Source organism: Ahaetulla prasina, chromosome 14, assembly GCF_028640845.1.
Source record: "Ahaetulla prasina isolate Xishuangbanna chromosome 14, ASM2864084v1, whole genome shotgun sequence".
In the NCBI taxonomy this organism is placed as follows: Eukaryota; Metazoa; Chordata; class Lepidosauria; order Squamata; family Colubridae; genus Ahaetulla; species Ahaetulla prasina.
In genome coordinates this window covers 11,619,702-11,762,763 of record NC_080552.1, presented here as the reverse complement: position 1 = coordinate 11,762,763, position 143,062 = coordinate 11,619,702, and the positions used below count along the sequence as shown (strand labels likewise).

The following is a 143,062-nucleotide window of genomic DNA, read 5'->3' as shown; positions in this document are numbered from 1 at the left end:
TTAGGAAATATTTTGTATTAGATATATTTTTGAAGGAGAGGGAATTGAGAGTGTGACTAAGTGTGGTGTGACTAAAGATTATAATTTAGGAATTATTTTGGATTATGATTGTTAGTTTTGATACCCTGCATTTTGTTCTGGGAAGTCGGGGTGGGGTGGGGGTAAGGGGAGGGAATTGGGGGTTTGGTAGAGATGGAGTGATGGTTAATGTACAGGGATTATTGAAGAAATATAATTAATGTAGGGTCGGGTCTGCATAGTTACCATTTTAGAACGGTGGGGAGGAGAAAAGAGAGTAGGAGGTAGGAAAGAGGAGAAGAGGAAGGAAGAGGGATAGTAGAGGGAGAAGGAAGGTGTAGGGTGGAGGGAGGAGTGGATGTAGATAAGAGAAGGAGAGGAAGGTTTGGAAAGTAAAAGAAGGTAGAAGAGGGAAGAGTGTTAAAAAGGGTGGTGGTGACTGGGCAAGCCCGACTAATTGTATATAACTGTACATTGGATGAATTATTTGATATGATTGTAAAAATAAAACTTTTTATAAAAAAAAAAAAAAAATTTGAAACCCACCACTGATCATAATCCATATATTTGTTTTAGTATTCATCACCATAATATTAATAATATAATATAATAACAATAATGCTTAACACCATCTTCCTTATCAACTCTCCACATTAATGTTTCCTCCGCCTTTCTGTTTCCATTATCTAGCCTCTGATAGAACATGTCCCCGATCAAAATATATTCAGTTTCTTCTTTATCCTTAATAGTGAGCGTCAATCTATCCATTTCTGCACATTTCTAATATTTTCCAAGCGTCCAAATTCTGATCACACAACCTTGGGGATGCTGCAACGGTCGTAGGTGTGAAAAACGGTCATGAGTCACTTTTTTTCAGGACCACTGTAACATCAAAGAGTCACTAAACAAACAGTTGAAGGTCTAGGACCTGTAATTTTGGTTTGGATTCTCCAGCAAGAAACAATGTCCTTGGACCAGTTTGGCTGAATTCATTGGAATGGATTGCAAAAGGATGGATGGAAAACGATGGGCTCGCATCAAGCCAAGTATAATGTTTGAAATCACCATTCTCTCAAGCTGAAATTGACCTGTGGCTTATTGTCCATCTCCAGTTCCCCTGACGTTCTTCTGCAGGATGCGGTTGGGTACCTCACCTGAAGGGATATACTTTGTGTTACTTGCTATTTGAAAGGGGTTTTCAAAGAGAAGAGGGGGGTGTCAACCTATTCTCCAAAGCACCAAAGGGCAGGACATGAAATAACGGATGAAAACTTATCAAGGAGAGGTCGTCAAACCTAGAACTAAGGAGAAATTTCCTGACAGTGAGAACCCTTAAGAAAACACTCAACAGCCATTTGCCTGGAATGCTCTAGGGTCTCCTGCTTGAGCAGGGGGTTGGACTAGAAGACCTCTGAGGTCCCTTCCAATTCTGTATTATGTATTCTGACTTAGAAGAGAATCCTTTGAAATCGTGGAGAATCTCCATGCTAAATAAATACATTGCTGTTGTGGTCCGCCAGCAGCCTGAGGACCTGGCAGCGGAGTTGGACCGTGGGGAGAACAATGGGCCATCCCTGGAGCTCTTCTCTGAACTTTTGCCAAGGTCTCAACATCCGTTTTGTAGCACGGTGACCAAAATTGGGTGCAGTTATTCCGGGTGTGGTGTGGTCTGACTAGGGCTTTATAAAGTGGTACTAGTACTTCACGTGATCTTGATTCTATGCCTCTGTTTATACAACGCAGGATTGCATTAGTTTTTTTGGCCTTTAGTTGGAAGATAAGGGATGGGGAAAGGTCCTCTTCTCTTGGCTTAGCTTTGTCCAATTAGGACCATGTTCAGCGATGCAGACTGGACACAATCTGAGTTGGTGTCCCCTTCCGTTGATTGTTCTGACCTAGGCTCCCTTAACAACCAGGAGGCAGGAATTGATCCCTGCAAAACCTCCTTTATTTACACGACTGTGAATTACTTCCATTCACAGTCAGCAAAGGCCTGTCCAAACAGTTTTTCAAAGGAATATTTCTCAACACAGACCTTATCTTGCTTGGCAATCTGCCATGTAACTTGTTTCCAACCATAGTACGAGGCAAAAGTTAGCACAGAGTCTCTCAGAGTCACGGAATGAAGGAATTGTTTCCTGCAAAAGCCCACTCCCTGTTCGCTCCCCTTTTATTTCCTATGGGAGGGGCCAATCACCTCCCAGGTGTGGCTTTGCTCCCGAGTCGACCCTGCTTTCTGAGTGGTTCTTGTCTTCTGGCAGCTCTGTGCATCTGCACACTGGGAACGGGCTCCAGTTGTTCCTCTGCCTCACTGCTGTCTAGCTCCCTCTCTTCAGATGCAGAGTCCTCGTCTGAGCTTTCCCCAGCCCCCAGGACCGGCCCAAGTTCCTCCCCAATCTCCTCACCCTCCAACTCTGCTGCCAAGCTCTGCTGGCCACCAGCAGGCCACAACACTGATAACCCACGGATCTGTCATCTGCTGCTCTACGTAGCAAGACATTTGAGGCCAGCTTAAGGTATCCTGAGAATGTATCCGAAGTGAGATGAGCTACAATGCCCCAAACGGGTACCATTTTTCCTCCTCACGATGCGTTTATCAGCTAAAAAGGAACATCATCATGAAATAATGTGCAATCCTTCCGCTGATCATCTCGGGAGTCCCTCGATGTGCTTCCCGCTTCTGCAGTCAGTGATGCCCAAGCCAGCCAAATGCAGGGGTTCTACACAAAGCTATTATTATACAATCAACCAGCCTTGTTTACAGTGGGTTTCCCCCACCTCCCACCCCTCCTGATTCCACCTCTTTGCTTTCAACCAGCAGCCGCAGCAACCAGATCTTATTAGCCGGCGAAAGGCTGGAATACTGGCACAAGGCTTTCTATGACGGGTGGAGATGAGGCAGCTGCCTCTGGAAGTCCCGCAAAGTCTTTGAAGTCGGCTAGCCCAATGCTGGGCCTTGAAGAGAAGCCAGAGGAATGATCAAGACATTCTCTGAGGCTCCATCCATGTCCTCAGGAAAGAAGATCCCACCAAGGCCTTTGACCAGTCTTCTCTGGTGTAGAATGCAATGCTAGACAACTGGGGCTAATTCTCGTTTGCTTGCAGGAAGGCAAACATATTTGTTTCCCCCCCACCCTAATATCTGTGTATTAGAGACTGAGGGTGAGAATAGAAAAGAGTATCCAAATAACATGTATTTTGATAACCCTTCCTTCCTTCGCCACCTCTCTTCTCTCCCTCCTTCCTCCCTCCCTCCCCTCCCTTGCTTCCTTTTCTTCCTTCCTTCGCCACCTCCCTCCCTCCTCTCTCCCTCCCTTGCTCCCTCTTTCCCCTTCCTTGCTTCCTTTTCTTTCTTCCTTCCTTCCTTCCCTCCTTCCCTCCCTCCCTTTTCTTTCTCTTTCTTTCTTCCTTCCTTCTTCCCTCCCTCCCCTTCCTTGCTTCCTTTTCTTCCTTGCCTCCTTCTCCTTCCTTTGCTACCTCGCTCTCTCCTCTCTCCCTCCCTTCCTTGCTCCCTCCCTTCCCCTTCCTTGCTTCCTTTTCTTCCTTCCCTTCTTCTCCTTTCTTCACCATCTCCCTCGCTCCTTTTCCCCCCCTCCTTCCTTCCTTGCTCCATTCCTCCCCTTCCTTGCTTCCTTTTCTTCCTAATTCCCTCCCTCCCTCTCCCTCCTTCACCACTCTCCCTCCCTCCCTCCCCCCCCCCTCCCTTTCCTTCCTTCCCTCCTTCTCCTTTCTTCACCACCTCCCTCGCTCTTCTCTCCCTCCCTCCTTCCTTCCTTGCTCCATCCCTCCCCTTCCTTGCTTCCTATCTTCCTAATTCCCTCCCTCCCTCTCCTTCCTTGCTTCCTTCACCACCTCCCTCCCTCTCTACCTTCCTTCCTTCCTTCCTCCCACCCTCCCCTTCCTTGCTTCCTTTTCTTCCTTCCTTCCTCCCTCCCTCTCCTAGGGGAGTTAGGAAAGCGAAGAAATCCACATAATAGGAGTATTTAAAACCGCAGCGATCATTCCCTCCTAAACTAGAACGGCGTCCTTTCTTTATATCTGCTCTCTTGTCTTTCTGTTCACATCTTCCCATTCTAAAAAAGCAACATAACGAAGATGGAACCTGTTTATTACTAGGGGTGGGTGCTGCTGCTTCTGCCAGAAATAGCTTTCGTGTTGGCAATTCAAAGATTAACTCTTGATGAGCATTGCAAAGGGTGCCTAAACCAAGCATGCTGTTGGACAGCCGCCTCTCTTGATAATAGTGTATTTTGCAGAGGTATACAGACCTGACACCATTTCCCTCTCCCCAACAGACCCCTTTCCATCACACCGAATTAACATCATCTCAGTTCTTCCCTTTGGTTCTTCTTTCCCTAATAGGATTTGAAAATCAGGAACCCAGTTTATTCCAGCATGACTTTAAAAGCAGCCACAGAAGAGGGAAATATTTTCTTTAAATAAGCATCCATGGCTTGCAAAGGGAAGGGAAGGGAGAGGGGGAGGGAAAAAGGGGAAGGGAAAGAAAAGGGGAGGGAAGACGAAGACGGAGAGAGGGAGGAAGGAAAGGAAGGAAAAGGAGGAAAAGGGGAGAGAATGAGTGAGGAAAGGAAAGAAGGAAGGAAGAAAGGAAGGAAGGAGAGGAGGAGGAGGAGAAAGGAAGGAAGGAAGAGAAGGAAAGGAGAGAAGGAGGAAGAAGGATGGAAGGAAGGAGAGAAGGAGGAAGGAGGAAAGGAAGGAAGGAAGGAAGGAAGAAGGAAGGAAGGAAGGAAGGAAGGAAGGAAGGAAGGAAGGAGAGAGGAGGAGGAGGAGAAAGGAAGGAAGAGAAGGAAAAGGAGAGAAGGAGGAAGAAGGATGGAAGGAGGGAGGGAAGGAAAAGGAGAGAAGTGAGCAAGTGAGTAAGGGAAGGAAGGAAGGAAAAAAGAAAGGAAGAAAGGAAGGAAGGAAGGAAGGAAGGAAGGAAGGAAGGAAGGAAGGAAGGAAGGAAGGAGGGAGAAAAGGAAAAGCAATAGTGCTTAGACATATACCGCATCACTTTTGAGGCTGAAAAAAGCTCAAAAACTGCCCAAAAAAGCCTTGAAAATCGGCAAAAAAGCCTCAAAAATTGCTCTAAAAAGCCTCAAAAATTGGCCAAAAAAGCCCCGGAAACAGGCAAAAAAAAAAAGACTGGAAAAGGGCCAAAAAATGGCCTGAAAAAAGAGAGGCAAAAAACTTTTTGTTGTTGTTTTCCCCTTCTAAATTTAGGTGCATTTTATAATCTGAAAAATACAGTATATTTTTAGAGTCTTCATGCTTAAAGAACACTGTAGGATGGAACAATTCGTTTATCAGGGTCTGGATTAGTCAGTGTGGTTACCCTACTGACAGCCTGTGTAATGGTAGATTGTTGGGTAAATATATTATTCCAAATCTGAGCATTTGGTGGAGCCAAATTAAATAGAGGCTTTGCCGTAGAGCAGGGGTCAGCAACCTGTGGCTCTGGAGCCGCATGTGGCTCATTCATCCCTCTGCTGCGGCTTCCTGTCACCAGTCAGCTCCACAATTGATAGGGCTTTCAGTTAGGATAGGTAGAGGAAAAAGGACGCCATGCTAGGAGGAGACATGGTGGGGGGAACCAGACTTCTGGTTGGCTCCAGAATTGAACAGGGGGCTTCTGGTTAGGGCAGGGGTCAGCAACCTGCAGCTCTGGAGTGTGGCTCTTTCACCCCTCTGCTGCAGCTCCCTGTCACTCAAAATATGTGTCACAACCGCCAATGTGTGACACCCACCGGCACATAATTTATGTGCTCAGCAGACTAAGTCTGTCTGTTATTAACACAGCTGCTTGCAATTACTGCAGGTTCAAGTCCCACCAGGCCCAAGGTTGACTCAGCCTTCCAACCTTTATAAGGTAGGTAAAATGAGGACCCAGATTGCTGGGGGCAATAAAAGTTGACTTTGTATATAATATACAAATGGATGAAGACTATTGCTTGACACAGTGCAAGCCGCCCTGAGTCTTCCGTGAAGGGCGGGATATAAATTCAAATAAAAAAAATTAAGCTTTTCAACCCCCGGTAGGCCAACCATGGATAAATCCAAAAAAAGAAAAGTTTCAGAAGAAAACAGAACATTTAATTCAACAACATATGCTAGTTTGTGGCTGCTCAAGAAATAGTCAGGCACGGGAAAGGTTTTGTGGCTCCTAGTGTTTTCTTTTCTGTGGGAAACAGGTCCAAATGGCTCTTTGAGTGTTCAAGGCTGCTGTTCTGTCCCCCCTACCTCAGTGCAGGAGGCACGAGAAATGACTCAATTAGCTGGCAATTGAGTCTACGGCAGCTATCAGCTCTGGCAGCAACCCAGCGAGCATCTGCCAAGGTTTTTCTGTTATCTTTCTTGATGCCGGCGTGTCAACCAGGAAGTCAGCCAGGTGCTGGAATTACTCGGCCCTACTCCCTCTGACCCCTCCCTTTCCCAGAAGCTGACAGCAGATCCAGCTAAACACAATTCAAAGTGGGTGGACCCTCGCTTCCAGAGATCTGAGGGGCGACGCCAGCAGAAGGAGGGGTGGGGCAGGCCTGGATAAATGCTGAGTCATGGAGCCACACCCCACAGCCTATATAAAGGACCTGCTTTTGGCATTCCAACCTTGAATCAAGCAGTCTCATCTGGTTTGCTGATATCGGACTCTATCGCTGAAGTCACAACTTGGACTCCTGGCTGGCCTGATAAACCTCGAAGGAACCTGGGATCTAACCAGGACTGATTGTCCTCAGCTGGGTCTGGGCGTTTCCTGGGCGGGGGAGATACAGGAGACAGAGCCTCGTCATCTTACCTGGCCTGCCTCTGGCTCTCTGTTGCCAGTCAGCTCCACAATTGATAGAGCTTTCAATTAGGATAGGTAAAGGGAAAAATATGCCGCTCTAGGAGGAGACACTATGGTGGGGGGAACCAGACTTCCGGTTGGCTCCAGAATTGAACAGGGGGCTTCTGGTTAGGGCAGGGTCAGCAACCTGTGGCTCTGGAGCCGCATGTGGCTCATTCATCCCTCTGCTGCGGCTCCCTGTCACCAGGCAGCTCCACAATTGATAGGGCTTTTAGTTAGGACAAGTAGAGGAAAAAGGATGCCGTGCTAGGAGGAGACACTATGGTGGGGGGAACCAGACTTCCAGTTGGCTCAAGAATTGAACGGGAGGCTTCCGGTTAGGGCAGGGGTCAGCAACCTGCAGCTCTGGAGCCGCATGTGGCTCTTTCACACTCTGCTGCGGCTCCCTGTCACTCAAAATATGTGTCACAACCGCCAATGTGACACCCACTGGCACGTGATTTATTGAGCTTTTCAACCCCCGGTAGGCCAACCATGGATAAATCCAAGAAAAGAAAATTTTCAGAAGGAAACAGAACATTTAATTCAACAACATATGCTAGTTTTGTGGCCACTCAAGAAATAGTCAGGCATGAGAAGGATTTTGTGGCTCCCGGTGTTTTCTTTTCTGTGGAAAACGGGTCCAAATGGCTCTTTTGAGTGTTCAAGGTTGCAGAGCCCTGGGTTAGGGCCTTTGTAGCTCTTTGAGTGTTTAAGGTTGCCGACTCCTGCCGTAGAATGACTTGTTGTCAGTGCCTTTTTTAGATCATCCAGTCTCTGAAGAATGTTAGCTTGCTCAGGTTCCGGCAAGAAAGATATTCTCATCTGTTGGATTTAAGTTTGCTTCCTCAAAACAACCCCAGGCACACTTGTCTGCATACAACTCCCAGTGACTTCGTTGTGATTTCTCCCAAAGATACTCAGAGCTGTGCAAAGACTTCGCTTCTGAACTTCAGAGAGCAACTGCAAGTACTTGACTTTGGTCTGACCGTGCCGTTTTTAAATGCTTAGATCTTCTAATGGCTTAATTGATTTTTTTTTTAAAAAAAAAACCCATCATCTAAAAAAGAACGCCAGACTCTTGCCCAATTGTTCCGAGGGCTTTGCACCCGAGGCATAGAATTTTAAAAGGCAGGAATAAGAAGCTTATTTTGTTTTAAGAAATTGGATAGAATGCTGGCGGCAGGTTATCTTACAGGAAGTGATAAGACTTTCCTTTGAAGTCCCCCCCCCCTTGTGAGATCAGAAGTTAGGAAAGAGTTAAATGAAATACATTTAATTGACACATTTAATAATACATTTAACTAATCCTAATCCTAACCATAACCCTCACTAGGTGGTTCAGTGACTAAGACACTGAGCTTGTTGATCAGAAAGGTTGGCAGTTCAGCAGTTCGAATCCCTAGTACAGGTCTCCTGCATGAGGAGGGGGTTGGACTAGATGACCTCCAAGATCCCTTCCAACTCTGTTACTGTTACATCCGAGAAGCTGGATTTCCTTATCCTAAACCGGCAATAAATACCACTGAGAGCATATGCGCCAAGGCAAATTCCTTGTGTGTCCAATCTCACTTGGCCAATAAAAAATTCTATTCTATTCCATTCCATTCTCCTTGGATTTAAGTTTGCTTCCTCAAAACAACCCCAGGCACACTTGTCTGCATACAACTCCCAGTGACTTCATTGTGATTTCTCCCAAAGATACTCAAAGCTGTGCAGTGATTTCGCTTCTGAACTTCAGAGAGCAACTGCAAGTACTTGACTTTGGTCTGACCGTGCCATTTTTAAATGCTTAGATCTTCTAATGGCTTAATTGATTTTTTTTTTAAAAAAAAACCCCATCATCTAAAAAAGAACACCAGGCTCTTGCCCAATTGTTCCGAGGGCTTTGCACCCGAGGCTTAGAATTTAAAAAGGCAGGAATAAGAAGCTTATTTTGTTTTAAGAAATTGGATAGAATACTGGCGGCAGATTATCTTACAGGAATAGATAAGACTCTCCTTTGAAGTCCCCCCCCCTTGTGAGATCAGAAGTTAGGAAAGAGTTAAATGGAATACATTTAATTAACACATTTAATAATACATTTAACTAACCCTAACCCTCACTAGGTGGCTCAGTGACTAAGACACTGAGCTTGTTGATCAGAAAGGTTGGCAGTTCAGCAGTTCGAATGCCTAGTATAGGTCTCCTGCATGAGGAGGGGGTTGGACTAGATGACCTCCAAGATCCCTTCCAACTCAATTACTGTTACATCCGAGAAGCTGGATTTCCTTATCCTAAACCGACAATAAATACCACTGAGAGCATATGCACCAAGGCAAATTCCTTGTGTGTCCAATCTCACTTCTATTCTGTTCTGTTCTGTCCTGTTCCATTCTCCTTAGATTCCAAAGCTTACTACTGAGCTAGTCCATCTATGCCCACTTGAGGAAATACATACATACACACACACACACACATAAAATCTGCTGCACTCACCAGAGAGAGAAGCCATAGGTAGAAGCCACAGTAGATGCTGGCCGCCGCTGCCAAAGAGAGTCCAGGAAAGACGGGGCTCTGTTGGCTGCAAGGCCTGACTTGACACAGCTGGAGAGACCAATGGTCAGAAGCAGCATTTTGCTCTCGGTACTTTGGGAGTCTGGTAACGTATTGATGGGTGCAAGATACGAGGCCTCCTATGGACACAGAAGGAGGAGCGCCTTGTGAACGTTGAACTGCATTGTTCCTACTCGTGGGTTAGAGTTTGCCAACGAGTAAAATCAAATCAAAACAATGCACAAAAACAGAAGTATTTAGACCAGCATTTTGTCACCCTGACGATGTGTGGGCTTTACCCTTTCTGAATTCTGGGAGTTGAAGTCCAAACATCTACAGGTTGTCAAGATAGAGAAACAGCACTATAGATAGGGATGAGGACCATTTGAGTTCAGGACTATGGACAGCAACCTCACCACCGGATCTCAAGACAAGTTTCTCCAAATAGGAATAGGAATAAGAATGGACTGGACTATAGAAATAACAGAAATAGCATAGGAATAGAATAAAAATAGGAATAGGAATAGGAACAGAAACAGGAATAAGAATTTTTTTTTTCTTTAGTAAGCAAAAATTGATTTTCCAATTCTTTAATCTGATTTTTATCTCTTTCCATTTTAATTTTATAATTTTTATATTTCCTACTTGATAATTTGATACTCTCCCCTCTAAAATTCTTCAGGAGCTTAATATGTTAAGAAATAAAATGATAGAAGAAGATACAGAGTTAGTAAAAAGAAATTTGAGATTTTTAAATAGGAATTTTTTTGAATTTAGTAATAGAAATTCTAAATTATTGGCAAAGATGGCGAAAGATAAAAGAGAGAAGAGAGAAATTGGAGTTTTGATAGATGATAGAGGTATAAGATGTTATAAAAAATTAGAGAAATGTGAAGTGGTTAGAAATTTTTTTCAGAATCTATATTCAAAGAAACCAATTAATCGGGGAAAATTGCAAAGCTATTTAGAAAAGTATGTGGTGAAAATTGATCAAACATATAAGGAATTGATGGAAGAAGATATAACACAAGATGAGATTAATGGAATAATACAAAAATTAAAATTAGGGAAAGCTCCAGGTGAGGATGGATTACCTGTTGAGTTTTATAAAGAATTTAAAGAATTAATAATACCAAGATTGCAAAAATTATTCAATGGAATATTACATGGTGGGGAAGTACCTTCGTCATGGAATAGAACGGTGATATCCTAATTCCTAAACCAGATAAAGATTTAGAAAGGATTGAGTCCTATCGGCCCATTTCTTTAATTAATCAGGATGCAAAGATATTTACTGCTATTATAAGTAATAGATTAAATAGATTTATAGATAGATATATAAGTTATAATCAAGTAGGTTTTGTGAAGGGTAGATACATGAGTGATATTGTTAGAAGAGTATTAAATATTATAGATGTAGCTGAATATAATGGTGATAAAATTGGTATAGTATCATTGGATATTTTAAAGCTTGTGATTCTGTACAATGGGAAACGATTAAAGTAATTGTGGAGGCTTTAGGCTTTGGTAATAAGTTTTTACTTGTTATTTCAAAATTGTACCAAAAGATCAGTGCAAGAGTGAAGGTGAATGGAATATTAACTGAAGAGATAAAATTAGAAGCTGGTACGAGACAAGGATGTCCCTGTCCCCAACATTATTTTTATTGGCTATGGAAATATTGACAAAATGATAGAAAAGATGAAGAATTAGAAGGATATAAGGGTATAAGATAAATTTGTATGGATGATACTTTAATTATTTTGAAAATGTAGAAAGATCTGAAAAGATATATAAGCATTTGATAGAATTTGAGAAATGACAGGATTGAAAGTAAATTGGTCAAAGTCAGAATTATTGATGGATAGTAATGGTAATGAGTCTGAGAATATGCAAGAGCAATTTGGGATAAGGATTAAAACACATTGAAATATTTGGGTATAGTGCTTTCACTTAAGGTTAAAGAATTGAAAAACTTAATTATGATGTGGTGATTAACGAAATTGAGAAGAAGATAGATAAATATAAAATTTTAAAGTTGTCTTGGTTTGGTAGAATTGCAATGTGTAAGATGATGTTGCTGCCCAAGTTCAACTTTTATTCGAGATGCTACCACTAAATTTGACAGAGAAAGATATTGAAGGATATCAGAAAAACTGGATAAATTTTGTAATGGTGGCAAAAGACCTAGATTAGTGAAGAAAATGTGGTATCAAAATCAAAAGGAAGGTGGATTAGGAATCCCCAAATTATTTAATTATTACTGTGCGTATGGTATCCGGATAGTGGTAAAAATACTTAAAGGTGAAGATAATTATTGGAGACTTAGAGTTAAGGGATATAGAAATTTGGATCAAGGTGGTTTTAGATAAAGCAAATTTAAAATGTGTAAGTAGAAGTTATTGGTTAAAGGATTAAGTAAAATGTGGAATAAATTTGTTAAAATTTTAATTCGGATATAATCTTTTGGGGAGACAATTGGAATTTGGCCGATTAAAATAATATAAAACGTAATGAAGTGATTAAAGAGGAAAATATAGAAATTATTAGAGATTGGATAAAAGTTATGGAAATGAAAGGAGGAATAAAGAAATTATTGAAAAATTAGGGTTAAGTTGGTTTGAAAAATACAGATAGAAAAATGGACAAAAAAACTAAGGGAAAATTATTCGATAAATAGATGTGAAACTGAATTTGAATATTTAGTATCTCGGATTATGAAAGATGAAATTGGGCTAAAGGGACTCGTTAGTAGGGTTTATAAGATTATAAATTCTGATGAAAAATTACAAAGAGTGATGAGGACAAATTGGGAAAAAGATCTTAATATTGAAATACCAGAGTCAGATTGGAATGTGAATTGGAAGAGTAGAATTATGAGAACTTTATCTATAAGGATTAAAGAGCACAATTATAAAGTTGTTTGGAAATGGTATTTGACTCCAGTAAGATTGTCACAAATGGATAAAAAATTAGTAAAAATGTTGGAGATGTGAGATGGAATTGGGGACTTATGAACATATGTGGTATAATTGTGATAAGGTTAAAAGTTTTGGCAACAATTGGAGAAAATGATATTTGAAATGATGGGGAAAGTAATAACATTGAGAGTGGAAACTATATTATTGTTGGTAATTAAGGAAATAGAATTAACAAAATATGAAAAGAATTGATTAGAATTATGATTATAATAGGTAGAATTATAATAGCTAGATATTGGAAACTAGATGTGATTTTTAGAATAGAAGAGTGGAATTCTGAAATGTGGAAATTAGCTTTAAATGATAAAATGACATGTGATATTAAAATTAGAAGTGGTGTGTATAAAGAAGATATTTTCTGGAAGACTTGGAAACCATTTGTGGACTTTGCGCTTGGAACATTGGACGCTTCGGTACCTGTACCTCGAGAACGTGGATTTTGGCAATCATGAGGATATATCCGAAGACCCAAATCTTCCTTTTATGTATAGCACAAGGGTGTAATAATGTATTTTCTTTTTGTTTGTTTGTTGCAAAAAAAGTAATAAAAAAAAAAAAGAAAGAAAATTAGAAACAGGAATAAGAATGGGCTGGACTAGACTATAGAAATAATAGAAATAGCATTGTTGTTGTTAGTTGCAAAGTCGTGTCTGACCCATCGTGACCCCATGGACAACGTTCCTCCAGGCCTTCCTGCCCTCCATCGTTCCCAGCATTAGGCTCTTCTCCAGGGAGTCCTTCCTTCCTTCTCATTAGGTGGCCAAAGTATTTGAGTTCCATCTTTAGGATCTGGCCTTCTAAAGAGCATTCAGTGTTGACCTCCTCTAGGACTGACCGGTTGGATCGCCTTGCAGTCCAAGGGACTCACAGGAAGTCTTCTCCAGCACCAGAGTTCAAAGGCCTCAATTCTTTGGCACTCAGCCTTTCTTATGATCCAACTTTCACAGCCATCCATTGCAACTGGGAAAACCATAGACTTGACTATACGCACTTTTGTTGGCAGGGTGATGTCTCTGCTTTTTAGTATGCTAAGAAATAGCATAGGAATAGAATAAAAATAGGAATAGGAATAGGAATAGGAATAGAATAGAATAGAATAGAATAGAATAGAATAGAATAGAATAGAATAGAATAGAACAGAATAGCTTTATTTGGCCAAGTGTGTTGTGTTTCGTCTGATCTCACCACAGCCGGGGCCTTCTTATCTGCTTCCGAACACAGAGGAATGTCCTAGTATGCCTCCCGGCCCCAGCCCTGGCTCCATGCCCAGACAGGCTGAAGAGGAGCAAGTATCTCCAGCCCCCAACTCTGGCTCCATGCCCAGGCAAACGGAGCAACTAGACCCCTCCCCCTCCTCCACAGCATGTGAGCCTGAGGGAGGTCAATTGCCAACAGCTGCAGACTGGAGTGACCCTCGCGTCAGAAGACTTGATAGACGGAGGCAACAGAAGGAAGGGAGGGGCAGGCCTGGATAAGTGCTGAGTCATGGAGCCACACCCCATGGCCTATATAAAGGACCTGCTTTCTGGCATTCTCTGAGTCAGGCAAAGTCTAAACATATCTTGCTGTAGTCACTTTCTGGTCTCCTGCCTGCCCTGAGGACTTTGCTAGGACTTTGGCAGAGCTGCAGCGGCACACCTGATTTGGATTTCCCTGACTCGGCCGTGAGCGGAGGAGTGGGACATGACAAAGTGGGATTAGACAACAAGGAATTTGTCTCCGGTGTAAAAGGTCTCAGTGTACATACAAAAACAACAAAGTAATAATAATCATAATGACGATACCAGTAAGAGAAGGTAATAGAAACGTTCTGAAGGATGATAGCAATACAGCCATCCTTCATGAATAAATATACTTAGACATGACATGATGGATTGGGTTTGTCAGCGAAGCCAGGGTGGTACTGATGTGCAGTTTGTTACAACTTGGATTGTCACTTTGGTGGTGTTGCTTTTTAAATGAACATGTCCAACCAGCTGTATCCATTTGGACTAGAACCATCGAGAGCCAAATTCTGGTCCTACATTTCTCAGCCTTGAAGATGTGTGGACTTCAGCTTCTAGAATCCCCCTAGGCCAGGGGTCTGCAAACTTGGCTCTTTTAAGACTTGTGGACTTCAACTCCCAGAGTTCCACAGCCAGCTTTGAAGTCCACAAGTCTTAAAAGAGCCAAGTTTGTAGACCCCTGCCCTAGGCAGCACGTAAAAAAGATGAGAGTACGATAATCAGGCCTTCCAGTTGAGAGGCCAAAAAGCACCAGGGATGAAAAGTTATTGGGAGACAATCTGGAACAAAAACTACACATTAACAAAACTGGTTGCCTATAAGGAAAACCAGCATAAAATGCTCTATCGTTGGCACTTAGCCCCAGCAAGGCTGGCTAAAATGTACCCAAATCTAAGCCCCAAGTGCTGGAAATGCAACCAGCAACAAGGTACCTTCTTTCATGCCTGGTGGTTATGCCCCGAAGCGAAAAAGTATTGGACCAAAATACGAGGTTGGCTACAAGATTTAATAAATTGCCAAATTGAGTTAAATCCGGAAACATTTCTCCTGGGAATATTAAAAACTAAATTTGATTTTTTTTAAAAAATAAGATATGTGATCCTACATATACTAACGGCAGCAAGAATTGTGTTCGCGCAATATTGGAAGGAACATAATTTACCACCAGAGGGATTGATTAGCCAGAAAATATTTGAATGTGCCGAAATGAATAAACTAACCTTAGAATTAAAAGAAAAAGATGATTTGGAATATTATGCAGTTTAGGAAAAATGGTATAGGTGGATAGACAACAGAAACAAAAACAGGTAATTTTCATAAGGAAGTTGAGGATGTAAAAAGGTAAAGGTTCCCCTCGCACATACGTGCTAGTTGTTGCCGACTCTAGGGGGCGGTGCTCATCTCCGTTTCAAAGCTGAAGAGCCGGCGCTGTCCAAAGACGTCTCCGTGGTCATGTGGCTGGCATGTGGCCGGCATGATTCATCAAAACCAAAGGCGCACGAAACGTTGTTATCTTCCCACCAAAGGTGGTCCCTATTTTTTCTACTTGCATTTTTATGTGCTTTCGAAACTGATAGGTTAGCAGAAGCTGGGACAAGTAACGGGAGCTCACCCCGTTACACGGCACTAGGGATTCGAACCGCTGAGCTGCCGACCTTTCGATTAACAAGCTCAACGTCCTAGCCCCTGAGCCACCGCGAGGATGTATATCTATATCTATATCTATATCTATATAGATATAGATATATGTATATAATGTAGATTTTACTTGAACTGTTGATCCAAAGTATATAAAAATGACACTGTCTGTTTGACTATGTATTAGAGTTATGGAAAAGAAAAACTACAATAAAAATTACTTACTAAAAAAAAAGGAAAGAAAGATTATTGGGAAAAACCACCTAGTGAGATTGGCCAGTTTCTAGAAAACGGCTTAGAAGTGAAGCTGTGAGCATCCCTGCTGATGATTTCCACGGCTGCCTTAGCCAAGGCAACCACGCATCGTCGCCGCTGAGGGGTAAATCGCTTAGTGCGGGTGCCTGCCAAATGTTTCACTGCCCTGTTGCAATGCAAGCTGACTTTTCTGGATCCTTCAGCCACCTCGGATAAATGATCTGGCAGGCGCTCTGCTTTGCTTTGCATCAAATGGGGCCCAACCCCCACCCCCCCTGCAGACTTCGTGCTGCAGGCCCACAAGGACACAAACTGGGAGAAATGGGGAGTACCGTAGAAGATAATGCCAAGTAACCCGAGCATTTAACAGAGGGAGCTGTGGAATTTTCGTCTCAGGCTGAAGATGTCAATTTAGTACATCTGCGCTTCCCTTCCCCCCCCTCCACCCCCGCCCTACCAAAAGCATCCAGAGTAATTCATAGGAAGTGTTCCCCATTTTACCTTGTTAATAATCCTGTGACATGCATAAGGTGGAGAAGTAGATAACTTGTCCAACTAACTTCTGGCTAAGCGAGAGTAGAGTGCTAAAGATCTGAAAAATCCTTGTACCGCCAGGGACGGCTTAGATCAAAAGAACTCTTTATTTGATCACCACTGCACCTTAGAGCCACACAAATAATGGCTGGAGGTGGCATTGGAGGCCCTTGGTGTTCTCCGGGTTTCTTTGTTTTCTTCCAGATGTTTCATTACCCAACTAGGTAACGGCATCAATGCTAGAAGAGAGTGAGGTTTGCAGGGGGGGGGAGGAGGAGGAGGAAGAAGAGGAGGAGGAGGAAGAAGAAGGAGGAGGAGGAGGAGGAGAAGGAGAAGAAGAAGAAGAAGAAGAAGAAGAAGAAGAAGAAGAAGAAGAAGAAGAAGAAGAAGAAGAAGAAGAAGAAGAAGAAGAAGAAGAAGAAGAAGAAGAAGAAGAAGAAGAAGAAGAGGATTGTGAGGTCTTTGGTGTTCTCTGAGCTTGGTGGTTTTCCTACATATGTTTTATTACCCAACTAGGGGACATCATCAGTGCTAGAAGGGAATTGGGTTTGCTCTCTGTTTACAAACTAGTGGCTTATCCTGTCAGTATTGGTGTGAGTGTTCTTGGTATTACTTGATTAAGCTGTTGTTTATGGTTTGTTTGTCTGAGTTGGTAGTTCCATGACTGGAGTATTGTTTACTGCTTGAGTAGTTCAAACCTGAGTTAGAAATAGTCTCTTCTATTGGAAATGGCATCGATGCCCTTCAGTCTCGATAGGCTAGATCACGGGTCCCCAATCCTTGGTCCGTGGAACAGATCCGGGCCGTGGCATGCCAGAAACCGGGCTGCTCAAACAAGTGAAGCCCCATCCACGGCATGCAGGCAGCATCTGAAACCATGCCCCCTCTGGTCTGCGGGAAAACCTCTCTCCATGTGTGATGACCCAGGGCATGGTACAAAGATCACACTAACAGCTGGCAGTTCAAACCGCTCCTTTATTGCTCCAAAGTTTCCCAAACCCTCCCACGTTTCTGGCAAGTCCCAGAGCAAAATGATGACAAACCCCCACACAAACCTCAAGCAGCTTCTGGCTGCAATTAGTCCCGCCCAAGGCTGCACCAAGGCTGCTCAGCAATAAATCCAAAGGTATTTGGCAAATCAAGGGAGTTCAAGGAACAAAAGATCCAGGTAATTAGTCTAGAATACCCACAGGAATGCAAGGACTCTTGGCCAGTTCCTCTTCCTGGGATATCAAGCAGATACCCAGGATTAAGGCAGAAGGCCCGGGTCCTTCTAATATCCCATATAATCTGAGCAGGGTTTTCAGCCACACTTTTGCCTTTTGAGCCAATAACCCACATTTTTTTTTTAATCTTATGCATTTAAACGGGGCGGAGATGCATCTCCACCTTCTGATATGTGCCATTTGCCCATCAATTTGGCCCAATTGCATCGTTCGCTCCAAAGAGGCAGGATTACATTTTACTACCGAAGAAAGGCATTTTAGAAATGTCAACTATTTCTTTGTTTCCATTCTTCAGGAAAGGCTAAAATCATGACAATACCATCTGTTAGCGGATCTTGAGCTCCCCAATAGGTTGTAAAACAAATCCCATTGTGACGGGGGGACAAAAAGAAGAGGGGAGGAGAAGGAGGGAGAATTGGAGGTAGAGGAGGAAGAAGAAGAAGAAGAAGAAGAAGAAGAAGAAGAAGAAGAAGAAGAAGAAGAAGAAGAAGAAGAAGAAGAAGAAGAAGAAGAAGAAGAAGAAGAAGAAGAAGAAGAGGATTGTGAGGTCTTTGGTGTTCTCTGAGCTTGGTGGTTTTCCTACATATGTTTTATTACCCAACTAGGGGACATCATCAGTGCTAGAAGGGAATTGGGTTTGCTCTCTGTTTACAAACTAGTGGCTTATCCTGTCAGTATTGGTGTGAGTGTTCTTGGTATTACTTGATTAAGCTGTTGTTTATGGTTTGTTTGTCTGAGTTGGTAGTTCCATGACTGGAGTATTGTTTACTGCTTGAGTAGTTCAAACCTGAGTTAGAAATAGTCTCTTCTATTGGAAATGGCATCGATGCCCTTCAGTCTCGATAGGCTAGATCACGGGTCCCCAATCCTTGGTCCGTGGAACAGATCCGGGCCGTGGCATGCCAGAAACCGGGCTGCTCAAACAAGTGAAGCCCCATCCACGGCATGCAGGCAGCATCTGAAACCATGCCCCCTCTGGTCTGCGGAAAACCTCTCCATGTGTGATGACCCAGGGCATGGTACAAAGATCACACTAACAGCTGGCAGTTCAAACTGCTCCTTTATTGCTCCAAAGTTTCCCAAACCCTCCCACGTTTCTGGCAAGTCCCAGAGCAAAATGATGACAAACCCCCACACAAACCTCAAGCAGCTTCTGGCTGCAATTAGTCCCGCCCAAGGCTGCACCAAGGCTGCTCAGCAATAAATCCAAAGGTATTTGGCAAATCAAGGGAGTTCAAGGAACAAAAGATCCAGGTAATTAGTCTAGAATACCCACAGGAATGCAAGGACTCTTGGCCAGTTCCTCTTCCTGGGATATCAAGCAGATACCCAGGATTAAGGCAGAAGGCCCGGGTCCTTCTAATATCCCATATAATCTGAGCAGGGTTTTCAGCCACACTTTTGCCTTTTGAGCCAATAACCCACATTTTTTTTTTAATCTTATGCATTCAAACGGGGCGGAGATGCATCTCCACCTTCTGATATGTGCCATTTGCCCATCAATTTGGCCCAATTGCATCGTTCGCTCCAAAGAGGCAGGATTACATTTTACTACCGAAGAAAGGCATTTTAGAAATGTCAACTATTTCTTTGTTTCCATTCTTCAGGAAAGGCTAAAATCATGACAATACCATCTGTTAGCGGATCTTGAGCTCCCCAATAGGTTGTAAAACAAATCCCATTGTGTCGGGGGGGGGGACAAAAAAGAAGGGGGGGAGGAGAAGGAGGGAGAATTGGAGGTAGAGGAGTAAAGAAGAAGAAGAAGAGGAGGTGGGCAGAGGAGGAGGAGGACAGGAGGAGGAAGAGGACAGGAGGAGGGGAGGGAGGATTTGGAGGTAGAGGAGGAAGAGGAAGTGGGAGGAGGAAGAGGACGGGGGAGAGGGAGGGGAGGGAGAGGAAGAGGAGGAGGACAGGAGGTGGGGAGAAGGAGTTGGAGGTAGAGGAGGAGGAAGTCACAGGAGGAAGAGGATGGGGGAGGACAAGGACAGGAGGAGGGGATGCGAGGAGGAGTTGGAGGAGGAAAAGGAAGAAGAAGAGGAGGGAGGAGGAGGACAGGGGGAGAGGGAGGACAGGAGAAGGGGTAGGGATAGAGGGAGGAGGAGGAGGAGGAAGGCTCCTCGTAAATCTGCTTTCAATGGCCTGGGCTCACATTATTAGAGAAAAGATCTGACTGTAGAAGCATGAGTAATACTAACATCAATGGACTTTTAATACTTTCAGTTAGCGCATTTTAAGTACTAAATTTGTATTTCATAAAATTAGCCGTTTCCTGTGTATTAAGCATCCCGAAGTCTCCTGTCTGGAAAATATGAATCTCTTAGGATGGCACCAGCATTTCTAGCCTTTGGCTGGCCACTTCTGCAATATTTTTGAAGGGCGCAACACTCGCCACACCACAAGTGACTGAAATATCTTGACAAAGCCAGGGCACAAATATGCGCCAGTTCAATAAGCCCCATGGGTGGTGGTGGTTGTTGTTGTTGTTGTTGTTTTTGGCTGCCTTTTTTTTTTTGGCTTCTGGTTTTTGTTTTTTTTTACATTTCAGCAGTTGTGTGTGTGGTAGGAGGCCAGGGAATTTCTGGATCAATGTGGATTTAGCTTCCTAGCGATACTTGTTTCTAAAGCTTCTAGTCCCTTGTCATTATAATGCTACAGTTGAAAAATGGCTGAATGGCAAGAGTCAGAGGGTTAGTAAACATCAAATAACCCTTCCCTTGAGTCAAGTTCAACTCCAGGTGACCTCCTCCATACAGATCCATTTAATTTTCTTAACAGCAATAGGGAAATTTCTTCCCAGCCCAAGTTTACAGCCTGGGTCTCTCCTGGTGGTCTCCCATAAATATTAAATCCTGTCTAATCCTTAGCTCCTTTCCGTATCAGCTAAGGTCAGCTAAGCACTGCTGCCTGCTGGGAGAAAGTAAGAAAAGCAGAATAAATTATGCTAAAGAAAGAAGATTGCAGAACAAACGATGGGGAAGTGGGTGAACCAGCTGGACTGTGCTGGATGGGCATAATGGTACCGAGAGTGGGGAAAAAATGCCACTCTGGGCTCAGAATTTGTCTCCTAGGTCTCCTCGCGCGGTCAGAGAAACCTCGTCTCTGCTTCCTTCAGCTTCTTACGAATATATGAACAGCCCTACAGAATATTATTATTATTTATTATATTTGTATACCGCCCATCTCCCGAAGGACTCAGGGCGGTTTACAGCCAATAAAACAACAGAAAACATATAATACATATAAAACAGCAAAAAAGAATAGAAAATTAAATTCAATTGATGCCCTAAAACTTTTAAATACAAATTTAAAACCCCATTTAAAACCCCTGATTTAAAAACCCCAGTTTAAAACTACGTTCAAGCTAGTCCTGCTCTTCGAAACAGCAACGTCTTCAGCTCGCGGCGGAAGGACCTGAGATCGGGGAGTTGACGAAGCCCCAGAGGAAGCTCGTTCCAGAGGGTAGGGGCCCCCACAGAGAAGGCCCTCCCCCTGGAGGTCGCTAGCTGACATTGTTTAGCTGAATATGCCTGGAAATAATCATAACCCCTAAATTTGGAGGAATGGATCCTTTTAGCTCTGTGAATCGACTCTGTTGTTGTTGTTTGTTGTTGTTGTTTTATTTTGTCAAACACGTAAGATAACAGATATAAGTATAAACACGATTATGAACACAGGAAATGGATACGAATAAATGGAGACATTAGGACAGGGTGGAAGGCACATTGGGGCTCTTATACACGCCCCCTTACAGACCTCTTAGGAATGGGGTGAGGTCCACAGTAGAGAGTTTAAGGTTAAAGTTTTGGGGGTTTGAGGATGAAACCACAGAGCCAGGTAGTGCATTCCAGGCATTGACCACTCTGTTGCTGAAGTCGTATTTTCTGCAATCGAGTTTGGAGCGGTTTACCTTGAGTTTGTATCTACTGTATGCTCCTCTCCTTCCTTGGTGGCATTAGAGAATTGTTTAAGTCCCTTAGATTGCTGCTGCTTCTTCTTCTTCTTCTTCTTCTTCTTCTTCTTCTTCTTCTTCTTCTTCTTCTTCTTCTTCTTCTTCTTCTTCTTCTTCTTCTTCTTCTTCTTCTCCTCCTCCTCCTCCTCCTCCTCCTCCTCCTCCTCCTCCTCCTCCTCCTCCTCCTCCTCCTCCTCCTCCTTTTCTTCTCCTCCTCCTCCTCACCCTTTTCTTTCTTTTGTCTTCATCTTCTGCTTCTTCTGCTTGCTTCTTCTTTTCTCCTTCTCCTTCTCCTCCTCTTCTTCTTCTTTTCTTCTTCTTCTTTTCCTCTTCCTCTTCTTCTTCTTGTCCTCCTCCTCTTCTAAATGACTATATTAGAGTCGAACAGATATATCTCAAGGCTTTTCAAGGAGGACAAGAGAACCCCTGAATTAAAATCCCAAGCATTAGTTCGGTATTTTTGACTTTCCCTATTTAGTTAGGCCACTGACCTCAATGGCTCATTAAACAAACAAGCAAAGCACATAAAATATGCAGTGACTTGGTACCGAATTAACCTCTGTTCAGGATTTGCAGAGCCCACCAAACTAACCTGAAGAGTTCCTTTCACCACAAAAACTCAGCCAAGTTAAAACCAATCAAGGTTGGTTTGATGTGGAAATGCAAGCATCAAGTTTTGAACTGACCCTGGGGAAAGCTCGCTGTATGAATGCAGCTGGGAGTTTTTAAGGGGGTTGAGCCAAGGCAGGATTTTTCAACCTCGGCAACTTGAAGATGTGTCAACTTCCAGAATTTCCCAGCCAGCATGCTGGGAAAGCATACTCATCATCACACTCGTTGTATTTTAGCAGATTAACAGGATTGGAAGAGACCTTGTAGGTCATCTAGTCCAAGCCCCCCACCCCACCCAAGCAGGAGACCCTACACCATTTCTGACAAATGGCAGTCCAGTCTCTTCTTCAAAGCCTCCAGGGATGAAGCTCCCACAACTTCTGAAGACAACTTCTATTCCATGGGTTGATTGCTCTCACTGTCAGGAATTCTTTCCTTATTTCCAGGTTGAATCTCTCCTTGTTTATTTCCATCCATTATTCCTTGTCCGGCCTTCAGATGCTTTCGAGAATAGCTTGACCTCCTCTTCTCTGTGGCAGCCCCTCAAACATTGGAAGACTGCTATCCTGTCTCCCCTGGTCCTTCTCTTCACTAGACTAGCCAGGCCCAGTTCCTGCAACCGTTCATTGTATGTTTTAGCCTCCAGTCCCCTCATCATCTTGGTTGCTCTTCTTTGCACTTTTTCTAGAGTCTCCACATCTTTTTTATAGTGGTGATCAAAACTAGATGCAGTATTCTAGGTGTGGTCTTACTAAGGCTTTATAGAGTGGTGTTAATACCTCACTTGATCTTGATTGTATCCCTTGTTAATGCAACTTAGGATACATCCAATGATGAAGCTCCCACAACTTCTGTGGGAAAACTATTCCACTGGTTGATAGTTCTCACTGTCAGAAAACTTCTCCTTATTTCTAGGTTGAATCTCTCCTTGTTCAGTTTCCATCCATTATTCCTTGTCTGGCTTTCGGGTGCCTTGGAAAATAGCTTGACCTCCTCCTCTCTGTGGCAGCCCTCAAATATTGGAAGACTCTATCATGTCTCCCCTGGTCCTTCTCTACACTAAACTAGCCATGCCCAGTTCCTGCAACCGTTCATCGTATATTTTAGCCTCCAGTCCCCTCATCATCCTGGTTGCTCTTCTCTGAACTTTTTCTAGAGTCTCAACATCTTTTTTATAGTGTGGCGACCAAAATGGATGCAGTATTCTTAGGTGTGGTCTTACTAAGGCTTTATGGAGTGGTATTAGTACCTCCCTTGATCTTGATTGTATCCCTCTGTTAATGGAATTTAGGATTGCATTGGCTTTTTTGGCTGCCGCCGCACACTTTTGGCTCATATTTAACTGGTTGTCCACTAAGACTCCAAGATCCCTCACACAGTTACTGCTATTAAGCCTGGTTTCACTCAGCCTATATTCTGATTGATGAAGTAACTTGGATGAGTAATGAAATGTCTCAGATTCACAAACTTTGCCATGATTTTACTTTTTTAAGATACTTTTGGCCCCAAGGGAATTGAGTCTTCATTTACACACTGATCTAGGCCATTTCAAATGACGGTCTGGTCTGCTGTGCCATAAATCTAAATGGAGAAACTGACTAGTCCAGGGGTCTGCAAACTTGGCTCTTTTAAGACTAGTGGACTTAAAGCTGGCTGAGGAACTCTGGGAGTTGAAGTCCACAAGTCTTAAAAGAGCCAAGTTTGCAGACCCCTGGACTAGCCCATCCTGCAAGTTGGACAAGAAGGAGAGCTGTACAGGGAAGGTTGGTATAACCACGCTATGTTTCATTCCCACCAAAACCGGCTTTCAAAGGCTAATATTTAATAAGCGTAGTCGAGCATTTCGCCCAAACCCTCAAAGGAACCTGAGGTTTACAGGAGACTAATTTATTTCATATTTCTGCAAGACCATTAACATCTTTATAATTAGAGAAAAAGGAATGGAAGACACTCATGCTGGGCCCAGCTGCATGGGCTCCCTTCCCTGTTATAAGTGGGATCTCGTCACAGCTCATCAGCCACTAAAGGCTTCTGTTCCTCTCCTGCTACACTCACTGTGCCTGACCTCCTGCTCTGTGATCTCGCTCCCTCCTAACATCCTGATGAAGCAAAAGACATGTAATTATATATTTTTTTCCCTCTTGGCCAGGATTAATTTAATGCTGGGAGAGGAGAAATGAAGGGAGCTGTTATCTTTGCTAGCATGTGCTGTGGAGAAATATTGGAGGGATCCTTCGTGCTCTCTTGCAGACGGTTTCATTACCCCAAACTAGGTAATCAAATGATGAGCACTGATGATGATCTTCTTTTAATGACACCCCCCCACCCCAATAATCCTTCTGGGCAACTGAATGGAGCCGAGTATTTACCGGCCGGATGCCCTTCCTGTCACCAATGCGGAGTTAGCAATTCAGCAGAATATATTCTCATCGTACCCAGAGGGAAAAATATCTGCCTCTATCGAGGATCGAACTCACAGCCTCCAGATTGTGAGGCGAGAGCTCCGCCTCTAGGCCACCGTACCACTCAAATAATGAACACTGATGATTTTACCTACTTGGGTAATTAGGTAACCAAGGAACCCACAGCTTTGTTCTTCTTCTCTTCCTCCTTTCTCTTCCACTCCACAAACCCACTGCCTTCTAGCACTGACGATGTTACCTAGTTGGGTAATGAAACATCTGCAAGAAAGCAACCAAGCTCAGAGAGCACCACGGACCCCTCATTTCAATCCTGAGCTACAGATATTTTCCTCTAGAGAGATATTTGCATTGTGGGCTATCACTGGGCATCTAGTCCAAGTCACAAGATTTGTTGTGTCTTGTCCAGTCTCACCTCAGCCGGGGTCTTCTTATCTGCTTCCGAACACGGAGGAATGTTCTAGTATGCCTCCCGGCCCCAACCCTGGCTCCATGCCCAGACAGGCTGAAGAGGAAGAAATACCTCCAGCCCCCAGCTCTGGCTCCATGCCCAGGCAAATGGAGCAACTAGACCCCTCCCCCTCCTCCACAGCATGTGAGCCTGAGAGAGGTCTATTACCAACAGCTGCCGACTGGAGTGACCCTCGCGTCAGAAGACTTGATAGGCGGAGGCAACAGAAGGAAGGGAGGGGCAGGCCTTAATGAGTGCTGAGTCATGGAGCCACACCCCATGGCCTATATAAAGGATCTGCTTTCTGGCAGTCTCTGAATCAGGCAAAGTCTAAACATATCTTGCTGAAGTCACTTTCTGGTCTCCTGCCTGCCCTGAGGACTTTGCTAGGACTTTGGCAGAGCTGCAGAGGCAAGCCTGATTCGGATTTCCCTGACCCGGCCGTCAGCGGAGGAGTGGGACACGACAAGATTGCAGATGGTGTGTTCTCATGCAAATGACAGCATTTGCATCTTTGAGCAATGACATCATGCTAGGCTTGATGTCAGTCACACACCTCTTCTTTTCCCGCTCCTCCCTGACATCTATGGTGGTTTCTGACTATCCTTGTATTATTTAGTCTTTTTAAGAAGGCTCCAACTCTCCATCTCCCATCTCTACTGGCAGTCCAAGTTTGATACCCGTGCGCCACGTGACAGGGTGAGCTCCCATCCTTCCTTCAGCTCCTGCCAACCTAGCAGCTTGAAAGCATGTAAATGTGGGTGGATAAATAGCTACCGCTTTGGTGGGAGGGTAACAGCACCCTGCGACATCATGCTGGTCACATGACCACGGTGACTCAATGGCCTTGAAACGGAAATAAGTACCACTCCTTATAGTCGGCAACAACTACCAGAGCAAAATCTCCAGTGACTCCTTTACTTTACTTTTTTTCTACTAATCCAAGAATAGACCTCTAGTGGGCCTCTGGTGGTTCAACGGACTAAGTCTGTCTGTTATTAACACAGCTGCTTGCAATTACTGCAAGTTCAAGTCCCACCAGGCCCAAGGTTGACTCAGCCTTCCATCCTTTATAAGGTAGGTAAAATGAGGACCCAGATTGTTGGGGGCAATTAAGTTGACTTTGTATATAATATACAAATGGATGAAGACTATTGCTTGACATAGTGTAAGCCGCCCTGAGTCTTCGGAGAAGGGCGGGATATAAATTCAAATTAAAAAAAAACAAAAGACCTCTTTAAAGAGCCGCGGAAGTACAGTGGTTAGAATGTAGTACTGCAGGCTGGTACTATTGACTGCCGGCTGCCTGCAATTTGGCAGTTCGAATCTCACCAAGCTCAAGGTTGACTCAGCCTTCCACCCTTCCGAGATGGGTAAAATGAGGGCCCAGATTGTTGGGGGCAAGAGGCTGACTCTGTAAACCGTTTAGAGAGGGCTGTAAAAGCACTGTGAAGCAGTATATAAGTCTAAATGCTAGTATGGCTCTTACTTCTAAGAACAATGGGTTCACTAGGATGGGAACTCCACCACAGAATCTTCATCTCTGAATCCTGCTGGACATTATGAAGCTGGGGAGAATAAGTGCTCCCTGCTAGCACACTGAATTCTGGGATTCACTGGAGATCTTCCAAAAAAAAAAGAGAGTGGACAGCCATTGGTCCAGGATGGAATAAGGTCTCCTGCCTTGACGGGGTGGGGTGGGGATGGAGGTGTTGGACTATAAGACCTCTGAGGTCCCTTGCAGCTCAAAGGAGTCTCTTCATAAGATCTGCAATATCCCCTTTCTTAATAGGATTCTGGAGCCATCTGCTGGCTGTTTGAGGAACTGCTGGCCAGCAAATTGCTACAAGACCCTTCCCTTGCAGGGGAAAAAAAATGACTTTCCAATAGGAAATCAGAAACACCCAAACTTTTTGAAGTTCAAGGTAGTCCTTGACTTACAACGGTTCACTTAGTGACCGATCAAAGTTACGACGACACCGGAAAAAAGTGACTTATAACCATCACTGGGATCAGAATTCACGTTGCTAAGCAAGTTAAGTTAGTCAGGCCCAATGTTACGACTTTTCTTGCCATGGTTGTTGAGTGAATCACTGCAGTTGCAAAGTGACTCGTGTGATTGTGAAGCGAGTTGAAGTCTACGCATCTTAAAATGGCTAACGTTGAAAAATACTGGGATAAACTAAGGAGAGGAAGTTATTTTGAGGTTACCCTTTTAACTTTTGTTGTTGTTAGTTCTGAAGTCGTGTCCGACCCATTGCGAACCCATGGACAACGTTCCTCCAGGCCTTCCTGTCCTCTACCATCCTCTGGAGTCCATTTAAACTCATGCCGACTGCTTCAGTGACTCCATCCAGCCACCTCGTTCTCTGCCATCCCCTTCTTCTTTTGCCCTCCATCGTTCCCGGCATTAGGCTCTTCTTCAGAGAGTCCTTTCTTCTCATTAGGTGACCAAAGTATTTTGAGTTTCCTCTTCAGGATCTGGCCTTCTAAAGAACAATCAGGGTTGATCTCCTCTAGGACTGACCGGTTGGATCGCCTTGCAGTCCAAGGCACTTTTAACTTTAGATAAGGTAAAAACTATTAATTACAGTTAGAGTTCAGGTAATCCTCCACTAACGGCCACAATGGAGCCCAAAATTTATATGGGCCGCGGTGTGGCTCAGGCTGTAAGAAGCCTGTTATTAAAACACAGCTGCCTATATTTCTGAAGGAGATTGAGAGTGTGATTATGTGTGGAGTGACTAGAGATAATAATTTAGGAATTATTTTGGATTATGATTGTTAGTTTTGATACCCTGCATTTTGTTCTGGGAAGTCGGGGTGGGGGTAAGGGGGAGGGGAATTGGGGGGGTTGAGGGTAGAGGATGGAGTGATGGTTAATGTACAGGGATTATTGAAGATGTATAAATATAATTAATGTAGGGTCGGGTCTGCCCAGTTACCATTTTAGAACGGTGGGGAGGGAGAAAAGAGGAGAGAGTAGGAGGTAGGAAAGAGGAGAAGAGGAAGGAAGAGGGGTAGAAGAGGGAGAAGGAAGGTGTAGGGTGGAGGGAGGAGAGGATGTAGATAAGAGAAGGAGAGGAAGGTCTGGAAAGTAAAAGAAGGTAGAAGAGTGTTAAAAAGGGGGGTGGTGATTGGGCAAGCCCGACTAATTGTATATAACTGTACATTGGATGAGCTGTTTGATATGATTGTAAAAATAAAACTTTTTTATGAAAAAATAAAAAATAAAACACAGCTGCCTGCAATTACTGCAGGTTCTAGTCCCACCAGGCCCAAGGTTGACTCAGCCTTCCATCCTTTATAAGGTAGGTAAAATGAGGACCCAGATTGTTGGGGGGGCAATAAGTTGACTTTGTAAATATACAAATAGAATGAGACTATTGCCTTACACACTGTAAGCCGCCCTGAGTCTTCGGAGAAGGGCGGGATATAAATGTAAATTAAATATATATATATATATATATATGGCTAAGTGAGACATTCGTTCAGTGAGTTTTGTCCCATCTTATGACTTTTCTCGCCATGTTTGTTAAGCCAATCGCCACAGTTCTTAAATTCGTAACTACAAGTTGTTAAGTGAATTTGGTTTCCCCGTTGACTCGGCTTGTCAGAAGGTCGCAAAAGGGGAATCACGTGAGCCCCCGGGACATTGCAACCAACAGGAATCAGAGGTCAAGCATCCAAATGTAAATCATGTGACCATGGGGATGCTACCATGGTCGTAAGTGTGAAAAACGGTCATAAGTCCACTTTTTTCAGTGCCATTGTAACTTTGAATGGTCACTAAATGAACCGCTGCAAATCAAGGACTACCTGTTTTGCACAAGATGGATGGATGGATGGATGGATGGAAGGAAGGAAGGAAGGAAGGAAGGAGGTGGGAATAAGAGAAGGAAGGAGGGAGGGAGGAGGATGGAGGGAGGAAAGAAGGAAGGAAGGAAGGAAGGAAGGAAGGAAGAGGGAAGGAAGGAGGGAGGGAGGGAGGGAGGAAGGAAGGAGATGGGAATGAGACAGAAGGAAGGAAAGAAGGAAGGAGATGGAATGAGACAAAGAAGGAAGGAAGGAAGAGGGAAGGAGGGAGGGAGGGAAGGAGATGGGAATGAGACAGAAGGAAGGAAAGAAGGAAGAAAGGAGGGAGGGAGAAAGGAAGGAGATGGGAATGAGAGAAAGAAGGAAGGAAAGAAGGAAGAAACGAGGGAGGAAGGAGGAAGAGGGAAGGAAGGGAAGGAAGGAAAGAATTCTAGTAATTTAGCACACTAACAAGGGGGCAAGGCATGTCTATTAAAGCATAACATTTATGAAATCCAAATGGGGTTTTACAGATATATTTCAGGTATTTCAGGTATTCTGTGCATTTTATATGAGCACAGAATGGAATGACAACTCACACGCAAGGATTTTAGGCGTCTTCTGCAGGTGCAAAACGGCAGGTGCGGATTCGCACACGCACAGACGCATAAAGCATTCAGATTGCGTCCATGCATCTGTAATCTGCTAAACCAAGGTCCATTAAACCGACAATTTATTGCGCATTCTAAGCCTCGGGGTAATTACTGTTCAACTCAGTTACTGAGATCCATTGTGAGTGGCCTGAAACACCGTTGTGTTTCAAGTGGAGAACACACTAGTGCAGTGATGGCGACCCTTTTCGGCACCAAGTGCCCAAACTGGAACACGCATGCATGTGTGTGCATGTGCGTGCGCCGAAGAGCCAGAAACCCAAAGACCAATTGGCCAGTACATATGTGCACGCCAACCAGCTGGTCTTCTGGTTTCTGCCTCTCCGGCGCCCCAGTGCTGGTCTTCGTGCGGGCTGAAGTACCGGAAACCCGAAGACCAGCTAGCCAGCGCGCGCATGCCTGTTTTTAGCCGTTTTTCAGGCTGTTTTCAGGACCATTTTCTGGGCAATTTTCAAGCCATGTTCGGGCTGTTTTCAGGCCATTTTCCAGCACTCCAGCACCCACAAAGATCAGTTGAAAACCAGAAGAGGAGCAGGCAACGGCGCATGTGCCCAGAGAGAGGGCTCTGCGTGCCACCTCTGGCACACCTGCCATAGGTTCACCATAACGGCCCTATACCATCTCAGACAAGTGACTGTCCAGTCTCTTCTTTAAAACCTCCAGTGTTGAAGCATCCACAACGTCTGAAGGCAAAGCTGTTGCACTGGTTAATTGTCCTCACCGTTAGGAAGTTTCTCCTTAATTCCAGGTTGCTTCCTTCCATGGTGCGCAGTGGTTAGACTGCAGTATTTGCAGGCTAATTCTGCCGACCGCCAGGAGTTCGATCCTGACCGGCTCAAGGTTGACTCAGCCTTCCATCCTTCCGAGGTGGGTAAAATGAGGAACCAGATTGTTGGGGGGCAAGAGGCTGACTCTGTAAACCGCTTAGAGAGGGCTGGAAAACATTGTGAAGCGGCATATAAGTCTTAAATGCTATTGCTTATTGCTATTACTAACTTACTGACTGCACTGATTGGCTGTGGCAAGAAAGATCGTACGATGGGCCAAAACTCACTTAACAAAGGGCTCACTTAGTAACAGAAACTTTTGGGCTCAACTGCGGTCATAAATCAAGGACTACCGCCATATTAATCTAAGTGCTATTGCTACACTCACGGTCCTGCCTTTGGATTTGGCTTATTCCACCCCCCCGCCCTTGATCTCCTTTGGTGTTTTCCCGCAGCTTTCAGCTCAGTTTAAATTTTCCACTGGTGGCTGAGTCGGTGACTTTAAAGATGTAGCCAGAGGCAGCCTAACGCTCAGCGAACAGATCAAGCAGGCAAAAGTTGGAAGGCGCCAAAGAGGAGACTTGGTGAAAGTTGACCTGATGGTTGGAGGCGAAGTCAACCCTGGATTAGAAGTGATCAAAAGGACCCGATTGAAAATTAACTGTGCACACACACACACATTTATCCTCTCGCTCATTTCATTTCCAAATATCAAAGGGACAACGGCAGCCAAATTGCCGCCGCTTTGGTTTCAGATGTCAAAACGACTTAAATTTCTTCAGTCGGAGTAGGAATCCACAAAGAGGGAGAACGTTCTAATCCACGACGCGGAAAGCATCGCTGTCAGACCGGTTATTTTCAGGCCCGTTTTGAAAAAAAACAATGGCCGTATACATGGAGACAGCTTGAAGCCTCCCCATCCTTTCTCTTTGAAAAGACATCTACACCACTACTACGCAGTCTGCACTGGCTTCCTGTGGTCTTTTGGGTGCGCTTCAAGATTCTGGTTACCATCTTTAAAGCACTCCATGGCTTAGGACCCGGGTACTTACGGGACCGCCTGCTGTTACCTCATGCCTCCCACCGACCCGTACGCTCTCACAGAGAGGGTCTTCTCAGGGTGCCGTCCGCCAAACAATGTCAGCTGGCGGCCCCCAGGGGCAGGGCCTTCTCTGTTGGAGCTCCCACGCTTTGGAACGAACTTCCCCCTGGTTTACATCAAGTGCCTGATCTTCGGACTTTTCGCCGTGAGCTGAAAACGCATTTATTTATTCAAGCGGGACTGGATTAAAAGTTTTATTAAATTTTAACCGGGGTTATTTATTAATTTTTAGGGTTTTAAACTTTTTAAAGTCGGCCATTCTTGTAATATGCTTCGTTTTAAATTCTGTTTTGATTGTGTATATTGTGGGTTTTAATTTTGGCTGTACACCGCCCTGAGTCCTTCGGGAGAAGGGCGGTATAAAAATCTAATAAAATAAATAAATAAATAAATAAATCTATTCATAGATGTTTATGAAGAATGAAGATCCATCCAAAGGAAAGGGATGTGCGTGGATTGCAAACCAGGTAAAATTCGTTAATGGAATTGTAACTACAATGAAAAGAAGGCCGGGCGAGAAGCAACGGATGGAAACTAATCAAGGAGAGAGACAACCTAGAACTAAGGAGGCACTTCCTAAGAGGGAGGACAGTTAACTGGTGGAAGGGCTTTTCCTCCAGAAGTTGTGGGTGCTCCATCACTGAAGGCTTTTAAGAAGAGACTGGGCAACCACTTGTCTGAGATGGTATAGGGCCGTGATAGCGAACCTATGGCACACATGCCCGAAGTGGCCCGTGGAACCATGTCGCCTGGTACGTGAGGCGTCGCCTGTTCCCCTTCCGGGTTTCTGGCGCACACGCGCGTGCGACGAGCAACTGATCTTTTTGCATGCATCAGTGCCGGAAACTAGAAGAGCTGGTCTTCCGTTTTCCTCGCCGAGATGTGCACCAATCAGCACCACCAGTCGCATGCGCATGCAGGCCAGAAACCCCGGAAGAGTAGCTGGCTGAAACCGGAAGTTCAGTAGCTGAAACCGGAAGTTCATTTTCGGGTGCGCGCATGCGCCCTGGGCAGCTCGTCTTCCGGGTTGTGGCCCAGACGCATGCATGCGCGCTCCCTTTTTGGCTTCCTGCTCGAGCTGGGAGCTGGACTAGAAGATCTCCAAGATCCCTTCCAACTCTGTTATTCCATGACCCAAAGGTGCTTTTTTCAAGAGGCAACTGGACTTTCTGGTTTTTCTTGGAAGACGTTTCGCTTCTCATCCAAGAAGCTTCTTCAGCTCTGACTGGATGATGGTGGGGAATGGAAGGACATCCAGTCAGAGCTGAAGAAGCTCCTTGGATGAGAAGCGAAACGTCTTCAAAGAAAAACCAGAAAGTCCAGTCGCCTCTTGGAAAAAAAAGCTCCTTTGGGACAACCATGGTCTGGATGACTGAGAATTCTCCATAGAGACTTGCGATTCCGTGTTATTCCAGAATAAACATCCGCATGAAAGATCCAGAATTCCGCTACTTTGCTTGCTAATTTCAACTTCTGCTCGTGTGTATTTAAGCCGCGTGCCGCCCAGGCAGACGGTTTGGCTTGAAATAAATGCAATGCAGAAGAAATTGGAAGCTGAAGATTCCTGGAGCCCAAGATTCCTGGAGAAAAACAGCCACCCCTCTTCGGACGTAACTTCCTTATGTACTGACCGTATGGAACAAGCTGGGGGTTTGTTCAGCCATGGGTTGCTTCCCATTAGCGGACTGCCGCGGCTTTGATTTCTCCAGCTGTCCCCGGAACCACCGTTTCGTGGTTTCCTCCTTCACTTGCTCTTCCTGCTGGTTTTCCACAATCCTGCAGAATACAGGAGTGAGCTTACATCTTTTAGAAACAAACCACTTTATGCGCGAAGAGGCAATGTGTAAAACTTAACCTTAAAACGTACAGGACCTTTTCATTATTTATTTATCCACTCATTCTTTTATTCAAATTTAATAGCCACCCAGGTTCAAAGGACTTTTATTATAAATTGCAATAGCTGCATTATTTAGGATTGCCAATAGGCAGTACCACGTAATTACGGGAGCCTTGGGTTCAAACTGATGAAAAGGCCCAGATTCAAATTCCGCTGGGCAGCTTTCCAGACTATTGATGGGGTCAGGAAAACATGCTAAAACCATGATTTGTGTAACAAAGATTTAACGATTAAGGATTAAACCATTAGTGGCTATTTCACGCCAAGAGGCTCAAATGACTGTCAGCTTGTGGTGAGTTGGGTGGCAGATAAAAGTAATATGTCTCTATATATATTTACCCATGTAATAGGGCTGTAGTATTATCATTTATCCTTCTTCTTTTTTTTTTAAATTTGCATTTATATCCCGCCCTTCTCCGAAGACTCAGGGAGGCTTACACTATGTCAAGCAATAGTCTTCATCCATTTGTATATTATATACAAAGTCAACTTTTATTGCCCCCAACAATCTGGGTCCTCATTTTACCTACCTTATAAAGGATGGAAGGCTGAGTCAACCTTGGGCCTGGTGGGGCTTGAACCTGCAGTAATTGCAAGCAGCTGCTGTTAATAACAGACTGCATTAGCCTGTTGAGCCACCAGAGGCCCCTTCTTATCTTCTTTACTCCTCCTTTTATTGCTATTATGATGATGGCGATGATTATTCTGTTGCTTGGCATGTACCCTGACAGCTTCTGCACCGGGGACAAATTCCTTGTGTGTCTCATCATATGTGGCCAATTTTATGATCCGGTAATCCCTTTTTATCATGGTGGAATCAGGGCGACTGAATGGAGCAGTGTTTACTGGCTGGATGCCCTTCCTGATGCCTATGTGGAGTTCACAGCAGATATTTCTCTCTGTGCCCTGATAGAGAAATATCTGCTGCTGCCTAGGATTGAACTCATATTTATGACAGTTTCAGTGTCCCAGAATCACGTGATCTCCTTTTGTGACCTTCCGACAAGCAAAGTCAATGAGGAAGCCCGATTCACTCAACAACCGTGTTACTAATTTAAGAACTGCAGTAACAAATGCGACGAGAAACGTCGTAAAATGGAGCAAAACTCACTTCTCGCTTAGCAGCATAAATTTTGTGTTCAGTTGTGGTCGTAGGTTGAGGACTGCCTGTATTCGAGTCAATCAATCAATAAAAAAAACTAAATAAAATGATGACTGGATTTGTGTTATATGCAGAGGACAATCAAATCTCAGCATAATTCTGTGTGATGAGTGACCCCAATCAGCAACAGAACTGAAAAGGGGGCGGGGGTGTTCGACTCTCTTGAATTTTTGGAGGAAAAGAAATATATGGCAAATCAATTAAAAAGGAAGAAACAGCTGCAATCACACATTGCTCCCAGAAGCACAAAGCTGAAGCCTGAAGATGACGAATGAGACTTCGTCGAAACGTCGCCAAGACACTTCCAATTTTACGCGGGAGAAAACCCGAATAACCAAAGACCTACAAATCAATTGTATTTCAAGCTTTTTTATTTTATTTATATTTCATGTTCCTAGATCGCCGCTCTCCCCCGAGGAATTTTTCATGCAATACCTTGAGTCTTTGGCATCTTTTTTGGGGGAAGCATCCAGAGGCAGTTCTGAACCTGTCTCCTTCTTGGTTTCTTTCTGGAATTATCCGGAAGGCTTAGCTGCTCCCTTAGCGCAGTCATTGAGGGGATTCCTTCCATCAGACTCCATTTCTTCTGTCATTGTGGAAGACTGCCCTCCGTGTTTCAAACTCTGCTTTGTTATTTGGACATTCAGCTGGTTGGTTCGGTCAGGTTGCTGGGGATTTTGGCTTCCTTGGTTTGGTTCAGGAACCGGAGACTGAGACATCGGTTTTCGAAAGTTTCGGAGCTGTTGCAGGAGAGAACATTTTCCAGTGCAATTTTTGCTAGAAGAGAGAGAAAGAATGCTTTGGTTTATGTAGCCCAGGGGTGTCAAACTCAAGACCCGGGGCCTGGATTCGGACCGCAGTGTACTTAGATCTGGGCCACAGGGCTGCCCTGGAAACAGCAAAGGAAGAGCCTGCGGTGCTTGTGCCAGCAAAAACGGAGGTTGGGAGGGCCACGTGTGGCTGGCAGAGGGCTGCAGGAGGCCGTGGCAGCCGAAAACGGAGCTCGGGAGCTCATTTTCGCTGGCAGAGCACACAGGCCATCACAGGTGCCCCCAACATGAGTGATGACGAATGATGAGCGAAGCTCTAGTCCGCAAGTTAGGGCAACTCTTTAAAGGGGCGAGTAAAAGATTTGATTAAGCCAACTGAAAATGTTTTGGCTGGGCTCACAAACTGTACTTAGCTTGTAAACCTCATCGCAGTTTGTTAAAATAAGCCTTTTTGGCTTAACTCACAAAACATACGAAGCCTTCAGTCAAGGCTACATTTAATAGCAAATGGGCAACCAGGAAAAATGTAGCAACAGCTACAGTGTGTGTGTGTATGTGTGTGTAAAGTCAAAGGACAGGTAGTCCTCGATTTATAACCACAGTTGAGCCAAAGTTTCTGTTGCTTAGCAAGGCAGTTTTGTTAAGTGAGTTGTGCCCCATTTAACAAGTTTTTTTTTTGTCCTGGTCATTAAACGAATCACTGCAGTTATTAAGTGCATAATGTGGTCATTTAGCAAATCCGGTTTCCCCCATTGACTTTCCTTGTCACAAGCCAACTGGGAAGGTTACGGAGCCGTGGTCGTGCGGTGGTTAGAATGCAATATTGCAGGCTGATTCTGTCCACTGCCAGCAGTTGGATCCTGACCGGCTCAAGATTGACTCAATCTTCCATCCTTTTGAGGTGAGTAAAATGAGGACCCAGATTGTTGGGGGCAAAAGGCTGACTCTGTAAACCGCTTAGAGAGGGCTGCGAAGCACTGTAAAGCGATATACAAGTCTTCAAATGGCGATCACATGACCCCAAGTTAGTACAACTATCATAAATACAGGTTGGTTGCCGATCATGCGAATTTTGTTCATGTGACTATGGGGATGCTGCAAAGGGTTGTAAGTATGAAAACCAGACATAGGTAACTTTCTAGTGCTATTGTAACTTTGAACAGTCACTAAACAAATGTCTGTAAGTCGGGGACTCTCTGTTTTCGCTGGGTACCGAATCGACTAGTTTCCGTATGATTGCAGAACAGGATTTGTCGCTGTGATGATAGCCTCGTTTATGTCACGAACACAATGACCATCGCTCACCTGTACCGTGATGCCGAAGACAACTCATCCATCCTCCCTTCTTCTTCATTTTGGCTTGTCCCTTTTCTATCTTCCTCGTCGTCAGAGGAGCTGTCACTCAAGCTGAAAAAAAACCACGAAAGGGAAATCTCACCATTCTGTACCACTACCGATGGCCGCCCAGTAGAACAATAGCTACAGACCTGGTAGGAGGAAGCCCTGAGAAAGCTATATTTGGCATCGGAGGGAGCGTCCGCTCTCAAGTACAAAGTAAATAATCCATTTCTCAAGAGCTTTCATCAGAACGGAGCTCGGCAAAAAGCAGCTATTTTCAGAATTCAAAGGAGCTGCTTTTTGTGTCTTAGCTCAAAGAATCTACCCTATAGTTTGGATTTTTTTTAAAAAAAACCTGTTTTATATTATCTGACAAGGAGCCTCTGGGAGATGGGTGTAGTAGGCATACCTGCTTTTGCATTGCGCTTTTAAGTTCCCCGAAAAGAAAAGAGAAAATTGCACCCATATTGATCCATTAAAAAAAAACCAACACCCAACGTTCACAGTTGGGACAGCATCTTTGTATTAGATCAGATATTACAAAAAGCAGAAGCTGGGAAGAAGGAAAATAATCCTCAAATTAGACCAGAGTCTGTGCTGCTCAGACTTGTGTCTGAATACATGTTAAAAGGAAAGTTGGATTTGATATCCCATTCCTTTCAATCACTAGGTGGTATTATATAGTTTGGTCTCATTTTCTCCACTTGTGCCCTTGATCCTGGGGGATTACGCAACCTAGGATGGATGTATCTTTGGAATATGAGACAATGTGGTCTGCTGGTGAAGGCGCCAGACTAGAAACCAGGAGACTAGGAGTTCTAGTCCTGCCTTAGGCATGAAAGCCAGTCAAGTGGGCCAATCACCAGGAGACTGGGAGTTGTAGTCCTGCCTTAGGCATGCAAGCCAGCTGAGTGACTTTGGGCCAATCACCAAGAGACTGGGAGTTCTAGTCCCGCCTTATGCATGCAGGCCAGCTGAGTGACTTTGGGCCATTCCCCAGGAAACTGGGAATTCTAGTCCCACCTTAGGCACGAAAACCAGTCAAGTGGGCCAATCACTCCCAGGAGACTGGGAGTTGTAGTCCTGCCTTAGGCATGAAAGCCAGCTGAGTGACTTTGGGCCAATCACTCTCTGCCCAACCTGTCTCACAGGGTGGTTGTTGTGGGCAAAATCACTGCTACCAACCTGCCTTCCACTGAGGACCTGTATATTGCACGAATCAAGAAGAGGGCCGTGAAAATATTTACAGACCCCTCGCATCCTGGACATAAACTGTTTCAACTCCTACCCTCAAAACGACGCTATAGAGCACTGCACAGCAGAACAACTAGACACAAGAACAGTTTTTTCCCGAAGGCCATCACTCTGCTAAACAAATAATTCCCTCAACACTGTCAAACTATTTACTGAATCTGCACTACTATTAATCTTCTCATAGTTCCCATCACCAATCTCTTTCCACTTATGACTGTATGACTGTAACTTTGTTGCTGGCAATCCTTATGATTTATATTGATATATTGACCATCATTTGTGTTGTAAATGTTGTACCTTGATGAACATATCTTTTCTTTTATGTACACTGAGAGCATATGCACCAAGACAAATTCCTTGTGTGTCCAATCACACTTGGCCAATAAAAAAAAATTCTATTCTATTCTAATAGGAGGAGGATGCAGTGTTGGATATTTTTGCTGCCTTATTTGTGAAAAATATAAAGGTGGATACAAAAAACAAAGAAAAGATGCACCTCATACTTTTAAATAATAAGTAATTGTGGTCTCTATAGTCTATAAATCTTCTGTCTTCTAATTTCAGGCTATTATTGTTTAGCCCTAGGATTAATGAAAACCACCCAACAGACACCTGGCAGGAGTTTAAACTAGATCGTTTCAGAGATTCCTGCCAACTCTTTGAATCAATTATTTAACGCTATGAACACAGCAGTGGCATTCACACTTTTTAATGTTTAATTTTCATATCTTCGATACGGGTTCGTTCCCTATGGCCCTCTGCTGCATCTATTCTCCTTTCTAAATCTTAGCGGTATCTGCTATATCAAAACATAACCTCCTATGCTTTTCTTTTTAATCGAGTCTCAACTTAAAAGCAAAGGGATCTAATTTAGGGTCTTGCCCTGACCAGCGTCATTTTGAGGCAGAGGTCGTCCCCCCCTGCTGCCCTATTTCACTCGTGGCCAAATGCATCTCCTGCAACTCTGATCTTAGATGAAACAAAAACATCTTCGGGTCCCACAATTACAGCAAAAGAACACACTGCTAATTACCTTTGAGTTTCATCAGCCGAAGATTCAGACTTTTGAGATATGGTGTCCCTTAAATCAATATATACCGTTGGGGGCTCTGGAATGCATAAAGCTGCTGGAATCCAACTCAGATCTTTTTTTATTGGCGCTGGAACAGAAATGTCTCTGAAAGCAGAAATAATATTCACTTTCGGAATATCTGTATGTTTTTTTTCAGGCTCTGTTGTGGTCCGTCAGCAGCCTACGGAGCTGGCAACCGAGTCAGACAGCGATGAGGCTGAGGTGAGGCCAGGGCCATCGGGGAGTGAAGTGTGGACTCCAGAGCCTCCAGAGACTGATAGTAGTGAGGCAAAAGAACAGGAGGAGCCTGTTCCTAATGCATGCATGAGAAGAGCTGCCAGAAGGCAAGAGCAGCTCAAGCAGAGAAGACAACTTGGGAGTAGGGCCAAGAGATGATTGGCCCCTCCCATAAGGCTTAAAACAGACCAGCAACGGCATTTGGGCTTTACCAGAAAACAATGTTGATAGCTTCGTCTACGTCTTGCATTTTTTTTGGTGACTTCTGAACATTTGCCAAGAAATGCCTTTGGCAGTTTGCCTAATTGGACCAAGGTTGATGATAGGACTGAGGAATTTGTGTTGGGAGGAATTTGATTTAATTTAGTTGAACTACGCTGGGAATGAAGTAATTCTCAGCTATTCGAATACAGTTTGTTTGTTTTTTCACGGACTGAGTTTCCTACTACCTACTTGGGCCTGGGTCACAACATTTCTAAAGTTCAAAACTAGGTACAGTCCTTGTCTTTGGCAGATTTGAACCAGTTCTTATCAGACTCGGTGTCAGCCCTGATCCGCCGGGCTGCCATTCCGGAGGGGGAGACCGCCAGCCCTTAAACCTAGCCACCCAGAACCCACCGTTGATATGGGCCGGTGCAGTGGGACTGGTGTGATATCCCAGAGCCTGATACTTTCTCTCTGCCTGCTGATGACGCTGCACTAAGCCCCAAGGATTGACGCTGAGGCCGCTGCTGCGTTTCGCTGCTGCCTCATAGCTGAGAAAAGACAGTGGATATTCGGGGCCGGGCAGCCATTGAGAGTAAAGCCGCTGCTGTTTCAGGATGCCGGGGTTGACAAACCACGACTGACTGCCGATTTAAATTTAAATAATTTAAATAATAAATAATAAGATTGAGGGGGGAATTTCCATAGGCGGATGCTGGACTAAGGGCAGAGCAATGGGGTGGAGCCGGAACGGGAAACGGGAAACTTCCAAAGGTGGTGGGGAGCAAAGAACGAATAGCACTGACAATGGTTCACTTTCACGGGTGAACATTCCTCACAGAGACCTTGCTTTGTTCCTTCAAAGAAGTAGAACCCTTAGACCAGGGGTGTCAAACTCAATTTCATTGAGGACCGCATCACGGTTGTGTTTGACCTCGGGGGGGGGCGTGGCCAACTCGACATCACTCGTGTTGGGGGCACCTGTGGTGGCTCAAGCCCTCTGCCAGCAAAAACGGGCTCCTGAGCTCCGTTTTTGGCTGCGACATCCTCCTGCAACCCTCTGCCGCGGCCCTCCCGACTTCTGGTGGGATTCAATTTTTTTTTACTACCGGTTCTGTGGGCGTGGCTTGGCTTGGTGGGCGTGGTTTGGTGGGCGTGGCCGGGGAAGGATACTGTAAAATCTCCATTCCCTCCCCACCTGTTGTGACTCGTCCTCCCTCCTCTCCTCAGCCGGGCCCCTCCCGTCTCCAACCGGGTCTTTTATCAGACTCCGAGTCTGATAATGAAGATGAACGGCCTGTCATGCCTCCAGCCCCTGGCCCTGGCCCCATGCCCGGAGAGGATTCCAGGAGTGGAAGGACAAGCCCGGTAAATCTCACTCATAGGGAGTGTGTTCCTTTGGCTCAGCCGTCAGAGGAAGCCAGCCAGGTGCTGGAATTAGTGACAGCAGATCCAGCTGAAGACGATTCATAGTTGGAGGACCCTCGCTTCCGGAGATCTGAGAGACGACGCCAGCAGAAGGAGGGGTGGGGCAGGCCTGGATAAATGCTGAGTCATAGAGCCACACCCCACAGCCTATATAAAGGAGCTGCTTTTGGCATTCCAACCTTGAGTCAAGCAAAGTCTTATCGAGTTTGCTGATACCAGACCCTATCGCTGAAGTCACAACTTAGACTCCTGCCTGCCCTGATAAACCTCAAAGGGATTTGGCAAGCTGCACAGACTTCGTTGCCAAGTTTGCCACAGACTTCCTTGACTCGTTCGTCGGAGTGGGGGGTGGGACACGACACCACCCCACTAACCTGCTTTCCAGCTCCGTGTGCAGGGCAACAAAAGAAGACTCAGCCGATGCTGGGACTTGATCAGCTGGGACTCGGGAAGCAGAGAATAGGTGGGGGCAGGGCCAGTCAGAGTTGGTATTTACCGGTTCTCCGAACTACTCAAAATTTCCACTACCGGTTCTCCAGAACCGGCTGAATACTACGTCTGCTGTTTTTGCTGATAAAGGCCACCGTGGGGCAGTCCTTTGCTGTTTCCAGGGAGGCCCCAGGGGCCAGATCTAAGCACCCCACAGGCCAGATGCGGCCACAGGCCTTGAGTTTGACACCCCTGCATTAGACATTGAAAGTCCTAATTACTGAAAACATTCCTCAGAGAGGCTCCCCTCTCCTGCTCCATCAAGGTAACGTAAGTGACCTACCTCGCATCTCCCTGGCATTTGTCAAGGGAGGGAGATTTGGGAGGGCGTGTCCGCTGGGGGGCGAAAAATGCCTTCGACTGCTTACGAGACAATTCTTCCAGTTTTGCCATCAGCTTCGATTGGGTCACAGCCCTGAAATGTTCTGGAGGCGGGAAAGAAGAACTACTTAATCTTGCTGGGAAAAGAAATGCCAATATCTTTAGTCTAGCCCATCTGGAAAGCAGTATGGATTATTCACTCATTTACAGAGCATTTTTATATCCTTAGTTACAGGAAGGTATTATGACAATCCTATCTCATTCAAATGGGGTGGGGGGGAATGCTATTTTGGAAGAGTGTCATACTTCCTCTAAGAGTTGGGAACTGGGGAGAAAAAATATGCAAGTGTTAATAGCTTTCAGCCAACTATCGTTTTGCTGTAGTGTCATAGGTAAAATAATCTTGCAGAAGTCAGCTTTCTAAGATCTTTATACATTTGCAAAATACATAATGCCGGGAATTGCCTCCGCTAAACTGTTGTATTAACAACGGCTTCAGTTCCCATAATCCCAGTAAAGTCAGGTTAGCTAAGCTTATGGGATCTGAAGTTGAATTTCATCTTCAGGGCATCAGATTGGGGAAGATCAAATAATCAAGAAGAATCGAGATACATTACGGTAGGGAGAATTATTCAAGCATTACCGGAACATCTGAACCAGGGGTGAAATGTACTTACCTTCCTTACCGGCTCAGAAGTGCATGCGCTGTGTGCGCGTCACATGCGCATGCAGACATTCTGTGCATGTACAAAACCTCAAAAAGCCACAATTGCTACCGGATCGCGCGATCCGGTCCAATCCTGGAGCATTTCACCCCTGATCTGAACATTGTGGCCCTATGGAGGATATTCAGCTGCATTTCTACCACCTGTTGCAGATTGAGTTGAATTCTAATGTTTTGTGAACTCACCATGGTGCAAAGAAGGAGATTCAGCTTCCCCTGGCCAGCTTGTAGCCTTGCTTTGCTTCTCTAGCTTCTGGAGAATTTTGTCCAGATCCCATTTCTCAATATCCTGGAAGAAGAATCGTTTGTGAATGAATAAAAACTATGGTTGTCAGCGCAGGTGGTATTCAGCCGGTTCAGGCCGGTTCGGGCAAACTAGTAGTGAAAATCACAGCTTGGCTCTATGCTGTCCTATTTAAGCATGTTTTTGAGGCCTGGCGCATGCGCGGAAGGCACGTGTGTAAGCAAAGCATGCGTGCTCACGTTTGTGAACCGGTAGAGACAGTCAGTGCCCTGGTTGCCAGCACCTTGGATTCAATCACCAAAAAGTTTCTTTGGAGTACAAATTTGCAATGTTTTGTGACTTTAAATCAAATTTTCCCAGGAAAATGCCCCTAGGTTTTCCAAGCTACCTTTTGGAAGTCAAATGCAAAGCACTGCAGAGCCATGATCAGGATCACTTAAAACTTAACTTTACAAAATTGTACTATACACTTGTGGCAAAGAGCTTCTGCGATGCAAGGACGTATACTGTTTCAACACGAGACATACAATCAATGATAAAAAAAGATTTAACTGCGCGATCGTTAAGTCATGTCTATCTGTAAACCATTATAACTCTTTTTCGTTTTTATTAAGCTTTATAACAGCTTCCCTTTGGGCCTTTGCAAGTTGTCCTATCTTAATCCATCCCATTTTATTTTTAGTAAGGGCGACATTAAATATTTAGCTGTTTTTGCCATCTATATGACACTTTTTATATCAGGAACATGTTCAAAAATCGCCCACTTTGATTGCAGTATAAAATGCGTATGGATCCATCCAAGCTATCAGGCTATTCAACAAGGCTCCGTCTGTATTTCCAAACATTTGCTCCCAAACCATATATTGAAAAAGACAATATAAAGTGCCAAGTTTCAAAACACGAAGTTAGAACTGTGTGTTGCTGTTTCTTTCCTATCAGAGCTTTGTATTATAAACTGACAGCTTCAAAACCACAATAGCAATTGTGCATCATTCTGAAGACATAAACTGCCAATTACCGCTGAATAGCATCACAGTTGCAACAAATATGTAAATTTAAGCCTTTCATTGTGATTCAGACACTGTTGGTGATCAAAGCTAATGTTGTTTCCACTGTAAACTCCCATCTATTTGTTGCCTCTTAAAAGCAGAAACAAAAAAAAGGCTATTACATGGTTCTTGGCTGCTGAACCACCAAGAAATGGGAGACCCCCCCACACTCCCACCCCAAATGAGCTCTGTTCTAAAATAGCAAAAATTTGCTTTGGCTCTTAATCAGATGCTACAGCTTAATTTGTCACATCAGGCTGGAGCTAACGGTGACTTGGCAAGGGCCCCAGAGATTCACTGACTGCGGAATGGGGAAGAGGTGAAGATGGCAAATCCATAGAAATGACATTGAAAGCATTTTTCGAAAGAAGCACGACAAATTTCCTGACAGTTAGAACAATTAATAAGTGGAACGACTTGCCTGGAGAAGTTGTGAATGCTCCAACACTGGAAATTTTTAAGAAAATGTTGGATAACCATCTGACTGAGATGGTGTAGAGTTTCCTGCCTGGGCAGGGGGTTGGACTAGAAGGCCTCCAAGGTCCCTTCCAACTCTGTTGTTATATTATATTATTAAATTATGCTTAAATCCACTTGGGTTACAGGGTGATGTGCACTGCAACTCTTCAATAAATTTATTACGTCCAAGAAATGTTCAGGAAACAGGTTAAGTTCATGAGCTCTGAAGCAGGACTGTTTACAGTTCAAAAATAGAACGTAGCTCTGCTAGAGTTAGGTCAAAGGAAAGTTCCAGCTTTGGGGCATGTTTGGAGCTTTTGAGATTCTGGCTTGGTCACTCACATTTCTCCTCATGCATAAAGAAATATATTACATTGCTCTGCTAGTACATACCGTATTTTTCGGAGTATAAGACGCTCCGGACTATAAAACACACCTACCTTTTTTGGGGAGGAAAACAAGAAAAAAAAAATCTGCCTCTGCCTCCCAGCAGTTTGCCTCCTTGCAGCAAACAGCCCGTTTCAGCTTCAGCTTCAGCACAGCCTGATTAGCACAAGCAGCTGATTGTCGGTTGGATCGGCCTCCCGAAGATCAGCTGTTTCAGGCTGCAGGGATTGCCATAGCCTATTGCCGCCTCCGCGTGCCCCATTTTCTGGGTGGGCGGGGCTACATTCGGTGTATAAGACACATCCAAATTTTCACCGTCTTTTAGGGAGGAAAAAAGTGCGTCTTATACTCTGAAAAATACAGTAGGTAGATTCATGCCTTGTCATCTCGGCCATTGTGCCATTACCGTCTCAACTTCAACTGCCAAAGACTTATAAAACTAAACCAGGGATGAACAACTGTGGCCCCTTTATGACTTATGGACTTCAACTCTGAGCATGGCCGGTTCTGGTTTCTCTTCAGATCGTATAAATCTTTCACAAAGAACTTTTATAGTCCTCCGAAGAGATGCTGAGAACCTAACTAATATGTTAGCACATAAACGCAGAAGTAGTGCGACAATAATAACTTTGAGGGCGAGTAGTAAGTCACTTTTTTCAGCACCACAATACCAAACAGTTATTAAAAGAATGGTCATAAGTCAAGGACCACCTGTACAGAGGCAGAAAAGATCCTATTCCGATCCCTACCTTGAAGCGAAATAGTGTCAGTTCCTGGGGATGTTCAGCTGAGACAACTGCCTCCTCTTTTTTGACCTCTGCCGCTCTTCCTTCGTTGTATTTATTTTGGGGTTCTGGATGGCCTGAGTCAGAAAGAGGTTTCAGTGGTGCTTTAGAAAGGATCTTGGTTTCGATGAGCTGCCTCCGCTCTTCCTCACTACCATCCCACACTTTTCTGGTGATGACTCTTGAAATACCCTCAGCCAATTGTTGCTCGTTGATAGACAATCTCAAAGAACTAATGGCATCTTGCCTTGGCTCTTCTTCATTTTGAGATCGAAGATCAAGCAAGAGGCCCCCCCTAGATTCGGCCGGACGGACCCCCTCATTCTGAAAAGCTGAACTTCTCAGATCTTCGTTCCAGATCTCCTGGGGATGTCTCATGAAGGAAAAGCTTTCCTGAAAATTCAGAGGAAACACCAGTTACCTTTGCCATAAACAGCACAGCTACTCCTTGACTTATGAGATTAAGCAGGAGCAGAATCTCCTCTGCTACAGAAAGGCGATTAAGTGAATCACATCCGATTGGTTGTTAAGTGAATCACTGAAGTGTTAAAGTGAATTGTGCAGTTGTTAAACCAATCTGGCTTCCCCCATTGACTTTGCTTGTCTGAAAGCCAGGTGGGAAGGTCACCCAATGGAATGTGTCGACCTGCAAAACGACTTCAGCTGAAGCCGTGCTTACTTCTGCTTCATTTTTTGATTGCCATTCAAGAGTGGGAGGGAGGAACTTAGGAATGTGGTGCCTCAGTTGGATAGTCGGAACATGGATAGTCGTAACATCTACCAGCCGTGTGTGAACCAAGGTCATGTGAACAGTGTGAACAGACACCTGTCAAAGTGGGAGGGGAGCCTACAGCTGGGCTGATTGGCCAATGTGACCCGAGACACCTGGGGTGGGATGCAGGGGTGAAATGCTCCCGGTTTGGACCGATTCAGCTGAACTGGTAGCTATGGCGGCCAGTGGTTCGGAGAACCGGTAGTGATGGTGGTGCAAGGCTCCGCCCACCTGGTCGTCATTACTTCCTGGTTTTAAATAGGAGGTAACCTGTTTTTTACCCTCTGCGCATGCGCAGAAGGATTTGCACATGTGCAGAGGGTCCGCTCACATGCATTTCCCAACCGGTTGGGAAGGTCAGTAGATTTCACCCCTGGTGGAATGGAGAAATCCGATTCTTTCAACTATCCCTATGCGCGGGAATAATTTAGAGCTAGCTTCACCGTTCTAAGTGTCGATATGATGTATTCAATAAAGGGTTTCTTGAACCTGAACGGTCAGAGTCCTGATTTCCCAGAGTTCATTACTTGGAACGATGACATGGCGATCATGTGACCTTGTGAGGCTACAACCGTCATACCTACATGCCAGTTTTCAAGTGCCTGAATTTTGATCCTGTGTCCGTGGCAATGTTGCAATAGTCATACATGTGAGAGCTGGTGGTAAATCGCTTTTTTTCAATACTGTTTAACTTCAAATGGTTGTAAATTGAGGACTACCTGTAACATGCCTTTGAGAAACGTAACAGGTTGAGGCAAAAACTTTGTGCCCAATTGTTGTGTGTGTGTGTGTGTGTGTGTGTCTATCTGTGTGTGTGTGTGTGTGTGTGTGTGTGTGTGTGTGTGTATACCAGTTGCAATGTATGGCTGTGCAAGTTGGACCATAAGGAAGGCTGAGCAGCAAAGAATTGAGGCTGTTGAACTCTGGTAATGGAGAAGATTCCTGCGAGTCCCTTGGACTGCAAGGCGAACAAACAATTCAGTCCTAGAGGAGATCAACCCTGACTGCTCTTTAGAAGGCCAGATCCTGAAGATGAAACTGAAATACTTTGGCCACCTAATGAGAAAGAAGGACTCACTGGAGAAGAGCCTGATGCTGGGAAAGATTGAGGGCAAAAGAAGAAGGGGACGGCAGAGAACGAGGTGGCTGGATGGAGTCACTGAAGCAGTTGGTGTGAGCTTCAATAGACTCCAGAGGATGGTAGAGGACAGGAAGGTCTGGAGGAATGTTGTCCATGGAGTCGCGATAGGTCGGACACAATTTCGCTAGGCCACAGGCAGTGACAATGCTTGTACAACAATTTAACTGGGTAAGTTAAAGATCTACCAGCTGCATTTGCACAATATGTAATGCTTGGGTGGTGTTACCCTTGGTTACTTTTGTCGTTGTGATTAGCGCATTGTGCAAAACCAGCCCATTCGTTGGCTTGTGCCTCAGTGTTCTATGCTTATCTAGGAAATGGTCAAAATGTTGAGCAAGTTTTGAAACTGCAGCCAAGGAATTTTGTACAAAACTTCAGTCAGGGGAGCTCTTTAAGTAAACTAAAAAAAAAAGCTTCCCCTATTTAAGGCTTTAACAACTTCCTGGTTTGGCCCAACTAAGCCTTATTCATTCTAGGTTTAAATACAACCAGACAGAATAATTAGATAATTAGAATCAGTGACCTGAAAGAATGATTCTTCCGGTGGAAGATCTTCTAATTCTTCCGTGAGGTCAGGAATCAAGTTGGACTGATCTCGTTGGAAGAGAAAAAGCTCTCCACCTTCATCACTATCATCCTGTCATGTAAGAAGTAGAAAGTGGATGAAATTTGTTAAAAGGCAACAATGGAAAACGACACTTGACAGCTGCCTATTGTTTTATTTGGAGATCTCATAAATCTCAGCATAAAATTGTAAACATCAACTCATTTATTTGGAAGAGGTAATAGAATATAAACATAAAATTGTAGGGTTGGAAGGGACCTTGGAGGTCTTCTAGTCCAACCATCGACTCAGCAGGAGACCATATAGTGGCATGTCCAACCTTGGCAACTAATAAGACCTGTGATTTCAACTCCCAGAATTCCCCAGCCAGCCGTGGGAAATTGTGGGCTTTGAAGTCCACAAGTCTTAAAAGTTGCCAAGGTGGGACACCGTTGCCCTATATCAGGGGTCTGCAACCTGCGGCTCTGGAGCCACATGTGGCTCTTTCATTTATTATTTATTTATTTATTTATTTAATTAGATTTCTAGACCGCCCTTCTCCCGAAGGACTCAGGGCGGTGTACAGCCAAGATAAAAATAAACAATGTACAATTAAAAGTAAATTAAAAAACTTATTATACAATTTGGCCGAAAGATTAAAATATTTAAAAATCTAAAAACCCCAATTTAAAACTTAAATAGAATTTAAATTCGAAATCTAGACAATTTAAGAAAGCCCCGCGCGAACAAACAAATATGTTTTCAATTCGCGGCGGAAGGTCCGAAGGTCAGGTATTTGGCGTAAACCCGGGGGAAGCTCGTTCCAGAGTGTGGGAGCCCCCACAGAGAAGGATCTTCCCCTGGGGGCCGCCAGCCGACACTGTTTGGCGGACGGCACCCTGAGAAGTCCCTCTCTGTGTGAGCGTACGGGTCAGTGGGAGGCATGAGGTAACAGCAGGCGGTCCCGTAAGTACCCAGGCCCCAAGCCATGGAGCGCTTTAAAGGTGGTAACCAAAACCTTGAAATGCACCCGAAAGGCAACAGGTAGCCAGTGCAGTCTGCGCAGGAGAGGTGTTACATGGGAGTTATGTGGGACTCCCTCTATCACCCACGCAGCTGCATTCTAGTTTCATCCCTCTGCTCCTGCTCCCTGTGGCTCAAGATATGCATCACAACCGCCAATGTGTGACACCTGCCAGCACACGAGCTTTATTGAGCTTTTTGACCCATCTTTTTTTTCAGAGTTCAAAACGTTTTTGTTGCATGCAGGAATAAAAATTCGTGTTCTCTGTAGCAGTTCATCGCTGATTTCATAAATGCAACATACTATAGTTTTTTTATACGTAGCATAAAGATTAAAAAAAAGATATATGCAGTGTTATCTTCATTTTAGATGTCAAAAGGGTTTTGTGGCTCCGGGTGTTTTCTTTTCTGTGGGAAACAGGCCCAAATGGCTCTTTGAATGTTTAAGGTTGCCGACCCCTGCCCTATACCATTCCAGACAAATGGCTGTCTAGGCTCTTCTTGAAAACTTTCAGTGATGAAACAGCCACAATTTCTTGAGTTAAACCAGAATCTGAGCATCTATAGCATTCCACTAGACAGGACCTTTAAAAATAAAATAGGACTGTACAAATCACAGCAGAGAATACAGTACTGTTTAACAACGTTATTATTTTTTTTAAAAAAAATCTGTTTATGGATGTATGCCCCTGGGACATTAAACTTTTACAATACAGGGCCTCAAATTTGAGTTTCTATGAGTATGATAGCTTGCCTTGCAGAGAAAGGCAGCTGCTTCATCTATGAACGAATGAATGAATGAGGTGGAAGGGACCTTGGAGGTCTTCTAGTCCAGCCCCCTGCTCAAGCAGGAGAATCTATACTATTTCAGATAAGAGACTGTCTAGTCTCTTCTTAAAAATATCTAATTCCCCTCGCTTTTGTCTTGGAACCAGGAACACAATCTTGAAAAATGCTTCGCTAATCGTTCTGCAAAACTTCACCTCTTGGATGAATAAATTCCTCCGATTTGATCAGAGTCACTTAAGTCGGATGGAAAGTGTAGAAATTTGATAAATGCATGAATACAAACAAGTGAAACCAAACAGAAGTGGGATTACCAGGGATACATCGGAGTCCATCGAAGGAATTTGATCTCTTACTGCAGACAGGAGGGATCCCCACCGGAAGGGAATGCCCTGAAAATCAGGGGGACCCCCTGTTTCCTGGTTTCCATCCCCTGATGCCATCTGAAAAGGAACCGGGCTTCTCGTTGAGCAAGGATTCAGTGCATGGCTCTAAAGGCACAAAGCAGAAATTGCAAAAAATAAAAAATAAAATAAAGATCAACATCCCATCCAAATGGAGAATTGCTATGTTTGATAAAGGGGACTTTATAGGGTTGGTTCTCCTGAGGTCTCCCTGGGGTTTTTTTGGCCAGTCTTGACCATTGACCCTCAAGGACCACAAGAGGACCACACAGGCAGTTTGTTTCACTTATATCTATTAAATATTTCAGTCGCATGAATTAAATATTTCTTTCAATTACATCAATTAAATATTTCTTTCAGTCACAAGAATTAAATATTTCTTTCAGTTCCATCAATTAAATATTTCTTTCAGTCACGTGAATTAAATATTTCTTTCAATTACATCAATTAAATATTTCTTTCAGTCACGTGAATTAAATATTTCTTTCAATTACATCAATTAAATATTTCTTTCAGTCACGTGAATTAAATATTTCTTTCAATTACATCAATTAAATATTTCTTTCAGTCACAAGAATTAAATATTTCTTTCAGTTCCATCAATTAAATATTTCTTTCAGTTCCATCAATTAAATATTTCTTTCAGTCACTAGAATTAAATGTTTCTTTCAGTTCCATCAATTAAATATTTCTTTCAGTTCCATCAATGAAATATTTCTTTCAATTACATCATTTAAATATTTCTTTCAGTCACGTGAATTAAATATTTCTTTCAATTACATCATTTAAATATTTCCTTCAGTTACATCACTTAAAAGGGGGAAGAAAACAGCCTGCAGGCAAGGAACCAGGAATGAGATACAGGAAGGAAGGGAGGGAGGGACTGGTCACTATGGCAACTGTCTATCAATTAGCCCCGCCTCCTAACAACGGGGCTAGTTTTCGGCGCGTCCATAGCAACCAGAGGGGGTAGTCTCTGTCCGTTTGAATACCGCGTCGGTGTTAGGCCACCGGCGTAGCCCAGCCACTCTCACGACCCCTCCCTCGCCACAAAGGAGGAACCGCCAACATCCACGAACCGCAACCGCCGTTAACTCCGAACCGCATTTCAAACGGCGTGCGTTTCCCGGCTTTGGCTCCACCCACCGAGAGGTCCTGGCAGGACAGCAACAGCTATTTAGCGTGGCCTCCTTTCTCTACTTGGAAATGAGCAGCCAAGAAAAAAATTAAATGCTGATAGGGGTCGATTCCAGGCGAGGAAGGACACCCCGCTGTTCTTTCTTTCTTCTCCTCCTCCTTTCTTTAAACGGTCGCTTCTCCTGTCATCTTTCCGGACCTGGCGAGACTCAAGACAGAGCTTGTTTTCTCTCCCTCACCCTGCAAAAAAAACCTCCCTCACCTTGCAAAAAAAAAAAAAAGCAGAGTGTTCATTGGCTGACTGGCTCGGGAGGCGGGGAGATAGCGCGAGGCCAGCTTCTCATTGGTTGGTTCGGTCCCGGCGACGGATGACGGACGTAACGGAGGACGAGTAGCCAGAAGAAGAAGGCGGGAGAAGAAGTGGGGTCACGAGGGCGGGGGCGGGGGCGCAAGCGAGGCCTGCAGACCCGGTTGACAGCCTCTCTTTTTGGTTTCGCCGCCGCTCGTTCGCCGGAGAGCCGGGTAGGTAAAGCGCGTACGGTGGCCGCGAGGGGAAAAACTTCTGCGCTGCCCTGGCTGCGTTTTGGCGGAGCCGCCTGAGAAACGAATGGGTGTTTTGCCGTTGTCACAGGAGTTGGACTACAACTCCCATCGGCCCCAGCCTATGAGGCTGATAGGCAGCACTGCCTTTTTGTTTTCTTTATCCTGGTCTTTCTCAACCTGGGCATCTTTTAAGAAGCCAACGCCTTTCCACTCCCAGAATTAGAATAGAATGGAATAGAATAGAATAACAGAGTTGGAAGGGACCTTGGAGATCTTCTAGTCCAACCCCCTGCTTAAACAGGAAACCCTACACCACTTCACACAAATGGTTGTCCAACATCTTCTTAAAAACCTCCAGTGTTGGAGCATTCGCAACTGCTGCAGGAAAGTTGTTCCACTGATTAATTATTCTGCCCGGAAATTTCTGGGAGAGGGATCTAGTGGATAACCATTTAAATAGGAGCCAGCCGTGTGCAGCAGCTGCCAAAAAAGCCAACACTGTTCTAGGCTGCATCAACAGAGGGATAGAATCAAGATCACGTGAAGGGTTAATACCACTTTATAAGGCCTTGGAAAGGCCGCACTTGGAATCCTGCATTCAGTTTTGGTCGCCACGATATAAAAAAGATGTTGAGACTCTAGAAAGAGTGCAGAGAAGAGCAACCAAGAGGATTAGGGGACTGGAGGCTAAAACATATGAAGAACGGTTGCAGGAACTGGGTATGTCTAGTTTAATGAAAAGAAGGACCAGGAGAGACATGATAGCAGCCTTCCAATATCTCAGGGGCTGCCACAAAGAAGAGTGAGTCAAGCTATTCTCCAAAGCACCTGAGGGCAGGACAAGAAGCAATGGGTGGAATCTGATCAAAGAAAGAAGCAACTTAGAACTAAGGAGAAATTTCCTGACAGTCAGAACAATTAATCAGTGGAACAACTTGCCTCCAGAAGTTGTGAATGCTCCAACACTGGAAGTTTTTAAGAAGAGGTTGGACAACCATTTGTCTGAAGTGGTGTAGGGTTTCCTGCCTAAGCAGTTGGTTGGACTAGAAGACCTCCAAGGTCCCTTCCAACTCTGTGATTCTATTCTATTCTATTCTACTCGTAACATTATAATAAACACATTGAATGTGGAATAACAATACTACTGTTTTGTCTGGATTAATTTCAGCCCTGTGATTGTTGGCACCTGGATTAATTTCAGCTCCGCGATCGTTAGCACCCTGCTGTCGCATTTCCAGTAGATCGGCGAAATTAAAGGATTCAAGGAACTTTCTTTTTTTTGGCTTCTGAACTTTCTTTTTTTGGCTTTTTTTGGCTTTTGGCAAAATTGCTGTGGTCCATCAGCAGCCTACGGAGCTGGCAACGGAGTCGGACAGCGATGAGGCTGAGGTGAGGCCAGGGCCATTGGGAAGTGAGGTGCGGACTCCAGAGCCTCCAGAGACTGGAGGTAGTGAGGCAGAGGAACAGGAGGAGCCTGTTCCTAATGCACGCATGAGAAGAGCTGCCAGAAGGCAAGAGCAGCTCAAGCAGAGAGGACAACTCAGGAGTAGGGCCAAGAGATGATTGGCCCCTCCCATAAGGCTTAAAACAGACCAGCACCAACGTTTCAGCTTTGCTGGAAAACAACGTTGTAACTGCGTCTTCTGCTTCGTCTTCTGCTTCGTCTACGTCTTTGTTTTTGTGGCTTCTGGACATTTGCCAGGAAGGGCCTTTGGCAGTTTGCCTAATTGGACTAAGGTTTGGGAGATAACTGAGGAATTTGTGTTGGGAGGCATTTGCTTTACTTTGAGTTGAACGACGCTGGGAATGAAGTAATTCCCAGCTGTTTGGATAAAGTTTGTTTTTCCACGGACTAAATTTATTACTACCTACTTGGGCCTGGGTCACAACAAGAATGTCGGAACTGAGCGACGAAGCCAGTGAGACGGAGCTCTTGAATCGCAGTCTAACCATGTGGCACGGAGAGAGCCAGGCGGCCAGCCACCAAGAATTAGACATACCTTTGGACCTTCACACAGCAGCTTCCATAGGCCAGTATGAGGTGGTGAAGGACAGTATTGAACGGTAAGTGGGAAGGAGCGTAGTCTGCATTCCAGAGGAGCAAGAGACAACTCGGTGCAGAGAGTTGGTGTGAGAGAAAGAGGGTGAAGACACTCCTCCCTAATAGTTTCCAGAGTATGTGCTTGATGTGGGTGGTAGCATGCTTTAGTCTGGCAAGATTCAATCTATAGGTGAGAAACAATAAAGAAATCTACTTGGAAGCATCACAACTTGTTTGTCTTAGGTTTTTGGAGCCTGACAGTAAGAGAATAACTACTAGGAACATCCTACTGTCAATAATTTTATGAAAGTCAATAATAGGGATGGGTTTTTTTAAAACATTCCAAAAAGGTTTCACATCCAGTCAGAATAGCCAGGTTGGTTTAGTGGTTAAGGTATCGGTTTAGAAACTGGGAGAAATTCTAGTCTCACCTTAGGCTGGGTGATTTTGATCCAATCACTAGGAAATGGTGAGTTTTACTCCCGCCTTCGGCATGAAAGCCGGCTGGGTGACCTTGAACCAGTCATTCTCTCTCAGTCCAACTCAACTCACAGGGTTGTTGTAGGGAAAGAGCATTAAACATGTTAGCCACCTTGAGTTGTTTTTTTAAAAAAATATTAAGGCAGGATATAAACAAAGGAAATAATTCTGCGCTATGTGTAAATTAGTGGCAGCCCAAGCATGCCTTCCAGAAAACCAGAGGAAACGCTGAGAGTAGCATGCGGTACTTTACAAACATAAGAAGAGCACTTCCAAGCCCATCTCGCCCAAAAGTTTGTTTCCATGGCAACTGATCCCCTGTCAAAATTAAGCTGATGAGCACAGTTGGGCCCTTTCTCTCATCTTCTGCAGCAAGCCATTCTTGAGAAGTTTGGTCCCAATGGGCAAAATGAATGCATTTTGAGATTAAAAGGATTTTGAAAACATTCGTTTTTAGCCCAGAGAAACGGTTCGAGTTTCTGACCTGAACAGCAGTGCCTTGCAGTCTTCCACTTTTGGTGAAATCTCACATGCTGTGTAACCTTCCAGAGGGGAGAAGGACTTGGATCAGAAGAACCGTGGTGGTTGGACTCCACTGATGTATGCCTCCTACATCGGTTACGACGCCGTTGTGCGCATGCTGCTGCAAGCCGGAGCAAACGTGAATATGTCCACTCCAGAAGGGCAGACCCCGCTGATGTTGGCAGCCAGCTGCGGGAACGAATGTGCGGCTTCCTTTTTGCTTCAGGTAGGGTGAGTTTTAGAACGGCTGTCAAAATATTACATCAAGTCACGCTGTTTAAATAGGGCAAATGCCACTTCTGGTTAGTTTTTTCATTTTGATATAGCCAGCACAGTTTTAAGAATCCAGGTCAAATGCATTGCACAGCAGAATAAGGAGAGTTTTTCCCCTCCTGCCATCACTCTGCTAAACCACTAATTCCCACAACACTGTCAAACTATTTACTAAGACTGTGTTACTATTCTCATCCTTCCTATTAGCTTTCTACTTCTGATTATAACCTGGTTGCTTTTATCTTTCTTTCTTTCTATCTATCATTCTCTGAAGCAAGGTGCAGAGTTGGAGATGAAAGATATCCATGGCTGGACTGCCCTCTTTCATTGTGTCAGTGCTGGCCACCAACAGATGGTGAAGTTCTTACTGGACAGTGGAGCCAACGCCAACTGCAGGTAGGAGAAAATGGCCAAATATAATACAGCTCATCCTCAACATACAACGCTTTCAAACAATTAAGTCCCTTTTAATAGTTTAAAACAATACAGCTTGCGTCTACCTCTGTTCGTCTTTCAGTTGTATTGTTTAGAATAGAATAGAAACAGAGTTGGAAGGGACCTTGGAGGTCTTCTAGTCCAACCCCCTGCTTAGGCAGGAAACCCTACACCACATCAGACAAATGGTTGTCCAACCTCTTCTTGAAAACTTCCAGTGTTGGAGCATTCACAACTTCTGGAGGCAAGTTGTTCCACTGGTCAATTGTTCTCACTGTCAGGAAATTCCTCCTTAGTTCTAAGTTGCTTCTCTCCTTGATGAGTTTCCACCCATTGCTTCTTGTCCTGCCCTCGGGTGCTTTAGAGAATAGCTTGAGTCCCTCTTCATTGGGGCAGCCCCTGAGATATCGGAACACACGCTATCATTTAAATACCAACAGTTTGTTTAGTGACCGTTCAAAGCTACGCCGGCACTGAAAAATGTGACTTATGACCGTTTTTCACCCTTATGACCGTTGCGCCATCCCCGTAGTCACATGATCAAGATTCAGAGGCTTGGCAACCGTCTCGTATTTGTGACGGCTGCAGTGTCTTATGGTCATACGATCCCCTTTTGTGACTGTCTGACCAGCAAAGTTAGTAGGGAAGCGAGATTCATTTAACCACCAAGTTACTAACGTAACATCTGCAGTCATTCACTTAACAAATGTGCCAAGAAAGGTGGTAAAACGGAGGAAAATTCACTTAACAAATGTCTCTCTTAGCAACAGAAATGTTTGGCTCCGTTGTGGTTTTAAGTCGAGGACTACGTGTAATTTTAAGGAGTGCAAATCTGGCTACCGTAGCCTAAGGCTGCAGCATCTAGAAAGGAACAAGTCTGATCTCTTGATTTTTTTCCCGAAGGCCATCACTCTGCTAAACAAATAATTCCATCAACACTGTCAAACTATTTACTGAATCTGCACTACTATTAATCTTCTCATAGTTCCCATCACCCATCTCTTTCCATTTATGACTGTAGGACTATAACTTGTTGCTGGCAATCCTTATGATTTATATTGATATATTGACCATCAATTGTGTTGTAAATTTTGTACCTTGATGAAGGTATCTTTTCTTTTATGTACACTGAGAGCATATGCACCAAGACAAATTCCTTGTGTGTCCAATCACACTTGGCCAATAAAAAATTCTATTCTATTCTATCTATTATAACCAACTAATATCGAATATAAATGGCCATGATAGCTGACCTTACAGAACTCCAACAGCCAATTTGGGGTACCAGTTAAAGTACTGGGTTAGAAATTGGGAGACCATAAATTCTGGGCCTCCCAGAGCCATGAAAACCAGGCAGATGATTTTGGATCAGTCATGCTCTTTCCACATTACAATCCATGTTACAAAGAGAGGGGAGGAGGGAATAGTAGGTGGGAACATTATATCTACCATCTTGAGCTGTATAAAATAGACATAAATCTAATAATAAACAAATTCAGTCCCATAGCTACTGGCCCAGAAAGACTTAGCAAACTGGGACTGTGCCTCCTGTTTTTCATTGAGGCCATTAGAGAATGCTATGAAGAAGAGTACATTTTCTTGGTCGCCAGTTCCTTAGCTAAGTTATGTTGTGACCCAGGCCCAAGTAGGTAGTAGGAAACTCAGTCAGTGAAAAAACGAACAAACTTTATTCGAACAGCTGCGAATTACTTCATTCCCAGCGTAGTACAACTAAATTAAAGCAAATTCTTCCCAACGCAAATTTCTCAGTCCTATCACCAACCTTGATCCAATTAGGCAAACTGCCAAAGGCCTTTCTTGGCAAACGTTCAGAAGTCACTGATACAAAAATAAATGCAAGACATAGACGAAGAAAAAGACGCAGCTACCAACATTGTTTTCCGACAAAGCCCAAACACCGTTGCTGGTCTTTTAAGCTTTATGGGAGAGGCCAATCATCTCTTGGCCCTACTCCCGAGTTGTCCTCTTTGCTTGAGCTGCTCTTGCCTTCCGGCAGCTCTTCTCATGCGTGCATTAGGAACAGGCTCCTCCTGTTCCTCTGCCTTACTACTAGCAGTCTCTGGAGGCTCTAGAGTCCTCATCTCACTCCCCGATGGCCCTGGCCTCACCTCAGCCTCATCGCTGTCCGACTCCGTTGCTAGCTCCACAATAAGTTACTGTTCCAAAGTCACTCAGTTGGGCTGATTGACTCGATAGAAGTTAACTTTGGGAGCCGTGTGAAATTAAGAGCAGAATCCAGATCCTTAAGTAAACATGGTTTACCTTGGAATGTGAGGTCACATGAAATCTGTGTTTTTGGGTAATTCCCTGTTCTGTGCAAATTCTATGCATTTGTAACCAGCCTGACTTTGTCTCGTTGTTAATCACGCCAATTTTGACTTGAGTCCTCCATACGTTTTAATTTTCTCTTATGCCAGGGAACCCCTTTGTGGCTACTCCACTCTGATGGAAGCAGCAGCTTCTGGTCATGAGATCATCGTCCAGTATCTTCTCAGCCATGTGAGTGACCATTGATTTCCAGGAAGGTCAAAAGCACCATGCCTATTTATTAAACTGGTGTATAGTTCATGCTCAGCCATAATGTGCTGTTCTGTTTTTGGCCGAGCACGGCGTATGAGTAAAGCTGATATAACTTAGGAATATAGGAACACGGGTGCACAAAAGCTTTTCATTAGGAGCTGCCCAGTTACTGCATATGTTTCTAATTGCTGCGAATTCATTTTTACTGGACAGATTGAGTGAAAGGTAGTGTCTTCTCACAGGGTGTGAAAGTGTACATACGGGACAGCACAGGGGCCACCGCACGGACCTTGGCCATGAAATACGGACACATGAAGATTGTGCAGCTGATAGACTTGCATACGGCTCCCGTGCCCAAAGTCTTGCGCAGAGGCACAGGTGAGTAAAAGGCTATAACATCATGTGAAAAAAGGATCTGATTGAAATGCAAGCCCAGGTTGATGCAGACAATGGAAATCTATCCTTTGAGCTATCCCAATCAGGAAACAGATTCAAGAATGACTAGAATTCTAATCAAAGCTTTGATTAGAGATAATGGACTAGGGAGAAAAAAACAGAAGTGTCGCGGCGAGACTGGCTAGAAAAATAGCTGGCTCCAATGAGCTCTACGAAAATCCGGCCGGACAAACAGCTATCGGGTGGGTCTTCAGACCAGAACCATCCCTGTAGGGATGGTGAAGAAGGAGACGCGTCTCAGACGACCAAGGGGAACAGGCAAGTTCCTCGAAAGGTCAGAGGCAGCTCTTCAGACTGGCAACGGGGATAGCGGCCATTGTAAAATGACCGCTGTGAAGCTGGGGCAACGGGACTAAGTTTTTGTGCTGGAGCGGTGTTTGAACGGCATGCTGGTACCAGGTGAGTGATTGGCCAACTCACAGATAAAAGAAAATTTTGAGTTGGAATATTAAAAGGCGTCCCGGAGCTGAAACGAGTGGCTGATTGGCATTTAGGAAATTCTATGGAGGGAGAAGAACAAAGAGGAGCATAAAATACTAAAGCCCAAGAAAATTTTCGTATCTACGATTGGATTTGGAGAAACTAAAATTAGCAAAAGAAAAGATCCCGAGGAAAAGTATTTTTTATGTGGATTTAAAACATTTTTGACAGATTTGACATTTAGTTGATTTGAGAATATTGTGGATTTGAGAGAGACATCTCCTGGTGGAAGAGAGTACTGCAATATTTTTTGGAAGATAGAAGAGAAAGTACTCTGTGACATTGACTACTAAAAGATAATTTGGAAACTGAGAACTTTTAAGGAATATTTGTCTTTCTACATTGCCTAGTTTCAATTCTCAATGGCTGTGGAAGATAACAAATTTTTAACTTGGAGTGGACTGGTTAAATATTTGAATTGGACATTAATTGAAAACAAAAAGAGACTACCGTATATGGATTTTAAGTTTTAATTAAAAGTGACATAACTCAAAAGTTTTAACAATTTCTTAAATTGGCGATATGGAGTCTTGGATGTGTGAGGAATTAATTGAGATGTTTAAAAATACGCCAGTTGCGTCCCTTCCTTGACCGGGATTCCCTATGCACGGTCACTCACGCCCTTGTCACTTCCCGCCTGGACTACTTGTTGTTATTGTTATTGTTACTAGGATTGAACATATGCTTTTGTTTTGTTTCACTTTCCTAGTTTGTTTTACTGCTTTGTATTTTAACTTTTATGATAAAATTATAGATATATATTTTTTAAATGATTGCTTGTACTTTTGAACCTTCAGGGAAGTACGAAGATCTGAGCTCCTCAGATGAGTCTTACTACGCTCCCCAAAGACAAAGGCCTGCCCGTAAATCCAGAGGACCCAGCATTCACGAAGGGCCTCACGCTCTGGCCAAGATCACAGCAGTCAGAACCGGCGGGAAGAGTCGGTTGCCTCATGGTGAGTTCAGGTTTCACCTCCTCTGCTTTAGAATCTGCCAAGATGGCTGCCACCGATGCAATCCTTACCGCCGCAGTGGCGCAGTGGTTAGAATGTAGCATTGCAGGCTAATTCTGCTCCCTGCCAGGAGTTCGATCCTTGGCTGGCTGAAGGTTGACTCGGCCTTCCATCCTTCCGAGGTCGGCTGAACTTTCAAGACTTCCCATTCCTTTGTTCACCTCCCTTCTTTTTACACACAGAGCAGGTCCCGCCAGAAGGCTACCTCACCTTTAAAGATGATGGAAGCGGCTTGGACGGAGGTGACCTTCGATACCGAGATGTCATCTCCCCCATCAATGACCGTGACGTGGAAAGCAGCAGCAGCCGAGGTACTTTGCGTTTTCTTTGGCCCGATAGATTCTACTCAAAGACTTCCCAGGCAGACAGGGCTCTTTTTTTAAAAAACACAGGCTGTTTTGTTGCAGTGACTTTATTTTGCTCCAGAATAAATAATCTAAAGACGAATTAGGGTTCTTCGTTTCTGTTCTCTGTCAAGCTAAGTATGTTGCTACTGGCAGATGTTAAAATAGGATTATAAGATTTTTTTGTGTCCTTTGAGCTGAAGAAAAATAATCATTTCACTGCTCCTGGAATTAGACTGTGATCTATTCAATCCGCAACCTCTGTCTATCTTCCCTCCCTCCCTTCCTCTCTGTAAATAACTCAAAATGGTGAACACACATAATACACCTTGCTCTTCCTATTTTCCCCACAACAATAACATTGTGAGGTGAGTTGGGCTGAGAGAGAAGGACTGGCCCAAAGCCATCCAGCTGGTTTTCATGCCTAAGACGGGTCTAGAACTCACCGTCTTCTGATGATTGGCCCAAAGTCACCTACCTGGCTTTCATGCCTAAGGTGGGACTAGAACTCATTGTCTCCTGGTTTCTAGGCCAGCACCTTAAGCAGTAGACCAGGTTGGTTCAGTTTTATTTGTGGTTTTAGGGCTGACTGTGACCTCATAGCTTAGATGATCTAATTTTGACATTTCTTTTGCTGCTCTTATTCACTGTTTTATAACATCTGATCTCACCTGTTGAAAAAGCTGGAGAACTTGAACGTTGTCAGCTTGCATCTCTAATAAAAGCTGTAACCTGGCAATGTATTTTGAAATTAATCTAAAGCGCTATGAAAAAGGGATGAGACACTTGTATCCCAAACTCAGCACAATTTACACCTGGGGGAATACATCAAAATGCACCAAGATGCCAACAACCATGATTTTTCTGAATACTGTGGTATAGTTCATAGTGAAAGAGATTGTTGTGACCTAGGCCCAAGTAGTTATTACCAGACGTGATCAGTCCTAAACAAACATATTTTATTAGAACAGCTGAAAATTACTTCATTCTCAGCGTAGTCCAAATTAATTCCAAAACAAATCCTTCAGAAAAAGTCCTTCGGCCTTATCACAAACCTTTGTCTTCATTGGCACCCTGCCAAAGGCTTTTCTTGGGAAAGCCCCATGAAGTTCAGAAACAAGAGATGCCAACTAGAAATCAATGTAGCAACCTTGCTTTCCTACAAAGAACCCAAGACCCTTTGCTGCTCTTTTAAGCCTTATGGGAGGGGCCAATCATCTCCTGGACTTACTCCCAAGTCGTCCTTTTTGCTTTAGCTGCTCTTGCCTTCTGGCAGCTCTTCGCATGCGTGCACTAGGAACAGGCTCCTCCTGTTCCTCTGCCTCTCCGCTGTCTGCCTCTGGAGGCTCCGGAGTCTGTGCATCGCTCCCAGATGGCTCTGGCCTCATCTCTGCCTCCGACCCAGAGTCCTTGTCAGGGCTTTCCCCTGACTCCAGGACTGGCCCATTGTCCTCCCCAGCCTCCTCACTGTCTGACTCCGCTGCCAGCTCTGCAGGCTGCTGGCAGACCACAACAGCTATAATCATCATCATCTTTTAACGACCCCATAATCCCTTGCATCGGGGTGGAGTCTGGGCAACTAAATGGATCTGAGTGTTTACTGGCCAGATGCCCTTCCTGTCGCCAATGCGGAGTTATATTCAGCAGATATATACTCAGTGTGCCCAGAGAGAGAGAAATATCTGCCTCTACCTAGGATCGAACTCACAGCCTCCTGATTGTGAGGCGAGAGCTCCGCCTCTAGGCCACCGCACCACTCCTCAGTGAAAATTATAATACTGACCTAAAATTGAGAGATATGCCCCTTGTTTCTGTCAGTCAGTACCTGACTTATATTTTTTTTTTAAATTTTTTTATTACTTTTTTGAAACAAACAAAAAAAAGAAAATACATTATTACACCCTTGTGCTATACATAAAAAAAGGAAGATTTGGGTTTTCGGATATATCCTCACGATCGCCAAAATCCACGTTCTCGAGGTACAGGTACCGAAGCGTCCAATGTTCCAAGCGCAAAGTCCACAAATGGTTTCCAAGTCTTCCAGAAAATATCTTCTTTATACACACCACTTCTAATTTTAATATCACATGTCATTTTATCATTTAAAGCTAATTTCCACATTTCAGAATTCCACTCTTCTATTCTAAAAATCACATCTAGTTTCCAATATCTAGCTATTATAATTCTACCTATTATAATCATAATTCTAATCAATTCTTTTTCATATTTTGTTAATTCTATTTCCTTAATTACCAACAATAATATAGTTTCCACTCTCAATGTTATTACTTTCCCCATCATTTCAAATATCATTTTCTCCAATTGTTGCCAAAACTTTTTAACCTTATCACATTTATACCACATATGTTCATAAGTCCCCAATTCCAGTCACTTTGGATCTACTCGGCTGCTTGGAGAAAGAAAATAGCTAATTTCTAATTCTGTTTGTATTTGCCTTTGCAAATCACACATGATATTAGAGGGGACGAAATTCTCGATTCCCCTGTTCCTTTCTTCTTTGCCACCGCACCACTCCTCAGTGAAAGTTATAATACTGACCTAAAATTGAGAGATATGCCCCTTGTTTCTGTCAGTCAGTACCTGACTTATATAAAGATTGCTGCTCCATTGGGTCTGAAAGTGTCTCTTCTGTCCCTTCTTACCATTTCAGAAGAGAATTCCTTCTTCACAAATGACGTGGGCGTCATCCGGACCAGCAGCAGCAGTGAAGGCCTGGCCAGAATTGTGGGGATCAGCAGCGAGGGCTCCTTAGAGAGCAATGAGGTAAGGAACTTGCAACACATGAGCAATCTCGGGTGGACTCGGGAGCTAAGCAGAATTGGGCTTATTCCCTCCAGATTGAGAAGACCGATTTTATTTTAGTTGCCAAGGAAACCGCATGTGTCGCCATATAGTTACTGGGAGTTCAACTTGACTTAAAGCTGTCTTAAAAGTGGAGAACAAATACATATTCTTGGTGCGGAAGAGAAGAATCTTGGTGGCCCAGTGGTTAGAATGCAACACTGCAGGCTAACTCACTGCCCAGTGCCAGGAGTTCGATCCTGACCGTCTCAAGGTTTACTCGTGTCCCACTCCTCTGCTGACAGCCGGGTCAGGGAAATCCGAATCAAGCGTGCCTCTGCAGCTCTGCCAAAGTCCTAGCAAAGTCCTCAGGGCAGGCAGGAGACCAGCAAGTGACTTCAGCAAGATATGTTTAGACTTTGCCTGACTCAGAGAATGCCAGAAAGCAGGTCCTTTATATAGGCCATGGGGTGTGGCTCCATGACTCAGCACTTATCCAGGCCTGCCCCTCCCTTCCTTCTGTTGCCTCCGTCTATCAAGTCTTCTGACGCGAGGGTCACTCCAGTCTGCAGCTGTTGGCAATTGACCTCCCTCAGGCTCACATGCTGTGGAGGAGGGGGAGGGGTCTAGTTGCTCCGTTTGCCTGGGCATGGAGCCAGGGCTGGGGCCGGGAGGCATACTAGGACATTCCTCCGTGTTCGGAAGCAGATAAGAAGGCCCCGGCTGTGGGGAGATCGGACGAGACACAACAGGTAAAACGAGGACCCAGATTGTTGGGGGCGAAGAGGATGACTCTGCAAACCGCTTAGTGAGGGATGTGAAGCACTGTGAAGCGGCATGTAAGTCCAAGTGCTATTGCTGACACTTGGAACAGATCTTGGTGGTCTTCTAGTCCAGCCCCGTGCTCAAGCAGGAGACCCTATACCAGGGGTGAAATCCAGCAGGTTCTGACAGATTCTGGAGAATCAGTAGCGGAAACTTTGAGTAGTTCGGAGAACCGGTAGCGGAAACTTTGAATAGTTTGGAGAACTGGCAAATACCACCTCTGGCTGGCCCCAGAGTGGGGTGGGAATGGAGATTTTGCAATATCCTTCCCCCCAGGAGTGGGGAGGGAATGGAGATTTTGCAGTATCCTTCCCCTGCCACGCACATCAAGCCACACCCATCAAGCCCACCAAGCCACGCCCACAGAACCGGTAGTTAAAAAACAAAAGTGGATTTCACCACTGCCGTCTACCATTTCAGAGAAACGCCTGCCCAATCTCTTCTTAAAAACCTCCAGTGTTGGAGCACCCACAACTTCTGAAGGCAAGCCATACCACTGATAATTGTTCTGGGAATTTCTCCTCAGGTGTAGGTTGGTCCTGTCCTTCATTAGTTTCCATCTGTTACTTCTTTTCTGACCCTCAGGTGTTTTGGAGCAGGGCTCTCCAACCTTGGTCCCTTTAAGACTTGTAGACTTCAACTCCCAGAGTTCCTCAGCCAGCTTTGCTGGCTGAGGGACTCTGGGAGTTGAAGTCCACAAGTCTTAAAGGGACCAAGGTTGGAGAGCCCTGCTTTGGAGAATAGCTTGACTCCCTCTTCTTGGTGACAGCCCCTCAAATATAAGAATGCTGCTATCATGTCACCTCTTAGCCCTGTTCATTAAACTAGAAGTCTTTAAAGTACACTTGAGGATGAAATTGCTCCTTGAAAAGAATCCTAATCCTTTTTCTACTTGTGAAAATAAAAAAAGCGATGACCTCTGTGGCGCTTCTGAAGGGGTTAACAATTGACCTTTGTTAATGGAGGATGGTCCTGCCATCTTAATCTAACACACCTGGGTTTTTGAAGAAGGCTGCTTTCGCTGAGCTTATCCCCTTGTCCTCCTCCTCAACGTGTGCAGGATTCTGACTCGGCAGCCAAATCCTCCAGCCGAAAACATGCCAAGAGTTCCATGAAGGCCAAGAATCGCTATGGCAACAGTGACACTCAGTGGCCTTGGAAAGCCAAGGCCTCTGCTCAACACCACGGCCCGTCTAATGATGGAACGCCCTCCTCTGCTGGACCACAGGTAACTCTCAGTCCCGGCAAGGCTAGCAAATACAGGAAAGAAGAAGCATTTTGGCATTTCTTTTTATTGATAGTTGGGTATCGTAGGAGAATTTTGAGAACCTGCCAAAACAATTATCCATGTCAAGGTATACGTAGAACAGTGTTTCTCAACCTTGGTGTCTTTAAGGTGGTGTGGACTTCGATTCCCAGAATTCCCCAACTAACATGCTGAGTGGGGAATTCTGGGAGTTGTGTGTTGTAAGAGAATGTTGAGAACCTTCTCAAATAATTTATCCATTCAAGATGTACATAGAATAGAATAGAATAGAATAGAATAGAATAGAATAGAATAGAATAGAATAGAATAGAATAGAATATTTTATTGGCCAGGTGTGATTGGACACATAAGGAATTTGTCTTTGGTGCATATGCTCTCAGTGTACATAAAAGAAAAAATACCTTCTTCAAGAATCATAAGGTACAACCCTTAATGATAGTCATAGGTTACAAATAAGCAATCAGGAAACAACAATATAAATCGTAAGGATACAAGCAACAAAGTTACAGTCATACAGTCATAAGTGGAAGGAGATGGGTGGTGGGAACAATGAGAAGATTAATAGTAGTGCAGATTTAGTAAATAGTTTGACAGTGTTGAGGGAATTAGTTGTTTAGCAGAATGATGGCGTTTGGGGAAAAACTGTTCTTGCGTCTAGTTGTTCTAGTGTGTAGTGCTCTGTAGCGTCGTGTTGAGGGTAGGAGTTGAAACAGTTTATGTCCAGGATGTGAGGGGGTCTGTAATATTTTCACAGCCCTCTTTTTGACTCATATAGTATTTCTCAACCTTGGCCATTTTAAGGTATATGGACTTCAACTCCCAGAATTCTCCTGAGGCTAGAGAATTCTGGCAGTTAAAGTCCACAAATCTTAAAGTTGCCAAGGTTGAGAAACATTGACCTAAAGTAATTAAGGGGGGTTATTCAGAGCTGTTTTGGTCATACTTCTTCCCTTCCCTGAACTGAGGATTCTGTTCTGTAACAGTTCTCCTCCCTCCCACATGTTCCCATAGTCTACCTGACATTCCATCACAAAACTCACAACTCCTCAATTCCAGGTTGCTTTTACTCCTTGATTAGTTTCCATCCATTGTTTCTTGTCCTGCGCTCTGGGGCTTTGGAAAATAAATTGAAACACACACACCCCTTCCTCTTTGTGGCAGCCCCTCAAATATTGGAACGCTGCTATCGGGTGATGTTGACTTCGTGCAGCAGCTGATAGGAATGGTGAAATTTTTGTCAGAGCTGGAACCGCGCAAGTCCTTTTCCCTTGAGTTTTAACCCTGCTTCCTGACGATCTCTTCCGCTTGCTTCTCCTGGCCTGCAGGATCTGGCCACCTTCCTAGACCAGATTGGCTGCCTGAAGTACTTGCAAATCTTTGAAGAGCAAGATATTGACCTCCGCATCTTCCTGACTTTAACGGAGAGCGACCTCAAAGAGATCGGCATCACGTACGTGGATTTCTATGCTAGGAAGATTGGACCCAGAACCAGGGGTGAAATGCTCGCGGTTCGGACCGGATCAGCAGATCTGGTAGCGATGGCGGCGGGTGGTTTGGAGCACCGGTAGCAAAAATCCCTGCACCCACCCACCCCAATGCCCAGCTGAGCCATGCAATTGTCAGAGCCTTTTTTTTTACTTTTAAAAGCATTTTTTTACAACCTATTTGGCTGAATAGGTTGTTAAAAAATGCTTTTAAAGGGTTAAAAAAAGGCTCTGACGATCCAGCTGAAGCCTGCTAGGCAAAAAATGGGGGTGTAGGCAATAAATGGGATGGAGGGTTTGTTTTTGAGAAAGAGAGAAAAAGAGAGAGAGAGAGAGAGAGAGAGAGAGAGAGAAAGAAAAAGAAAGAAAGAAAGAAAGAAAGAAAGAAAGAAAGAAAGAAAGAAAGAAAGAAAGGGAAAAAAAAGGAGAGAGGGAGGGAGGAAGGAAGGAAAAAGGGGAGGAAGGAAGGACTACAAACCTGGCACTAGACACAGCTTCAGAGGATAATCCACGGCTGGAAGGGACCTGGATGTCATCTAGTCCAACCCTGTTCCAGCAAGACATTGTTTCTGTCTTTTGATCCCTCAGTCACATGGTTATATAGCCACGCCCACCCAGTCACATGACCCCACCAAGCTACGCTCACCCATGGCCACAGAACCGGTAGGTGTAGATTTCACCACTGCCTGGAACCATGCAGTTTTCCTGCCAGATAGCCTGTCCCTCAATCCTTCACATCTTCTGTTTTGGCCCTGTATGTTCCTTACCGATAAGAGAATCGGGTTGCATTCATTTTTTTGAAGAAAAAAACAGTAGTTCATTTGACTAACGGTGTGACTGTATGCAGCAACCTTCTGGACACGCTTGGTGCCAAGTGGGTCTTTGTGGTGCAGTGGTTAGAGTACAGTACTGCAGGGCTACTTCTGCTGACTGCTTTTGGCAGTTCGAATCTCACCAGGCTCAAGGTTGACTCATCATTCTGAGGTGGGTCAAATAAGGACCCAGATTATTGGGGGCAAATACGCTGACTCTGTAAACCTCTTAGAGAGGGCTATAAAAGCCCTGTGAAGCGGTATATAAGTAAGTGCTATTGCTGTTGCCATTGACTCAGCCTTCCATCCTTCTGAGATGGGTCAAATGAGGACCCAGATTGTTGAGGGCCATAGGCTGACTCTGTAAACCGCTTAGAGGGGACTGTAAAGGCACCGTGAAGCGGTATATAAGTGCTATTGCTGATTAGCTATGTTGGCACAGAATGCAGTATTGCAGGCTAATTGTGCCAACTGCCAGCAGTTCAATCCTGACCGGCTCAAAGTTGACTCAGCTTTCCAGTCAGTAAAATGAAGACCCAGATTGTTGGGGGCAATATGCTGACTCCGTAAACCACTTAGAGAGGGCTGTAAAGCAGTATATCAGTCTAAGTGCTCTTGCTCTTGCTATTGTGGGAGAAGAGACAGGTCCATCCAACAAGAGGCTGCTTCGTTGTGCCTGCAAACATCTCTGGTGGGAGCTTTCCTTCTGATTCCTGCTTACTTTGCTGTGTAGGCTCTTCGGACCAAAGAGGAAGATGACCTCCGCCATTGCCCGATGGCACAGCAGTGCCCGACCACTGAGCGATGCCCTTGAGCTGGCCTATGCCGACCGTCTGGAAGCCGAAATGCAAGAATTGGCCATCCAGCTTCACAAGGTGAAGCACCCAACTCCTCTAGCGCGTTCGGAAGGAGATGAAAGATGCTCTGTTGCACTCTGTTTGTGATGCGTATGTGTCAGTTGGGTGCCTCCTTGGTTTAGGTCCCTGAAGTACCGAGAGAGTGAGGTTGAAATGCGGGTCCTTTAGTTCTTTTTCTCTTCAAGTCAGAGGAAGTCCGGCAGGTGAAAAGATGGAAGTGGATTTGGTATTAAGAGTTAAAAGCTTCATCAGATTTTGACTGACAGAACAGGGGTGTCAAACAGGGGTGTCAAACAAAAAGGGCCTCTGTGGCTCAGACTGGTGAGACAGTCTGTTATTAACAGCAGTTGCCTGCAATTACTGCAGGTTCAAGCTCCACTAGGCCCAAGGTTGACTCAGCCTTCCATCTTTTATAAGGTAGGTAAAATGAGGACCCAGATTGTTGGGGGCAATAAGTTGACTTTGTATATAATATACAAATGGATGAAGACTATTGCTTGACATAGTGTAAGCCGCCCTGAGTCTTCGGAGAAGGGCGGGATATAAATGCAAAAAAAACCAAAAAACTTATGGCTAGATCCAGCCTGCGGGATGCTTAGATCTGGCCCGTGAGGCTGCCCTGGAAACAGCGAAAGTCCAGCCTGCAGTACCTCTGCCAGCAAAAACGGAGCTCAGGGGGGCCTCTGTTTTCACTGGCAGAGGGCTGCAGGAAGCCGTCCCAGCCGAAAACGGATCGAGCTCCATTTTTGCTGGCAGAGGTCTGCAGGAGGCCGTCCCAGCCAAAAATGGATCGAGCTCCATTTTTGCTGGCAGAGGGCTGCAGGAGGCCATCCCAGCTGAAAACGGAGCTTGGGAGCCACAGGCGCCCCCTCCCCAACATGAGTGAGGTCAAACTGGCCATGCCCCCCTCCCAAGGTCAAACACGACCCTGATGCGACCCTCAATGAAATCGAGTTTGACACACACATACACCCGACATAGAACATCATCAGAGTTGGACTCTGGTTGGACACAAAGCACTGGACTCTAGTCTGTTTTTTCCTGTCTTTCCTTGCAGAGGTGTGAGGAAGTCAAAGGGCTGAAAGGACAGGTGAGCCAAGAGCAGGAGCTGCGAGCGGTGGTCGAGAGCTGCCTCATGGAGCAGGATGTGGCCTGGAGCAACACCCAGGCTCGAGTCCAAGAAGTCCAGGGCATCACCAGAAGTGCTGGGTTCCTCCTGGAACAGATGCGGTGAGTGAGCCTTCAAGGGGACGCCATTTACTCCCCTTGAATTCCCTTCCTTGCTCTTCCCCTCTTCCCGAGCACTGGTGCTCATAGCGTCATGGCAAGAATTAGAAAAGCAGAAGGCTCAGGTGGCTTTTCTTAGAGGACTGTTGTTGTGACCCAGGCCCAAGTAGGTAGTACGAAACACAGTCAGTGTAAAAACAAATGAAGTTTTTTCGAACAGCTGAGAATTACAGAGTTCGTTGCAGTAGTTCGACTAAATAAAAGCAAATTCCTCCCAACACAATTCCTCAGTCCTATCACCAACCTTGGTCCAATTAGGCAAACTGCCAAAGGCCTTTCTTGGCAAAAGTTCAGAAGACACCGAAACAAATGCAACAAGACAAAGCTATCAACGTTGTTTTCCAACAAAGAGCTCAAACGCCATTGCTGGTCTTTTAAACCTTATGGGAGGGGCCAATCATCTCTTGGCTCTACTCCTGAGTCGTCCTCTTTGCTTGAGCTGCTCTTGCCTTCTGGCAGCTCTTCTCATGCGTGCATTAGGAACAGGCTCCTCCTGTTCCTCTGCCTCACTACTATCAGCCTCTGGAGGCCACACCTCACTCCCCGATGGCCCTGGCCTTACCTCTGCCTCTGACGCAGAGCCCTCATCTGGGCCTTGTCTAGTCTCCAGGACTGGCCCACGCTGTTCCTCAGCCTTATCACTGTCTGACTCCGTTGCCAGCTCCACAGGCTGCTGGTGGACCACAACAACTCTTCCGTTCCAGGGCTCTACTTGGGATGCTGCCTGAGAAGCAAGCAATGCTGTATAGCGGGGAAGTGGGGGGGGGCTCCAAACGTGGCAACTTTTAAGACTTTTAATTCCTCAATTCTGGCAGTTGAAGTCCACAAGTCTTCAAGTTGCTGAGTTTGAAGTCCACCAGTCTTAAAAGTTGCCGAGTTTGGAGCTCCCCACCCCACCCCCGCTGTATAAAAAACATTGACTATGGGATAGGAAGACAAAACAGTCCTCAATGGCATAGGGCCGGGCTATCTACGGGACCGTCTGCTGCCACCGATTGCCTCCCACTGACCCGTGCGCTCTCACAGGGAGGGACTCCTTAGGGTGCCGTCAGCCAGGCAGTGCCGACTGGCGACGCCCAGAGGGAGAGCCTTTTCTGTGGGGGCCCCCATCCTCTGGAACGAACTTCCCCCAGGTTTTCGTCAACTTTCCGACCTTCGAACCTTTCGCCGCGAGCTTAAGACACATCTATTTATTTGCGCAGGACTGGACTAGAATTTTAAATTTTAATTTGGTTTTAATAATGGGGTTTTATTATTTTTATTGCAATTTTTAATATTCGGCCTTATTTAATAAGTTTTTTAAATTGGTGTTTTATTTTGTATTTATACGCATGTTTTTATTAGGCTGTAAACGGCCCTGAGTCCTTCGGGAGATAGGGCGGTATACAAATGTGATTAAATAAATAAATAAATAAAAATCAATTTATAAGCGTAATTGGGACCACAATTTCCATTGCCAAGCAAACGATTATTAAGTGAATTGCACCTAATTTTACAACCTTTTTTTTTTTTTGCCATGGGTGTTAAGGCAATAGCTGCAGTTGTTAAATGCTAATCATGCGGTTGTTAAGCAAATCCGTCTCCCCTCCCCCCCCCCCCCCAATTGACTTTACTTGTCAGAAGCTGTCTGGGAAGGTCATAAATGACGATCACACAATCCCAGGATCCTGCAACTGTTGTAAATACATGTTGGTTGCCTGAATTTGGATCACATGACCGTTGGGGGAATGCTGCGATGGTCATAAATGCGAGGACCAGTCCCTAAGTCACTTTTTTCTGTACCCTTGTAATATCAAAGGGTTGCTGAATGATTGGTTGTAAATCGAGGACTTCTCTGTTATCCTTCCACGAGAATAATCCTGTTTCTTGTGGCTTCTCTGCTTCTGTGTGTGATTTTCTTTCATAGAAACCTCTTGATGTCCTTCTGGTTTCTCTTTTAAGGGCCTGTCAGGCAGAGCTGGCTTCCCGGATCAACCAGGAGGAGGCAGGCGGCCAGAGATCGGAGATCAGAGCACAGCTAGAAGCCAGTAAGTGGGATATGCAATTCTCACACATGGTATCTGGGCTAAGTTTCCTCTTACTCCTGTGGAATCTACTCCTTCCCTCTTGAGAATGCACTTCCTGCCTAACTACATTCTTTCACAACTTGAAACCAACTCTCCTTTTTTCCTATTCTGTCAGAGTTCGTTGCAGAAATCACATCCCGAAGGCACACACAGATAACCGATGCAGCAGGATTCATTAACTTCTCTTTATATAAAACAGAACACATGAAAATAAATATACAATACCAATGGCTGATTCTTCCAATGTGGTAGAGAGGAGAGATCGGTTTCAGTTTAGAGCTCAGAGCAGACAAGACCAGACTAGTTTCGTTTTAGAGCTGAGCACAGAACTAAGTACAGACAAAGAGAGCCTCCTCTAGACAGAGCAGTTAAGCTAAGCCTAAACCACGCCCAGGATCCTTTCAGTTTCAGTTTTCAAAACAGTTCCCATTGGCTGACCTTGTTACTATGCCTATTCATTGGCTGACCTTGTTACCAGGTCTCTGCCAATTCATGAATAGTCTGTCATATTCCTCCTTGGTGACGGGGTGGCGCAGTATTGCAGGCTAATTCTGCTGACTGCCAACTGCAGTTCAGTTCTCACTGACTCAAGGTTGACTCAGCCTTCCCTCCTCCCGAGGTTGGTAAAATGGGGACCCAGATTGTTGGGGGCAAGAAGCTGACTGTAAACCGCTTAGAGAAGGCTGCAAAGCACTGTGAAGCGGTGTATAAGTTTAAGTGCTATTGCCCTTCCTTCCTTCCTTCCTTCCTTCCTTCCTTCCTTCCTTCCTTCCTTCCTTCCTTCCTTCCTTCCTTCCTTCCTTCCTTCCTCGGTGCACAGTGATTAGAATGCAGTGTTGCAGGCTAATTCTGCCCACTGCCAGGAGTTCGATCCTGACCGACTCAAGGTTGACTCAGTCTTTCATTTATTTATTTATTTATTTATTTATTTATTTATTTATTTATTTATTTATTTATTTATTTATTCAAATTTTTATAATGCCCTATCTCCCAAAGGACTCAGGGCGGTTTACAGGCCGGTAAAAAATACAAATATAATACAAGGTAAAACACTAAATTAAAAAACTTATTTAAATAGGCCAAAATTTAAAATTACAATTAAAATGATATAAACCCCATTAAAATTAAATTTAAAATTAAAATTCTAGTCCAGTCCTGCACAGATAAATAGATGTGTTTTAAGCTCGCGGCGGAAGGTTCGAAGGTCAGGAAGTTGGCGGAGTCCTGGGGGAAGTTCATTCCAGAGGGTGGGAGCCCCCACAGAGAAGGCCCTTCCCCTGGGTGTCGCCGGTCGGCACTGCCTGGCGGACGGCACCCTAAGGAGTCCCTCCCTGTGAGAGCGCACGGGTCGGTGGGAGGCAATAGGTGGCAGTAGATGGTCCCGTAAATAGCCCGGCCCTAAGCCATGGAGCGCTTTGAAGATGGTTACCAAAACCTTGAAGCGCACCCGGAAGGCCACAGGCAGCCAGTGCAGTCTGTGCAGGAGTGGTGTCACATGCGAGCCACGAGGGGCTCCCTCTATCACCCGCGCAGCCGCATTCTGGACTAACTGAAGCCTCCGCGTGCTCCTCAAGGGAAGCCCCATGTGGAGAGCATTGCAGTAATCCAGGCGAGATGTCACGAGAGCATGAGTGACCGTGCATAGGGCATCCCGGTCCAGGAAGGGGCGCAACTGGCGAACCAGGCGAACCTGGTAAAAGGCTCTCCTGGAGACGGCCGTCAAATGGTCTTCAAAAGACAGCCGTCCATCCAGGAGAACACCCAAGTTGCGCACCCTTTCCATTGGGGCCAATGACTCGCCCCCAACAGTCAGCCGCAGTTGCAGCTGACTGTACCGGGGTGCCGGCATCCACAGCCACTCTGTCTTGGAGGGATTGAGCTTGAGCCTGTTTCTCCCCATCCAGACCCGTACGGCCTCCAGGCACCGGGACAGCACTTCGACAGCTTCGTTGGGGTGGCCCGGTGTGGAAAAGTACAGCTGAGTATCATCAGCGTACAGTTGGTAACTCACACCGAAACCACTGATGATCTCACCCAGCGGCTTCATATAGATGTTGAACAGGAGAGGCGAGAGAATCGACCCCTGCGGCATCCCACAAGTGAGGTGCTTCGGGGTCGACCTCTGCCCTCCCGTCAACACCGTCTGTGACCGGTAGGAGGAGAACCACCGATAAACGGTGCCTCCCACTCCCAATCCCTCCAACCGGTGCAGCAGGATACCATGGTCGATGGTATCAAAAGCCGCTGAGAGGTCTAATAGGACCAAGGCAGAGGAACAACCTCTATCCCTGGCCCTCCAGAGATCATCAACCAACGCATCCTTTTGAGGTCTGTAAAATGAGGAGCCAGATTGTTGGGGGCAAGGGGCTGACTTTGTAAACTGCTTAGAGAGGGCTGTAAAGCACTGTGAGACTTACTGTGAGCACTTATAAGTCTAAGTGCTATTGCTAGTGCTGCTGCTATCCTAATATTTTCCTACTTTTCTTAAGACAAACCAGCTGAACTGTTTCTCTCCCCCCCCCCCGCGCCCTTAAAAATAAAGATGTGGCTCTGCTTTGCCTGAAAGTGGGGAAGGGGCTTCTTTCATGTCCATCTTTAGAACAATGCTGTCTTGAATTAACTCTGTCGATTTCTTTCTCAATCTTAGACCCCGGAGAATGGTTACCTACCTTGAAGGCCCTTAGCCTGCCTGAGCTGTCAGCTCTTCTGGAGGAATGTGTAGGGGAAATGGGTAAGGTTAATACCAACTGTTGAACACTTGTCTTCTCCTTGATCTGATCAACATGACCGCAGCAGCATGGCACATACAATGGTCCGGTGGTGAAATCTGAACCGGTTTACTACCGGTTTGTTGGCTGCGCATGTGCAGTGCGCACCACGCACCAAATGCAAGTTGCACACACATGCGCAGTGCACGCCAAAAGAAGGCATGGGGTAAGTAGAACAGCGCGCGGGGTGTGTGTTTCACCCCTCCAATGGTTGCTATCAAAGGGAAATAGATGTAGGGGAAGAGCTGGCAGAGCTAGGGGGGCAGAGCTAAATGTGTCATCAGCTTAGACTCCTTACATTGCCACAAATGATCCTGGCTCAGTCCTGCTTGAATTCTGTTGATCCTTATCTGACACCGGTTCAGATTTGAACTTTAGTTGACTAGATTCTTTTTTTTTAAAAAAAGTTTTATTTTAACATTCATATCCAATAACATATTTAATGTACCATCATATACAATTAATCGGACCTGCCCAGTCACCACCCCCTTCCTTTAACTCTCTTCCCTTCTCTACCTTCTTCTACTTTCCACAACCATCCTCCCCTTCTTTTATCTACATCCTCTCCTCCTTCCTCCCTACTCCTTTCTTCTCCCTCTTCTATCCCTCTTCCTTCCTTTCCTCTTCCTCCTCTTCTCTTTCCTACCTCCTTCTCTCTTCTACTTCCTTCTTTCCCATCATTCTGAAGTGGTAGCCAGGCAGCTCCGATCTTACATTAATTATACGTCTTCGATCATCTTTGTACATTGACCATCAATCCATTTTCTACCCTCATCCCCCCTCCCCCTCCCTTCACCTTCCTCCCCCCACCCACCCCCAGGGACTTCCCAGAACCGAATACAAGGTATAAAACTAACAACAAAAATTAAAATATAACACAAATCATAATCCATAGTCACTCCTTAAAACCTCAACTCCCCTTCCAGAAACAAAGAAAATACATTTCTTCCAATCCATTATATATCAGACCATTCCACTCCTAGAGTTCTCAGAAATTTCCGATTGAGTTGGTGTTTGTTCTTGAATAAAGTACATAGTTTTTAATATCCAACCTTCATCAATCAATATCAAAACAACGTTCCATCTTCCAATATTTACCATGGGTTCTTCTAAAATGTCTTTCTTCCTTAAGCAGTCTCTCAAAAATAGTTCATTAGTTGACTAGATTCTTGTAGACAGGCTTGAGCAATAAATCTTTCCAAACTGCCACTTAGCATATGGTGCTGATCCTTTGCGCCTGACAGTAAATGGAATAAAGGGCATCTTCCCTCCGAGCTAGTTTGCTTGCCTGTCATAATGGAGGACTATCCAACACTGGTGGTAACTGAGCTGTTCTGTCTCTCTAGGGACAACTCTCTGTTCTGTCAACCGTAACCTCGAGAGGCTGCAATGTCCAGAGAAGGGGAAGGCTGTTTGCAAACAGCCCTAGCAGTAGAGGAAGGTAAGTGAGGAGCAAATAGCCCCCAAGATTGAGAGTGGATGTTGGCATGTAAAAACATTGTGGTCTTCGAGACCAAGAGAATGGCCCTGAAGGCGTTTGGTTGACCATAGTGATCGTTTACTTTATTGTCATTGCACGTGGTACAACGAAATTAAATGCCGTCTTCGGTGTACATTGTAATTATAAAAATAAAAACGCAAACATACATCCTTTACGTTCTATATAATTGAAACCGAAAACCCGATATTGCACTATACCGTAAAATTCAACATGGTTACTGCCCTGGGATAGAAGCTATTTTTCAGCCTATTTGTCCTTGTTTTTTATTGACCTGTACCGTCTGCCAGATGGTAATAGTTCAAAAAAAAAAGGGGGTGCCCAGGATGAGATGGCTCTTTAAGAATGTTTTGAACTTTCTTAAGGCAGCGGGAGCTATCAAGCTCTTTCAAAGAGGGGAGAGGGCAACCAATGATCCTCTGGGCAATAACGTTGACCCTCTGGAGCGCTGTCTTATCTTCCACTGTGCAATTGGCAAACCATACACAGCTGCAAGTAAGTTAAAATACTCTCTATGGTGCAGCGATAGAAGGCAACCAGCAGTTCTGACCATTCTGGGAAACGAGAAGCTAGACTACTTCCCAGTTACTACAGAGAGTCCTCGCCTAGCTCCTGCCCATTTAGCAGTTTGAAAGCATGCAAATGCGAGTACCCGTGTTTCTCTGAAAATAAGACCCTGTCTTATATTTTTTGAAACCCGAAATAAGCACTTAGCCTTATTTTCGGGGAGGTCTTATTATTTTGGGGTGTATGGAGCAAGATGGGGCTCCTCTTGCCGTCTTACCTAATTTCCAGCTCTGCTTTTAAATATTTTATGGGAGGGCTTATTTTTTTGGGAGGGGAGGCTTATTTTAGCATGCGCGCTGAAAAGCCCGATTGGGCTTATTATCAGGGGATGTCTTATTTTTGGGGAAACAGGGTAGATAAATGGGTACCACTTTCGTAGGGAGGAAACAGAGCTCTGCAATGTCATTCTAGCCACATGACTGTGGAAATGTCTTCAGACAGCGCTGGCTCATGAGAAAGATAAAAAGAGAGGAAGGAGGGAAGGAAGGAAGGAAGGAAGGAAGGAAGGAAGGAAGGAAGGAAGGAAGGAGAAAAGGAAGAGCAAAGCAATAGCACTTAGATATACCGCTTCGCAGGGCTCTAAGCGGTTTAGAGAGTCAGCCTCTTGCCCCCAACAATCTGGGTCCTCATTTTACCCATCTTGGAAGGATGGAAGGCTGAGTCCACCTTGAGACAGTGAGACTCGAACTGCCAAATTGCAGGAAGCTGGCAGTCAGCAGACTAATGGAATAAAATCTGCAGGGACTCCTTTCCTTTCCTTTCCTTCTTTCCTTCCTTCCATCCTGTTTAGGTAAGAAATTTCCCTGAAACAATGACCCGAAGGATCATGGGTTGTCTAGCTATTAGATTAACTTTCTGTACGTTGGGTTTCTGCATCCACACCAAGCCATCCGTGGCTTATTTGTGGCTCAGCCCCCCAACGCGTGAATCCCCGTTTATGCCTTGGAAAAACTTGGGTCCCGATGTGATCTGAGATGTGCCCAGCTCCAAAGGCCGCTCAGTGTTGTGAAGCGTCTGCCCCAAATAGCAGGGCCCGTTTTTTATTTATTTATTTATTTACATTTATATCCCGCCCTTCTCCGAAGACTCAGGGCGGCTTACAGTGTGTAAGGCAATAGTCTCATTCTATTTGTATATTTACAAAGTCAACTTATTGCCCCCCCAACAATCTGGGTCCTCATTTTACCTACCTTATAAAGGATGGAAGGCTGAGTCAACCTTGGGCCGGGCTTGAACCTGCAGTAATTGCAGGCAGCTGTGTTCTAATAACAGGCTTCTAACAGCCTGAGCTACCATGGCCCTTAAAGTTTTTGCTCCTCCTGTCCCTTAAAGTTGGCTGAAACCAGGCTTCGTGTTGCAGACATGCCGACGTTGGGTGACCATTCCACCCTGAAGCTGTGTTTGCCTGCAAGAGTGAAGCGAGCGCAAGAGCGCAAGGAAGACGTGGCTGCCCTCGGTGGCGAACGAGGGCAGATCTGCTGGATGGCCCGACTGCGCTGCTGAAAGAGGAACGCGGGTCTGATTCTTCAAAGCCAGAAAGAGCGGTGAGCGGAGAACCTCTCCAAAGCTTGGAAGGGCCCAAGCAAGCAAGATTCACATGCGCCTAGTTGTGGAAGACGTGCTTGCTGCCTCTTCATAAGCAAGCAAGCATTGTTGATATCGATATCTAAGGTTTTTCTTCCTCCATCTCAGTGTCCGCAACAGGAAACGACATGGCAATAAAACTCTTAGGGCTTCATCCTCTTTTGACTTAGAGGCCGAAAGAGTTTGCAATTCTCCCCTCCTTCAATTTTATCCTTTCTTTTCTCCTCCAATCAAATGTGATTTTTTTTTAAAAAAAAAGAAGAAGAAGAAGAAGTGGAAAGGCTTATTTTTCGCAGGAACAAAATGTCCCTTTTGAGATCTTTAGTCTCAACGTTTGACAATGTGAGGCGGGGGCTCCCATTTGCAAAACCGGAGTTGTAAAATCTTCAGGCGGAACAAAGGACTCTGGATTAGTTCTGAAGAGCCCAGACGTAACACCCTGGTCAGAAAGAATAGTAAACCTAGTGTATGTAAGGCAGGGGTGTCAAAGTCGACTTCATTGAGGGCTGCATCAGGGTTGTGTTTGATCTTGGAGGTGCCAGGTGGACATGGCAGGGATGGGGGTGGCCATGACACGGGTCTTGGGTGGGGGGGAGAGGGACCTGTGGTGGCCAAGTGCTAAGGTGACTTCTCTGAGACCCTCCCTCACTCTCATTATAGTTTCCCTTCCTTCCTTCCTTCCTTCCTTCCTTCCTTCCTTCCTTCCTTCCCTCCCTCCCTCCCTTCCCTTCCCTTCCCTCCCTTTCCTTTCCTTTCCTTTCTCTATTTCCTTTCCTTTCCTTTCCTTCTTTTTCCTTCCCTCTTCATTCTAATCTCTCCTTCCTTCCCCTCTTGCCTTCCTTGCTCTCTTTCCATCTTTTCTTCTTTTTCTTCTTCTTGCTGCCTCTGCCAGCGAAAATGGGACACGGGGGTGGGGGACTGCGCAGAGCCCCTCCTCCCCCCCAATGCCTCGTTTTTGCTAACAGAGGCACCGCAGGCTATTGCTATTTGCAGGCCAGCCCCACGGGCCGGATCTAAGCACTCCGTGGGCCAGATCCGGCCCCCGGGCCTTGGAGTTTGACACCCCTGTCCTATAAAATGAATCGCCCAGAACCGGCTTAACTGCCATCAGCAGCAAGCTTTTGTGTGCTGTTCCTTGACATGTTCAAGCAGTGCAGAAAGATTAACATGGCTTTTAGAAAGATTCTGTCTTTGGTCCGAAGACTGATGCTGCCTTTGTTCATTGATTGGATTTCCTTCTCTGCTTCACCCCATAATCGCATGAGTATTTCTCAAGCTTGAGGGGACCACTCCAGGGTTCACAGCTGCTAACACTCATAATTAAAGGGAGTTGGGTGTATAATGTATTATTTTCCAGTGCACATCCTAAGTTTATTCCTCAAGAAGCGGTACAATATTTTAATGAATGTACTTCGATTTTTTAATAATTGTTATAATCTGAGTTTGTTTGTTTTCCGGATCATATACTGTAAAACTTTTGTCTTTTATGTTAAAGGTTGTGATTTTTTTTTAAAAAAAATAATAGTCTGGCAAAGCGAGATAGATCTTTACGAAACAGAAACCAATTTAAACCTCGGGCATGGCTGTTCTGCTTCCAACTGGAGAATGAACTCAAAGGATGGCATGTTTTTTACGAGCTTACTCTTCCTTCTCCATCTGGTGCCTTCTGGAGGTTTCAAAATGACCTCAGAGCCAATGTAGACAGTAATCATGATGTACATGGCACAAGGTTGAAGAAAGGTGGAGGCAGTGTTTCTAGCTAGGACAGGGGTCTCCAACCTTGGCAACTTTAACACTGGTGGACTTCAATTCCCGGAATTCCTCTGCCAGCTTTGCTGGTTGAGGAATTCTGGGAGTTGAAGTCCACGTCTTAAAGTTGCCAAGGTTGAAGACGCATGAGCTAGGATATGTTTTTTTTCCCCCTGTTATGCCAGCTACTCTTAAATGTGCAGGGACTGTTTTGTAAAGAAGGTGATTCAGTCATTAAATGCTCAGTTACCGACTGACGTGGTACAGCTCAGGTAGGTCTTCATACCTGAACTTTTTTTTTTTTTTGGTTATGAAAACCAGACCTCTGGCTATTTATAGCGACGTAAAATAAAAACTGCAATCTATTTTTGATATACTGAAGTAGATGCTTTTCAAATAAAACAATGATATTGTAAAGACTCAAAACGCTTGCTTGAAAACAATCTTATTGTTGTGTCTTGTCCGATCTCACCACAGCCGGGGCCTTCTTACCTGCTTCCGAACACGGAGGAATGTATGCCTCCCGGCCCCAGCCCTGGCTCCATGCCTAGACAGGCTGAAGAGGAGGAAATACCTCCAGCCCCCAGCTCTGGCTCCATGCCCAGGCAAACGGAGCAACTAGACCCCTCCCCCTCCTCCACAGCATGTGAGCCTGAGGGAGGTCAATTGACAACAGCTGCCGACTGGAGTGACCCTCGTGTCAGAAGACTTGATAGGCGGAGGCAACAGAAGGAAGGGAGGGGCAGGCCTGCTGAGTCATGGAGCCACACCCCATGGCCTATATAAAGGATCTGCTTTCTGGCATTCTCTGAGTCAGGCAAAGTCTAAACATATCTTGCTGAAGTCACTTTTTGGTCTCCTGCCTGCCCTGAGGACTTTGCTAGGACTTTGGCAGAGCTGTAGAGGCACACCTGATTCGGATTTCCCTGACCCGGCCGTCAGCGGAGGAGTGGGACACGACATTTATCCTGTCTCGTGGCCTCCAGCTCTGTAAACCATGCTTAAGTGGGAATTTGTCCTCTCTTCGAGAACATGTGGAAGGGGCCATATATGCAGAAACTCTGTGGAGTAGTTCACTGGAAGGTGTTTATCGGAACTAATCACCCAGCTGAAATAGCAATAGCACTTAGACTTATATACCGCTTCACAGTGCTTTGCAGCCCTCTCTAAGCGGTTTAGAGAGTCAGCCTATTTGCCCCCAACAATCTGGGTCCTTATTTTACCCACCTCAGAAGAATGGAAGGCTGAGTCAACCTTGAGCTGCTTAGGATTGAACTCCTGGCAGTTGGCAGAATTAGCCTGCAATACTGCATTCTAACCACTGCGCACTGTGGAAGGATGGATGGATGGAAGGGGAAAAGGAAGAGCAATATCATTTAGACTTACATACCGCTTCACAGTGCTTTCCAGCCCTCTCTAAGTGGTTAACAGAGTCAGCCTATAGCCCCCAACAATCTGAGTCCTCATTTTACCCATCTCAGAAGGATGGAAGGTTGAGTCAACCTTGAGCCGGTCAGGATCGAACTGTTGGCAGTGGGTAGAGTCAGCCTGCAATACTGGATGGCTGGATGGAAGGAAGGAAAATAGCAGTAGCACTTAGACTTACATACCGCTTCACAGTGCTTTCCAGCCCTCTCTAAGCGGTTAACAGAGTCAGCCTATGGACCCCAACAATCTGAGTCCTCATTTTACCCACCCTGGAAGGATGGAAGGCTGAGTCAACCTTGAGCCTAGTGAGATTTGAACTGCTAAATTGCAGGCAGCTGGCAGTCAGCAGAAGTAGCCTGCAGTACTACACTCTAACCACTGCACCATCGAGACTCTAGGAAATGATTTCACACAATATGTTTCATTGATAGACCTGACCAGCTGATTACTCCATGTCGCATCTCTTCTGCTGGAAAAATATTTATTTACACTCTTTAATACATGTACAAATGTCTATAAGCACCAATATTTTTTAAATCCAAAGGAACATGCCAGGCTGGGCTAAGCTCACATGAAGTGTTATTTTCCTAACATTTGTCAGGATTCAATATCGGCAGGGATGCTTTTTTTTGAAATTCCAAAATAGTTTCATTCACATTGGCCATCCTCTTTTTCCCAGAATCTAGATTGAGGCTGTTTTTGGGGGGGCAGTCATGCATTGCAAATAATTTCTAAAAAAAGGATTTAGGTTTGCCTTTCTTTTTTTAATACGAAACGGTGAGTATGGTTCTTTCTTACTATGCAGGCTTAAAACATTACAATTTCATCCTCTTTTTGGACAGCTGGGCACCATGGTTGTCCAATACCAGTATCCTTTTTAAATAAGAGATGTGGAATTTTTTAACTCTAAACCCTTCTGTACACCAGTCCTTCATAGAGCATCCTTTTCTGCAGTTTAAAGGTAAAGATTCCCCTCCCACATATGTGCTAGTCATTCCTGACTCTAGGGGGCGGTGCTCATCTCCGTTTCAAAGCCGAAGAGCCAGCGCTGTCCGAAGACGTCTCCATGGTCTTGCGGCTGGCATGACTCAATGCCAAAGGCGCACGGAACACTCTTACCTTCCCACCAAGGAGGTGGCCCTTATTTTTTCTACTTGCATTTTTTTTTTTTACGTGCTTTCAAACTGCTAGGTTGGCAGAAGCTGGGTCAAGTAACGGGAGTTCAGCCCGTGACACGGCAGCACTAGGAATCTGAACCGCCGAGCTGCCGACCTTCCGATCGACAAGCTCAGCGTCTTAGCCGTTGCTTGAGTGGGGAGCCCTTGTCCAGGATGTTCAGAAGTGAAAACGAAGTGAAACCTCTTGGGACTGTCCACACCTCGCTGTATGACAGTGATGGCGAACCTTTTCGAGACCGAGTGCCCAAACCGCAACCCAAAACCCACTTATGTATCGCAAAGTTCCAACATGGCAATTTAACTTGAATGATGAGGTTTTGCTACCTACAATAAACAAGGCAGAGGTCAGCTAAATGTTCTAAGAAGAATGTGATCAATGCACTTTTATGCCCCTTCATTTCCCCCCCCCCGGCTTTTGAATACTACATTTAGCAACAATAAAAAAGAAAAACTTCTGTAATATCATTTCTCTTTCCTGCCTTCTCTCTTTCCTCCTCTTTCTCTGGCTCTCTCTGTCTCTCCGTCCCTCTCTCTTTCTCTCACTTTCTCTCTCTTCCCCTCCCCCTCTTCCTCCCTCCCTCCCTCCCTCTCTCTTTTTCTCCCTCTCTCTGTCTCTTCCCCTCCCTCCCCTCTTTCCCTCTCTTCTCTCTTTCCTCCCTCCCTCTCTCTCTCTCTCTCCTCTCCCTCCTCCCTCCCTTCCTCTCTCCTCTCTGTCTCTTCTCCTCCCTCCCCGCTCTTTCCTCATCTCCCTCCCCTCTCCCTCCTCTCTTTCCCTCTCTCTCTCCCTCCCACCCTCTCCCTCTCTCTTCCCTCCCTCTCTTTCCTCTTTCTCCTCCTCCCTCTCTCTCTTCCTCTCCCTCTCCCTCTCCCTCCCTCCCTCTCTCTCTGTCTCTTCTCCTCCCTCCCCGCTCTTTCCTCATCTCTCCCTCCCCTCTCCTCTCTCTCTCTTTCCCTCTCTCTCTCCCTCCCACCCTCTCTCCCCCTCTCTCTCTTCCCCTCCCTCTCTTTCCCTCTTTCTCCCTCCCTCTCTCTCTTTCTCTCCCTCTCTCTCTCTTCCCCTCCCTCCCTCTCTCCCCCCTGCCGGAAAAATGTGATGCAGCTAGGCTGGGGCGTGCCCATAGCAAGCGCTCTGCCACCTCTGGCACGCATACCATAGGTTCGCCACCACTGCTATATGAAAGCCATAAGAGCAAAACACTTGCCTGGAGAGCATGAAGGCCTTTTACCTGTCACGAAAGCCAAGTCTGACCAATCAAAGTTGAATCCTGACCTAATTGAGGTCCATGATATAGGCATGCAATGTTGTTTGAAAAGATTCCTTTGGCTGTTGGTTCCAGACAGTTCTCTCAAGATGTTCTTCAGAACTTCCAATCCTCCTCCTCCTGCCGACACTGAGTCAACCATCTTTCCCCATCTTTTGGCCTCAAGACAGTGAAGATAGCAAACCATCAAAGAGCATCATTCCAGAGTACGTCATAATTGCCTTAAAACAGCAGCAACAATCCATTCGGAGCAATCCCAAAGTTTCTCTGAACAGCTTCTGCTCATTTCCTGCTGTGTGATGTACCAAATTCCATATGATCTCCTTCACTGACTGCAGCTGACTGTTGGATGGTCCAGTTTCCACAACTGCCACTTCTTCTTCATTTCAGCTTTCACCTGGATGGAAAAACAAGAATGTTTGAGAGCTCACAATTCTTCCGGGACCTCACAGCATTTAGCTCTGCCTACCCAGTGGGACGCGATGGCTCAGTGGCTAAGGTGCTGAGCTTGTCGATCGAAAGGTCAGCAGTTCAGCGGTTCAAATCCCTAGTGCTGCGTAACGGGGTGAGCTCCCGTTACTTGTCCCAGCTTCTGCCAACCTAGCAGTTCGAAAGCAGTTCGAATGCAAGTAGAAAAATAGGGACCACCTTTGGTGGGAAGGAAATAGTGTTCCGTGCGCCTTTGGCATTGAGTCATGCCGGCCACATGACCACGGAGACGTCTTTGGACAGCACTGGCTCTTCGGCTTTGAAACGGAGATAAGCACCACCCCCTAGAGTTGGGAACGACTAGCACGTATGTGCGAGGGGGACCTTTACCTAGGAATATTGGAATTTTTGGAGACCCAAATTTATAGAAGATTAATTGGTGATTCTGTTATCCGGGAATAGCTAAAAAGGTGGATGCATTTTTTTAAAAAAAATATTTACATCCAGCCTTTTCTCTGGGCATAGCGTTTTATATGTGATGGGGATGTCTCCATTTAATTACACAGGGACCTCTTTGTGAAGCAGGGATACACTGGGAGAATGACTCGCCCAAAGTTGTCACCTGCTTGTTTGAGTGGGCACCTGAACATGGGTCTCTGCAATCCCAGTCCGCTACCTGAACCTTAATATTCTCTGAAAACGTAGATCTGAAAAGAAGTAGAATTTTATTAATATCTAGGCTTCTTCTTGTAAGCTTACAGTAACTCTGTAAAGCCGAAATCCTACACTGTAGATTTGTTCTATTTTTTAAAAAAACATAGCCAATTAAGATGTTCTTAATTACTCTCAGTCTAGACCAGCAAAACTGGCCAGGGAATACTGGGAGTAGAAATCTGTATGTCTTAAAGTTGCCATGGTTGAGAAACGCTGGTGTAGACCATCTTTGCAAGTGCCATTTTAATCTAGAGTTAGAGATAGCTTGAAGCAGGGGTGGGCTTCAAAATTTTTAGCAAGGGGTTCTCTGCCCGGTTGCTGGATGGGTGTGGCGGGGGATGACCGTTTTTGGTTTGGTTTTGGTTTGGTTTGGTTTGGTTTGGTTTGGTTTGTTTACATTTATACCCCGCCCTTCTCCGAAGACTCAGGGCGGCTTACAATGTATAGGGCAATAGTCTCATTCTATTTGTATATATTTACAAAGTCAACTTATTGCCCCCCCAACAATCTGGGTCCTCATTTTACCTACCTTATAAAGGATGGAAGGCTGAGTCAACCTTGAGCCGGGCTCGAACCTGCAGTAATTGCAGGCTTTGTGTTCTTAATAACAGGCCTTACCAGGCAGAGCTAAACCGGCCCTCCCCGGGCTCCAGAGGCTTTCCACGAGTCTCCAGGAGGGCAAAAACGGCCTCCCCAGGCTCTGGAGGCCCTCTGGCCTTCCCAAACTTCCCGTAGGCCCATTTTTTGCCCTCCTCGAGGCTCCGTGTGTGCCCTGCACTTACCTGCATCCAAAATGGGCCATGTGGGGACTCCTGCGATGAGCGGGGTGGGGTGGGCAGGGCCAGCCAGAAGTGGGATTTGGGGGTTTTCCAAACTGCACAGAATCTTAGCTAGAGGTTCTCCCGAACCACTGCGAATTCTCAGCTGCTCACCCCTGGCTTGAACGGACCCTCTGAAACTGTTCAGAATTAGTGATGGGTCAAGAGAGGTGGAGGGAGGGGATACTCACTTCCTTATTGGCAAAGCAGTAGAGAACAGCAACCAGAAACCCCTGTAGGAGATAGAACACGTTATCTATTATTTATTTATTTATTTATATTTATTTATTTTGACAAGCATATATAAGATAACAGGTAAAAATATAAACCTTATTTGAATACATGAAAAGAGTAAGTAAATAGGAACAGCACGTAAAAATGCAAGTAGAAAAATAGGGACCACCTTTGGTGGGAAGGGAAGAGCGTTCCGTGCGCCTTTGGTGTTGAGTCATGCCGGCCACATGACCACGGAGACGTCTTCGGACAGCGCTGGCTCTTCGGCTTTGAAACAGAGATGAGCATCGCCCTCTAGAGTCGGGAACGACTAGCCCGTATGTGTGTGGGGAACCTTTTACCTTTACCTTTAGTGACTAGGATCCAACCATAAATATCTGAAAGGTCAATCGGAATGGCACTGAGGTGAAAAGTTACCTGGAAGGAGTTGAGGAAAAGTGTGAAGAAAACTTTGATGTAGCGCAGGATTCCCGTGGTTTGCTCATCCGTGGCAAAGATGAAGACCACTTCATGGATCCCAAAGAGAGGGATGAGGGTGAGGGTGGCCTTGGCTAACCTGGAGGAGAGCGTGGAGATGTCAGAATTAATAAGGCAGAATCAGGCCTAGATACAACCTTCTGTTAGGAAGCCACAATCAACCACCATTGCTGGCCTGGAGATCTCAACTCACCGCAGTTTATAATCCGCGTAGTCCTTCTGACTAGCCCGTAACTTAGCCAAGATCACTTTGAGAATTTGCACGAAAATCAAGAGATTAATCTGGAAAGAAAAAAGGAGCATGCTTTAGAACAGTGATGGCTAACCTTTTTGCCTTCGCATGCCAAAAGTGAGGGGAGGGCACGCGCGTGTGCCCACACCCATAATTCAATGTGCCTGCCCCCCATGCATGCATCTACAACCTCCCCCCCCCGACCACGCGACCCCCACTTTTGGCACAGAATGGCACAGTGGGCCCGGTAGGCCTGTTTTTCGCCCTCCCCAAGCCCCAGAGTCTTTCTTGGAGCCTGGGGAGGGCAAAAACAGCCTTCCGCACCCCCTCCCCCCACAGAGCCCTCTGGAGGCTGGAAATGGCCTGTTTGCTGACTTCTGTAGGACCGGAAGTCACAAAAATCGGGTGGCTGGCATGCAGATGTGCGCCAGAGCTAGGCTAGAGCAATGCTCGCGTGCCCACCGATATGGCGCCACGTGCCACCTGTGGCACGCCGTGCCATAGGTTCGCCATCACGGCTTTAGAAGATGACTTGAGATTTCCAAACAAATATTTTCCTTACAGAATAAAGTTAAAAAGATGAAATCCGTAATGATTTCATACTTTTATATCCGTTATGTGCTGAATTCTTGAGCAAGCAATTTTCAAAACCTATTCCAGGCATTGAAGTAGTTCCTTAACTCCATTGAGTCGATATTCAAACTTCAGTAGGGCAATTGAAATTGGAAAAAGAAGCATCTTTCTACAATAATATATTTATTTGTGCAAGTAGTCCTCAACTTACAACCGTAACTGAGCCCAAAATTCTTGTTGCTAAGTGAAACATTTGTTAAATTTGTGATTTTTATCCCATTTTATAACCTTTCTTGCCCTCGTTATTAAATGAATCACTGCAGCTATTAAGTGACTAATAGGGTTATTCAGTGAATCTGGCTTCCCCATTGACTTTGCTTGTCAGATGGTCACAAAAGGGGATCACACGCCCCCCGGGACACTGAAAAACTCATAAATATGAGTCAGTTGCCAAGGGCCTGAATTTTGATCACGTGATCATAGGGTCGTTGCGGCGATCGTAAATGTGAAAAATAGTCATATGTCACTTTTTTCAGTGCTGTTGTAACTTTGAACAGTCACTAAACAAACTGTTATAAGTCGAGAACTACCTGTATAGGTATATAAAACACTACATGCTACCATTTGGGACAAGTTGAAAAATTAGAACAAGAGTACCATGTTTTTTGCGGCGCAAATAAATCAATTCAACATTACATCATCATCATCATCATCATCATCATCATCATCATCATCATATAACAACAGAGTTGGAAGGGACCTTGGAGGCCTTCTAGTCCAACCCCCTGGCCAGACAGGAAACCCTACACCACTTCAGACATATGGTTATCCAACATTTTCTTAAAAATTTCCAGTGTTGGAGCATTTACAACTTCTGCAGGCAAGTTGTTCCACTGATTAATTGTTCTAACTGTCAGGAAATTCCTCCTTAGTTCTAGGTTGCTTCTCTCCTTGATTGGTTTCCACCCATTGCTTCTTGTTCTACCCTCAGGTGCTTTGGAGAACAGCCCGACTCCCTCTTCTTTGTGGCAACCCCTGAGATATTGGAAGACTGCTATCATGTCTCCTCTAGTCCTTCTTTTTATTAATCTAGACATACACAGTTCCTGCAACCGTTCTTTAGCCTCCAGTCCCCTAATCATCTTTGTTGCTCTTCTCTGCTCTTGATGGGGATTGCAATTCCTCTCCCCCAAAGATTAATGTCAATGTTCTTCCCATGCCCTAAACTAGAATTTCAAAAATATAGAAGATTGCACCAGATCCTGTCATCTCCCTCCCATTCCAACCGGAGTAGTGCTTACCATAGATGCCAGCAGAATAGGGATACGAATAATCCACCAGTAAGCCATGTTTTCATTAACCCCCCAGCACCTGCAGTATACAAAATAAGGCAGCCATTAAACATAAATGAGACCATAGTCTGATCATCCAGAGCACAGATAAATGTTCTAATAGACCGTTGATAGGTCTTACTGGCTACGAGGATTGAAGAGCCTTGGGGCTGCTTTATAGTTAGCACTCCAAAATTAAGTCCAAAGGGGCATTAGAAGACAATAGCCAACCCTCCAGAAGATAGGCTTAAGATACAGAAGGATCTTGACAGACTTGAACATTGGGCGCTATCTAACAAAATGAAATTCAATGGTGAAAAAAGTAAGGTTCTACATTTAGGCAAGAAAAACAAAATGCGCAGGTACAGTATATGTCGTACCTTGCTCAATAGTAGTAACTGTGAGACGGATCTTGGTTGTCCTAGTGGACAACCACTCATATTTGAGCCAGCAATGTGCGGTAGCTGCCAAAAAAGCCAACACAGTTCTAGGCTGCATAAACAGAGGGATAGAATCAAGATCACGTGAAGTGTTAATACCACTTTATAATGCCTTGGTAAGGCCACACTTGGGATACAGCATCAAGTTTTGGTCGCCACGATGTAAAAAAAGATGTGGAGACTCTAGAAAGAGTGCAGAGAAGAGCAACTAAGATGATTAGGGGACTGGAGGCTAAAACATATGATGAATGGTTGTAGGAAGAAGAAGAACATCATGGCTTCAAAACCTAAGGGACCGGTTTGGACAAAACTCAGCAGCTCTTTTTCATGTGGCTGTTGACAAAAATAGGATCGCCAACATGATCGCCAACATCCGATGACGGATATGGCAGAAGCAGCAGAAGAAAATTGGTTCCCACCCAGCATCTCTAGACTCACTCTGTGTTTTCCTTCAAGTATTTGGCAGCCATCCAGGGTACCACAAAGGCCACAGGGGTCCCTGTTTTAAAAAAAGAAAAGAAAGGAAAAAGGAAAATCGATCATGAGAATCAGCCAGCAAGTTGTGTCCGACATGAACAACCAGATCCACACGTGAAGAATTCAATTAGCTACTTTATTGCTTATTGCTACTTCACAAGAACTCTCCTAGACTGGCAGTTTGCATCTGGGCTAGACAAGTTAAAATTCAACGGCTTTTAAAGGGTGGGGAGTGTCGGGCTTTGCCCTCTTGTATCTATGTGAAGATTCCAGGCTAATTCCCCACTTGACTCCTCCCCCCTAGCTTGGCCAGTCTCTCTCCAACAAGTTGGTTCCTGCCTCCTGTTTTATTTTACTGCTTTTTTCTTAGGTGCTGAAAACATTGCACCCAAGAAATAAGTCCTCAAGATTCTGTAAGCCGTTGAATCGATCCAATTTAAGGAGGGGAAATTGCGCAGGGAATGCAAATTTTGCAATTTGGAATCGGTTCTGCAGATTTTAAAATGACGCAATAAAATTCTTTCTATTATTCTGACTCAAGGAAAGAAGGAAGGAAGAAAATCTAAAAAGAAAAAAATAAAGGAAGGATGGATGGACAGAAAAGGATACAGGTAGTCTTTGACTGATAACCATTCGTTTAGGGACTGTTTGAAGTTACAATGGCACTGAAAAAGGTTATTTCACGGCCAGTCCCTACAACCAATTGCAACATCCCTCTTTACATACAAAGTCGAACTACTAGCTGCAAACACCTCATTTCTGTGCTTGAAAACAAAGGTTGGTTGGATGATCCTGTTGTGCCTTGTCCTCACTCCTCTCCTCAGCTGGGCCCCTCCCATCTCCTGCTATCCGATTCAGAGTCTGATAATGAAGAGGAACGGCCTGGCATGCCTCCAGCCTCCAGCCCTGGCACCATGCCCGGACAGAATATCAGGAATGAACAAACAAACCTCACTCCTACAGTGTGTGAGCACGAAGCCAGCCATGTGCTAGAATTGCCAGCAGCAGATCAGGAGGAGGGGAATTCACAGTGGACGGATCCCCGCTTCCGGAGAATTGAGAGGCGACATCAGCAAAAGGAAGGGAGGGGCAGGCCTGGATAAGTGCTGAGTCATGGAGTCACACCCCATGGCCTATATAAAGGATCTGCTTTTTGGCATTCCTTGAGTCAGGCAAAGTCTTCCTGCCTGCCCTGAGAAATCTGACAGGACTTTGGCAAAGCTGCAGAGGCTTCGTGGCCACGCTTGATACAGACTTCCCAGACCTGGCCGTCGGAGGGGGAGGGGGACACGACAAATCCCATCTCATCTCCATCAGCCTCTCCAAGGGTATCCTGAACGTATAATGGGGGCTTCTCTACCTTGATGTCCTCCAAATACATTGTGCATAATGGGGAAGACTGAAATAATTTGAATCTTGGCCCCCAACGTTAAAGGCACACACCATCCCCTTCCCTCACTTTATCTCACCCCAGCCAAGGTAGAGGTAGAGCGTGTAGTAATTCTTCTCTGAAAACACGGCGCCAATCAGCAGCTTGTATAGGTAGACAGCTTCCACCAGAAACCAATAGTGATTGGCTAGAATGCAGTATTGCATCAAGACCTGAGCCACCCGGCAACCAATGGCAGCCTAAGAGAAGGGAAACAGAGAAAAGAGCCGTGGAAAGAGTGCCACTGATGATCTTACCTGCTTTGGTAATGAAACATCTGCAAGAAAACCACCAAGCTCAGAGAGCACCAAGGACTCCATAGTCCTCCTCTTTGCAAACCCTACTCCCTTCTAGCACTGGTTGGGTCATGAGATGTCTGCAAGAAAGCCACCAAGCTCAGAGAGCACTAAGGACTCCATTGTTCCTCCTCCTCCTCCTCCTCCTCCTTCTTCTCCTTCTCCTCCTCTCCTCCTCCTCCTTGCAAACCCTACTCCCGTCTAACACTGGTTGGGTCATGAAATGCCTGCAAGAAAACCACCAAGCTCAAAGAACACCTCCCCTCCTCCTCCTCCTCCTCCTCTTTGCAAACCCTACCCCCTTGTAGTACTGATGATGTCCCCTAGTTGGGTCACGAAATGTCTGCAAGAAAACCACCAAGCTCAGAGACCACCAAGGACTCCACAGTTCAACCCTCTTCTATTGGAATCGCCATTTACTTCTCCAAAAGAAGGGTATTTTGAGGACAACCTGATTAGCACTTGGATGAGAAATCATTGGAATATCCTGAGTGTGGCCTTCACGACCAAAATCACCTAACCAGCTTTCGACCCAACCACAGCGGGTCTCCAGGATAATCAGAAAGGACATTTTTTTTTTGCAGCTCTCTTGAAGATACTGTGGAACTGAACTGAAGTCTTTGGTATTCCCAGCAAGTATTCTGAAGGAAAGATGTCACCCCATTTCAAGGCTTAAAATAGGCAACTTCTACCAGGCTTCAGTATGCATGATGTGAACTTATTAGCTTTCACCCAACCACAGCGGGTCTCCAGGATAATCAGAAAGGACATTTTTTTTTTGCAGCTCTCTTGAAGATACTGTGGAACTGAACTGAAGTCTTTGGTATTCCCAGCAAGTATTCTGAAGGAAAGATGTCACCCCATTTCAAGGCTTAAAATAGGCAACTTCTACCAGGCTTCAGTATGCATGATGTGAACTTATTAGCTTTCACCCCAGGTAGCAAAATACGCTAAGTTAGTTCTAGTTCAGAGCCCATCCGAACCGTTCTCAAATCCATCTAGTCCACACCTCACTCTGAACTGCAACGTAACTGCTACCCTTCAAAAAGGCCTTGACTTTGTGTCAGAATGGTCAAAAACTTGGCAACTCCAACTCTCAACCAGCAAATGCTCTGTCTTACACATTGGAAAAAAGAATCTAAACACTTAGTACAAACTCGATGGATATTACCTTACAGATGACCCCCACCCTGTTAAAGACCTTGGAGTTTTCATATCCAAGGATCTAAGTGCCAAAGCCCACTGCAACTACATCGCAAAAAAGGCTTTAAGAGTTGTAAACCTAATCTTATGTGGCTTCTTCTCCAGAAACACTACACTACTAACCAGAGCTTATAAAACATTTGCTAGACCAATTCTTGAATACAGCTCGCCTGTCTGGAACCCATACCACATTTCAGACATAAATACAATTGAACCTGTCCAGAAATATTTTACAAGAAGAGTTCTCCACTCCTCTGAATACAACAAAATACCTTATGCCACCAGACTTGAAATCTTGGGTTTAGAAAACTTAGAACTCCGCCGTCTTCGACAGGACCTGTGTTTAACTCATAGAATCATCTATTGCAATGTCCTTCCTGTTGAAGACTACTTCAGCTTCAATCACAACAATACAAGAGCAAACAATAGATTTAAACTTAATGTAAACCGCTTCAATCTTGATTGCAGAAAATATGACTTCTGTAACAGAGTTGTTAATGCTTGGAACACACTACCTGACTCTGTGGTCTCTTCTCAAAATCCCCAAAGCTTTAACCAAAAACTGTCTACTATTGACCTCACCCCATTCCTAAGAGGTCTGTAAGGGGCGTGCATAAGAGCCCAAATATGCCTACCGTTCCTGTCCTATTGTTTCCTTTCATTATATCCAATTAATATAGTTATTACTATTAATTATTTGAATTTATATCCCACCCTTCTCCAAAGACTCAGGGCGGCTTACACTGTGTTAAGCAATAGTCTTCATCCATTTTGTATATTATATACAATGTCAACTTTATTGCCCCCAACCATCTGGGTCCTCATTTTACCTACCTTATAAAGGATGGAAGGCTGAGTTAACCTTGGGCCTGGTGGGACTTGAACTTGCAGTAATTGCAAGCAGCTGTGTTAATAACAGACTGCGTTAGCCTGGTGAGGAATGGAAAGATTTATATTCCTTGCAGGCAGCTGGTCATTTGCATCCTTTTAGAGGGTTGTTGAGGCCACTTGGAGGTTTATCTGTGTCCTCAGGGTCACCTGAGTTAGTGGCTCCTGGTTCCTGTAGTCTTCAATTTTCTCTCTGGAAATCCATTCCTACTTCTACACCATTCAAAGGGTTTTAATCTCAAATTGTATAGCTAAAAGTCTTGTAGTCATCCAGGTCATAGCTGTCCCAAAGGTGCTTTTTCAGGAGGCAACTGGACTTTCTTGTAAGAAAGTCCAGTTGCCTCCTGAAAAAGCACCTTTGGAATGACAGGAACTTAACTCCCATTGGAGGATAAGGAAGAAGCCTCACATCCCCTGGGCAATGGCTTCTGCGACAGCTGCCCGACAATCCTTGTGATCTCCTGGCTTAAAACCTATTACTATGAGAAGATCTGAGGAAAAACCCTTCTGAGATTTATTTATATATATATATATATATATAAGTATATATAAATATAAGCATGAAATAACTATACGAATTGGATACAATCAAGGGGAACATTAGGACAGGAACGGTAGGCACGTTGGTGCTCTTATGCACGCCCCTTACAGACCTCTTAGGAATGGGGTGAGGTCAATAGTAGATAGTCTTTGGTTAAAGCTTTGGGGATTTTGGGAAGAGATCACAGAGTCAGGTAATGCATTCCAGGCACTAACAACTCTGTTACTGAAGTCATATTTTCTACAACCAAGATTGGAGCGGTTTAAATTAAGTTTAAATAAACTTCCACTGTCTGAAACTACCCTTAGGAAGACGGTACTTACCTCATGACTCAATAAGTCTTCCCAGTCAGACATCTGGAAGGTCTCCCTTCCCCACATCTTCTCCAGCAACGCGTCCTTCACAATCACCGATATGGCCCGTAGACCAAAGGAAGCAAAAAGATTAGCATGAATATAATTCCGAGTGCAGCGAAGCCTCCTGAAAGACCAAGGGAACATGAGCATCATCAATAGGCAAAGTTGCCAATAATTAAATCAGCGAATAGAACAGCAGTCTCCAACCTTAGCAACTTTAAGACTTGTGGACTTCAACTCCCAGAGTTCCTCAGCCAGCAAAGCTGGCTGAGGAACTCTGGGAGTTGAAGTCCACAAGTCTTAAAGTTGCCAAGGTTGGAGACCCCTGGAATAGAAGATCTTTTTGATTGTGAGAACCTTCATTATATGGTGGAATCAACTGGAGGAAGAGTTTCCTCTTATTGGGGGCTTTTCAAGGAGAATTGAGCGGCCATGTGTTTGGAATGATCTAGAACAGAGGTGTCCAATCTTGGCAAATTAAGACTTGTGGACTTCAACTCCCAGAATTCCCCAGCTGGCTGTTCTGACCTAGGCTTCCTAAGACAGTAAAAAGCATACGGTTAGTCCCAAAACCCCTCTTTTTATTTCAACGGCTGTGAATTATGTTCATTCACATCCCGTAATGAGTCAAAAATAGTTTGTAAAGAGTCCGACAGAAGTCTGCCACAGTCCTTCGGGATAAGGCTGATAAGCACCCACTTTTATCTCCCTTGACACACTGCCAAAGACCTAATGGCCAATTAGCTTTGCAAGGCCACGCGGAGCAAAATGGAGCTTCAGAATTTAAACCAACCAGAATGAACAAAATTGCTTCCTGCAAAGGCTCATGTGCTTTTGCTCCTCCTTTATGTCTTATGGGAAGGGCCAATCATCTCCAAGCCTTGCTCCCAAGTCGCCCCTTTTGTCTTAACTGTTCTTGCCTTCTGGCAGCTCTGCTCATGGGTGCACTGGGAACAGACTCCCCCTGTTCCACTGCCTTGCTGATATCTGACTCTGGAGGCTCCGGAGGCAGCACATAACTCCCAGATGGCCCTGGCCCCATTTCTGCCTGTGACGCAGAACCCTCGTCCGAGCCTTTCCCAGACTCCAGGACTGGACCATGTTCCTCCCCAGCCTCCTCACTGTCCAACTCTGCTGCCAACTCTGCAGGACGCCGGTGGACCACAACACTGGCTGGGGAATTCTGGGAGTTGAAGTCCACAAATCTTAAAGTTGCCAAGGTTGGACACTCCTGGTCTGGAAGAACCTTACATTTCGATGAAAGAGTCTCAAGAGAAACCCAAAGGATTGTCTCTGAAAAGATCAACCCGAGGACAATTCCGTCAACATCTAAATCAAGAGAAGAAACTCTTCCATTTTAGTTTGTGTAAATATGCAGCTCTAGTGCCGCATATTAAGGAGAATTCAGGTAAGCTGGAGCAGATACAGACAATGGCAACAAGAATGAAAGGAAGGTCAAAAAGTAAATGCTACAAAGAAAGGCAGAAAGAGATGGATATATTTAGCCCTGAGAAAAATGGCTAAAAGAAAATAGGCCAGCTAAATCTTTTTAATTCTTGAAAAGATATCACAAAGAGGAAGGTCAGGATTTGGTCTTCATTATTTCAGAGTGTAGGAGACTGAATAATGGATTTAAGATACAGAAAGGCAAACTCCAGTTTAATTTTAGGGAAAAGATTCCCAATCGTCAGTCCAATTTGTGAATGAAAAAATCCCTATATTAAGTACCGATAAAAGAGAATATTTGTAGCTCAGGATTGAACCTTGATGCTCTCTGAGCTTGGTGGTTTCTTGCAGACCTTTCATTACCAAACTAGGTAACGTCATCAATGCACAGTGAAGGAAAGACCCCACCAGGGATAAAATGCTCCCGGATCGGACCAGATCGCCCGATGCGGAAGCGATGGCGGCGGGTGATTTGGAGAACCTGTAGCAAAAATCCCTGCCCACCCCCTGCCCAGCTGAGCCACACGATCATCAGAGGCTTTTTTTCCCTTTCTTTTAAAAGCATTTTTTTCTTCGGCGAAAAATGCTTTTAAAAGTAAAAAAAAAGCCTCTGATGATCATGTGGCTCAGCTGGGATCGTCAGAACCCTTTAAAAGCATTTTTTTTACAACCCCTTCGGCCGAAGAGGTTGTAAAAAAAAAAGCTTTTAAAAGGTTCCTCTGGCGATCCCAGCTGAGTTGCCTGGTCGCCAGAACCCTTTAAAAGCATGTTTTCTACAACCTCTTCGGACGAAGAGGTTGTAGAAAAAATGTTTTTAAAAGGTTCTGTCGATCAGGCAACTCAGCTGGGATCGTTAGAACCCTTTAAAAACCTTTTTTTCCCTCTGGCGATCTCAGCTGAGTTGCCTGATCATCACAGGCTTTTAAAAGCATGTTTTCTGCAACTCGGCCAAAGAGGTTGTAGAAAAAAATGCTTTTAAAAATAATAATTTTTTTAAAAAGTTGGCCACGCCCACCCAGTCATATTGCTCCGCCCCCACACCAAGCCACACCCACAGAACCGGTAGTAACCAATTTTACATTTCACCCCTGGACCCCACTCTATATCAGTGTTTCACAACCTTGGCAAATTTTAAGATGTGTGGAGTTCAACTCCCAGGCATTTCCAGACAGCTCTATGCTGGCTAGGGAATTCCGGGCGTTGAAATCCACACATTTTCGAGTTGCTAAGGTTGAGACACGCTGCCCTATATTATTGTAGTCTCCACCTTTTCCAGATTTGGTGCTTGGAAGCTTCCTCAGCTATCATGGGAAGAAGCATTACCTGAAGACGGTCAGGATGAGTAGAGCCAAGGTCAGGGCCAGGAGCGACAGCGAGTAGCCCACTGTGTAGAGGACTTTGAAGCTGACCATCAGGCGATGAGTTGCTTCCTACAGAAGAAAGACGGGGGGGGGGGTCTATCAAGCAGGGGAAAAGGTGCCGTAGCCCACTGGTAGCGTTTTGGAGTGGAGGAGAGGTAGAACTGGATGATTAGCAGCATGGGTGTGGGAGAGTAAGAGGATCATTTTAGCGTAGAGCAATCAACTTACTCTTTTCACCACAAAATACAGCAAACCGGAGCACTCATTGTAGGGGGGAGAAAGATCTATGTCCTATGCATACTTTTAGCATTGCAAAATTGAAACTGCTAACTTGAAATCAAACACCATCCATTTTTCCTCAGTTATACATTGTGTTATCTAAAGCAGACTTCCTCCCTCTCTCCCTCCTTCTCTTTCTTTCTTCCTTACTTCCCTTTCTTTCTTCCTCCTTTCCTTCCTTCCCCTCCCTCCCTTCCTTCCCTCCCTCTCTCCTTTCTTTCTTTCCTTCTTTCTTTCTCTTTCTTTCCTTCCTTCCTTCATTCTCTACCTCCCTTTTCCTTTTTTCTTTCCTTCCTTCCTCCCTCTCTTTCTTTCTCTTTCGTTCTTTCATTCATTCATTCTCTACCTTCCTTTTCCTTCCTTCTTTCCATTCCTCTTTCTCCTCCTTCTCTGTTTTCCATTTTCCTTCCTTCCTTCCTTCCTTCCTTCCTTCCTTCCTTCCTTCCTTCCTTCCTTCCTTCCTTCCTTCCCCATCCAAGCCTACAGGTAATCCTTGAATTACAAGTATAGTCTACAAATTATCATGGAGCTGAAAACAGTGACTTATTATTATTATTATTATTTATTATATTTGTATACCGCCCATCTCCCGAAGGACTCAGGGCGGTTCACAGCCAATAAAACAACAGAAAAACATATAATACATATAAAACAGCAAAAAAGAATAGAAAATTCAATTCAATTGATGCCCTAAAACTTTTAAATACAAATTTAAAACCCCATTTAAAACCCCTGATTTAAAAACCCCAATTTAAAACTACGTTCAAGCTAGTCCTGCTCTTCGAAACAGCAACGTCTTCAGCTCGCGGCGGAAGGACCTGAGATCGGGGAGTTGACGAAGCCCCCGAGGGAGTTCGTTCCAGAGGGTAGGGGCCCCCACAGAGAAGGCCCTCCCCCTAGAGGTCGCCAGCCGACATTGTTTAGCTGACGGTATCCGGAGGAGGCCCTCTCTGTGAGAGTGCACTGGTCGGTGAGAGGCTAATGATGGCAGTAGGCGGTCCCGTAAATATCCCGGCCCTAAGCCATGGAGCGTTTTAAAGGTGATAACAAGTACCTTGAAGTGAACCCGGAAGACCACTGGGAGCCAGTGCAGATTACATAGGAGGGGTGTCACACGGGAGCCACAAGGTGCTCCCTCTATCATTATTATGACAAGTCTTTGCACTTATGACCATCGCAGTGTCTCAATGGTCACATGATACAAATATTTACAACGGCTGCAGCACCCAGGGTCACATTTACAACCATCTCAGGGTGCTCCCAAGAGTCTGACGAATCTCTCGCCCTTGTACGGAAGTGTCCCTCTCCAACATTCACCAAGCCTAACCCTGCAGCAAAAGTCATCTTTATGCAGATCAGACTATCCCGCGGAGCAAGAAACAAAAACTTTTCTCAAACCATGCTTCAAAGTCATCTTCAAGAGGGGTTGGGTAGGGGGGATACAATTTAATAAATTAGTTTAAGGATTTTTTTTAAAAAAAAAAGATTTTACAGCAGGGAAACGTACTTGGAATATGAATTCAAGTAAAAATAGGAAATGCTAAAAACCTGCATTCTGTCTTCCTTGCGCTTGCCGCACCCATCGACAAAACAACTTAAAAAATGAACTTTTGGCTGAAGAAGAGATCGCAGGTCGTTCTTTTAAGCTCAGAAATACTAGAACACAAGAAAGCAGATCATGTAACCATCCCAAGCCTTCAAGGGAAATCCAACAAAACCTCAAACAGGTGGGGATTCTTGATCTTCGGTTAGCCAAGATTGGACTAAGGTGGCCACTGTCCCCACAGATCAAGCAGGCTAATGGGATTGTAGCTTACGGATACAGTATCATACAACTGGATGGGACCTCAGAGGTCTTCTAGTCCAGCCCCGCTCAAGGCAAGAGATTTTTTATAGCATCCTGGTCAAACCGAGGTCCAATCTCTTCTTAAAATTGAGGACCTGTATACTGCACGAATCAAGAAGAGGGCCGTGAAAACATTTACAGATCCCTCACATCCAGGACATAAACTGTTTCAACTCCTACCCTCAAAACGACGCTATAGAGCACTGCACACCAGAACAACTAGACACAAGAACAGTTTTTTCCCGAAGGCCATCACTCTGCTAAACAAATAATTCCATCAACACTGTCAAACTATTTACTAAATCTACACTACTATTAATCTTCTCATCGTTCCCATCACCAATCTCTTTCCACTTATGACTGTATGACTGTAACTTTGTTTCTGGCAATCCTTATGATTTATATTGATATATTGACCATCATTTGTGTTGTAAATGTTGTGCCTTGATGAACGTATCTTTTCTTTTATGTACACTGAGAGCATATGCACCAAGACAAATTCCTTGTGTGTTCAATCACACTTGGCCAATAAAAAATTCTATTCTATTCTATTCTATTCTATTCTATTCTATTCTATTCTATTCTATTCTATTCTATTCTATTCTATTCTATTAAAAAGATAAGAGCACCCACAATTCTGGGAGGCAAACTATTCCATTGTTCTCCTTTGTTCCTGGTTGGATCTCTCTTTAATCATCTTTCACCCATTACTTCTTGTCCTGCCCTCAGGTGCTTTGGAGAATAAGCCAATCCCTTCTTCTCTGTAACCATCCCTCAATTACTGGAAGGAAAGTGATCATATTCTCCTCAATTTTGGAGTAGACATTCCCAGTACCTGCAACCATTCCTCATACAAAAGTCTGTAGAGATTCTCCATCATCTCAAGTCGTGGTTGTCCCAAAGGTGCTTTTTCAGGAGGCAACTGGACTTTCTGGTTTTTTTCTTTCTGAAGACGTTTTGCTTCTAATCCAAGAACCTTCTTCAGCTCTGACTGGATGATGGGGAATGGAAGGATTGATACTCCTTGCAGAGAGCTGGTCATTTGCATCCTTTTAGAGGGTCATTGAAGCACTTGGAGGTTTACTTGTGTCCTCAGGGTCATCTGAGTTGGTGCTCCTGGTTCCTGTAGTCTGCAATTTTTCCCCTCTGGAAATCCCTTCCTACTCCCACACCATTCCAAGGGTGTTCATCCCAAATTGTATAGCTAAAAGTCTGTAGAGATTCTCCGTCATCCAGATCACGGTTGTCCCAAAGGTGCTTTTTTCAGGAGGCAACTGGACTTCCTTGTTTTTTCTTCAAAGACGTTCCGCTTCTCCTCCAAGAAGCTTCCTTCCCTTCCTTCCTTCCAAGCTTCTTGGAGGAGAAGCGAAAGTCTTCAAAGAAAAAAAAAAAACAAGAACGTCCAGTTGTCTCCTGAAAAAGCACTTATGGGCCATTCACCATACAATTTAACTTCCAGACCCCTCATCATCTTTGTTGTTGCTCTGCACTCTTTCTAGGGACTCAACAAAATCCCAAAATTCTCAAAATCCCCAAATCTTCAACCAAAAACTGTCTACTATTGACCTCATCCCATTCCTAAGAGGTCTGTAAGGGGCATGCATAAGAGCACAAGCATGCCTACGGTTCCTGTCCTAATGTTTCCTTTCATTATATCTAATTAATTTAGTTATTACATACTCACACTTATATATATGCTTATATTTATATAGTTATTTCATGCTTACACTTATATATACTGTATGACAAAATAAATAAATAAAATAAAATAAATAAACATCTTTTTTGTATCGTGGTGACCAGAATTGGATGCAAGCGTGGCCTCAACTAACACATGGTAGTGTGTTTGGCATGGTACAATCATGTCTCGGGACTATTGAAACTATTCCTCTCTCAACATCTGAAGAGCATCCCTCTGTGCCTTCCTTGACCGGGATGCCTTATGCACGGTCATTCATGCTCTTGTCACTTCTCGTTTGGATTATTGTAATGCTCTCTACATGGGGCTGCCCTTGAAGTGCACCCAGAGGCTTCAGCTAGTTCAGAATGCAGCTGCGCGGGTAATAGAGGGAGCCTCACGTTGCTCCCATGTAACATCACTCCTGCGCAGCTTGCACTGGCTTCCTGTGGTCTTTCGGGTGCGCTTTAAGATTTTGGTTACCACCTTTAAAGTGCTCCATGGCTTAGGACCCGGGTACTTACGGGACCGCCTGCTGTTACCTTATGCCTCCCACCAACCCGTACGCTCACACAGAGAGGGCCTTCCCAGGGTGCCGTCCGCCAAACAATGTCGGCTGGCGGCCCCCAGGGGAAGGGTCTTCTCTGTTGGAGCACCTACCCTCTGGAATGAACTTCCCCCTGGTTTGCGTCAATTACCTGACCTTTGGACCTTTTGCCGTGATCTGAAAATGCATCTATTCATTCAAGCGGGACTGGCTTAAAAGTTTTATTTCATTTTAATTGGGGTTATTTATGAATTTTAGGGTTTTAAATTGATTGTTTTAAATTTTGGCCATTAATGTATATGCTTGTTTTTAAGTTTTTGTTTTAATGTGTATATTGTGTGGTTTTATCATTTGGCTGTACACCGCCCTGAGTCCTTCGGGAGAAGGGCGGTATAAAAATCTAATAAAATAAATAAATAAAATAAATAAATCATTATCCAGACATGCCACTCAGTTCAAAGTGGCTTTGTTTCTCACCTCTTTCGTGGTAGTTTCCATCTCTTCCATACACTGGACGTGGTCCCACCAGAACTCTGTGCCGTTCAGCAGCACCCAGTTCCCGTCAAGTCCACATTGGCGCCTCACTACCCCGTGTTTAACTGCAAGCACAAATAGCCAGAATCAGCAAGGACTCTACAGCTGTCTGTTTGATTTTCACCCCTTGTCCTATAGGAAGAAAAGAAGGAGTCAAGGACAGAGATGGTTAGGGGACTGGAGGCTAAAACATACAGTGAATGGTTGCAGGAACTGGGCCTGGCTAGTCTAGTGAAGAGAAGGACCAGGGGAGACAGGATAGCAGTCTTCCAATATTTGAGGGGCTGCCACAGAGAGGAGAGGGTCAAGCTATTTTCCAAGGCACCCAAAGGCCAGACAAGGAATAATGGATGGAAACTGATCAAGGAGAGATTCAACCTAGAAATAAGGAGAAATTTTCTGACAGTGAGAGCAATCAACCAATGGAACAGAAGTTGCCTTCAGACGTTGTGGGAGCTTCATCACTGGAGGCTTTCAAGAAGAGACTGGACTGCCATCTGTCAGAAATGGTGTAGGGTCTCCTGCTTGGGCGTGGGGGGGGGGAGGTTGGACTAGATGACCTACAAGGTCCCTTCCAACTCTGTTAATCTGTATCTGTATGTCAAGAGCTTTAGAACCTAAAGAGGCTCAGCCTCCTTCATACAACCTTTTTTATTTCTGAAGATCAACGTGGGACTAAAAAAGGACATGGTTAGAATCTTTAAGAGATCCAAACGGCTATACTTTGTGGCAGGGGTGAAATGCTCCCGGTTCGGACTGGATCGCACGATCCGGTAGCGATGGGGGGGGCGGGTAGTTCGGAGAACCGATAGCAAAAATCCCTCCCCCACCCCACTGCCCATGCCTTGCTGTTCCTCTTTTCTGTCCCTGAAGCTCTCAATGGTGATATAGCTGCAAACGGCCTTAAATGACTGCTGATCAGTGCTGTAGGCGGCTAGTAGACCGGTGCCTCTATTTTTAAAGAAGGTAGACCGGTGTGATCCCAAAAAAAGGCAATTAGTAGACCAGTGCCTCTATTTTTAAAGAAGGTAGACCGGTGTGATCCCAAAAAAAGGCAATTAGTAGACCGGTGCCTCTATTTTTAAAGAAGGTAGACCAGTGCGCTCCCAAGTTTTGTATACTTTATTATTTTTATTATTTATTATTATTGGCCATGCCCATTCAATCACCTGACCACCAAGCCACACCCACCGGGTCACCTGACCACCAAGCCACACCCACCAATTAAGCCACACCCACAGAACCGGTAGGGGAAATTTTTAGATTTCACCCCTGCTTTGTGGGTTGGTTGACAGATATACACAATAAGGTTTTCACACAACATAAAACGCTGTGTTCTGTTAAGTCTACAATCATCTGCTTTTCTTCTTACAGCCACCAGATGGAGCAGTTAACAAAGACTGCCTTACTGAGAAAGGGTGGAGGAATATCCATCATTCTTCTCTATGATATCTGGGGGATTCTGGGAGTTGATATCCAGTAGATTTTTTTTTAAAAAAAAATTATTTATTTATTTAGTTCAATTTGAGCGCTGCCCATCTCCAACCAACTTTATCAAAGGATACCAGGTGATGATGTCAAAGGGCCTCTGGTGGCTCAACGGACTAAGTCTGTCTGTTATTAACAGCAGCTGCTTGCAATTACTGCAGGTTCAAGTCCCACCAGGCCCAAGGTTGACTCAGCCTTCCATCCTTTATAAGGTAGGTAAAATGAGGACCCGGATTGTTGGGGGCAATAAGTTGACTTTGTATATAATATACAAATGGATGAAGACTATTGCTTAACACATTGTAAGCCACCCTGAGTCTTCGGAGAAGGGCGGGATATAAATTCAAATTAAAAAAAATAAAAAAATAAAATAAAATTGGCAGAAGATGGATGAGAACCGTTTGGCAGACTGTTCCCTGCTGCAGTTTAAGTATATCATTTGGTTAGATTTTCGCAGAGCAAAACAACGCAGAGCAGTTAGACAAAAAGTTAGATTGGATGAACGTTTTATAATACGGATGTTTCGAACTAATGCAGTGCTGAAATCTGAACCGGTTTACTACCAGTTTGGGTGGCTGCGCATGCGCTCTGCGCAGCAAATGCACGCTGTGCGCATGCAAGGTGTGCACACGCATACACGCAGTGCACGCCAAAAAGAGGCATGGAAAGGAAGGTAAGTAGAACAGCGCAGGCGCAGGGGGTGATCAGCTGTGGCGTGCGATTGTCAGAGCCTTTTTCTTTACCTTTTAAAGCACTTTTTTACAACCTATTCACCCAAATAGATAGTAAAAATGCTTTAAAAGGTTAAAAAAAAAAGGCTCTGACAATCACAGCTGACGCATGCGATCATTGGAGCCTTTTTTTAACCTTTTAAAAGCACTTTTTTACAACCTATTTGCCCAAATAGATAGTAAAAATGCTTTAAAAGGTAAAAAAAAAAGGCTCCAACGATCACAGCTGACGCACGCGATCATTGGAGCCTTTTTTAAAACCTTTTAAAAGCACTTTTTTACAACCTATTCAGCCAAATAGGTGTAAAAGAAATGGTTTTAAAAGGTTAAAAAAAAGGCTCTAACAATCGCGCAGCTCAGCTGTGATCATCAGAGCCTTTTTTTTTACCTTTTAAAAGCATTTTTTTACAACCTATTCCTACCATTCGGACGGGAAAAGCGAGCGAGCCAGAAAGAAGCGGCAAGCAGGCAAGTGGGTGATCGGGCGATTGGGTGGGCATCGGCTGGGGGGCCAGGGATGTTTGCTACCGGTTCTCCAAACCACCTGCTGCCATCACTACCGGATCAGCCGATCCGGTCGGAACCGGGAGCATTTCACCCCTGGACTAATGGATTTATAATTTAATTTTCACATTCTTGTTTTTTCATTGAAAAAGGAGGAGATGAAACAAACTAACTTCAGTGTATCTAGGAAGCAATGCTTTGCTGATACCTTTCCAAGCACTCCAAAATCCCAACCTTACTTACCTTTCTCGTACCAGGGTAGATAGAAAGGACAAGATACGTTGACAATCGCTCCTGGATTCCCATCTGGCCAGCATGCATACATATCAAATGTCCGATTGCAAAAGAGGCCTGCAAGGCACAGTAGGAATAGGTTGTAAGACTGGTTGGGTAGGTGTCAATGTTCCAGAAAACCCCTCCTGCTGTCATGTTCCACTCCTCCTCTGACAGCCGGGTCTGTAAAATCTGTATCAAGTGTGGCCACGAAGCCTCTGCAGCTTTGCCAAAGTCCTGTCAGAGTTCTCAGGGCAGGCAGGAATCCAAGGTGTGACTTCAGCAACCAGATTAGACTTTGCCTGACTCAAGGAATGCCAGAAAGCAGATCCTTTATATAGGCCATGGGGTGTGGCTCCATGACTCAGCACTTATCCAGGCCTGCCCCTCCCTTCCTTTTGCTGACGTCACCTCTCCATTCTCCGGAAGCGGGGATCTCTCCACCCTTCGTCTGCCTGCCCAGTTGCCAGCAATTCTAGCTCGTGACTGGCTTCATGCTCATCATGCTCACACGCTGTGGGGGGGGAGGTTTATTTGCTCAGTCTGTCCGGGCATGGTGCCAGGGCTGGGGGCTGGAGGCATGCCAGGCCCTTCGTCTGCACTATCAGTCTCTGGCTAAGATAGCAGGAGATGGGAGGGGCCCGGCTGCAGAGAGGGGGGCGGGCAAGGCACAACACCTGCAGAAAAGACTCCAAACCCAACATCTTTCAAAGTTCTTTCACTAGCATAGGTAAACTGGCACAGTTGGATGAAAACCAAAACTGGGGTTTCCGGTTCATCCCTCAGTAATACAAATCCCCAAATCTCCACCTTCATGACCCCTCTGCCGGTCACATTCTCCAATCCCCAACCATCCCATGTCGAAGCATCACTCCAGTCACTCCTTTCCCAGATGCGAACCCAGCCTAATCTTGACTGGCAGAAAAAATATGTTGTTATGTCTAATCATCTCTTGCACTACCACCCTCCTTCCCTCCTTTCCCACAGAGGAGAATTGTGGCAGCGTATGGAAGCCTTTGGCCTAGTACGGCTTCCAAAGCTGATAGGCGTCCCTCCTTGCAGAAGAGAACACAGCCTAAAAAACAAAATGACTATGATTTAACTGAGTATAGGGCTAGAATACCCACATGCATCTAGGTATTCACAGTCAACAGTATTGATACCATGAAACTCTCTACCTTTATTCATTCAACTATTCATTCTTTCCTGGCCTAAACTGTTGCATATACCATGAACAGCCTGAGCAACCGACTGAGACGTGCTGAATCATATAAAACAGAGACATCACTACCGTGTTTCCCTGAAAATAAGACCTAACCAGAAAAATAAGCCCTAACATGATTTTTCAGGATGCTCATAATATAAGACCTACCCCAGGGGTGAAATGTAAAATTTGTTACTACCGGTTCTGTAGGCGTGGCTTGGTGGGGGGAGTAATGTGACTGGGTGGGCGTGGCCAACTTTTTTTTTTAACTTTTAAAAGCATTTTTTCTACAAATGGCTGAAGAGGTAGAAAAAATGCTTTTAAAAGGCTCTGACGATCCCAGCTGAGCCGCGCAATCATCAGAGGCTTTTTTTTAACTTTTAAAAGCATTTTTTCAGCCGAAGAAAAAATGCTTTTAAAAGTAAAAAAAAAAAGCCCTCTGATTATCGTGCGGCTCAGCTGGGCATGGGGGAGGGTCAGGGATTTTTGCTACCAGTTCTCCGAACCACCTGCTGCCATTGCTACCGGATCAAGTGATCCGGTCCGAACCAGGAGCATTTCACCCCTGCCCTACCCCCAAAATAAGCCCCAGTTAAGCTCATCAGACAGACAGACACATTTAGTACCACATTTCCCTGAAAATAAGACCTAACCAGAAAATAAGCCCTAATGCATCTTTTGGAGCAAAAAATAATATAAGACCTGATCTTATTTTTGGGGAAACATGGGTAGAAGCCAAAATCACAAGACTAAATCTGGTTTACTTTAGCCATCTCACAGATGCAAATTTATTGCAGAAGTCAATGATGGTAGGAACAGTTAGTGGAACAAGAAGAAGGGGCAAGCAAAGAACATGTTGTCTTGATAATATCAAAACTGATACAAAGATGAAGATCCAACAACTAAACGAAGCTGTATTTGATAGGGTAGCATAGAGACCACTTGCCTATAAAGTCTCCAAGACATGACTGAATGGTTAAAACTATCATCCATCTATCTATCCGTCCATCCATCCATCTCTCTAGGTAGGTCTAGTCTAATGAAGAGAAGGACTAGGATTGATATGATAGCAATCTTCCAGTGCTTGAGGGGCTATCATAGAGAAGAGGTCAACCTATTCTCCAAAGCACCCGAGGGCAGGACAATGGGTGAAAGAGAGATCCAACCTAGAACTAAGGAGAAATTTCCTGATAGTGAGAACAATTAATCATTGCAATGGCTTGCCTCCCAGAGTTATGGGTGCTCCATCATTGGAGGTTTTTAAGGAGTGATTGGACAGCCATTTGTCTAAAATAAAGGGTCTCCTGCTTGGGCAGGGGGTTGAACTAGAAAGGGGTTGAACGGTTGCAGGAACTGGGTATGTCTAGTTTAATGAAAAGAAGGACCAGGGGAGACATGATAGCAGTCTTCCAATATCTCAGGGGTTGCCACAAAGAAGAGGGAGTCAAGCTATTCTCCAAAGCACCAGAAGGTAGGACAAGAAGCAACGGGTGAAAACTAATCAAGGAGAGAAGCAACCTAGAACTAAGGAGAAATTTCCTGACAGTGAGAACAATGAATCAGTGGAACAACTTGCCTCCAGAAGTTGTGAATGCTCCAACACTGGAAGTTTTTAAGAAGAGGTTGGACAACCATTTGTCGGATGTGGTGTAGGATTTCCTGCCTAAGCAGTTGGTTGGAGTAGAAGACCTCCAAGGCCCCTTTCAACTCTGTTTCTCTACTCTACTCTACTCTACTCTACTCTACTCTACTCTACTCTACTCTACTCTACTCTACTCTACTCTACTCCACTCCACTCCACTCCACTCCACTCCACTCCACTCCACTCCACTCCACTTCACCCCATTTCATTCACTTCCCTTCCACTCCACTCAATTCCACTCCATTTCATTCCGTTCCATTCCATTCCATTCCATTCTATTCCAAAAGCCAACATGGGTTTGTCAAAAACAGATCATGCCAGACTAATCTTATCGCATTCTTTGACAAAATGACAAAATTAGTAGACCAGAGGAATGCTGTCGATATAATTTACTTGGACTTCAGTAAAGCATTTGATAAAGTAGACCATAACCTACTACTAGATAAAGTAGAAAAATGTGGGTTAGACAGCACCACCACCAGATGGATTTGTAACTGGCTGACCAACCGCACTCAACGTGTAGTCCTCAACGGAACTACATCCACATGGAGGGAAGTATGCAGTGGAGTACCCCAAGGCTCTGTTTTAGGCCCAGTACTCTTCAACATCTTCATCAATGACTTGGACGAGGGGATAGATGGGGAACTCATCAAATTTGCAGATGACACCAAGCTGGCAGGAATAGCCAACACTCCAGAAGATAGGCTCAAGTTACAGAAAGATCTTGACAGACTTGAACATTGGGCGCTATCTAACAAAATGAAATTCAACAGTGAAAAAAGTAAGGTTCTACATTTAGGCCAAAAAAACAAAATGCACCAGTATCGTATATGTGGTACCTTGCTCAATAGTAGTACCTGTGAGAGGGATCTTGGAGTCCTAGTGGATAACCATCTAGATATGGGCCAGCAGTGTGCAGCAGCTGTTAAAAAAGCCAACACAGTTCTGGGCTGCATAAACAGAGGGATAGAATCAAGATCACGTGAAGTGTTAGTACCACTTTATAATGCCTTGGTAAGGCCACACTTGGAATATTGCATCCAGTTTTGGTCGCCACGATGTAAAAAAGATGTTGAGACTAGAAAGAGTGCAGAGAAGAGCAACAAAGATGATTAGGGGACTGGAGGATAAAACATATGAAGAACGGTTGCAGGAACTGGGTATGTCTAGTTTAACAAAAAGAAGGACTAGGGGAGACATGATAGCTGTGTTCCAATATCTCAGGGGCTGCCACAAAGAAGAGGGAGTCGGGCTGTTCTCCAAAGCACCTGAGGGTAGAACAAGAAGCAATGGGTGGAAACTGATCAAAGAAAGAAGCAACTTAGAACTAAGGCGAAATTTCCTGACAGTTAGAACAATTAATAAGTGGAACGACTTGCCTTCAGAAGTTGTGAATGCTCCAACACTGGAAATTTTTAAGAAAATGTTGGATAACCATCTGACTGAGATGGTGTAGGGTTCCTGCCTAGGCAGAGGGTTGGACTAGAAGGCCTCCAAGGTCCCTTCCAACTCTGATGTTATGTTATGTTATGTTATTCTGTTCTATTCTATTCTATTCTATTCTAAGGCCTTCAAGGTCCCTTCCAACTCTGTTATTCTGTAATTTTACTCCCAAGACACCATTGTTACTATGACCAACAATTCACCAAAGACATAGACTCTCACCTGAAGGGTAAGGATCATTTGCCATCTTCTTCATACATTCATCTTTATATCTCAACCACTGGTCAAATGTCTTCTCTAGAATCTTTGCGCTGCAGCTCTGCATAAAACGACACCTTTGTTAGACTTGTCAGAAGCACAATATTCAGAGCATACTACTCCTATCTAGATTTCACCCACTCCGCTTGCCTGGTGCTGTCTAAGTCCCTGTGGTGCTGATGTTCTGGAGCAACATTGTAAGATCTAGAAACTGACGTCTTTGCTCTAAAGCAGGGGTCTCCAACTTCGGCAACTTTAAGACTTGTGGACTTCAACTCCCAGAATTCCTGAGGGATTCTGGGAGTTGAAGTCCACAAGTCTTAAAGTTGCCAAGGTTGGAGACCCCTGCTCTAAAGCAAGGGTTGTCCAACCTTGGCAATGTTAATCCCCGTTGACTTCCAACTCCCAGAATTGTTACAGTGATTCTGTCTGCAGTCTTGGCAGGATTAGTTTGAGATGCATTCCTTGCCTCTCAAGGAGCTGCCTTTATTTATTTATTTATATTTTATTTATAATTTAATTTCTATATCGCCCTTCTCCCGAAGGACTCAGGGTGGTTTACAGCCATATTTAAAAACAACAGAAAATACAAAATATAAATAACAGATTTAAAATTTAAAACGAAATATTTAATAGGCCAATTCACTAAAACGGTCCTAGACCGATAAAACCCTTTAAAATTATAATAAATTAATTAAAATTAATCAAACTTAGGCTAGTCCCGCACAATTGAATAATAAAGCCTTCAATTCCCGCTTGAAGGTTCGGAGGTTGGGGAGTTGGCGTAACCCCGGAGGTAACTCGTTCCAAAGGGCTGGTACCGCCACAGAGAAGGCTGTCCCCCTGGGGGCCACCAACCGACATTTTTTGGATGATGGCACCCGGAGCAGTCCCACTCTGTGGGAGCGCACAGGTCGTTGGGAGGCTATCGGTGGCAGAAGACGGTCTTGTAAATAACCCGGTCCTAAGCCATGGAGCGCTTTGAAGGTGGTCACTAGCACCTTGAATTGCACCCGGAAGGCTACCAGCAACCAGTGCAGGCCGCGCAGGATAGGTGTTATATGGGAGCAACGTGGTGCTCCCTCTATTACCCGCGCAGCCTTCAGCTGCTCCTGTGAAGTATTTCCAGTTCCTATCATATGTAGATTATATACCTGTAATGATGGCTTATTGTGTGTCTTTCTTACGATTAAACTACTTGAAATAAGAATTCCCAATTAATCAAAATCCATTCAATGGCTGGCTTCCTCTGAATGAAGATATAATAGTGGCCAAAATTGGGGAAACCTTTTGGGAAAAGTGTATTTTTGAGGTTTGATGGCATTAATAATACCACTTTTTTTGGGGGGAGTTTCAAGATAATCCTATGCCACTGCTGGAATGGCCTGGGAATAGCCCAGACCATCACCCAATTGAACATCTATGGAGCCGACTAAAGAAACTTGTTAGTCAGAAGCGACCCAGCAATAAAACCCAGTTAATAGAAGCCATCCTTCAATCTTGGTTTCACATTATAACAGCTACAGAACTAAAAGACTTGGTTCACTCCATGGGAAGACGTTGTAAGGCCGTCATTCATGCTAAAGATTCCCCAACTAAGGATTAACTGACATGGGGATCATTTTTGTAGATCTCGTTTTTTTCTATGGTGATAATTTTTGTGTATCTCGTTTTTTCTATGTGTTCCACTTTTTTTCTTTATACTGTAACTGCTATTCTAATAGCAAATCCTTCGTCAAAGTTTAGCATTACCTTCTTGATTAAATTATCTTTCCATTGATATATATTTTTATGGTACTACTCCCCCCAAAAAAGCGGTGTCATTAGCTAGTTTTAGAAAATACAGTTTTCCCAAAAGGTTTCCACAGTTTTGGCCACTACTGTACTGTGTTCCTTTTATTCATGTCCACGATGTGCCTCCAGCCTGATTTCTGTACTGATAGATAAGACAGTCTGTCTTAGACAAGGGGAAGGAGGTGCCCACTCAACACTCAGATTTGACCATGTGTGAATGGAGACCCAACTTTTTTCTTCTTTTGAGAGAAGGACTAAAATCCTCAGCTGGGATTTAGAATCAAGGAGGAAGATCTCCACTGGCTTCTAAAATGGTTCCTATTAGCTGACTTATCTCCTCTCAATCTCTTTTGTTTCAATCCGTTGACTAAGATCCTAGCCCTGATGAAATCTAGACACTTGCTGTTTTCCATTAAAGACATATTATTGAGCAAGTTATTTTTCTTCAACGAAAAACAGTTCAGTTGGAAAAGTCATCCAAGAAAATCCTTCCAACCCACCAGGTACGCCTTCTGCCCAATAAAGGTAAAGGTAAAGGTTCCCCCGCACATACGTGCTAGTCGTTTCCAGCTCTAGGGGGCGGTGCTCATCTCCATTTCAAAGCTGAAGAGCCAGCGCTGTCCGAAGACGTCTCCGTGGTCATGTGGCTGGCATGACTCAATGCTGAAGGCCCACAGAACGCGGTTCCCTTCCCACCAAAGGTGGTCCCTATTTTTCTCCTTGCATTTTTTTACGTGCTTTCGAACTGCTAGGTTAGCAGAAGCTGGGACAAGTAACGGGAGCTCACCCCATTACGCAGCACTAGGGATTCGAACCGCTGAACTGCTGACCTTTCAATCGACAAGTTCAGTGTCTTAGCCACTGAACCACTGCATCCCCCCTTCTGCCCAATAGATACCAGAAAATTTCATTTTCCTCAGCTGAATTCTACCTCCTTTCACAATATATTTCAGGAGGTTTAAGAGCCCAGTCAATTGTAGGCAGGATATCCTGACGCAACCAGGAGAATTCTATAGGAAAAGAGCAGGCAGAGCTAGGAGGGCAGAGTTAAACTTGTCTTCAGTTTGGAGTCACTGCGTTGCGACAAAATATCCAAATCCAACCTTTCCTGAATTCTTTTGAGCCTTATCTGATGCCAATTTAGTGTTGAGCTTTAATTGGCCATATTCTTGTGCACAGGCTTGGATGAATCTATAGTGCAACCTAACCAATGGTTCTGATTCTTTGTACTTGACATATTCCCCGGGAATAAGGCAAATTCGTGCTATTTGCTGATCTGACTTTCTTACCTCCATAAAGACAGAGCTCATCAAGAGGAAACCAATCCGTTTTGCTATATGATGGCAGAAAAGCACATCCTTCATCATGAGCCACAGCTTCAGCGCATAAATCACTCACCCAACGATGCTCCTGAGCTCTCTCTAAAATAAAAATTTAAAAAAAAGTAGAAGAAAAACATTTTAAAAAGGCCACATTGGCTTTAAACAGTTTCAAATCTGACCCACTAGACTTGGAGTCTCCAACCTTGGCAGCTTTAAGACTTGTAGACTTCAACTAGTGGTGGGATTCAATTTTTTTTACTAACAGTTCTGTGGGTGTGGTTTGGTGGGCGTGGCAGGGGAAGGATACTGTAAAATCTCCATTCCCACCCCACTCCAGGGGAAGGGTACTGCAAAATCCCCATTTCCTCCCGATCAGTTGGGATTTGAGAGGCAGAGAATAGATGGGGGCAGGGCCAGTCAGAGGTGGTATTTACTGGTTCTCCGAACTACTTAAAGTTTCCGCTACCAGTTCTCCAGAACTGGTCAGAACCTGTTGAATACCACCTCTAGCTTCAACTCCCAGAATTCTCCAGCCAGCTTAATTCCCCCTAGAACAGGGGTCTGCAACCTTGGCAACTTTAAGGCTTGTGGACTTCAACTCCCAGAATTCCTCAGCCAGCTTAATTCCCCCTAGAACAGGGGTCTGCAACCTTGGCAACCTTAAGGCTTGTGGACTTCAACTCCCAGAATTCTCCAGCCAGCTTAATTCCCCCTAGAATTCTGAGAGTTGAAGTTCACAAGTCTTAAAGTTGCCAAGGTTGGAGACCACTGCCCTAGAAGAAACAATGGTGTCAACCCTAAAGCCATTTTTGGAGCATCTTCAGGGCTGCCATAGCAAGGCTAGTTGGAACTTTGGGAATAGAAGGGGGGAAATAGAGATAGCTGGGGACTTGTAGCCAAAATAAAATTCTTTCTCCTGGGAATCAAGGACGACCTCACCAGGTGCTGGGGAGGTGTGGACTGGAATCAACTGCGGTTGGGGCTGTGCCAGATTGGATCATATGATGGACATGTGGACTGGGGGAAAGAACTTTGACTTTTAATTTCAGTGGGGAAAAGCACAGGACCTTCAGAGTTGGGTTTTTCACCAGATGTACCCAATAAATCTGTACTTTGAGGAACACCTAAGCTTCAGAGGCTTGATTGCATTGGGTCTGTTACTTGGATCCCTGACACACAGCTTTGTCTTTAGGATGCAGGATTTCAAGACAATGCGGTTCAAAGCTCAACGCTCAGACCCAACAATTCTTGCTGTTGCTTCTAGCAGAGGCAGGTTTCAGCAGGTTCTGACCAGTTCTGGAGAAGCGGTAGCAGAAATTTTGAATAGTTCGGAGAACCACTAGTAAAAATTCTGACTGGCCCCACCCCCATCTATTCTCTGCCTCCCGAGTCCCAGCTGATTGGGAGGAAATGGGGATTTTTGCAGTATCCTTCCCCTGGAGTGGGGTGGGAATGGAGATTTTACAGTATCCTTCTCCTGGAGCAGGGTGGGAATGGAGATTTTACAGTATCCTTCCCCTGGAGTGGGGAGGGAATGGAGATTTTACAGTATCCTTCCCCTATAGTGAGGCGGGTATGGAGATTTTACAGTATCCTTCCCCTGCCACGCCCACCAAGCCATGCCACACCCACAGACCTGGTAGTAAAAATTTTTGAAACTCACCACCGCCATGTGCAAACTCTTGCTGGATGTGAGACTCGGTGCTCTGGACTCCATATTTCCAACTCGGCTGAGATCCCCTGTGAAAATCCCTTCAAGCTACAGAAACTTTCATCCCGGAGAGATGCTTAATTAATTACTGCAATACAGCGTAACACTGATCTGTCAAACATCGGAACTTGGCACACAAGGAAAAACTCAAATTGACATTTCAGGAGCTTTGCCGGTACAGTTCCAATGCAATTAGGGGTTATCCATCCATTTGAATAACCCTGAAATATTGTTACTTAGCTCTACCGAAGGAATAAAACAGAACCGTAACGTCAACTGTTTTGAAGTTCTTCAAATATCACTGCCCCTGAATTCAAGCGGGGGTCCCTAATACAGATGGAGTTTTATTTTTACATTCACATCCAACAGAGGATGTAGAGGATGTAGTGATGGTTAATGTACAGGGATATTGAAGATGTATAAATATAATTAATGTAGGGTCGAGTCTGCCCAGCTACCATTTTAGAATGGTGGGGAGGGAGAAAGGAGGAGAGAGTAGGAGGTAGGAAAGAGGAGAAGAGGGGTAGAAGAGGAAGGAAGAAGGGTAGAAGAGGGAGAAGGAAGGTGGAGGGTGGAGGGAGGAGAGGATGTAGATAAGAGAAGGGGAGGAAGGTCTGGAAAGTAGAAGAAGGTAGAAGAGGGAAGAGAGTTAAAAAGGGGGGGGTGTGACTGGGCAAGCCCGACTAATTGTATATGACTGTACATTGGATGAGTTGTTGGATATGAATGTAAAAATAAAACTTTTTTATAAAAAAAAAAAAAGAACCTGCTGGATTTCATCCCTGTTTCCTGCCTAGGCAGGGGGTTGGACTAGAAGACCTCCAAGGTCCCTTCCAACTCTGTTATTTTATTTTATTTCCTCAAAAGTTCAAAAAACAGTGAAACAAAAATCTGTAGATTTTAGGAGCAAATGCAGACAGACTAGATACTATATTATATTCATTTTGATTTAATTATGGAATTCTTCCAATTTATATAGCAACCCATCTCATGCACACACAAAAAAGGGGGGCTCTTACACCTTTATTACATCAATAGAGAGTTTGTACTTCAGATGGCGCAATAATCCTTGGGCTAGTTCATACACTGCAGCAAGAAATGTCTTATTTTATTGAATAAACTCAAATGCCAGTCCGCTAAACCAAAAATAAATCAAGCTAAATCATGATTCCGGGCCATCTGTGTTAATGGCAGCAGTACATCCCTGCAGGATTAATTCATTACTTTTTAATAAGCATGATTAATAGTTGCAGAATTGTCCTCCCCCAGCCATTCGGTGTCGCAAGTCACAAGCCTACCAGTTCCCTTTAACGGCTTAACCCATTAAGCTATAACATGGATCCTTTAAGTCTGATCTAACAAGTTATGGAAACCCACTCAGTTGAAAACCATAATGGTCTCCTCTGTTGAATGGTTGCGTCTAGCCACAATTGCATCATTTAACCATGGCTAAATAAAAAAAAAATGGCTTAGCAAATTGTGTGAATACAGACATGACCATAAACTTCCAAGCCAACATATGGCTCTTAGTGGGGCCTGATTAATCATTCTCCCTGTCAGAAATTTTACCCTTCCTTCTATTTCTACTCTTAGCAAGCTTCCACCCATTGCTTCTTATCCTACCCTCAGGTGCTTTGAAGAATAAGTCAACCCTTGTCTTATAAGAATAAGTCAACCCTTATAAGTAAACTCTTCTCTATGACAGCTAGAAGATAGCTATCATACCACCTAAACCTTCTCTGCCCTGGGATCTTCCTTTCTCTGCTGCCTTCAACTTCTTCTCTTGATGTTTGGGCCACCTTTGGACTTGGTTGGGTCAGGCTATAAACCTCTGGTGCTCCCTTGTATCCTCAAAGCAGGGCAGGTTCCAGGATGACCTGGATCTAATTTCTGAAGTACGCCGGACTCCCTCTTCCTGGTCAAACATGTTCCTACTTGCAGATAACATTAAAACCCTTTGTCAAACTATTCACTAAGTCTGCACTACTATTAATCTTCTCATCGTTCCCATCACTCATCTCCTCCCACTTATGACTGTAATTTTATTGCTTGTATCCTTACAATTTATATTGTTTTCTAGTATGATTTGATTGCTTATTTATACCCTATGACTATTATTAAGTGTTGTACCTTAAAATTCTTGACGAATGTATCTTTTCTTTTATGTACACTGAGAGCAAATGCACCAAGACAAATTCCTTGTGTGTCCAATCACACTTGGCCAATAAAGAATTCTATTCTATTCTATTCTATTCTATTCTATTCTATTCTATTCTATTCTATTCTATTCTATTCTATTCTAATTCCACTCCACTCCATTCCATTCTATTCTAATTCTACTCTGCTCCACTCCACTCCACTCCATTCCATTCCATTCCATTCTTTTTATTTTATTTTATTTGCATTTATATCCCGCCCTTCTCCGAAGACTCAGGGCGGCTTACACTATGTCAAGCAATAGTCTTCATCCATTTGTATATTATATACAAAGTCAACTTATTGCCCCCAACAATCTGGGTCCTCATTTTACCTACCTTATAAAGGATGGAAGGCTGAGTCAACCTTGGGCCTGGTGGGACTTGAACCTGCAGTAATTGCAAGCAGGTGCTGTTAATAACAGACTGTCTTAGCAGTCTGAGTCACCAGAGGCCCTCCATTCCATTCTAATTCCACTCCACTCCACTCCACTCCACTCCATTCCATTCCATTCCATTCCATTCCATTCTATTCTATTCTAATTCTACTCTGCTCCACTCCTTTCCATTCCATTCCATTCTTTGAGCATTGCACTCTTTCCTTCAATTTTTTTCAAGGCACTTTGACCCATAACGTTCTGTAGGCATTTTCCATCACTCAGCCCCCAGCTGAGAATGAGTACATCAGTAGAAAAAGAGTACATCTCTCTTTCTTAGTCTCTTCAGGTACTTTAGACCAAGATGTCCAACCTTGGCAAACCTGAGGACTTCAACTCCACAGGCTGGCTGGGGAATTCTGGGAGTCTAAGTCCACAGGTTTTAAAAATTGCCAAGGTTAGATTATGATTTCCATCACATCACAGCTAGTTTTGCATTTTATTTTGCGCTGACAATGGAAAGAAGCAACTTGGAATTAAGGGGAAACTTCCTAACAATTAGATTAGAACAATTAAATGGTGGAACAGTTTTGCCTTCAGAAGTTGCAGAAGCTCTGCATCACTGGAGGTTTTTCAAGAACAGATCGGGCAACCATTTTTCCGGAACAGTATAGGGGCTCCTGCTTGAGCCAGGGGGTTGGACTAGAAGGCCTCCAAGGTCCCTTCTAGCTCTATTCAAACATGAAGCGATCATTAGACTCAAACAAGTTTCTTTGAGGAAGAATTGAATTTTAAGAATAAATCCAGACAGACATTTAGACAGATATTCATCAGGTTCCTTGCTCAGGGATGCCATTGGAGGTACATTTGAAATCCAGGCAGAAACTCCACCACCCTCATTTTATCTTCATCAAAACCCCTCACATCCTGGACATAAACTGCTTCAACTCCTACCCTCAAAACGACGCTATAGAGCACTGCACAACAGAACAACTAGACACAAGAACAGTTTTTTCCCAAACGCCATCATTCTGCTAAACAAATAATTCCCTCAATACTCTCAAAGTATTTACTAAATCTGCATTACTATTAATCTTCTCATCGTTCCCATCATCCATCTCCTTCCACTTATGACTGCATGACTGTAACCTTGTTTTTGGTATTCTTAAGATTTATATTGACTGTTTCCCTATGACTATCATTAAGTGTTGTACCTTACGATTCTTGACGCATATATCTTTTCTTTTATGTACTCCGAGAGCGTATGCACCAAGATCAATTCCTTGTTTGTCCAATCACACTTGGCCAATAAAGAATTCTATTCTGTTCTGTTCTGTTCTTTCTATTCTATTCTATTCTATTCTATTCTATTCTATTCTATTCTATTCTATTCTATTCTATTGTTTTCAAATTCTATTCTATATTCTATTCTTATTCCACATTCTATTCTTATTCAATATTCTATTCTATTCTATTCTATTCTATTCTATTCTAGTCTAGTCTAGTCTAGTCTAGTCTAGTCTACTCTACTCTACTCTACTCTACTCTACTCTACTCTACTCTACTCTACTCTACTCTACTCTACATTCTACATTCTATATTCTATTCTATTCTATTCTATTCTTTCCATAATCTATTCTATATTCTATATTCTATTCTATATTCTATATTCTATTCTTATTCCATATTCTATTCTATTCTATTTCCATTCTATTCTTTGTCTATTCTATTCTTATTCTATTCTATTGTCTATTCTATTCTGTTCTATTCTATTCTATTCTTTCCATAATCTATTCTATATTCTATTCTTATTCTATATTCTATTCTACTCTACATTCTACATTCTACATTCTACATTCTATTCTATTCTATTCTATTCTATTCTATTCTATTCTATTCTATTCTATTCTATTCTATTCTATTCTATTCTTTCCATAATCTATTCTATATTCTATATTATATTCTTATTCCATATTCTATTCTATTCTACTCTATTCTACTCTACTCTACTCTACTCTACTCTCTACATTCCATTCCATTCCATTCCATTCCATTCCATTCCATTCCATTCTATTCTATTCTATTCTATTCTATTCTATTCTATTCTATTCTATTCTAAAAAGCCACAAGTTCTGGAACCTTTTACGGATAGTAACCATCCTCTTCCCCTTTGGACATATTTTTTCAGAAGGCTCCTTAGGCTTGAAAGGCGGCTGAGAATTCAAAAGGAGGCATCCTATCAAAGTCCTCGGTGCCCCCTGTCAGCTTCGCTTTATTTAAAATCCAACAGCACCCCAAATCCATGCAAGACCCTACAAATTGGATGATGTTTGGAAATGATGCCCGTCTCATTCAAGCCTCCAGATACGACCAAGGGGAAAAAAAAACCTTTTCTGTGACCCAGCTGGAAGGCCCAACGGCATGACTGGTTGCTGAGAAGAAGAAGAAGAAGAAAAGACCCTTTGCACGCCCTCAGACACACTCTTGCAGAGATACCCCATCTCCTTATCCCTCCCCCCTCCCCAATGCAAAACCTTCCGGAGTCAAATCCCCGCTTAGTCCAGACTTAATGAAACCTTAACAACTACCTGGGAAATTGCGCGCCTACACGCCAAACTTGCGCCTTCGGGATAGATGCACATACACACGACGCGTGTTGTCGAGGTTGTTGCCGGGTCCCTGGGGCTCTATATCACAACCCACCCCCACCCCCAAGCTCTCCCGGCCTGGGGGCCGTCTCCCTGCCCCTTACCTCCTTGGTGAGGCTCCTGTACAAGCCTGTTTCCCACCTCCGGATAGATGGAGAGGTCTTTCTCGCGCCCCACAGAGCCCGCGCTGATGGGGAAAACTCCCGGCACTGCACGGCTCGGCACCGCACAGCACCCACCAGTAGCTCAAGATCGCCCGGGCGAAGAAGCGAAGAAGCTTGAGCCTCCGCAGAAGACCCAGTATCCAGGAGAGGTTTGGCGCGCCCTCGCCTACCCAGCCACCGCCTCCGCCCCTCCCTGCTCCACGTGGCGTCTGCTCGGGGGAGGCATTTTAAAGAAACCTGGCGTGGGTGGGTGGGTGGAAAACGCCTCTCCCTCCCCCCCCCCCCGCGTGGCAAGTTTCTCCTTCTGCAAGCGCTGCGTCTGTTTTTCTGGTTTTGCCTGCGCAAAGTTGGGAAGCCCAGGCTTGGGGCTCGAGCAGATCGCCCCGGAGTCCGATAACCCACCTGGTCGGCCGGTCCGTTCACACACGAGGCGCTGAGCCTTCCAGACGGGAGCTGGACTCCCCGGCGTTACAGAACCAACAGGATGGCTAAGGAGTTGGGTGCAATGAATGCAAATATTGCCCAGAGCAGCTTCTTGGCTCTTGGGTTTTGTTTCCGACGTGCTAAATTAAGTTCACGAGCATAAATTGTGGTTTAGCAGGTGGTAAAACAACCATAAAGTGATTGGCTTGGTTCTGGCTTAGTATGTTTCTATAGTCTTTGATAACTCCATACCGTCCCATTAAATGAAAACTTCATCACTGGAAGCTTTCAAGAAGAGACTGGACTGTCATCTGTCAGAAATGATGTAGGGTATCCTGCTAGGGAGGGGGTTGGACTAGATGACCTACAAGGTCCCTTCCAACTCTGTTAATCCGCTAATCTGCTAAATAATAGAAAGCAGCCAGTTGCCATTTAGTAGCAATCAATTATACAATTCCTTCTTCTTCTTCTTCTTCTTCTTCTTCTTCTTCTTCTTCTTGTAATAATAATAATAATAATAATAATAATAATAATAATAATAATAATAATAATAATAATAATAATAATATCAGAGTTGGAAGGGACCTTGGAGGTCTTCTAGTCCAACCCCCTGCCCAGGCAGGAAACCCTCCACCACTTCAGACAAATGGCTATCCAACATTTTCTTTAAAATTTCCAGTGTTGGAGCATTCACAACTTCTGCAGGCAAATTGTTCCACTGATTAATTGTTCTAAGTGTCAGGAAATTTCTCCTTAGTTCTAGGTTGCTTCTCTCCTTGATTAGTTTCCACCCATTGCTTCTTGTTCTACCCTCAGGTGCTTTGGAGAATAGTTTGACTCCCTGTTCTTTGTGGCAACCCCTGAGATATTGGAACACTGCTATCATGTCTCCCCTAGTCCTTCTTTTCATTAAAGTAGACATACCCAGTTCCTGCAACCGTTCTTCATATGTTTTAGCCTCCAGTCCCCTAATCCTCTTTGTTGCTCTTCTCTGCACTCTTTCTAGAGTCTCAGCATGTTTTTTACATCGTGGCGACCAAAACTGAATGCCATATTCCAAGTGTGGCCTTACCAAGGCATTATAAAGTGGCACTAACACTTCACGTGATCTTGATTCTATCCCTCTGTTTATGCAGCCCAGAACTGTGTTGGCTTTTTTGGCAGCTGCTGCACACTGCTGGCTCGTATCTAAATGGTTGTCCACTAGGACTCCAATTATTAGGACTCATATTATCCAAATGAAGAGGGAGATTTTGGCTTTAGCTGCTGAACCCTCAGAACAGGTCTGAATTTGGGACTGGTGTGTAGTTTGGCAGGTTATAATGATATAAACAGTGACTGATGCAAACTATAAAATAAGTGGCAATACCACACACCTTAAACCAGGGGTCTCTAACCTTGGCAACTTTAAGCCTGGCGGACTTCAACTCCCAGAATTCCCAAGCTGGCTGGGAGTTGAAGTCCGCCAGGCTTAAAGTTGCCATGGTTGGAGACCCCTGCCTGAAAACCACTCTGCATGGGTTAGGTTGGCAACACAATCTTCAGACGACAATAGCAACTCATTTTTCCCAAACTGTTGTTATTCTCTTTTTAATTTTAACCAGGGTTTCTTAGTCTCAGCGACATTAAGAAGTATGGACTCAAACTCCAAGAATCAATCAATCAATTCCAATTCTTGGAGTAGTAAACCTTACAACTTAAAGTTACTGAGATTGTACCTTGAGGATCATAAAGAATACCTAATTTATTTTTTACATTTTGTTTTGTTTTATTCATTGAAGCTAGTAAAAAAAGATTCGTAAGAACTAGATAATGATTAAAACATCCCAACTTTAGACTTTTTTTTTTTGATCCAGAAGGACAAAAATATCTTCTTTTTCTGAAGGGCAGGACAAGAAGCAATAGGTGGAAACTACTCAAGGAGAGAAGCAACTTAGAACTGAGGAGAAATTTCCTGACAGTTAGAACAATTAATCAGTGGAACAACTTGCCTCTAGAAGTTGTGAATGCTCCAACACTGGAAGTTTTTAAGAAGATATTGGATAACCATTTGTTTGAAGTGGTGTAGGGTTTCCTGCCTAAGCAGGGGGTTGGATTAGAAGACCTTCAAGGTCCCTTCCAACTCTGTTCTATTCTGTTCTGTTCTGTTCTGTTCTGTTCTATTCTAAAGAAAGTTTGAATCACCAGCATGTCAATTTCCCAAGATTCACCAGTGGCCTCTCCAGTTCTATTAATAGCACTTGGAGTAGCATTCTATATCAAGAGACTCCTTAGAATGAAAAGCATTTTGCCTTGTTTATTTTATTCCCGAGCACTTCTATGTCAAACCAACTGAAGAAAAAATACACCTTTTAATTTTAAACATCCTGTTTCCAGTAGCAGCCAGAAAATCCTTGCCTGTTGCTAGGATGGAATTGGCTTGCCAACTTTTTAAGTTTCTGGCTTAACACAGGCAATCCTTGGCTTAGGACCACAATCCAGCCCAAAATTTCTGTTGTTAAGTGAGTTTTAGCCCCATTTGGGTTGGTTATGCAAACTCGCTCAGGCTGTGTGATTCCCCCACGGTCTTCGTTGAAGGTTCAATAATTTTGCTCCGCTGATTGGTTTAGAGATAAATCATTATGTATGTTATAACCCGAACGCCCATTTTCACATTGCAAATCCTCGCGGGAGTCCTTCGGGCCAAAAATAAGATGGAGAAAATTATTTTAATACGATTCTTTTTTTTAAAAAAAAAAAAGATGGCGATCCCACATTTTATGGAGGATTTAAAAAAAAAATCTTCTAAGATAGCAAAGGGCAATCAAACATAAAACTGGCATCAGTCCCCAAGTTGTATGCTGAGAACAAAGTTGTACACTTTTATGCTGTCGTGTGAAGATGACTCGGCTGCACAGACCCAGCCGCCTAATTTTTCACGTGGTATTCATTGTTTTGTATTTCCTTTGCCAGTTCTTTGTATTTGCTCAAAGCTTCTGCAGTTGCAGAAGATCTGGAGATTACAGATGACCGAGGCTGGGGGGCACAGCTATGCAAGGAAAAGGTTGCGTCATATTGTTAAGCCACTTCTTGGTGTCCCTGGTCAATATTTATTGACTGCAGAGAAATGAAAACCTTAAAAAAGAAAGAGAGAGAAAATGTCCTTCTCAGCTCTCTCAAAGGATTCAGGGGCCTTTACCGAAAGAGGAAGGAGCGCTAATGCTGCTCATTTTTCAGCTGGTTCCTGAAAAACTTTTGTTTGTTTTTCATAATTAAGAGCCGAGGTGGCACAGTGGCTAGAGTGCAGCACTGCAGGCTACTTCAGCTGACTGCTAGCTGGCAGTTCAGCAGTTCGATTCTCACTGGCTCAAGGTTGACTCAGCCTTCCCTCCTTCCGAGGTCAGTAAAATGAGGATCCAGATTGTTGGGGGCAGGAGGCTGACTCTGTAAACCACTTGGAGATAGCTGTAAAAGCACTGTGAAGCAGAATATAAGTGCTATTACTATTATCCGTCCTCCCTCCCTCCCTCCTTCCCTCCTTCCATCCCTTCCTTCCCAGTGGTTAGAATGCAGTACTGCAGGCTAACTCTGCTGACTGCCAGCAGTTCGATCCCTACCAACTCAAGGTTGACTCATCCATCCATCCTTCCGAGGTAGCTAAAATGAGGGCCCAGATTGTTAGGGACAATATGATGACTCTGTAAACCACTTAGAGAAGGCTGTAAAAGATTTATGAAGCGGTATATAAGCCTAAGTGCTATTGCTATAATTAAGAAGAGTGATTTTAAGAGGCTACCGAATACTGTTAGCCATTTTCTTGAAAACTTTTGGGAGAAGAAGGACACCCAGATTCAGGACCATGGAGAGTGTACAAGTATCTACCCTAGCTTTAGCACCATGGAGAGATCTTATGGGGGGAGCGCTACCATTGTTTCAGAACCATGGAGAGCAACACCAAAGATAAAGACCAACTGCCCTATCTCTGATTTAATCCAAGTGTTTTGGATTAAGCACCAACAAGTGCTTTAATACAAGACCCCCAACTACGGTCTTTGATTAGGAAACAGACCTGTGGTGATACTTTACCTGACCTGCAAATGGCTCTTTACAAAAATTACAGGCTTACCATGCCTAAATCCCAAACTCCCCCACCTTGGCTCTACAGCCGAAGTGCTGTAGCTTTCTTGTACAGTAGTGGTCAAAATTGTGGAAACCTTTTGGGAAAAGTGTATTTTCTAAAACTAGCTAAGAACACCACTTTTTTTTGCAGTAGTACCGTAAAATTGATTAATTGATCTTTAATCAAGATAATTTAATCAAGAATGTAATGCAATAACTTTTATGACTGCATGACTGTAACTTTGTTGCTTGTATCCCTACGATTTATTTTGATATTGATTGTTTCCTGATTGCTTATTTGTACCCTATGACTATCATTAAGTGTTGTGCCTTAGAATTCTTGTCAAACATATATTTTCTTTTATGTACACTGAGAGCGTATGCACCAAGACAAATTCCTTGTGTGTCCAATCACACTTGGCCAATAAAAAAATTCTATTCTATTCTATTCTATTCTATTCTATTCTATTCTATTCTATTCTGAATTCTATTCTATTCTATTCTATTCTGAATTCTATTCTAGTCTTCTATTCTATTCTATTCTATTCTTATTCAATTCTATTCTTCTATTCTATTCTATTCTATTCTATTCTATTCTATTCTATGAAGGATTCACTATTAGAATAGCAGTTACAGTATAAAGAAGAAAAGTGAAACGTAGAAAAAAAATGTGATATACAAAAATGATCACCATAGAAAAATGAGATATACAAAAATGATCACCTTGTCAGTTAATACTCCAGAGCCTGGGGAGGCTGTTCACCCTCCCAGAGGCTCAAGGAAAGCCTCCGGAGCCCAGGGATGGCAAAAATGTGCCCCCCATGGTGCACGAGGCTGACTAAGCCACACCTACCCTGGCCACACCCATCCTGGCCACACCCACCCAGCAACAGGGCAGAGAACCCCTTGCTAAAATTTTTGAAGCCGTCCCTTGCCGTCATCTAATGGAACCCAGCAAAGAGGCCATCCTGACTTTTGCAGAGTTCGCCTTGTCAGCCTCACTCTCAGACCCCACTAAGAGCCGTAGCTGAAGGAGAAGTCAGAAGGAGGGAACCAACAGACAATGTAAGAACTATTGCTTCTCATCACGTTCTCTCTGTGCTGTCCCTTCTGAGTCAGCCATTGCCTCAACAACTTGTCCTGGAACAGGAGCCCTCGGAGGCTTTCTCTGGCTGGTGACCTTTTCTTCTTGCCCTCCTCTTCCTCCTTCCTGCTTGGGAAGGAAAGAAGGGAGAGAAGAAGGAGAAGAAGAAGATCATCTTTGGGCTGAAAAAAATCCAACTGCAAGTAGCAGTAAAAATTTAGAGCTTTCTGCATCTCTTTGCAGCCATTCGCCCAGCTCCAGGAGAGAAATCTCCCTCAAGACTCAGAGAACTCTATTTACAGCCAGAACTATTCTCTAGCCAGGGGATGCGGTGGCTCAGGGGCTGAGACACTGAGCTTGTCAATCAAAAGGTCAGCAGTTCAGTGGTTTGAATCCCTAGTGCTGCGTTACCTGTCCCAGCTTCTGCCAACCTAGCAGTTCGAAAGCATGTAAAAAAAATGCAAGTAGAAAAATAGGGACCACCTTTGGTGGGAAGGGAATAGCGTTCCATGTGCCTTTGGCATTGAGTCATGCCGGCCACATGACCACGGAGACGTCTTCGGACAGCGCTGGCTCTTCGGCTTTGAAACAGAAATGAGCACCGCCCCCTAGAGTCAGGAATGACTAGCACATATTTGCGAGGGGAACCTTCACCTTTTTACATAAACAGTGTGTTGTCCGAGTACAATCAATTTTGAGAAAAAATAATAATTATAATAATATTCATAACATTAAAATTAATCACATAATAGTAATAATATTTATCTATCCAATATAATAAATCCTTTTAAAATTAATCCTTCCCTTACATTTCCATATTTCTAACTTCCTTTTTTAATAATAATAATAATAATAATAATAATAATAATAATAATAATAATAATAATAATAATAATAATAATAATAATAATAATAATAATATATTAATTTTTATATTAATTTTTAATTTTTATTCTCCAGCCATTGATAAAATGAGTCCCATGTTAAAAAATAATCAGTTTCTTCCTTTTCCTTGATTTTAAGCGTTAATCTATCAATTTCTTCACATTCTAAAAAAATTTTTGATTACATTTTCCTCTGTAGGGTTCTCTTGACTTTTTCACTGTTGCACAAATACAATTCTAGCTGAATTCTACGATTCAGTTAGCACAGGTAAGATTAAGTATGTATCCCCTTTGTTATATTTTTTCTGGTAGGAGGCTGAACAAAAATATTTCTGGTTTCAAATCTATATGTTGCTTTATCATTTTTTTCCAACCATGTACGTATTTTTGCCCAATATTTGTTTGCCTTTGGGCATGCCCACCACATATGATAATACATATGTGGTATCTATTTTTAAAAGAATCACTGCTCTTTGGAGCAATTCGAGCTCCTTTTAACAGAGGGGCGTGGGCAGGGGTGAAATGCTACCAGTTCGCACCGGTTGAGGCGAACCAGTAGCACCAGCAGTGCGTGGTTCAGCAAAGGTAGTGATGGCAACACGACGCTCCACTCACCTGGCCGGACATTGTTACTTCCTGGTTTGTTACCTTCTGCGCATGCACTGAAGGCTTTGTGCATGCGTAGAAGGTCCAAAATTGCACGTGATGCGCACAGAGGTTCATCTGCCTACTTCCTGTTCCTTTTCCTTTCTTCCTTTCCTCTTCCTCCTTTCCTTTCCTTTCCTTTCCTTTCTTTTTGTTTCTATTCCTTTTCTTTCCTTCTTTCCTTTCCTCCTTTCCTTTCCTTCATTTCTTTCCTCCTTTCCTTTCCTTTCCTTTCCTTTCTGTTCCTCCTTTCTTTTCCTTTCCTTTTTCTCCTTTCCTTTCTTTTTGTTTCTATTCCTTTTCTTTCCTCCTTTCCTTTCCTTCATTTCTTTCCTCCTTTCCTTTCCTTTCCTTTCCTCTCCTCTCCTCTCCTCTCCTCTCCTCTCCTCTCCTCACCTCTTCCTTTCCTTTCCTCTTCCCTTCCCACTTTTTTTAACTGAAGTTTTTAACAGACATAATAAAAGCATATACAAACTAACGCAAAAGATAAAAGAAAAGTGAGGGGGGAAAAATTAAAAATGGAAGAGGAAGAAAAGAGTAAAAATAAAATAAGAACAAGGAAAAAGAAACAAAGGCAATAATAAAGAAATGGTTTCCAGCCTTCATTATATTAAGCATGAGCTAACATAATAGTAACTTTTCATCTTCTTTTAAAATGACGAACAAAAAACTCACCATAACTTAATTCATTTCTATACGCAATCCAGAATTCATCACCTTTTCAGTCCTGGCTTTGATTTATCATATTGTGTGAATCCAGCCATAGAAGCATATTAAACCACAGTTCATGGCTTGATGTGATATGGATCCAGCCCAAGGTGGTTATTTGAACAACCCAGGATGAAGCAAATTATAGTTAAGGAACCTAGTAGTAAACATATTTCTCGGTAGTATGTATTTGTTCTTTTTCACAGGAAAGAAGGAGACAAAAAAAAATAACTAAGCCTTCATAGTTTGCTTCTTCTGCAATGTAACATCCATTCTCCCCTCCCCAGAGATCTCTTTGTCCTTGTTAAGGCAGGGACCCACCAGCTTCTATTAGCTGGGCCTTTTGCATCTGTTGCTAGAGGGCATCTCCAAACCACCAATTATTTTGGGAGATGTCCTTCAGCAAGAACTGGAAATGGTACAGCTCACACCAACCTCCATTTTAAGTTGTAACCAACCAGCAGACTCGGTGGGTGGGGGGAGAGGCAGTTCAAGGCTGAGGAAAGAGATGGGTTTTGATTTGAAACCAAAAAGGTAGGCCATGAGTGACAGGGAAAGTCCTTCTAGCCTCCAGCTGTTTTCTCAATTTGAAGCAAGTCTAGATTTCCTTGCAAATCATCTGCACCTCTATAACTGTCTGGTTTGGTTCTGCAACCCAGCAAGACAGACTTCAGAGGATCATTAGAACTGCAGAAAAATAATTACTACCAATCTGCCTTCCACTGAGGACCTGTATACTGCACGAGTCAAAAAGAGGGCTGTAAAAATATTTACAGACCCCTCGCATCCTAGACATAAATTGTTTCAACTCCTGCCCTTAAAATGACATTATAGAGCACTGCACACCAGAACAACTAGACACAAGAACAGCTTCTTCTCAAACGCCATCACTCTGCTAAACAAATAATTCCCTCAACACTGTCAAACTATTTACTAAATCTGCACTACTATTAATCTTCCTATCGTTTCCATCACCCATCTCTTCCCACTAATGACTGTGTGACATCTGGATGACTTTGGGCCACTCGCCAGGAGATGGTGAGTTCTAATCCCGCCTTAGGCATGAAAACCATCTGGATGACTATAGACCAATCACCAGGAGACGGTGAGTTCTAGTTCCGTCTTAGGCACAGAAGCCAATTGGGTGACTTTGAGCCAATCACTCTCTCTCTCTCTCAACCAACTCACTTGTCGTTGCTGTGGGAAAAATAAGAGGAGGAAGAGTATTAGGTATGTTCTCAGTCTTAAATTACTTATAAAGTAATACAGGAAGGATAAAAATCTAATACATAATACAGGAATACAGAAGTTGACAAGACTGAATTATGTCTTAGCAGAGAAACAGCAAGGCTGGGTCTGAACTGGCACAAGTTAGAAAAACACCTATTTTGAAGCTGAGAGCTAAAGCAGTGTGAGGAGAATAAAATATTATCCATTTAAGTCTCTCAGTGTAATTGCTGAAGTATTGCTCATGCATTCTTATCAGGTCAATCTACCACCTGATTCTCTTCTCCAACCTATAAAGCAATAGACTTATTTTTTGGCCCACTGGAAAATATAGGAATATACTCATAGGAATATGAGTTAAGCTGCCTTTTTAAGAGGATCGTATTTTTGAAAAGAACTAACCAGTAATTTCTTGTATATCCTGTTTGTACTTACAGAGCATTGTCTGAGAAACTCAACAAGAATTTAATGGGTTTCATGCTTTGATTAAACAAAAGAATACAATTAATTTTGATTCTACTTGGAAACCACTTTTGGACTTTGTGCTTGGGATAGAAAAAAAAGGAAAAAAAGATTTTGGGGTTTGCTGACTAGATAGTTTGTTGTTATAGAAATAGCTACCGGTAGTATATATTAAAGGTAAAGGTAAAGGTACCCCTCGCACATATGTGCTAGTTGTTCCTGACTCCAGGGGGCGGTGCTCATCTCCGTTTCAAAGCCAAAGAGCCAGCGCTGTCCAAAGACGTCTCCGTGGTCATGTGGCCGGCATGACTCAATGCCAAAGGCACACAGAATGCTGTTCCCTTCCCACCAAAGGTGGTCCCTATTTTTCTACTTGCATTTTTTACCTGCTTTCGAACTGCTAGGTTGGCAGAAACTGGGGCAAGGAACGGGAGCTCACCCGTTACGCAGCGCTGGGGATTCGAACCGCCGAACTGCCGACCTTCCGATCAACAAGCTCAGCATCTTAGCCACTGAGCCACCGCATCCCTCAGTGTATATTATGTAAAAGTATGTAAAAATTTACTTTTACATAAAGTATATATTAAGTAAAAGTGTGTAAAATTTACTTTTACATAAAATATATATTATGTAAAAGTAAAAAATTGAGGTTGTGTGTTATTACCTTATTCTATTGCTCCAAAATGAGTTGGAAGTCAATGGTTTTTTTCTTTTTCTTTTCTCCTTTATCTTGCACTTTCTCCTCTTGTCCCTTTCCCTCCTCTCTTTTCCTATTATTTTCAATCTTCTTTGTGTTTCTATATTTTTTTACTTTGATAAACTAATAATTGTGAACGCAGAAAGATTTAATGGGCCTCATGAATAATCATCAGGGATATTCTGAGCCATGGGTATCCACAGACGGGTCAAAAATATTTAATATTTATTTTATTTTGTTAAGCATATACAAGATAACAGGTAAAAATATAAACATAATTTGGATACATGAAAAGAGTAAGTAAAAAGGAATATTAGGACAGGGACGGTAGGCACGCTGGTGCTCTTATGCACGCCCCTTACAGACCTCTTAGGAATGGGGTGAGGTCAACAGTAGACAGTTCAAGCTTAAAGTTTTGGGGATTTGGGGAAGAAACCACAGAGCCAGGTAAGGGCCTCTGGTGGCTCAGCAGACTAAGTCTGTCTGTTATTAACACAGCTGCTTGCAATTACTGCAAGTTCAAGTCCCACCAGGCCCAAGGTTGACTCAGCCTTCCATCCTTTATAAGGTAGGTAAAATGAGGACCCAGATTGTTGGGGGCAATAAGTTGACTTTGTATATAAATATACAAATAGGATGAAGACTATTGCTTGACATTGTGTAAGCCGCCCTGAGTCTTCGGAGAAGGGTGGGAAATAAATTCAAATTTTTTAAAAAAATGCATTCCAGGCATTGACCACTCTGTTACTGAAGTCATATTTTATTAGGCAAGATGACCATGGGATAAAAGCCCTATCTTTTTGGGGAAGGCTTCAATTGCATCCATTGATTGTGGTTGCTATGGTGTTTTCTTTTAACTCCCTTCTTGCGGATATCCATGTTTGCAGCTGAGGATGGGCTGAGATGTAATTTGAACCACGACAGAACATTTGCAAGGTATTCTAATGAAAAATGGCATTTTTCATTAAGGATACATGAATTACTTCAAAGCATATGAATACATTTCAAGTTGTTCAAAGCTACACAGCAAGTAAAAAAAAAATAATTGAAGAGGAAAATTGCTACGAACGGTGTACGGGTTGCATGACTTAAGCGGCAAAACAGCAGTGTTCCAATATCTAAGGGGCTGCTGCAAAGAAGAGGGGGAGGGGGGGTCGACCTATTCTCCAAAGCACCCGAAGGCAAGAAGCAACGGATGGAAACTAATCAAGGAGAGAAGCAACCTGGAATGAAGGAGAAATTTCCTGACAGCGAGGACAATTAACCAGTAGAACGGTTTGCCTTGAAATAGTTGTGGGTGCTCCATCACTGGAGGCTTTTAAGAAGAGACTGGACAGCCACATCTGAAATAGTATAGGGCAGGGATGGCTAACCTTTTATGTCCCTGCGTGCCAGGCTGCGTGCTGGAAATGGCACGCAAAACTGTTGTGTCTTGTCCGCTCTCACCACAGCCGGGGTCTGCTTATCTGCTCCCGAACACGGAGGAATGTATGCCTCCCGGCCCCAGTCCTGGCTCCATGCCCAGACAAGCTGCAGAGGAGGGAGCATCCCCTGGCCCCAGCCCTGGCTCCATGCCCAGGCAAACAGAGCAGCTAGACCCCTCCCCCTCCTCCACAGCATGTGAGCCTGAGGGAGGTCAATTGCCAACAGCTGCAGACTGGAGTGACCCTCGCGTCAGAAGACTTGATAGGCGGAGGCAACAGAAGGAAGGGAGGGGTAGGCCTTAATGAGTGCTGAGTCATGGAGCCACACCCCATGGCCTATATAAAGGATCTGCTTTCTGGCAGTCTCTGAGTCAGGCAAAGTCGAACTTATCTTGCTGAAGTCACTTTCTGGTCTCCTGCCTGCTCTGAGGACTTTGCTAGGACTTTGGGCAGAGCTGCAGAGGCAAGCCTGATTCGGATTTCCCTGACCCGGCCGTCAGCGGAGGAGTGGGACACGACACAAAACTATCCCACGAGGAACGCGTATCCCCGCTGGCCTTATGCGAGTGCCGATAGCCGGAAGAGCGGCGGTCAATCGCGCCTGCGTGAGACGGCACCCAAACTTCCAGTTTCCAGCACGGATGTGCTCCCGACGAGCAGCTGGCCATTGTGCATGTGCGCGATGGAAACCCAAAAGTTCGGGTGCCAGCCTGCGCATGCGCAATGAAACGCTGCTTTTCCAGGTTTCGCTGCTCCCGCGTGCGCGACGCCCAGCTGACCAGCGCATGTGTGTGCACAGGAATGTGGAAGAGGAGCCGGCGAGGCCGCGCATTCCTCATGGGATGGTTTCACGTGCCGCTTCCGGCATGCATTCCATAGGTTCACCAACACAGGTAGAGGGTTTCCTGCCTGAGCAGGAGGTTGGACTACAAAAGTGGTCACCAACTGGTGGTTCATGGACCACTGGTGGTCCATGAGAAAATTTTGCTGGTCCACAGAAAAATTATTTGCATGTTTAATCTTGCATTAAATCAGGGGTCCTCAAACTACGGCCCCTGGGACAGATACGTGCAATGAACGTTTGTGTTGCTGCAGAGAGTCTCCCCCTTCGGGGTCTTTTTGTGTGGGTTGGAGAGGGGCAGAAATTCTGACTCAGGGACTGCTTCAGCCTCCTGGTGTGGGGCTTTGGGCAAAGGCTGAAGGGAAGCGCCGCTGGTGACAAAGAGCCAGAGGGTCTTGTTCCTGAGCCTCCAGGTGCTTGGAGTTGAACTCCTGCAGGTCTTCCCTCTGATTGGATAGCCTATGCTCGTAGTCCTCGGTGAGGTGCTTCTGCTTCTGCTGAGCCTCCTTCTCTGTCAGATGCAATTTGAACTGAGCCAGCTGTTTTGCCAACTCTTTCTCATGGTGAATGCTAAGCTCCAACAGCTGCTTCCTGCTGGGGCACTAAGGAGCCTGGGCGGGCAGGCGAGGAGGGGCTGGGAGGGGAAGGGTGAATAGAGGACGGCAAGGTGCCCCTCGTGAGTGACATTGTTATGTCTGCGCCCCCCGAGCTGGGCCCCCTGCCAGAAAGTGACTCGGAAAATGAGGGGGAAGGGCCATCAGGACTTACCTCTGGAGCACTGGCTTCCCTGGCTCAGCTCCAGGAGCCAGAGGCAGGTCAGGTGGAGGAGATAACGAGGCCTTTCCCCCCCACCAGGCCACGCCTCCAGACCCAGCTGATGGCAATCAGGCCTGGCTGGGTCCCAGGTTTCGGAGATATGAGAGGCAGCTACAACAAAGGAAGGGGTGGGGCAGGCCTAGAAAGTGCTGAGTCACGGAGCCACACCCTACAGAGTATAAAAGCAGCCCTGGATGCTCTTCTGCTCCGGGACGAGCAAAAATTGAGCTGAACTATTTGACTCATGGAAAAGTGAGCTGAACTCTTCGACTCGTGGAGAATTGAGCTGAACATTCGGCCTGGATTGCTGACTTCCTGGTTGCCCGGCAACCCCAAGATAAGGGAGACTTTGGCAGGCAGCTGCAGATTCCCTGCCAGGACTGATAGCAGCCGTGAACTCAATTACTGGCTCGTTTAGCCAGCTTGCGTGGCTGAGGCCAGGGGGGGACAGAACAGACATCGAGTTGACCACCACGGCACCCACCCAGTCACATGACCCCCTAGCCACACCCACACAGCCGGTCATTAGGCAGATCATATTAGTGGTCCCTGAGATTTAAAATTATGAATTTAGTGGTCCCTGAGGTCTGAAAGGTTGGTGACCCCTGGACTAGAAGACCTCCAAGATTCCTTCCAACTCAGTTATTCTATTATTCAGTGCTATTCCGTCCTTCCAAGGCATAGATACCTTTCAACGCTGTCAGATTTTCTCCTGAGTAACAGATATAAGTTAGACTGGGATTCTATGCATCCCTCCCTTGGAGTAAAAGTCCTGCAACACCATGGGCATATATCTGAAGGAGACAGGCACAGAATTGTAAAAGTAAGGTCACTCTGGCTGAGGTTTACACGTTTTCCAATTTTCTGCATGTTTCATGCTGACATGACTAACTTCAATTCCCTTAAGTCACCACTCGCCCCCCCAAAGCCACGCCAGCTTTTCCTGCCAAATTATAAATTGCTAATGTGACCGAAAGTAGAAATGATTAAAGACATGCTGTTCAATCGTTCGGATGATGTTTTCATTCGCTAAATCTTGATCCTGGTCTCCCCCTGCCCCCCGCCCCCCAGGCCAAGGATTATAGTTAGCAGTCTATCCTAATAGAATTAAATTCTGGTGAATTCAATTAATCAGAATAGAGTTGGAATCTGGACATCTTCTCGGATCAGTGTTTTTCTTTTAAAGAATTTTTTTAAAAAGAATTTTAAAGAAAAAAATGCTATTAAAAGGCTCCTCTGACAATCCCAGCTGAGTTGCCTGATCATCAGAGGCTTTTTTTTTCTTTTAAAGGCAAAAAAAAAATGTTTTTAAAAGTAAAAAAACCCTCTTGACGATCCGGCAACTCAGCTGGGATCATCAGAGCCTTTTAAAAGCATTTTTTACAACCTCTCCGGCCAAAGAGGTTGTCGAAAAAATGCTTTTAAAAGTAAAAAAAAAAGTTGGCCACGCCCACCCAGTCATATTACACACACCCCACCAAGCCACGCCCACAGAACTGGTAGTAACAAATTTTACATTTCACCCCTGGTTCTTTGATTACGTGACCTACACAAAAGGCTTTCATTGAGATCAGAGGAGTGCGTCGTTATCTCTCTATTTCAGAAGCTCTGCAGAATCCAGGAGGCCAAACGGAAGCTAAAGGAGGAAGGTTTCCAATAAAAGGGCGACAACCTATATATTATGTTAGCAGAACTGCCAGGAGTTAAAATTGCTTCATCCATCACAGTTCCTTAGCTAGCCAAAGGTTGAGTAAATAGAGATGGTCCGGAGAATCTGCCAACGCTTTCAGCTTTTATCTTTTTGTGAAACAATCACAAACTGCAGCCGCAGAGATGTAGTAGAGTCAGAGGGTAACTGTGGGCATGGACTCACTAGAATGGTGTTGCTCCAACCTGGCCGCTGAAAAATATGTGACGTCAACTCCCAGAATTCCCCAGCCAGCCAGCCAGCCAGGGAGTTGAAGTCCACACATCTTCAGATGGCCAAGTTTGAGAAACAATGCTCTAGGTCAGGGGTCTCCAACCTTACTAACTTTAATATTATTGCAATGCTCTCTACATGGGGCTGCCCTTGAAGTGCACCTGGAGGCTGCAGCTAGTCCAGAACGCAGCTGCACGGGTAGTAGTGGGAGCAACCCGTTGCTCCCATGTAACACCACTCCTGCGCAGTTTGCACTGGCTCCCTGTGGTCTTTCGGGTGCGCTTTAAGATTCTGGTTACCACCTTTAAAGCGCTCCATGGCTTAGGACCCGGGTACTTACGAGACCGCCTGCTGTTACCTTTTGCCTCCCACCGACCCGTACGCTCTCACAGAGAGGGCCTTCTCAGGGTGCCGTCCGCCAAACAATGTCGGCTGGCGGCCCCCAGGGGCAGGGCCTTCTCTGTTGGAGCTCCTACGCTCTGGAACGAGCTTCCCCCTGGTTTACGTCAAGTGCCTGATCTTCGGACTTTTCGCCGTGAGCTGAAAACGCACCTATTTATTCAAGCGGGACTGGCCTAAAATTTTATTGGGGTTATTTATTTTTTAATGTTTTAAACTGTTTTAAATTTGGCCACTTATAATATGTTTGTTTTAATTTCTTTTAATGTTTATACTGTGATTTTTACTTGGCTGTACACCGCCCTGAGTCCTTCGGGAGAAGGGCGGTATAAAAATTGAATAAAATTAAATAAATAAATAAATAAGGCTTGTGGACTTCAACTCCCAGAGTTCCTCAGCCAGCTTTGACCTAGCTCTAGGTCAGTGTTGGTGAAACTTTTCGGCAGCGAGTGCCGAAACAGGAGCTCCCGCGCATGCCGGAAAACTGGAAGAGCAGCCGCCTGGAGTGCATGGGTGCCACAAATCAGAAGACTAGGTGGCCGGTGTGCATGTACGTGCTAGAAACCGGAAGATCAACTTCCTGGCGTGCGCATACACACCGTGCAGCTGCTCCCACGTGCGTGAAGACCAGCTGGCCGGCACGCCGGAACCTGGAAGGGCAACGGGTGACGGCTCGTGTGGTCTGGAGAGATGGCACACACCTGGCATAGGTTCGCCATCACGGCTCTAAGTGTCCTAAAGTGCCCCCTTTTTTGACCCAAACTCCTTTGGATGTCTTGGAGAACATACCCCGTCCACATTGCTCTCTGAGCTTGATAGTTTGCTTGCAGACATTTTATTACCATACTAGGTAATATCATCAGTGCCAGAAGGGAGCGGGGCTTGCTCCCTGTTTATATATACAATAGCTTGCCCTGCCAATGTTGATGGAGATGTGGTTTCTCCTTGATTGTTCCTTGATTAGGGTATTGTTTTCCACTTGAGTGTTCGCCTCCTGGGTAGTTCCTCGATTAGGTTATTGCCGGAGATAACCATCATCTACAGCCAGCAAGGTGGGAAGTGTAGTCCAATGCACGGGGTGAGGGAACACCATCTTTAGGCAGTGAAACTTGCAAATGAGGCTAACTATCTTCTTAGAGTAAAGCTTGTTTGCACTTAAATGTCTCTGCAGATTGGCCTTTCAGTGTCATACATACTTTTGCCCCTTGAACTGAGACAAAACCACAATTAATTGAATCAAGCCTACTGATGATGTTTCCATAGCATGCTAACCCAACGAATGAACAGAACAAGGTTATAGGTTAGGGGGTTGTGAGAATGAAGGACTGGAAGACATGGCATGGCATGGCATGGCATGGCATAGCATAGCATAGCATAGCATAGCATAGCATAGCATAGCATAGCATAGCATAGCATAGCATAGCATAGAATAGAATAGAATAGAATAGAATAGAATAGAATTTTATTGGCCAAGTGTGATTGGACACACAAGGAATTTGTCTTGGTGCATATGCTCTCAGTGTACATAAAAGAAAAGATATGTTCATCAAGGTACAACATTTACAACACAATTGATGATCAATATATCAATATAAATCATAAGGATTGCCAGCAACAAGTTATAGTCATACAGTCATAAGTGGAAAGAGATTGGGGATGGGAACTATGAAACGATTAATAGTAGTGCAGATTCAGTAAATAGTCTGACAGTGTTGAGGGAATTATTTGTTTAGCAGAGTGATGGCCTTTGGGAAAAAACTGTTCTTGTGTCTAGTTGTTCTGGTGTGCAGTGCTTTATAGTGTCGTTTTGAGGGTAGGAGTTGAAACAGTTTAAGAATAGAATAGAGCAATGGAATGGAATGGAATAGAATAGAATAGAATAGAACAGAATTCTTTATTGAGCAAGTGTGATTGGACACACAAGGAATTTGTCTTGGTGCATATGCTCTCAGTGTACATAAAAGAAAAGATATGTTCATCAAGGTACAACATTTACAACACAATTGATGATCAATATATCAATATAAATCATAAGGATTGCCAGCAACAAGTTATAGTCATACAGTCATAAGTGGAAAGAGATTGGGGATGGGAACTATGAAACGATTAATAGTAGTGCAGATTCAGTAAATAGTCTGACAGTGTTGAGGGAATTATTTGTTTAGCAGAGTGATGGCCTTTGGGAAAAAACTGTTCTTGTGTCTAGTTGTTCTGGTGTGCAGTGCTCTATAGTGTCGTTTGAGGATAGGAGTTGAAACAGTTTAAGAATAGAATAGAGCAATGGAATGGAATGGAATAGAATAGAATAGAATAGAACAGAATTCTTTATTGACCAAGTGTGATTGGACACACAAGGAATTTGTCTTCAGTGCATATGCTTTCAGTGTACATAAAAAACACAATCCTCAAGAATCATAAGATACAAGACTTAGTGACAGTCAGAGGATACTAAATAAGCAATCAAATCATACTAGAAAATGAATTAAAACAGCATAAATCATAAAGATACAAGCAATAAGGTTATAGTCAGTGGTGGGATTCAGCCAGTTCACACCACTTTGGGAAAACCGGTTGTTAACTTTCTGATCAGTTTGGCAAACTGGTTGTTGGAAGAAATCATTAGGGCAGAGAACCCGGTTGTTAAATTACTTGAATCCCACCACTGGTTATAGTCATAAATAGAGAAGGAGCTGGAATAGGAAGGATGTGAAGATAAAGGTAGTAATACAGTCTTAGTAAATGATTTGACAAATGTTGTGGGAATTATTTGTTTAGCAGAGTGATGGCATTCGGGAAAAAACCGTTCTTGTGTCTAGTAGTTGTTCTGGTGTGCAGTGCTTTATAGTGTCGTTTTGAGGATAGGAGTTGAAACAGTTTATGTCCAGGATGCGAGGGGTCTGTAGTTATTTTCACAGCCCTCTTTTTGACTCGTGCAATATACAGATCCTCAATGGAAGGCAGGTTATCTTTATTATTTCTGTTGATTTTTACAGGATGCTGCAGAATTGTTAATGCTTGGCATTTTAGGAAGGGGTGCCAATGGGAAAAAGGGCCCATCTCATCTCCAGCCCTTCACCGTCTAAAGGTATAGGACTGGCATCTAATTAATATCTTGTAGCCAAAGTTGCAACCCGTTCATTACTTGGCCTGCTGCTTAATGAATTGATGTCCTCATCTGATTAAGAAATAATTGAATCAAAACATTTAATCACTGAAGCCTCCGTTGAATGTTTCTTGCCTAAGTGGACCTGCCGGGATCAATGAGATGACCATGGATTTGTAGCCACGCGCCTCCTGGGTTCTAAGGTAAATATACATACGTGCTAGTCGTTCCTGACTCTAGGGGGCGTTGCTCATCTCCGTTTCAAAGCCAAAGAGCCAGCGCTGTACGAAGACGTCTCCGTGGTCATGTGGCCGGCATGATTCAACACCAAAGGCGCATGGAACGCTGTTACCTTCCCACCAAAGGTGGTCCCTATTTTTTCTACTTGCATTTTTACATGCTTTCGAAACTGCTAAATTGGCAGAAACTGGGACAAGTAACGGGAGCTCACCCCGTTACACGGCAGCACTAGGGATTCGAACCGCTGAGCTGCCGAGCTTTCGATCGACAAGCTCAGCATCCTAGCCCCTGAGCCACCGCGTCCCTTCCTTGGTTCTACCTCTACTCTATTAGAACATAACCTTCGCATAACCTTCCCTTGCACCTTCTCATCACAAACCATCTTTGAGGAAGACTGAAACATTGATCTGCCAAATAACTTATTTTATTTTCTAGTTTCTGGCAAAAATGATCCCCTAACCAGGCGCTGCAGCAAACTGCTGTAAATGAAAGATAGCTGCCGAGTGCTCAAAATGCAGCCATATGAGCACAGGGAGGGCAGACACTGGCACATCAAAACCAGGTTGTAATTCCCATTTTCAGACACTGTGGTAACTTCAAACGATCACTAAGTGATAATTCGTAAGTCAAGGACTACCTGTATATGATGACTGTCATATGAACAGAGATGGAAGGACTCACAAATTCTCACAATGGAAGGATGGATGATGAACTTAATGGAGTTGGCAGAGATGGTGAAACTGCTCTCTCTCTCGCTCGCTCTCTCTCTCTCTCTCTCTCACACACACACACACACACACACACACACAAGGTGTTGTTGTTGTTGTTAGTTGCAAAGTCATGTCTGACCCATCGCAAACCCATGGACAACGTTCCTCCAGGCCTTCCTATCCTCTACCATCCTCTGGAGTCCATTTAAGCTCACGCCGGCTGCTTCAGTGACTCCGTCCAGCCACCTCCTTCTCTGCCGTCCCCTTCTTCTTTTGCCCTCCATCGTTCCCAGCATTAGGCTCTTCTCCAGGGAGTCCTTCCTTCTCATTAGGTGGCCAAAGTATTTCAGTTTCATCTTCAGGATCTGGTCTTCAAAAGAGCAGTCAGGGTTGATCTCTTCTAGGAGTGACTTGTTTGTTTGCCTCCAAGGGACTCGCAGGAGTCTTCTCCAGCATCAGAGTTCAAAGGCCTCAATTCTTGGGCGCTCAGCCTTCCTTATGGTCCAACTTTCACAGCCATACATTGCAACTGGGAAAATCATAGCCTTGACTATATGCACTTTTGTTGGCAGGGTGATGTCTCTGCTTTTTAGTACACACAGTGTAAGGAGTCTTTATTAAGACTTCCAAGCCTGAATTGGCATTCCCCAGCATCATCTCCTGTGCTAAATAGCCAACTTCTGGTGCAACCATCAAGAAAGGGCAAAGCTTTCTCCTCACAACTAATCTGGCTGATCTTCATTGCTCCTGTCTTTTCTCTGCCCTACGTGATCTTGGATCAGGTGCAGAAGGGCAGTTTCTCTTCCTCATCGCTGAACGGCTGCCACTGACTTCCCCACCTGAAGCCTCAGGGCTGTCCTGTTGCAGCTGCACTTCAGCCAAATCCCTCTCAGACGGCTGCTTGGAGCCATGCCCAGTTCCCCTCTTGACGTGCCCGGAACTGGTTCATCTTCCTCTTCAGCTGACATCTGGAGAGGTATCTGGGAAAACGTCTGGGGGAGTCATCACAAATTGATTGCTCTGATTAAAAGAAAAGACTTTATCTAGCTTTGTTTTACCTGGAAATCAGTTTCAGCTTATGTTTGAAATGCAAATGAAATTTTAACTTTGGGATTTGACTATTAGAATTGTTTAGAATTATAAAAACGTTGGGTGTTGTGGTTAAACACACAACAAAGGTTGTTGTATTTATACTCGTATCCCTACCAAAGAAAGTCACAAGTTATTCTTTTCTATATTTTATTCTACACTCCCAATTTTATTTTTTCCTTGACCCCCTTTTATCTCTTTTAATTTTTTTTCCTTTCCTTGTATTTTATCTTCTTTGAAACTTAACAAGGTTTTCAAAAATAAATAAATGAATGAAAAGGGTATGCAAACAACAAAGCCAAGAGAGTGACCTAGATAATTTTCCTATATTGGATTTACAAAAGAGGCTTGTTAAAGGTTTGGAGGTTTTTTATGAGTAGGGACTAAGAAAAAAATGAAAAGAAATTAAGTTCTAGGACCCTGTTTGAAGGGACTGAGACCAAGATCGTTCGAAGTAAAAGAAAGGGGTATTTTTTTTAAATTTGCATTTATATCCCGCCCTTCTCTGAAGACTCAGGGCGGCTTACACTATGTCAAGCAATAGTCTTCATCCTATTTGTATATTTATATGCAAAGTCAACTTTTTATTGCCCCCAACAATCTGGGTCCTCATTTTACCTACCTTATAAAGGATGGAAGGCTGAGTCAACCTTGGGCCTGGTGGGACTTGAACCTGCAGTAATTGCAAGCAGCTGCTGTTAATAACAGACTGTCTTATCAGTCTGAGCCACCAGAGAAATGGTCTTAGGAATGACTGCCCCTTTGCCCACTTACACAAGTGTGGGAGGTTGCTTTGCAGCCTTTGAAGTTACTGTGTACTCAGATGTTTGCCTAAATGTGTATTTGGTGGAAGATCAGTAAAGAGAGATCCAGCCTAGGACCAGAATGTCCAGTAATATTGTACTGCAAACTAGGGCATACAAAACTTTTGCTAGACCAATTCTCGAATACAACTCGTCTGCCTGGAATCTGCACTGTATATCGGACATTAATACAATTGAGCGAGTCCAGAGATATTTCACGAGAAGAGTCCTCCATTCCTCTGCTCTCAACAGAATCCCTTATGCCACCAGGTTTGGAATTTGGGGCTTGGACAACCTAGAACTACGCCGCCTTCGGTCTGACCTAAGCGTAGGACACAAAATTATCTGCTACAACGTCCTTCCTGTCAATGACTACTTCAGCTTCAACCGCAACAATACATGAGCACACAATAGATACAAACTCAAAGTAAACGGCTCCAAACTCGATTGCAGAGAATATGACTTTAGCAACAGAGTGGTCAATGCCTGGAATGCACTACCTGACTCTGTTGTTACATCCTCAAACCCCCATAACCTTAACCTTAGACTGTCTACTGTTGACCTCACCCCATTCCTAAGGGGGCATGCATAAGCGCACCAGTGTGCCTCTCGTCCCTGTCCTACTATCCCCATTTATTCATACCCATTTCCTGTGTTCGTATCCATGTTTATACTTAGATCTGTTATCTCGTACATGTCTGAGAAACAATAAATAAATAAATAAACTAAGGAGAAATTTTCTGACAGTGAAAACAATCACTCAGTGGAATAAGCTGCCTCCTGGAGTAGTGGTTGTTCCATTAGTGGAGGCATTCAAGAAGAGGCTGGACAGCCACTTGTCCAAAATGGTTTCCTGCTTGAGCAGGGACTTGGATTAGAAGATTTCCACGGTCTCTTCCAACCCTAATATTCTATAACAGGAGCCTCCATCTTTGGCAACTTTAAGACTTGTGGACTGCAACTCCCAGAATTCCTCAGCCACCATTTCTAATACCGGTAGTTACTCAGCATGGTTGGCTGAGGAATTCTGGGAGTTGAAGCTCACAAGTATTAAAGTTGCCAAGGTTGGAGAACCCTGTTCAGAGGTGGGTTTCAGCAGGTTCTGACCAGTTTTGTAGAACCGGTAGCGGAAATTTTGAGTAGTTCGGAGAACCGGTAGTAAAAATTCTGACTGGCCCCGCCCCCATCTATTCTCTGCCTCCTGAGTCCCAGTTGATTGGGAGGAAATGGGGATTTTGCAGTAACCTTCTCCTGGATTGGGGAGGGAATGGAGATTTGACAGTATCCTTCCCATGCCATGCCCACCAAGCCATGCCCACCAAGCCACACCCACAGAACCAGTAGTAAAAAAATGTTGAAACCCACCACTGGCCCTGTTCTATATTCTTTGATGAAGACTCTAAATCGCAGAGAGTTTGACAATAGATTAAAACTGATAGATTTTGATTGCACCTCGAGACCTGCAGATGGAGCAAACATTGGACAATTGAGGGACGTGGAAAATGGTGGAGATGTGTCAGGGACGTGGACAATGGTGGAGATGTGTCAGGTTTCCAGTTCAGGTCCACTCATGTGTGTTGTGCTTTTTGGGATGGCTCCTCAACGATCTATTTCGATCGGAGAGGCTGCTGGCACAAAAGAAACTAAATTCTGCTCAGCAAGGAACAAACCTTCACACAGCACTATCGTTGTTCTGCTAAAAGTCTTTCTTTTTAAATAGCTTACAAAAAAAAAAAACAACCCCACAACCCACCTGCAGAAAGCTAATGTTATTGAATGTTTTCTTCTTCCACCAATTTCCCTCTTTGAAAATGTCCAAGCCACCCACCAATCCTTGTGTCTTGGAGCAGTGCAATCTATCAGCTAGCCACGTTTTTTTTTAAAAAAAAAAATATTTTCTGTTCCTGATCTGTTTGTTGTTTTGACAGCTAGACTCTGTGCTGCAAACTGAAAGACAGATGTTCCAAAGGCGTTATTTAACTGACTAGAATCTCTATTTTTGCTATCCTGTTACTGAAGTTTTCCGGGCACCGTGGAAACGTTTTCAGCATTTTAATTTTTTTTTGCACGTTTTTGTACCTTTTACTCTCTTTATGACTTTATATCGATGACCCATAGATATGGCTGTTGAATA

General features: G+C 44.3%; 3 protein-coding genes across 11 annotated transcripts; 1 reads left to right on the top strand and 2 right to left on the bottom strand.

Annotated features, from left to right (window-relative positions):
* Nucleotides 1-34,735: 34,735 nt before the first annotated feature.
* DNAAF8 (dynein axonemal assembly factor 8) lies at nucleotides 34,736-51,108 on the bottom strand. Of its 4 annotated transcripts, none has more exons than XM_058157500.1 (9): nucleotides 50,852-51,108; nucleotides 49,683-49,859; nucleotides 47,539-47,652; nucleotides 45,067-45,495; nucleotides 42,365-42,467; nucleotides 41,417-41,558; nucleotides 38,737-38,880; nucleotides 36,417-36,518; nucleotides 34,736-35,118 (listed from the first exon to the last, which is right to left on the bottom strand). In XM_058157500.1, the coding sequence occupies exons 2-9, from the start codon at nucleotides 49,809-49,811 to the stop codon at nucleotides 34,857-34,859; spliced, it is 1,425 nt and encodes a 474-aa protein (XP_058013483.1). In that variant the 5' UTR covers nucleotides 49,812-49,859; nucleotides 50,852-51,108; the 3' UTR covers nucleotides 34,736-34,856. The 4 variants fall into 4 exon arrangements, with proteins under 4 accessions (XP_058013483.1, XP_058013481.1, XP_058013480.1 ...); XM_058157498.1 differs by having other exon boundaries at nucleotides 50,919-51,108; XM_058157497.1 differs by having other exon boundaries at nucleotides 50,765-50,900.
* A 240-nt stretch (nucleotides 51,109-51,348) lies between these two features.
* ANKS3 (ankyrin repeat and sterile alpha motif domain containing 3) lies at nucleotides 51,349-90,644 on the top strand. Of its 6 annotated transcripts, none has more exons than XM_058157599.1 (17): nucleotides 51,349-51,431; nucleotides 52,621-53,516; nucleotides 54,523-54,721; nucleotides 55,043-55,164; nucleotides 57,642-57,723; nucleotides 57,987-58,122; nucleotides 59,478-59,636; nucleotides 59,876-60,004; nucleotides 62,709-62,821; nucleotides 64,725-64,892; nucleotides 66,257-66,381; nucleotides 67,961-68,102; nucleotides 69,142-69,314; nucleotides 71,313-71,398; nucleotides 74,085-74,168; nucleotides 75,552-75,646; nucleotides 87,940-90,644. In XM_058157599.1, exons 2-16 carry the CDS (start codon nucleotides 53,347-53,349, stop codon nucleotides 75,632-75,634), a joined length of 1,971 nt encoding a protein of 656 aa, XP_058013582.1. In that variant the 5' UTR covers nucleotides 51,349-51,431; nucleotides 52,621-53,346; the 3' UTR covers nucleotides 75,635-75,646; nucleotides 87,940-90,644. The 6 variants fall into 6 exon arrangements, with proteins under 6 accessions (XP_058013582.1, XP_058013581.1, XP_058013583.1 ...); XM_058157598.1 differs by lacking the exon at nucleotides 87,940-90,644 and adding an exon at nucleotides 77,631-80,015; XM_058157600.1 differs by lacking the exon at nucleotides 87,940-90,644 and adding an exon at nucleotides 77,603-80,015.
* On the bottom strand, nucleotides 83,299-112,452 carry LOC131185245 (glucagon receptor-like). Its single transcript, XM_058157605.1, has 13 exons — nucleotides 112,227-112,452; nucleotides 109,108-109,204; nucleotides 104,567-104,674; nucleotides 101,544-101,665; nucleotides 96,679-96,785; nucleotides 93,877-94,033; nucleotides 90,666-90,825; nucleotides 89,158-89,218; nucleotides 88,250-88,319; nucleotides 86,337-86,425; nucleotides 86,084-86,222; nucleotides 85,624-85,665; nucleotides 83,299-83,868 (listed from the first exon to the last, which is right to left on the bottom strand). Exons 1-13 carry the CDS (start codon nucleotides 112,302-112,304, stop codon nucleotides 83,797-83,799), a joined length of 1,302 nt encoding a protein of 433 aa, XP_058013588.1. The 5' UTR covers nucleotides 112,305-112,452; the 3' UTR covers nucleotides 83,299-83,796.
* Between the last annotated feature and the right edge of the window lie 30,610 nt (nucleotides 112,453-143,062).

Excerpts from the sequence above, each read along its gene's own strand:
- DNAAF8 (XM_058157500.1), bottom strand. The coding sequence starts at position 49,811 with ATGGCATCAGGGGATGGAAACCAGGAAACAGGGGGTCCCCCTGATTTT. Across the intron at positions 45,496-47,538 it reads CGGAAGAATCATTCTTTCAG|GAAAGCTTTTCCTTCATGAG; the intron begins GTCACTGATTCT and ends CTGAATTTTCAG. Across the intron at positions 38,881-41,416 it reads AAATGCCAGGGAGATGCGAG|AGACATTTCTGTTCCAGCGC; the intron begins GTAGGTCACTTA and ends TTCTGCTTTCAG.
- ANKS3 (XM_058157599.1), top strand. The coding sequence starts at position 53,347 with ATGTCGGAACTGAGCGACGAAGCCAGTGAGACGGAGCTCTTGAATCGC. Across the intron at positions 60,005-62,708 it reads GGAAAGCAGCAGCAGCCGAG|AAGAGAATTCCTTCTTCACA; the intron begins GTACTTTGCGTT and ends TTACCATTTCAG. Across the intron at positions 68,103-69,141 it reads TGGCCATCCAGCTTCACAAG|AGGTGTGAGGAAGTCAAAGG; the intron begins GTGAAGCACCCA and ends CTTTCCTTGCAG.
- LOC131185245 (XM_058157605.1), bottom strand. The coding sequence starts at position 112,304 with ATGATGAAGGATGTGCTTTTCTGCCATCATATAGCAAAACGGATTGGT. Across the intron at positions 86,426-88,249 it reads CTATTCTGCTGGCATCTATG|ATTAATCTCTTGATTTTCGT; the intron begins GTAAGCACTACT and ends TTTTCTTTCCAG. Across the intron at positions 86,223-86,336 it reads TACGCGGATTATAAACTGCG|GTTAGCCAAGGCCACCCTCA; the intron begins GTGAGTTGAGAT and ends GCTCTCCTCCAG.